The sequence below is a fragment of the Oryctolagus cuniculus genome, chromosome 1 (assembly GCF_051225735.1).
Source record: "Oryctolagus cuniculus isolate XC-2025 breed Fujian yellow rabbit chromosome 1, ASM5122573v1, whole genome shotgun sequence".
NCBI lineage: Eukaryota > Metazoa > Chordata > Mammalia > Lagomorpha > Leporidae > Oryctolagus > Oryctolagus cuniculus.
The window spans coordinates 103263308-103385759 of record NC_142867.1 but is presented as its reverse complement, the minus strand read 5'-3'; the positions used below and the strand labels follow the sequence as shown (position 1 = coordinate 103385759).

At 42.7% G+C, this 122452-nt stretch overlaps 2 protein-coding genes and 1 long non-coding RNA gene across 8 annotated transcripts; 1 reads left to right on the top strand and 2 right to left on the bottom strand.

The window, feature by feature from the left end:
• Positions 1 to 5649: 5649 nt before the first annotated feature.
• POU2AF3 (POU class 2 homeobox associating factor 3) lies at positions 5650 to 15715 on the bottom strand. Of its 4 annotated transcripts, none has more exons than XM_070078000.2 (5): positions 15575 to 15715; positions 13610 to 13704; positions 9683 to 9734; positions 8005 to 8234; positions 5650 to 6315 (listed from the first exon to the last, which is right to left on the bottom strand). In XM_070078000.2, the coding sequence occupies exons 1-5, from the start codon at positions 15579 to 15581 to the stop codon at positions 5947 to 5949; spliced, it is 753 nt and encodes a 250-aa protein (XP_069934101.1). In that variant the 5' UTR covers positions 15582 to 15715; the 3' UTR covers positions 5650 to 5946. The 4 variants fall into 4 exon arrangements, 3 of the variants coding, with proteins under 3 accessions (XP_069934101.1, XP_069934097.1, XP_089168631.1); XM_070077996.2 differs by lacking the exon at positions 15575 to 15715 and adding an exon at positions 15057 to 15457; XM_089312505.1 differs by lacking the exon at positions 15575 to 15715 and adding an exon at positions 14734 to 15037.
• LOC127491747 (uncharacterized) lies at positions 8351 to 21335 on the top strand. 3 transcript variants are annotated; one of them, XR_016220038.1, is made up of 4 exons: positions 8375 to 8669; positions 9608 to 9838; positions 10512 to 10900; positions 15497 to 21335. It is a non-coding gene; the product is annotated as an uncharacterized LOC127491747 (long non-coding RNA). The 3 variants fall into 3 exon arrangements; XR_016220037.1 differs by lacking the exon at positions 15497 to 21335 and having other exon boundaries at positions 8351 to 8669; positions 10512 to 10929; XR_016220035.1 differs by lacking the exons at positions 8375 to 8669; positions 15497 to 21335 and having other exon boundaries at positions 8677 to 9838; positions 10512 to 10929.
• A 3222-nt stretch (positions 21336 to 24557) lies between these two features.
• POU2AF2 (POU class 2 homeobox associating factor 2) lies at positions 24558 to 63089 on the bottom strand. Its single transcript, XM_008261670.5, has 5 exons — positions 62969 to 63089; positions 53076 to 53185; positions 29345 to 29387; positions 26250 to 26524; positions 24558 to 25290 (listed from the first exon to the last, which is right to left on the bottom strand). Exons 1-5 carry the CDS (start codon positions 62976 to 62978, stop codon positions 24889 to 24891), a joined length of 840 nt encoding a protein of 279 aa, XP_008259892.4. The 5' UTR covers positions 62979 to 63089; the 3' UTR covers positions 24558 to 24888.
• Between the last annotated feature and the right edge of the window lie 59363 nt (positions 63090 to 122452).

The following is a 122452-nucleotide window of genomic DNA, read 5'->3' as shown; positions in this document are numbered from 1 at the left end:
AGGCCATAGCAGAGAGCTAGATCAGAAGAAGAGCAGCTGGGACTAGAATCAGTGCCTATATGGGATTCTGGTGCAGCAGGCAGAGGATTAACCTAGTGCGCCACAGCTCCAGTATTATCTTTTTTTTTTTTTTTTTTTTATTTGACAGAGTTAGAGAGAGAGAGAGAAAGGTCTTCCTTCCATCGGTTCACCCCCCAAATGGCTGCTATGGCTGGCGCTGCACCAATCCGAAGCCAGGAGCCAGGTGCTTCCTCCTGGTCTCCCACGCGGGTGCAGGGGCCCAAGCACTTGGGCCATCTTCCACTGCCTTCCTGGGGCACAGCAGAGAACTGGACTGGAAGAGGAGCAGCCAGGACTAGAACCCGGTGCCCATAAGGGATGCCGGTGCTGCTGGTGGAGGGTTAACCAAGTGAGCAATGGTGCCAGCCCCCAATATTTATTTAAGATGGCAGTCACCACGGGGTGGGGGGTAGGGAAAGGGTAGATCAGACTCCATGTATTGCATTTAGAACTTCCTGTGATTTCAAAATAGATTTTAACAAAATTCCAGAGGTTGTGATCCTTTGGTTTGGAGCTCAGATGTCAACGTACAATGCTTTTTAAAACCCCCCCAGGTGATTGTAATGGCAGCCGTGGTTGAGAGCCACTGAACTAGGCGATCTCTAGGTCCCTTTCCCGCCCTAAAATATTATCAGGCAAATTTATCTAGCCCCTTCTTGTAACTATTTACATGTTCAACATGTAGGGGGAAGACATTTCTTAAGTTTATTACCCAGTGTGTAAAAATGTTATCGTATTTGTCCTAAAGTTACCTCTCATTGGAGTGAGCCAAGCTCCAGCCTCTCTCCCTTTCAAGCACAGTCGTCCTCTGGCTGTACCCTGGAGCTGCTGCTTCTCAGCAGTGCCCTTTGTTATGACTCTGACCTTGGTCATGGACTCATGCCCACTGGCTGCAGATCACTTCCTGTGGACCCCCAACCTCTGGTCCCCACTGTGAGATGCTATCAGCTCCATATGGGTCTCAGCAGAGAGGGTCAAACTGACCAGGCTGCATCCCCCTTTAAAATCTCTTCACTTTATTCTCTGTACTTCCATCCCAAGCTCTATGGTGTACCATACTTTAGTGACCCGTTGGAGTTAGTCAGTAAGAGGTGAGAGGGAAAATCAAACATAATGCTAGGACTGGGCTTACAGTACAAAAGAAAAACACTCTAAGATGACACCCTTCACCTCAAATTCTAATCCAACTCGCTGCCCTCTTGCTGAGTCCTCTTTTTGGAGAAGGCTTCCTCCTTTGCATACCACAGGGAAATTCTTTACCCACACTCCTTTAGGTTAGGTGACGGCTACTCACAAGTTGATCCCTAAGATTCCCCCTTCCCATCATCATTGACCCTAGGATTCAACAATCCGCAACAGATCTCTTCTTAGAATCCAAGTCAGTCATCCAAGAATAGAGGAAGGAAGTAGTGGCCTCCCCAGGACAGTTCCACGTGAGCTTTGGCACCCAGGTGAGCTGGCAGGTTACAGAGAAACCTCTTCTTTCCTCCTGATTATTCAGATGCCAACTAATGACATCTCTCTGTCTCTCTCTCTCTCTCTCTGTCTCTCATACACACATTTCCCAAAGACCAAAAATATATTCTCTACCCATATAAAGAGAAAGTATTTTCTAAGGCATGATGGGTCTTCAGTGAATGTATATTTCATTATCATGCAAAGCAGTATCCTGTCTACATCCATGTTTACTTTAACTGAGTTATTCACAATTTCTTTGGCTTTGATCCTAACTCATTTTAGCCTTCCACTTTCCAGGTTGAATAACAATGTTTACATTTTCTATCAACACGTATCCTCCCATCCTCCATGCTATCCTTTCAGTTTTCCTTATCTCTCTATGCTTTGCTCTCAAATGTTCACCTGGGGGTTTAGGCCAGCTGCCAAGATGTCACTGTCTGGGCCATTGCTCAAGGTAATAGTTTCTAAATGTTTCTACCTTCAGCTTTGTCTCATATTAATCTTTCTCAGGCTTTAAGAGTTGACCCCTAAGTTAAATTTCCCAGAATTTTGAAAATCAGTCCCTGTCCTGATATTCTCAGCTTTAGAGTTTTCGACTCACACCCCCTAACTGTTGAATTTACTTTGGGGAGACATGTAATCAGTCTTGCACAAATACAGTAAGCACTTTGTTAATTGTTTTTGCTTGATTCATCTTTCTAACGGCTCTGAATAATGAAATTAATCATTCATTAAGCTTCCATTTAATTTTATGAAATGCCTCTGTGGTACGAGGAGTTGGCTGCAGATGTACATATATCTTAAGGCAACAGATCACATTCCAAAAAGATTATTCTTCCAAAAGTAGTGCATGTGAAATGTACTGAGGTTATTGGCAGTTCAGACCATAGTATCAGATATACTGAGTGCACAACTCTTAGCCTGATAGGTCATTTTGGGCAATTATTTCATCTCCTCAGACTTCAATTTCTTCATATGTAAAATTGAAGATTAAGTAAGCTAATGCTGAGAGCATGGGCTTCGTCCACGTAAGCTTGAGTGTGCTACTAGGTACTTTACATGAACAGTTCAGAAATTGAATATGAGGGCTCTTCAAAAAGTTCATAGAAAAGGTATATTATGTGGACTATGCATGGATTTCAATGTTTTTGCACCAGATAACCTTTGATTTAATTCTATTTAAGCCAAATTAAAACTGTTAACTCCACTGTCCATATTTCCCTTCATTTGGAAAGTGTTTTTCATGTACAAACAGAGGGTAATCTAGATTGGAATCAACTTTGGTACATGCAGGTGCCTGGGCTCCCCCAGGCCCACCCACTCGTGCTTTCTCCCACTGAGGCAGAAGCATCTGTATTTTATCCAGCCGCCCAGGTTAGTGAGAGGCATTTTTGGTTGGCTCATTGCTGCTGATGTTCTACCTGCACCTGCAGGGCTCCCGAGCTTTTCTGTGGGAGCTGCAGTGGCTGAGAGAGGAGGCCAAAGGTGTGCAGCCTCCTAGTGAAACACCAGGAGACCTGTTGGCCCACATTTCTGGAAAGCTCTTAAGGACTATTTTAAGGGGAGGGAGGGGTATACATTAAGAAGCCCAGCAGCTGCATTCACCCATCTCACATTCCTCTGTGAAGACTTTTCCATTCTAGATTCAGGGAAGAACTAAAGGGCATACAAAGGAAGAACAAGAACCAAGGAGGTAATTAAATGCTGTTTGTTACAGCTGCAAGCTAATTGATTGAGAAGGCAGAGAACCAAGTCGTGAAATAAAAATAGCAACAGCAAGAATGGCAATCCGGAAAGCTGTAGCTTGGTGCTAACACTGGACATCTTTGGGGTCTTTGCTCTTTGTCCCTTGTTGACAGTAACTGGGGGTGGGGTGGAGAGCATGAGGCCCTTTGGTCTGTGTGAAGAGCTATTTGTTGACAACAGATCCATTGCAAGCCATTAAAGTTTTACTTTTATTGGCATCTCAGAAAGGCAGCAATTGTTCTATTTCCCTGGCATAACCGTTCCGTGAGGCAGGCTGCAACTTGTACTATTTGCCCAAGCTTTACTTGAGTCCCCAGGGAAAGGACAGTTGGCACATGTCATTTTTAAAGCGTACCCATCTCCTGATAGGAAGGAGCCCGCCGAGGTGGTGGTCTGCTGTCTTCAGCCCCAAAGTGTAGGACTCTGGCAGCTCTTGAGCTTGGCATGTTGGCATCCTGTCTGCCTTAGCTGTGGTGGGGACTCAGCATGGTGTGGATAAGGAAGTTGAAGTTTAATGATTCCAGGGCTCCTGAACAATCTCTAATAAACGGTAGCTTCTCTCTAAATAATGGTAGCTCAAACTTCCCACCACAAGATTGTAAGGAACAGGGCTTCGATATTCTTTAGACCCAAGCTTGGGTGCTTCCGAGGTGGGTAACACTGGGCAGATGACTTAACTTCTCTGAAGTTAGTGACTCCTCATTTCGCAATCAATCTTGTGAAGATTAAATGGGATAATGTGTGAGAAAACTCATAGGTCATTCTGGCACCCAGGAAGAGCTCAGAGAACAGTGGCTGTGGCCAGTGCTAGTAGTATCAGTAGTGCTGCCCTTGTGCTGAAACTTGGATCCCGGAAGATGTATCCCAGACTGCAGGGATTAAACCCTGTGCCTTAACAGCCTCAGCAAGCAGTATTTAGCAATGCAGTCTGCATTAGCACGGGTAGCTAAGTTACTTCTCTTGACCTTGAAAGACAATAGAGCTGCTTCCAGTGGATCAGAAGGAGTGAACCTGGAAATTCAGTTGTAAACAACATAGTCAATTTTGCAAGCATGAGCAATGAATCTTTAAGGACCTAAAACATAAATTCAGAAACTGGAAGATGTTTCACAAAGTTTGTGGGATAATGGCATTTAAAAAAGCCTGTTTTGGTGCAAAAAAATTTGAAATTCATGCATGGTTTTCTCATACTACACATTCCCATGAACTGTTTAATACTCATTTCATATTGTTGCACCAAAATAATAAACTTATCTTTTATTAAAAAAAAAAACCTTTTATATGAGAGAGCAGGAGAATGAGAGCTCCTATCTGCTGCTTTACTCTCCAAATGCCTACACAAGGCAAGAGGTGGGAATTAAGAACTCAATCCAGGTCTCCCAAGTGGGTAGCAGGAACCAAATTACTTGAGCCATCCTCACTTCCTTCCAAGGGTCTGTATCAGCAGGAAGCCAGAATCAGAAGCAGAGTTGAGATTCAAATATTGGCACTCTGAGAGGGGGGCATCTTTTCTTTCTTTTTCTGAAGGTTTATTTTTTAAGGGCAAAGTGGTGGGAGGTGGGAACAGAGAGAGGGAGGGAGGGAGAGACCACCCATCCCCTAGTTCACTCCCCAGATGACCACAGTGGTCAGGGCTGGATCAGCCAGGAGCCAAGAACTCCAAATGAATCTTCCACATAGGTGGCAGGGGCAAGCACTTGAGCAATCTTCTGTCTTCCAATGCGCATTAGCAGGGACTTGGATTGGAAGTGGGCAGGCAGGACTGTTACCTGCCCTTGTACATGGGATGCCACCATCAAGTTGTAAGAGGCAGCTTAACTGCTTTACCACATCACCAGCCCCTAGACTTCTAGACCAAATGCCTGCCCGAAACTTATATTTTCATTCTACCTCTCCACGAACTTTCTGAAGTACCATTTTATATGGTCACAACAAATTCTAAACTTTAGGCTCTTTCAGTTGTATGGCAGCTCTCAAGAGAAAGAAGATCAAATATCTGCCCAGAAAGTTTATAAAATAATACTTTGGAAACAAAAAAGAATTATCTACAGATTAACACTGCTGTAGGTAAGATATACTTTTGGGTCATATAAGCATTCTATTGATTCGTGTTAGGTATGAGGCACTGATCATTACTCAATGTCTTTTTAATGTTGCTCCAAGCTGTACAGCCCCATCTGCAGCAGAGGCAGGGGTGTCCATTTCCACCATTGTAACTGTGTCTACCCTCAATCCCAGGGGAGCAAAGGCAGCTTATCACATTAACATAACCTCAGATTTCATGAATAAATGAGATGAAAACACCAAAGAACAGCTAGTGAGTTCTAGAATTACTTGATAACAGAACAAGTAGAAACCATTGACAATTTAAAAAATAACCCAACATTTAGTAATACAAAATTATTTATTGGTAAAAAAATTTTGTTCATTACACAGAAAACTAAACCATTGAAAGTTTCCTACAACAATGTGGACTGTGAACACATAAGTAGGAGGGACACCCTGCCCAGATCTGAGGACTTCACAGTAAAGCCTAAGTTAGTGTCAGAAAATTGAAAGTAGTGATAGGTAAACCGTACTTGTGGTGGTTTCTTAATGGGTCGCGTATTTTGAAAAGTGTCATCTAGACATGGTACAAAAATAGATGTACCCATGCCACGTTCCAGGGAAGCGTAGTTTCTATTAACTATAGCAGATGTCGCAGTCCGTTTCCCTGGCGTAGAAATCGCTGGCAGTGGCTGCCGAGGAGGCAAAGTCCACACAGTCTGCCCCTGGATAGGAAAAGTACGCTGCTGTCCTGACGGCATCGAGGTGCTCCGCCTCGCAGGAGGCGCAGCAGCAGGTGGAGGTGGCCACGGAGAAGCCCTTGTACGGGGCACTGGAGGGCGAGGGGTGGTAGGAGCAGTCTTCTGGGGGGTAGCCACAGTTTCTGGTGTCCACAGAAGTGGGAGAAGTGAAATTCCCAGGAGTGTAGGGAGGTAGCTGAGCCGGCGAGTCACTGTAATCTAAGGAGCCAGAGAGAGTGGAGGAATCTGAAGGCGATCCTGGGGTCTGGAGAAATAAAAACCAAGGAACAAAGAGCTCGCTGACTTAGGATGAAAAGAACTGTACAGTGTAGATTCATTAATATGGAATAGGGTGTAAACAACAAAACGCCCAAATCTGCAGAAGTAATTTTATTTGCTGACTGCATGATTTCATGACACCACATTCTGTATTTACCTCTTTATTTCCCAGCAGTCAATTGCCTTGCTTCACTGGCTTCCTTTGTTAGAACCAAACTTTAGAGGATGCTTTGTTCTTAAACCACAAAATCCCATTGTGCTTCAAGTCACCTGCACATCAGATCCTTCTGTGTGCCATAATATAAGCTGCAGGTGGCACCCCAGGTATTTCGGTACACCTTTGACCATGGAGATCCAGGTGGACCACATGCAAAGGTAGAATTTGGATCCTCTGGGACCCAGCCTTTTGGACTATGCCAAGACAGTAACTACTCTTCCCACTGCTAAAGCACTGAAATACTTAACTACTAAAGTACCATCTGCTTCCTCTTGCGAAAGTCTATAACTGTTACCGAGAGAGCCTAACTCAGAGGCTGCAAGGGAAGTAGGTATCTGGGACCCAGTATGTCTATCATGACAACATGTATACACTGTTAATTTCCTATCCCCTCTGAAATTGAGTTGATGCCTATAAAGACTGTTGACAAACCAAAAGATAAAAGTCTCTACATTTCTTAAAAATAAAAATTTACATTAAATGTTTTAAAAACAACTAGTATCTCTCATTAAGAAATCTTATTTCATTTTAAGGGAAAACACATTTTCAAATTTTGAAAATAGTCCAAATTCTTTCAACAATTTTTTGCTAGCCTTGTCAGACTCAAATGAGTTCTCGTGCCTATAGCAGACCAAAACAACCAGTTAGCAGAGCCTTCTCAGTGACCAAACCAACCACTTCCCCACCATCAAAATGAAGCTGGGACTGTGCAGACACAATCTTAATTCCATTTTCAAGAACTCCAAACTCAATCATAAAGTTCAAGGACCATTGTTTAAATCAGTAATTCCCAGTGTCACAATTCAAAAAACATCAAATGAGCCGGCATCGCGGCTCACTAGGCTAATCCTCCGCCTTGTGGCGCCGGCACACCGGGTTCTAGTCCTGGTCGGGGCGCCGGATTCTGTCCCGGTTGCCCCTGTTCCAGGCCAGCTCTCTGCTGTGGCCAGGGAGTGCAGTGGAGGATGGCCCAAGTACTTGGGCCCTGCACCCCATGGGAGACCAGGATAAGTACCTGGCTCCTGCCATCGGATCAGCGCGGTGCGCCAGCCGCAGCATGCCAGCTGCGGCGGCCATTGGAGGGTGAACCAATGGCAAAGGAAGACCTTTCTGTCTGTCTCTCTCTCTCACTGTCCACTCTGCCTGTCAAAAAAAAAAAAAAAAATCAAATGAGTATCGCCAGAAAGCCTCTTTTTATTGTCATACACCAGCTTACTTACATGTGTGAGCGAGCTTCTTTGTAAATCTTACTTATGTGTGTATCCAAGGGTTCATGCCCTGCAACATATGGCTACTGCCACACATTGAGTTCTAAATGGTCCTGTGCTTGATTTCTTGGATGTCTTCCTTGTTGATAGTGTTTGCATGATTTCGCGGGAGATGTTGCAAGCTCTTACAAAGCATTATTACCCCATGGTTAGCAAAAATCAAGTTACATCAAGAACAGAGATAAATTACCAGGCTCTGGTTAAAGCAGAAAGGGGCAGCCTGGAAGCCGTCCGGGAAATAGTGTGGAGCACTTTGCGTGGCGTGGAACGAGGGCTCTGAGAGCGTCTCTGTCTGAAGGTAGGAATCAAAGATCTGGTCGAGGCAGCCTGAGTTTTCATCATAAGAAGCACAACTGGAAAAATCTCGGGGTTGAAAATAATTGGGTGTGGAAGAAATCGGTTCAGGCTCAAAATACAGTCCTGGAGGAGAAAGGAAAAAGGCAGGTTTCTGCTTAGGAATTGTACTACAGGTTTGAATGAAACTCTATATTCTGAATATTTACTATGTCTAGGGGAAATGGGCTTATGAAGTTCCAGAAAAGTAAACAGGCAGGCAAGTTGGACTTTTTCATTGTCTTAACTACTTCAAATCTCAGTGAAATTAATCTGGCTTATAACCAGGAAATTGGCTGCAAATGTGGCTAGGGCAAAAATAAAAGAAAAGGGACCCAACCTGTTTCTAAGCATCACTTTGAAGTAATGGCTCAAGTCTCCACTTTCTTGGACTACCAACAATCATCAACACCCAGCCCCTCTGTCTGCAGCTCAATTCAACCTCCCAGAAATAACTGACAGAGTTGTTTGAGGCATCGAGACAACTTCTGATGCTTTGGGAACGGATTCTCTTGATTTAGGGTAATTGCTTTCCTAAACTTTTTCACACTTACTTAATGAGTTAAACTTTGAGGACAGACAGAGCTTTGAGAAGTGTGTTAAATGACAATGCAAATGATAGACCATGGCAGCTAGCAAATATTGTAGGAATTAATACTACTTGTTTTAAATTACAGAAAGTTCGTTAACATGAAATGTAGCATCTGAACATGACACTGGACATGTTAACATGATAATGTAAATAGAGTGAGTTAAATTTCAAACAAGGATACTTAAAAAAAAAAATCACTTCTTTCCCATTTTGGCACCAGTAGGCCCAATTTGTGATTATTTTCCTTAACTATTCAAAGAAGAGGTTTACAGTGTGCCCATCACAGGGACTGCAGGAAATTGGGTTTTTGTTTTTGTTTTTTGAAGTTTCAAGTTCCTCTGAGGTAATATTAAAGTGACACATTCAAGTGGGAGCCGCCAGAAGCACAGGCTTCCTTCTATACAATCTTAAACTCTTAACTGTTGGTGGCACTGGTAGCAGTGTTTGTGTGGTAGAGTTATTCGTACTGGGCTGAGAAAATGTACACTTGTTTGAACTGCTTTGTGGGAAGAGAAAAGAAGGGGAGGGAAGCCCCTGTCAGCTGAAAGCTAAATGAGCAAGGGCAAGGGGGATATTCTAGTACCTCAGGATGCTCTCTATTCCATCGACTAGCACGCTAAAAAAGAACACTGGACCACTGGATCTCACAGTCAAGTTTAGTTGCTTGGAGATGAGGAACTGGAATAAATGTGAAGAACAAGACCCTTGGGGCAGCATAGACAGCAGAGAGCAGACAGTTCAGAAACAAGGACAGAAATGCGTGCTTGTTTCCTTACGGGCTTACATCTGCAGTCACTATACTTGGTTCACTTTCTGATTGGTTGGATTCCAATTAAATGGTGGTGCCTATCTTAACCCCTGAATCAAGCACCTTTGCAAGACTTTCCAGATGAACTTATTATGAAAGAGGTTTTGAGGGAATTGGAATGCCAGCTGTACTGACCTGCAGAGGATGTTGTTACTGGGTCTGAAATGATACTGCTGCCTCCGGACCGCTGCCAAAGCAAGGATATGACCATGAAGCAAAGTCACGTACAAGTTCTACCAGGGAAACTGACAAACATATTCGGACGGGAACTCTGTTTGCTTCTGCTGTAAGGTAAGCTGATTCCTTCTCTGAAAAGTAGTTGACTTGCTTAAAAACCACTAATGCTATATTTTATTTAGATTCAGTGTTATTGTTTGCTGGGGATTTTTTCCCCTCTAACATCAAATTCTCCCATTCAAATTGTAAAGGTTATTAACTTTGCTAAAAAAAATTAATGTAAACAATTTGTATGTTACAGAAATGTATGTTTGAGAAAACTCCGCCAACAGCCTTTCTGTTATTTAATTTAAAACTAATAAGGACTAACATTTACTTAAAGCCAACTAGCTGTAACTTTTTCCTCAAATTTTTCATGTGCCATCTAGATCCTGAGCTGCTGGAATTCCCCAAAGAACACAACTCCTACCTTTATTAATGATGAAGAGCCAAAAATGTTCACAGGTTCTTACTATGTATGAAATATCAAAATAGGAAATTATCTTCTTAAAGTCTCAGGGAGAGTGAGTCATAGCAATCTACCTTCTAGTTTATGGTTAGGAGATAATTCAGCTCTGTATGCTTTTGACTACTTTCGCTAAACGTTGCTTTTATCATTACTGTATTTAGTACTTAAAGTTTATGAGACTGCTCCTTCTCACTGTTTAAAGTGCAGCAGCCTGCATTTTCCAGTTGAATGGATAATCACACTAAATGAGTAATTTAGGATTTCTTTTTTTCTTTTTAGATTTCAGGTGGTGGCTTTAAAGTTTAAAGGGACCTGCGTTGCTCTGGGATTCTGGGCTGGAAAGCCGAGCTCGACACACCTGTCCTGGGTTACAGGGTGTACCCACTCCCGTACCCAGAGCCACTGGGATTGCTGCACCATTGGCTTCTGCTGAAACAGGAGGTGGTGTGAATTTTGAAAACGATCCATGCTGTAAAGTCATGAACCAGGAAGCTGGAATCCTTTACCGGCTCCGTATGCAAATATTTGGCTGCAGCTTGAGCTGAAGGACTTGGAAAGAGTGGGTTTTTAAAAATCCGCTTCATTGTAGAATTCTCATTAACCCCATTCCTCCCCCTGCATGGGCCTGTTTGCCTGCCTCCCTGTTATCCTGTTGTTATCTCCCTGAGGTATGTTTACAATATCCTACTTGATATTATCTTTCTAGTCCTGGGTTCACTCTCTCCTTCGCTCCAAGAAATCAAAGAAAGGCACCCCTCTCTTAGATTTCAAACAGCATAAACCCCACAATCTACAATTTATAAAAACACATCAAGTAATGATTAAAAAAAGGTAAATTTTATCTTTAGATAAGTACTAACTCAAGTTTCCCTTTGCCCTAAAGGCAAGTGTGTGTGTATGTGTGTGTATGTGCAAGTTGATCTGACCGACAAGTTTTTAAAAATCCATTTACCAATCCCATATGGACAGGGTTTCCTCTGGTACAGCTTGCAACCTGGGCTATTAGTCTCAATCTATGCATTCATGACTGCCTTCTTAAGATTTCACATTGTGGATGTTACTCTGACTTGACAACAAATTAAGAGAAATTTCCTGCTTTGTAATATTTGTAATAATGCAATTAATTCTCTCCGTGCCTTAAAGTTGTCTAGAGGTCTCCCTCAACAATCAAACAACTTGGAGATCATCTCTGTTACATCAGAAAGGTCTACACAAACACCAAGGAGCAGGCATAAATGCTCCCCTGGGCTCTGGCATCCTTGCCTACTGTGTGCGCCTTCACAGCATGTCTAGAATCCCACATGCTGCTTCTGAGGGCTCCCAGTAAGGGATTTTTACATCTGGCTCTCCTAACCAAATTATGTATGTGTTACACCTACGTGCTTATGAGAGCATGGGCCAGTATCATCTTCCCGGGAGCAAAGCAGAATAAGCTCTGTTCACTCTGTATATTTCTGCAAGGCACTGGTTCAGAAGTCCTGCTTTATTTTCAGAGGTTGGAGGTAGGAGAGGGATTTAGAAAAGATTAGATTAAGTCAAACTGCACCAGGAAACAGAACCTGGTCAGCTACACAAGTGAGACAATTTACCTTTAGTTTAGTTCCTGTAGCTGGCTGACAAGGGCAACAGTGGCCAAACCAATCTGTAAGGACCCCAGAGCAACGGGGTTCCCATGCCCAGAGGGGACTTCTCCAGGTGCAGCTGAAGCAGAATTCTAACAAGTGCCAAAGCTGCTTAACAAAAGACTATGCTTTGTTACAGACACATTGATTTCCTTTTCTTTTTGCTCCAGATGTATGTTCCAGTCCTTTGACCCTGACTTTTGTTATTTATGTGACCATCTCTCAATTGGACTCAGGGCTAACCAGACTCCTGCTAAGTCAGGTTGGATCGCCAGAAAGAGGAATTGAGAGCTGATAGAGGGCAGGTTTTTTGTGCTAAGAATGAGATGAAACTGGCCCTGCTTTGAGCTCGATCTTGAGCAAAGGTGATGTTATGAGCTTTAGCTGTGAGGAGGAACACAGACTTGTGATCCTGTTGCTTCCCCGGTTGTTATAAATGAAGTGAGTATGCCAAAAAAGAATAAAGAATGTTTAAGAGTTACAGGGAAGCCCTCTACAACTGTAGGGATGTTTTCCTGTGCGACCTGACAGCACAGACTAACTTCTTCAGCTGTGTATGCTAAATCACAGCCAGCCACACTTATACTCCAAACTCGAAGCTAAGGGTTTGAACGAAGATTCCTGAGTAGCTGGTTTCCAATCCTTGGTGGGAATTTTATTGTAGTTGTAGGAACTGATGATAGCTAACACTTACTGAGCACTCATTATGTGGAAAGCACTCTTCCAAACACTGTATATGCAACAGCTCATTTAACCCTCAAGAAAATCCTATTATCCCCAGTTCAAAGATGAGGAGAAACTGAAGCAAGAGAGATTGAATCATTTGCGAGAGGATATACACATGGAGGAGCACAGATCTGAACCCAATGCACCTGTTCAACACTCCTATTAGCATTTGCCTCCTCTCATTTCATATGAAGTCATACTTTGCACACAAACATCACCAGGCACAAAATCCATTGTGGAGCAGATGCCAACAGGCTGGAGAAGGACCAGTCCTAACATGGTCAGTACGAATCCCAGCTGTCGGGTCCTCTGTCCACACCCAAACTGACCCACGGGCAATTGTGTGCCCTTCCTTGGGGATAACCCTATCTGGTTTATTGATCCTGCTGAGTGCTCCTGGCGATGCTTATTTGCCTTAGGAAGGTCTGTTTGTTAGGGGAAGGTGCCCTTAGGATGGTTCTGATCAATTCCGTAAGAACTTGTAACTGTGTTCAGGCATCATTAGATCTTAAGGAAGTGGTTTTATGGACCCTCTAAGCTGTCGCCTCTGCAGTGATTTGACCCTTTTGTGCTGGGGGCTTCCAGCCACCGGTGATTTACAGAGAAGTGACCTCGGAGGCCAAGTTCCAGAAGAACAGAGGGAGGGAAGGGTTTTCCACAGGTGCTATCCTGGAAGCACTCCCTAAAATGAGCTGCCTTTCTAGGAGAGATCTGCTGTGGGTGTGTGAGGGCTCTACACACACTGCCTTCTAACACAGTCATGACCTCCTTACCTGGGGGCTGCCGCTCTCCCTGTGGATTGCTAGCAAACCTTCAACACCTAAATCAGTGGCAAATGAGGTCCCCTAAATCCTGAGCCCTACAACAGGCCCCAGCTGTTCCCGAGGGGCCTCCAGTGTTGAACGGAGAGGAAGAGGGGCATGGGAGTTCTCAGCACAGCTGGGGAGAGCCAGGCCTGTACACCAATCCCAGACCCAGGGCTGGAGGAGGCCTCCCTGGCTGGGGAACAAGAGACAGGTGCATGCTTACGGTTCCCCCTGAGGCTGCCTGGTGTGCCCTCCTCTGTTGCAGCAGCTCCTTCACTGTGATCTTCACACGGACACCTTGGTAGACCTTCGGTTTTTCTGGGGAAAGGCAACTGAGTCAGTGGTCAAGGCCAAGGTTTGTGCACCAGGCTGTGGACTTGGGGGCGGGGGAGGGAGAGGGTGTGCTTTATAGGCTATGGTGCTGGAAAATCTGTAGGTTTGGGGGAACACAAAGAGAAATGCTAAACGCTGGTGGAAAACCCAGATTTCTCAATCTTAATGAAGTGAGGCTGAGCGGGTTTGGGGACCGCAGACGGCACAAAACCTCTGGAGATTATAAGGCCTGTTCCCCCCTGGCCCAGGATCCAAGAGCACAGGGGTTTTCTGCTCAGGAATGTGGAGCCCAGGCCAGAGAGCTCACCCCCTTGGCAAACTAACCCCAGGGGCCTCTGGGGTTCTGGACCCCAGCACTGCAGCAGGAACGCGCTCTCCGCTTCACAGCAGCGGACCTAGTCCAGCCCACCACATGTTCCGGCTGCTATGGAAGTCTCCTGTCCCTTCTCCACCACCAGGCCAGGTGGGGCTTCTGCAGAGGCTCTGACCTTCATGTGCCCTTGGACTGGAAGTCAGCCCTGGGACAAGCGGAGTTCTGCCAGCCCTGTCCTAGGCAGGCGAGGGACCTGCCACACTGACCCCAGCAGAAGAGCCAGGGATGTTTCACCTTTCTCTAGTTTTATCTTTTGGCTGTTTCTCCTTCGCCCCTTTTCTCCGCCTTTCCTGCTCTCCATCTTTTCCTCCTCCCTCCTTCGGCCCTGCTCCGGCTCTTCCCTTCTACCCCTCCCTCTCTGGGGCAGGCATTGCTGGCTGCGCGCGGAGGCTGCGGGGCGAATCCGCGCAGCGCCAGCTCCCGCGACGCGGTCCCTGGGGCGCCCGAGGACCGCGCACTCGGCCGGGAGGCCGCTTTCCGGAAGGGGCCGTCCGCGGCACTGGGGCTGATCCGCAAGGCCCTCGGCTCTCGGGAGCAGCCGGTCGCGCGCCGGAGGGGTCTGCGGGGAGGGACCCTCTGCGTGCTGGGAGCAGGGCATCCATGGCTCCGAGCCCCGCAGAGCCGCAGTGAGTAGGTCGGACCTGCTATTAGGTCAAGCCGGGCCGGGCCGGGCCGGGCCGACCAAGCTTCCAAGGTAGGGGTGACCACAGGAGCCCAAGGAGCCTCCGGCCTGACCTCGATCCCAGAGTGAGCCCCGGGAACTGCTCGGGGAGGGGCTGGGCGCTGCGGCGGGGGGCGGCCGCACGTTCCCCCTGGGCGGGTGGCGACAGTGCCAGGCCGCCAGCGCCTCATCTGGTCACTTCAGAGACCGCAGCTGGACAGTAGGGATCCCTTCTTCCCCAGCCCAAGCCAGGTCCCAGGAGCTAGGGGCTCCCCCAGGAAAGGGGGTTGTGTTGTTCCTTGCCCTGATCCAAGGAGTCCTGCGCTGCAGCGTCGCGCCATCTCCGCACCCCAGTCTCTTCCCCGCCCCTCTTCTGCTCCAGGCTCCGGGCTCCGGGCTCCGCGGGCGGCGGGCGCGCCTCGGGGTCCCCACGGGGACAGCCGGAGCTCAGCTCCGGGCGGCCAGCGCTCCCGGCTCGCATTCCGGATTCACTGCGAGCCTCTAGCTCCCCCAGCTGCCGCCTATGGACGCGCAGGGTCGGCGCCGCGAAGTCCTGGGACCGACTGTGGAAAACTGGGAGAGTGGGCTTAGGGCCCGGGGTACACGGGCCCCTAGAGCGGCCAACTCTGCCTCTTGGCCTTTGCCTTCCGGAGCAGGTGCCGAATGGGAACCCGCGCCCTCTCCCGGATCCCCGCCCGGCCCTTCCTCGGTGCTCTGACTTTGTGCCTCTCTGTTCTGTGCAGGAAAAGCTGTGGAAATAAGCCCGGATCTCAGTGCCCCTGGCCCGCGTGACCCGACCCCAGGAGAAGCAGCTGAGTTACCCGACATCGTGGTCAGCAGGAGCTGGGTCGGAGGCTGGGTGCTGCAGCTGCAGTGTCTGGGCGCCTAGGAGGGCTCCTGTGCAGGGAGAGAAGCAGAGATGCAACATTTTTGAAGTTTCACAAAGCATCCGGCTGCACCCAGGTCCCTGGAGCAGGAGACAAACAGAATTAATGTTTTATACCTTCGGGTATAGGTTTGAGTTTTTTCCCCCTCATGCCAAGTATTTAAAACCTCTAGAAACCCATGATTTGACAATCAATGATTGCGCGATACTTTCAATTTGAATATTCAAAGGCTTAACAAAATGGACTATCTTCTGCAGAAATCCTGCACACAGGCACCCCACAGGGAGTCCAGAGAAACAGGGAGTGAGACCCCTTTGGGTCCTGACTCCTGGTTTTGCCGTATTTTGAGCATTTTGTCCACCTCCCCACAGACAGAGCAGGTGTCCTCGAAGATGCTCTGTAGTTATGCCTCAAGAGCAGCTCGGGAGCCACGCAGGGCCCCGGCTGCCCCCAGGGACTACCTGAGCCAGGCTGGCCAGCCACACTCATCCTCACAAGCCCAAGCTCCGTTTTAAGGGAAAATCTCAGGTTTTGGGGAGGGGAACATGGCAGCCAGTGGGTGTGGCCCTGCAAGGAGTCACTCTGGGCCCAGGTTGCAGGCCAGGTGCCCAGGTGGCAAGCAGGAGGCCCAGCAGAGGCCTTGGTTCTGGGCCTGGTCTCCTTGGGGCCCCACCTGGCCACGTGCAGGCTTCCCTCCCCTTTTCATCTGCTCTCTTCCTGAGACCCACTGAGGCCTTGGTGCCGAATCCTCACCCACTAAGACCCTTTGCTCCTCCCCATGGGGTGTGGGGTGCCCACGGACCCCAGCCTCTGGGGATTTCCTGAGACTGGTGTTCCGTCCCCACACTGTGACGTTCCATCTCTCTCCCTCTGCAGCCACCACTGCCTTTTAGCTGAAAGGACATGATTGTTTTTAAATCTTCTCACTCTTAGGGGAGAGGTAAGAGGGGTTAGGGGGCCAGACTGCTTTTTTGGCCCAGGCCTGAGCCCCTTACCAATGACTTGAGACTGTGCAGGACCATTTCCCACAAGCACTTGGTATAGCTCTGCGGTGGCGTCTGGAAGACTGGGAGACACAGGAGTGGCTCAGAGGAGCAGTGCCAGACCAAATCCTGTCCCCTCCCCAAGGGAAGGGGCAGTTGCAGAAGACAGAGAGGAGGGTGGGGTTCTCTTTGCAAACCAAGAGATTGTAAGGTGCCAGAGCAGGTGATGTTGGGAGGCCTCTGCTCCTTGTTCCTTGTGTTCTCTGGGATGCGAAGAGCATGGATTAGCCCCCAAAGACCACCAGAAAACTGTCTGCATGGTCTCGAATGTGCCGGCGGAAGCTATGGAGCTCTGGGAATGCCGAGACCCTGGTAGACAGGAGTTCCTTGGCAGCTGGAGCCAGGTCTCTGGGGGAGAGGATGAGGGCAGTCTCAGGGCTTCTGTGTCAGCCCGCGTTGGCTGGGGTGGACATCCCAGTGCTGTCGCTGGCCAGTAACCTCGGAAGACCACCTTTCCCCGGGCTGGAGTCCTGTTTGCAGAAAGAACTCCCCTGACCTCCCCACCCCAGTGTTTAGCTCAGCGTTAAGGAGTTTAGGTTCCTGTTGTTTCTGGAATTGCCAGCCCCCCAGCACAGGCATTTAGGAGCCGCGCCATGCTGTGGAAGTAAGGGAGGGTCCTTTTTAAGTGGGCTCTGTGAGTCCTCAGAGATCTGAGTGTGCAGTGAGGCCTGGAGCGGCCGACATTGGTGCCCTGAGACCGCAGGCAGCCGTAGAGTTGGGGCTTTCTCAGGTTGTCATTTGTTGTGTCACAGCTGTAATATAGAGCACTGTATCACCCCCATTTCACAGATGAGAAAACAGGCTCTGGGTAAGCAACTTGCTAAGACGATTGAGCATATATAAGTGGCAGAATTGGGTTTCAAACTCTGACAAGTTTCACGCCAGAGCCCTTATTCTTCACTATCATCCTGCTGATATTTTGTTAGAGGTGCTTTCAAACTTCTGGGACTTCAATCCACAATAAGAAGTCTGCTTTACATGATCATGTACATCTGTAACAACACCCATGTGGAGAAGACAAACCGATGTACACCTGCACACATGAGGCTCTTGATACTTTCTCTTGTATTCCATCTTTTCCAATTCATTCCATTTATGAAAAATATGCTAGTTGTTAATTGAAGGATCCTTCTTGAGTTGTAAGTAGCATTGGAAAAATAGTATCTGTAAAGCAGGCAAGCACACATTTCAGTGTTGTGTGCGGCAGGTGTATTTTGGTGCGCTGTGAATTTTGCTACCAGTGGATATGTGGAGGCTGACAGTCTTGCTGACTTGAGAGTGTTCATTAAAGACTGGAAACCCTAGAATCTAAAGAGGTGAGGGTGAGGTTTAATGAATGATGCTAAATCCAGTTTGTGCTTGGGGACCGTCTGGCTGGGGACATTGTCACCTTTAGCAAGTCAGCCCTCAAGTCCTTATCATCTCTCAGGAGCAAAATACAGAGGCAATCTCAACTGATTCACCTGCTTGAAAATATGACCCAGAGTCTTGATGTTCAGGTGTCGCAGAGGATCTTTAAGTACTGGGAGGGACTGTCTTTTCCTGTCATCTCTGGTGGCAGCTGGCCTTTGGCTCTGTTGCTTGGCTGAGACCCTGGTTCACAGTAGAATCTGAATAGAGGATGTAGGAGCCCACTATTTGTAGGCAGTCTGTATTACTGTTGGGTTGCTTTGATCAGTGATGGAGCCATCATCCAGTTAGTTATTAGCTACACATCAACCTTGTACTAGGTATGGTATGAAGCACGAGGAATAGGAAGATAAATAAATCCAGGTTTCTGGCATCAACCCCTGTCTTGTCCCACTTACACACTGCTGCTTTTCCATCATGAGACTGTTTAGTCCATTCACTGCCTCATGCATTTATTGAGTGATCATACTGTGATAATCTCTGGCCAGGGCCAGTGCTCAGCCTGAGGAAGTAATTGTGCCACCTCCCTCGCCCATGTCTTCTCTCCCTGAGGTTCACCCATGGAAATTTCTGTAGTTCTGCATACATCACAGTTCTCCAGGTCTCTGCACTCAGAAACTCTTCACTTTGTTGTTGACCTTCAAGTCAGCGGGCCCCACCCAGAATGATGGGACTACAATAGATTTATTTTTAAAGTTTTAAACTAAATATTTTAACAGCCTTTTACACTTGATCTCAGCTAAAAGGCTGAGAAGCAATTTTAACAGTCTTTTGTATGCAAATAAACTGCAGGGTGTTATATTTTTCTCCCAAAGGAGGAGGTTTTATTCAATTTAGACACTTGCATATTGAAAGACTTTCGGTATAGGGAAAAGCCATGGTTTATTCCCTCCAGATTTGACTATAGCTTTAAATTCTCCATGTAAATGCAAAGTTCTTTTGTCACCTTGACTTTAGGACACTGTTACCAAAGCTTGTGGGAAATATCAAGTTCCCAAAGCTTGAATACATGAAGAAAACCAGTACTTACTGGGTCCTCGAGTGAACATTTGGTCCATATGAAATGACCAGGAACTCTGTTAGATGAAGGCTATTTAATGATTTGTGCCGAGTCAGTCTCTTCCCACAAGAAATATTCAACTATTCAACGTCTAACTTTTATCTTGAGAGGTTTTCACAGGAAACAAGCATTTAATAAGTTATTTAAATAAGAAAAATACCATTATAGACTGCTTGGAAAATTCATCTTTCATGAAAAACATGTAAAAAGTACCATGATGAAGACCTGTGGCTACGTCATCTCAATTAAGAAATAAAACAATTAAATGATCTTTCAATTATGATTATTTAGCATTAAAAATTTCAGATTACTCCATTCAAGATATCTAATTAGGATAAAGGTTAGAGGATAGCTATCACTTTTCCTAATGCAAAACAGCTAATTCAATTGGTCCACAATTGTTTCCTTCTGAAATTTGTAAGTTTTTTAAATATTCTTTTTTCCCTTATAATGTATTCGCAGTAACATTGTACATTGCAACCATATGTCTTATTTATTAGGGGTTGCAATTAAGAGATACTTTTGTTGGCCGGCGCTGCGGAGCCTATCCTCTGCCTGCGGAGCCAGTACTCTGGGTTCTAGTCCCTGTCGGGGCGCCGGATTCTGTCCCGGCTGCTCCTCTTCCAGTCCAGCTCTCTGCTGTGGCCCAGGAGTGCAGTGGAGGATGGCCCAAGTGCTTGGGCCCTGCACCCCATGGAGACCAGGAGGAAGCACCTGGCTCCTGGCTTCGAATCGGCGCAGCGCCGGCCGTAGCCTCCATTTGGGGAGTGAACCAATGGAAGGAAGACCTTTCTCTCTGTCTCTCTCTCTCACTGTCTAACTCTGTCTGTAAAAAAAAAAATAATAAAAGATACTTCTGTATCAGAGATTGAAAGTAACATGGTTCTATCTCTGGCAAATAACTATAGATGATTTTATTGTTATGTACTTATCTTGAACTTTGGTGATTTTGGTTCTTGATTTATTTTTCATACATGTTTCAATCACACAGTAGATAATATCAAGCCTTGGATAACTTATAAGACTTTCTGGCAGTATACTATAGTGCATGTAAGTATATAAATGAAATATTCACATTTTCTGTGCTTCTTCACAGATTCAGTAACTTTCCTCTATAATACATGTAAAAATACTAAATTCCTACTAAAGCTCAATATCACCCACTGTTTAGATTTGCAGAGTGTGGCTAATTGTCAAGTTATTATTTTCATTTATTTGAAAGGGAGAAAGAGAGAGAGAATATGAATGTGTTTCATCTGCTTGGTTTGTCCCTGAAATGCACTGTCAGCAATCTGGAAATTCATTCGGTGTCATGCAGATGGCAAGGACTTGAGTACCTGAGTTCTTACCCATTGCCTCCCAGGTCCACATTGGCAGGAAGCTGGGTTGGAGCCCAGTGGGGACTTGAATCCAGGCAGTTCCATATGGGATGGGGGCCTCTGAAAGGCTGTGGTATGGCTAATTTTAAATATTACCCCTGGTAAGAATTTTCTCATGTACTGGTTTCAAGAGAGCTAGCTCGATATTCCTTTGTGTGGCACAGTTTTACTTCAATCCGACATAGATTTAATGAGCACCTATTTTGTGCTAGGCTCTGAGCCAAATGCTGGTACAGAGAGGTGGGCCATTCATGCGTCTTCCCCTTGAGGCTCTAGCTGGAGAATGGCTCTCACCTGGAGTATATGACTTTGTGAGTTACCTCTTTACAATGGAGATGATGTGTAAGACAAACCATGTAATCTTCTTTTGAATAGAGAAAATCCATTAGAACTGCTCAGAACCCAACTATAAAACATAAAGAGCATAACTTTGGTGTGGGGTTAGTAGAATCATTACCATGTAATGTGATTCAACTGTGAGCATCAATTGTTATTTTGGTACTTTAAATGTAAGTCATGTTTTATTCCTTATGGCTGTTATTTAGATTTACATATTGAAAGAGGGATCATACTGATGCTAGTAATACTGGTATATTTATGTGCGTGTATGTGTAAGTATATATGTATATGTAAATATGTATTTTACTGTTGGGGTTAATAATTGTTTTCCCTTTGTGGAATTTAAGAATACTTCAGTCTCCTTCCCCTTCTACAATAAGTACCTTGATGCTGTGTTGTTAATTGAGCTGTAGGAATTCATAAATCTCATTTAAAAGCATTTATTAAATAAACAAGGTAAAGATGTGGTTTCCTTCTGCCATTCTTTGGGGTTTGTATAATATTGTAAGAGAAACACAAAGACTTTCAACTTCATACTATTTCCAGTGACTCATGGGATGATTTGTCTAGATTGCAGCTTTTGCATGGGCAAATTTCACTTTCAGCTTATTTTTGACACTGTCATCCATTCAGTTTTCTTAAGTAGCTTGAACTTGACATCAACATCAACATCACTGCTTGCTTTAAATCTTGAATCTATCCTGTGTCCTGGAAGGACCTGAGAGAGAGAGACTTTTGAACCTGAGCTCTTTTATTTTCTTTGGCCTTCCCAGGAAAGCTGTGAGTCATAGAATAACAGGTTTAAGGAAGAAGAAGGAGAGAGGATGGTGCATTTTTTCCCATATGCTGGTGGTGTGCATTATTATGAAAAGGTGAAATTAGCCCACACATATAGTAGAAAGTAGGGAGTACTTAAGTGGAAAATGGGATAGGGAAATGCAATTGATTTCCCTGTCATAATTTTGTGGCTTGGTTTAATTTTTGACAGAGTATTTCCAGGACCATAAAAAGGACAAATTAAAATATATGTAATATAAAGACATATTGTTAAGCTAAATAGAATTCATTTAGCCTTTGGAATTATTAACACCACTCTTAATCCTTTCAAACCCTTTTAGACCAGTTAACTGTCATGGGTGCAGATGGAGTATGGGCCTGTACATGGTTCCTTTTTTATAGTGTTGTCAAGCACAATGAAAGGGATTGAGTTCTTTGGAACGTAGGCACCATTGCACTCATGGTATTTCTCCCTGTTCCAAAGTCTGATTGCCAAGCTCACTCATCTGTGATTCAAGTCATCTTCAGCGTGTTAGGTGGGTAAACATATGAGTAGATAACAGCAAAATAAGAGAGTGAACATGATGTAATACTAATATCTAGTGTTATAATCAAACAGAAGTTAGCATCAAATGGACATGTATTTATAATTGACACAAACATTATTGTGTTGTTGCCACTTAGTAATACATGGGAAGTGGTACATAACTGTAATCACTATAAAAAATTTATATGATCAAATGACTGAACGTTTTGTGAAGACTCCTAAATCTGCAGAGAGAGACAGTCTCTTCTTTTTGTGCAGGGGCTGGCTATCAAGGTTATCATCAACCGATGGCTCTGCCAATGACATTGGGAACCAGGACAGCATCCCAAGTCACAGAGGATTTAAGAAAATTTTCTTCCTCTCATAGTGGCTGTTGCTAACTTTCATTGAAGAGCAAATATTTAGCCAAGTAAGGACCAGGCTGATTTCATTTCCTTTGGGTATATACCCAGTAGTGGGCTTGCTGGATTATATGGTCATTCTAGGTACAATTTTTTGAGGTACCTCTTTACTGTCAAGGAGATATGTACACCCTTGTGTTTATTGCAACCCTGTTCATGATAATCAAGATATGGAATCAACCTCAGTGACCATCAGTGGACGACTGGATAGAGAAAATGTGGTATATGCACACCATGAAATACTACATGGCCATAAAAAGAAAAAAAAATCTTGTCATTTGCAAGTCTATGAGTGAACCTGGAAGGCCATTAGTTCGAGTGATAGAAGCCAAGCACAGAAGAGAAATACCAGAGGCTCACACTCAAAGTGGAATCTAAAATAGTCTGTCTCATGGAAATAGAGTAGAATGGTGGGAGCAAAGGCTGAAGAGGTGGGGGAGGAGGATGTGGGGAGACTTGGTCAGTGGCTGTGAAGGTATAGTTAGGCAGCAGCCATAAACTCGGCTGTTCTGTTGTGCTGTAGGGTAACCATAGTCAGCCCCAACATTAAGCTACATGAGAGGGTGGATTTTGGATGTCTCCCCACAAAGAAATGGTAAACATTTGAGGTCATGGATATGCTGATTTGCTCATTATGCAAGACATATTTACATTCAAGCGTCACATTCTTTCCATAAATGTATGCAATTATTATGTGTTTATTAAAAGCAAAGTAATAAACAAGATTGGGCTGCAAAGAAGAGCTGCTGGTGGGGCATGGACTTGGGAGAGGGCTTTTAGCAGCACAGGCCGCTGATGCTCCTTCTTGACCTGCTCCCCCAGGAGCTGGGGGTAGGTAAAGGGGGGCTCCCACCCCAGCCTCTGTGCTGGCGCTCCATAAGTAGCAGCACGCGCACCCAACCAGAGAAAGCCACTGGCAGCCTGGGGAAGGAGGAATGGCAATCATCCATGTTTCAGGGTGGACTAATCCCCTTCTTTCTGGATCCTATCTAGCTGTGCCAGAGTGCGGGAAATTAGCAGAGGATGTGATGAACACGTGTGGAGGGGCTTGGGGCACCCATGTGGAAAATGAGAGTCTTGCTATCCAGAAGCTGAGGGACTCAGCACTGGGTCAGGAGGGAGGAGAGGGGTCAAAAAGATGCGGGAAGGGAGTGAAGAACAGAAGGTGGCAGGAAGATGGGAGGAGGGGTGTAGGTGTGACCTGTGGGCTTTGACTCCTGCAGTTGTAAATCCAGTGTGTGTGCTAGCCGTTTAAACTGGGCTGGACCTGCACCTAGGTTCGCTGCTTGGTGAGAATTACTCTGAGAATTTAACTGGCAAAGGAATCCGAGACAAGACAGAGCAATGCTTCAGCTGTCAGAGCCTTCCCTGCAAGAGCTGTGCACTCCAGGCCGGCGAGCTTCCCAGAGTTAGGACATGGGTGTCGTGTCGCCTGCTCACACCGCCTGCCCCTGCAGTGTCCTCCCAACTCCCTTTGCTTCCTGGTGCCTGGAACCCGTGTTTCTTGCCAATAGCTTAGTCCTAATTTCTTGTAGAACGCATGAATCCTTGTTTGGTCACAGAATGCTCTTTTTACGCACCCACATTGATCACTGTATGTCGTCAGAGGCAATGTCTTAGCTTCATGAAGGCTATCAATGATCAAAGAGAATGTTTGGCCTTCTTCAGATTGGTCTAATTTTTGGTCATCCTACGTCTTAGAGCACAGTCAAAATTCCGTCTTTATGAAGCCATCGTCTCCCGACCTCATCCCATTTTATTGACGGTGCAACATTTCTGCATGGTGTCGCATTTTCTACGTGACCTTTCCAAGTCACTGGAAGGAGGGAGGTGTGCCCCACACAGCTTTGTTTTGTATGCCCCACTTCATATTACCCCCTAGCCATTCTCTTTTTCTAAAGAATATGTGTAGGTCATCACTAAGAAAGACGAGCCAGGAAAATGCATATGTTTTATGATCGGCATACACTTTTTTAATGTAAATTTCAGAAAAAAAAATCAGCATCCAAATCGATAGTCCGAGACAACAGAAGCTTCAGAAGTTGATGCGGGGAGGAAGATTCGGAGGAGCCCTCCCTGTCAAGACCCCTCACTACCATAGTCCGTGCTTCACTTATGGCCGCTGCGGGGAATTTCAGCGGGGTTCTGGCGGGGAGCGTTACAAGTCAACGCTGCTGTCCCCTCACAAGGCGTGGCATTACGGCTCCTCCCGAACGGGCTGACACCCGACAGCCATCTGAGGAACACAGAGCCTACCTGACAGAGAAGCGGGGCAGTCCTGGGACCACCCCGTCAGTAGGCTCTGCGGCACTCATACGACCCCCAGGCCATGCTGCCGTCGTCTTTGGTCCAAGCTGAAGGGTCGTGAAGAGGAGAGGGGTCGGCCCCCTCGTCGGGGGCGAGTGGCGCCACCTTGGGCGGTAGATCGTTTGCCATGGTCATGAAAGGAGCAAAGGGGTAGGGAGGCGGGGTGGGGTACCCGGCTGTGTGATGCAGCTCCTCCAGCGCATGCAGCGAGTAGGACTGGGGCCCCGCCAGCGAGGACGCCCAGCTGGAGCTCCTGTGCTGGGTGGCGCCTCCTGGCTCCATCTGGGACAGGCAGCTGGCGCTGGGTGGCAAGGCCTGCAGGGCGTCGGCGGGCAGGGGCTCTGGCTGGCTGAGACCCTCAGGCACCGTCTGCTCCCACGAGTCCCTCTGCAGCGGATGGAGAGGCCAAGGGGGGCTTCGTTAGGCAATGCTCTGAGGGGCTTCCAGAGCAGCTGGGTGCCCTCCCTCGGCTGACCCAAGCCCCAGTTCCCAGGCGGTTTGACCCTCGGGTGTGACACCAGCAGGGTAACTTTTAGTTCCTTTCTACTCCACTGTGTGTGTGTTGAGATTCTCCTTCTCGGAAATGAGTGAAATGTGAGAACAGGAAAATGAGCATCTCTACGCCATTTTACTGCTCATAATAAGGCACTCTCTTGCCTTCTCTCCGAGCTGTCATTTACCCAGGAATAACATTTGGAATGCACAGGGGCAGGGTCAGTGCCCGGCTCACTTCCGGAAGGGGTAGGCCTCGCACTACGGGATGAGCTTTTGAATGGGCCAAGGAGGTGGCTCTGCCCGCGGCGAGCACGGAGGCAGCTTGGAGCTGGCAAGATTTGGGTTCCTTTGAGGCCATGCCACTTCCCAACCGGGCACCTTACTCTGTTCATCTGTAACATGGTGCTTTCATAAAAGTATCCTGACGTTGCAAGTATCCGATGAACCAAAGCACATAAAAACTCCGGGCACAGACTACCCAGTCACCTTAATTCCCACCCCCAACCCCTTTGGCACTAAGTTCCACCTTTGTGGTGGTCTGTACCTGCCTTGGGGGATGACTGCCTAGCCGTGGCCAGATGCACGTTGAGTGCTCTTTCCTGTGGGCTAGAGGGGTCGTGCCCACCCGCACTAACCGGCTGCGGCTGGGGGAACATCAGTGGAGCATTAACAAAACGGACCTAGATCCTGGCGTGGGCCTCCCTTGCTGCTTTGGTTAAACTCATCCTTGAGCGAGGCTCCCGTGGAGCTGCGAAGTGGCTCACCTGGGCTGCCCGAGCTAGCAGGGGCGGGGCCCGGACCCTCAAGCCCGCCCTCCCGTGCGCCCCCCGGCGCGGCCGCGTGCAACTCACTAGCACGAAGTGAGCGGGGTCTCCCGGGAAGGGCGGCGGCAGCAGCGGCGGCAGCGGCGCGGCGCCGAGCAGCGAGCCCGCGCCGGGGCCCAGCGCCGGGGAGCGGTAGTCCGCGTAGGGCTCGGGGAAGCAGGGCTCGAGCGGGGCCTCGCAGGGGAAGGGCTTCGCCACGCTCGGGGTGTAGCCGTCGTTTGGAAACGGTTTGCTGCTGTGGAAGTCGGAGTCCGACAGGAAGGACCTCCTGACGCCGTAGTAGCCCGACATGGCCGGCGAGCCTGGGGGCAGAAGGAAAGCCCATGGGCCCCAGAGCCCTTCTCCCTGCAAGGTCAAGGCCTCGCTGGCGCAGCAGCCGGGCCTCTGCCCTGGGTGAGCCTGACCCCGCCGCTACCGTGGAGACTGACACGTGCCTTGCAAAGCTCCAGCAGTCCTTGTGTTTTCGCATTTCCGGCCCAAATAAGCCATGTGTTGGAGGTCATCCTACCTAACAGGACGAGTTAGGTGACTGTCGTACCATCATTTTCCCGGCTGCTGAGCTGTCCCCACAGACAGGACCCCATGGCCACAAGGCTGCTCCTGGGCCTGCTACCTGAGACACGGGATCTCCAGGTAAGGGGGTACACGCGACCCTCGAATCCCAGGCAGGCAGTGCTCTGCCGCCTCGTTGCACACTGACGCTTTTTTCACGCTGTCTTGCATCCGGCAGACGTCCATAAAGGGCTTGGTTTGGGATGAGAAAAGCTACACAGAAAGCCAATTGCAGACAGCAAAAAGGCTTCTGGCTTTGCCTCGTCTCGTGTTATCTGCTGCCCTCTTGTGGCCATCCCTGGTCCCTCACTCGGCTCCCCAGGGCGTTGCAACTTAAGCAGTGCATGGTGGTGCACCGGGTTTCCCTCCGGGGAGACTGGGGAAAAGCTGAAAGTGACAAGAGTGTTATTTAAGGCGAAGCTGGTGAAATGATGGAAGAAGGGCATCATCGCCGAATTAGCAGCCGCAGGAAATACATTGTCATTTAGAGACATACACACACACACACACACACACACAGAGAGCGAGCGAGCGCCTATGCAGGGCATGGGTACAAGACCTGTATGATTGATTGATGCCTTAGCTATGCCTGCTGGTGGTGGATGTGGACCAATGAGGTCACAAAAGAGCCGAGCCAGGGACAAGATGCAAGGGCTTGTCTTCCATCCCTTCCCTTCTCCTCGGTGGGCCCCTTCTGAGCTTTGCCCTGCCCCCTCTTCCACTGGGCGAGAAAACAGACTCATCAGACTCTGCTGCCATGATTCATCCACACCTCTGAGTGCACAAAACTTGGCCAGCCCACACGATGTGGCACTTAATATCATGTCCATTATGCTTTGACTGTTACAACTCTGGAAGGCCTGAGGCAGCAGAGCTCATGTCTTGCATATTTTTTATGAAGATCCAAGAGTATAATATTGTCTAACAATTCCATGGAAAACTCAAGAAGAAATTGCAATCTCCTATGGAAACTTTTAGCTTAATCCAACCCACTCCATTTTCCACCTTAAATTCTATAACCTAAAATTTCCAATCTGTCCCAGTTTTTGGAAGCTGCAGTTAGGATTTTCCTTATGAGCACACTTCCCTGGGGAAAACAGTTAATGTCAATAAGTTAGGATCTGTTTCACGTCATGAATTTATATTCATGGGCATGGGGAGGTTGAGAGCAGAGTGAAGAATATGTCGGCAAGGCTTGCAGGCTGTCGTGTCTTCATTTCCAGTTTCCAAAGAAAATCAACTATGCAGAGAACGCCACAGCCTCTGCTCTCCTAAGTGTGCAAATTTCTCCTTTAAAAAAGGAAGACTAAGTCTAGCTGGAAAAAGAAAAGCCAGAGAAATCTCCTTCTGTAGAAGAGCATCAGGACAGTGACTTGAATTATGACTGGGAAGCACAGGCCAGGAGCATGCATATATTTGGGCTCCTCTGTTGCTCTTATCCCTTCCCCTTATCTGGCTCTGAAGGCACTGATGCTATGGAGAAGGCCCTTGGCACTCCTGAGTTTGAGATCCAGTAGGGCTTGTTGTGTGTGTGTATGAGGGTACTCAACACTATTATTAAGAATGCTGGGTTCTAGTCCTGGTCGGGGTGCCAGATTCTGTCCCGACTGCCCCTCTTACAGTCCAGCTCTCTGCTGTGGCCTGGGAGTGCAGTGGACGATGGCCCAAGTGTTTGGGCCCTGTACCCCATGGGAGACCAGGAGAAGCACCTGGCTCCTGGCTTCGCATCAGCGCGCTGCACAGGCCGTAGCGGCCATTGAAGGGTGAACCAATGGTAAAGGAAGACCTTCCTCTCTGTTTCTCTCTCTCTCTCACTGTCTACTCTGTCAAAAAAAAAAAAAAAAAAAAAAAAAAAAAAAAAAAAAAAGAATGCCTCCAGTCCTGGGGGTGGGGCATTTAATGAGGTACACATATTAAAATGGATACAAAATGCTGACCTCAGTGTCTGAGATACAGAGAGCACCAAACAAATGGTAGTTCTCTCACCTGCCCTCAGGGCTCCTTTTCTGTCCTGAAGTAGGTGTGTCCTCTCTCAGATCATGGTGTCAGCACATTAGACAATTAAAAACTAAGTTGCTTTTGTCCCAAATACTTGTGCTAGCAAGGGATCAAAAGGCTCCCCTTAGGGTGGGCATTTGGTACAGTGGCTACATCGCCTCTTGGGACACCTGCATCCCATGTCTGAGTGCCTGGGCTTGACTCCAGCTCCATGCCCAATTCCTGCTCCTTGCTGATGCCACCTGGGAGGCAGCAGGTGATGGTTCAGGTACTTGGGTCTCTGCCATCCATGTGGGGGACCAGAATTAAGTTCCTAGCTCCTGGCTAAGACCTGGACCAGCCCCATCTGTTGCAGGCATTTGGGGAGTGAACCAGCCGAAGGGATTCCATCAGGAGTTCTACATTCAGGAATGAGTGGGTGGGTCTTTTTCAATGATGTTGTGTTTTAAAAGTAGCTATTTTGAAGAAGCAGCATTTTGGGAGTGCTGTAAGGGAGTCATAAAAGAGTGGAAACCCAAACACTCATTTTAAGCTCAGAAGGGAATTCGCTGCTCGTTGACTGAAGGACTCACCTGGCATCTGGGCAAATGCAGACTGAGAGGAGCTGACGGCGCCCTGGAAGGCAAACAGAAAGCAAGTGTTTCCTTCTTTAGTTGCAAGTTGGAACTTGAAATCAGGACTACATTTTATAAGCTTTATTTTCTGATATTCTGACCTATTAGTTGGGGAGTTGGGTTGTGGGGGTCAGTTTAGAGTAAGAACTCAAGTACATGGAATGAAGTTTTACAGGGGACAGAGAGAAACCAGACTTGCAGGCTCTGGCCCACCTGCCGAAAAGCACTGGCTAGAGGCAGACCCGTTGTGTTCTCCAGTGTGTGTCAAGATTCCATCATCAGATAGATGCATGAGCATTTCAAAAAGTTTGTGGAAATGAGTATGCTGAAAAACCATGTGTACATTTCAAATTTGTTTTGCACCAAAAGAAACTTATTTTTAAATTCTGTTCTCCACAAACTTCTTAAAGTATGTGTGTGTGTGTGGGTGTGTGTGTGGGTGTTGACATCTGACTTCTACGTTGAAGATCCAGGTTTTAGTGTTTGTTTACCCACAAAACAGAAGCTCCACCAAGTATGGGGAACTTAACTGACTTGTCCTCTGGGCCCCAAGCAGAATGTGGGTCATACTAGACACCATACAGATATGTGGACTGAAGACCCACAGTCTGGTGAGTGTGAGAGGGTGGGGGGTGTTGGAGGTTGAGTTATTCATCACCAAAAAAAAAAAAAAAATGTATCAAGGTCTTGACCCTATTACAGTGAATGTTATCTTATTTGGAAATAGAATATTTGCGGACATTATTACCTACATCGAGATGAGGTCATGTTGAATTAGGATGGGCCCCAAATCTCCTATAACTGCTGTCCTTGTAAGAGGAGGAGATAGACCCTTAAAGACACTGAGGAGAGAAGGCCAGGCAAAAACACAGGCAGAAATCTGGGCGGTATAACCTCAAGACAAGGAACACCAAGGATCGCTGGCATCGGCCAGAAGCAAGGCCAAGGTGAGGCGGGCTTCCCACCTGGAGCCTCCAGGGAGGGCACGGCCCTGTTGACAGCCACATTGCAGACTTCTGACCTCCAGAACTGTGGGGGCAGTCCACTTCTGCTGCCTTAGGCTGCCTTGTCCATGGGAATTGGTTAGTGCAGCGCCAGGAAACCAGCACGGGGGAAGATTGGTGATGGAAAAGATGGTTCACGAGAGTGTGGAAGAGGCCTGGCTGGGGCGCCTGTGCTGGCATTAGGGATGGGGGAGCACATGCTGGAGGAGGTGCTGTCTACGCTGACCTTGGAAGGAAGGGTATCCAGGTGTGCAGAGGCGTAAAATACACACATGCAAATCCTGGCTCCAAGATATCCTGGAGCGAGTAAGTGGAGAATCGCTCTTACAGGCGTTGAGAACACTCAGCACCTGGTTCTTTGAATTTCAAGTTTTTTTTTAAAGGTTTTATTTATTTATTTGATAGGCAGAGTTACAAACAGTGAGAGGGAGAGAGGGAGAGATAGAGGTCTTCCATCTACTGGTTCACTCCCCAAATGGCCATGATGGCCAGAGCTGGGCCAATCCGAAGCCAGGAGCCAGGAGCCAGGAGCCAAGAGCTTCTTCTAGGTCTCCAATGCGGGTGCAGGGGCCTACCCAAGGACTTGGGCCATCTTCTACTGCTTTCCCAGGCCATAGCAGAGAGCTGGATTGGAAGTGGAGCAGCTGGGACTCGAACTGGCACCCAGTACTGGATGCCGGGACTGCAGGTGGAGGATTAACTTCGCCACAGCACAGGCTCTTGAATTTGAAGTTGTAGCATGGATTCTCACAGTCCAGCAGACTCTCAAGAGTGGGAAAGGATTTTATAGGCAATGTCATTCAGCCACCTACTCAGTGGTTAGGGTCTCACCATGTATTACCAGGTGCATCTAATCTCTAGTGACAGCTGAATACCCTTGGCAGAAGCCCATTTTTCCTTTGGGGATCCCTGACTGTTACAAAATGGGCTGAAAAGAGTCACTTTCCTGGTGTTAATCTCTTTAGTCCATGTAGAATAAGTTGATTCCTTCTTCCCTGGCGGACCTTCGAATGTTTGAAGACAGGCAATCATTGCCCAACTGACATAGTCACTTTGGGCTGCTGTAACACATTCCATGGACTGGGTGGCTTAAACAGCAAATGCTGGTTTCCAACAGTTCAGGATGTTGGGTTCTTGGTGAGGGCCCTCTTTTCTGATTGGTGGAAGGTTGGTTTCTTGCTGTGTCTTCATGGGGAAGGATCATTTCTCTCCGGTTTCTTGTGGAGATTCATGAGGGTTCTGTTCTCATAGCCTAATCATCCCCAGTGGCCTACCTCCATATACCATTACATTGCAGCTTAGGACTTTGGCGTATGAATTTTGAGGGACACAAATGTTTGGATCATAGGACTAACATTGAATTCCAAGCAAAATATCTTCTTTAGGCAAAATATCCTCCATCCACTCAGAAACAGCATAGTATTTAAGTGTGAAGACTCAGGAACCAGGATGTTTGTGTTTGAATCACAGCTCTGCCTCTTATTGGCTGTGAAATTGTGGGCATGTGCACATTATATGAGCTTATATATGTGAAGCATTAAGAATAGCACCTGGCATAGAGTAAGTAGTGTATTCTCTTTTGCTGTTGTTATGAAGATACGTTTTTAGATCCCTTCACATCTATGGTATATTCCTCTAAACATGCTCTGATTTATATATTTTCCTGTTAATAAGTTAACTCTGTTAGATGGTAGAAGGGAACTCTGGGCATGCAGTAGCTAGAAGTAGGTACAGATCAGGCTGTACTGAGGTTAGATTAGTAGGGAAGGAAAGAAGGCATGATTAACATGGATGCATTTGTGTTTGGGTGTATTTCCCATGTCACCTTGTCCATGCTATCCTGAATTATCCTCTAATTTCCAGCTCTGTCTGGGTCTTTCCTTGAATGTCTGTGCTGACACCTGTACCTTCTGGCTTCTGCCTCAGCCTCCTTGCCAGGGTAAGTCGGAGGTGGCGTGGTGGTGGCTGTCCTGGGTGCTGCAGGGGAGAAGCCCTCTCTCTCTCCTCCCACCTTCTCTGGCTGCCTCCTCTTAAACTTCATCCTGGAAACAGGATAAAGGCTTCTGTGAAACGCAGAGCACACGCCCAGTTTGGTGACCAGCACTTCAGTATCCCCTTGGGATCAGTCAGCCAGTTATCTGTCTGTCAGTCCAGTCTATATTTCTGTGGCTGACACAGCTCCTTTGCCTTTCATCTTTCTTTTTTTTTTTAAAGATTTATTTTTATTTATTTACAGAAAAGTCAGAGTTACACAGAGAGAGGAGAGAGGAGAGAGAGAGAAAGAGAGAGAGAGAGGCAGAGAGAGAGAGGTCTTCCATTCACTGGTTCACTCTCCAGATGGCTGCAATGGCCGGAGCTGTGCCATTCTGGAGCCAGGAGCCTGGAGCTTCTTCCAGATCTCCCAGATGGGTGTAGGGACCCAAGGACTTGAGCCATCTTCTACTGCTTTCCCAGGCCATAACAGAGAGCTGGATCTGAAGTGGAGCAGCCAGAACTTGAACTGGTGCCCATATGGGATGCTGGCACAGCAGGCGGCAGCTTTACCCACTGTGCTACAGTGCCAGCCCCTGCCTTTCAACTTTCAAAAGCTTTCTATCTTTCTCTCCCTCTATCAACAACCTCTAGCATCTTGTTAATAACTCCTCCTTCTTCCCAGGTTGAATTATTACTGAGGGACTGCTAACTCAATTTTAATATCAGAAGACTCTACAAACACTTCACAACTACAAGCCAGTTGATTTTACTTATTATTTGATGGAAAGTAGCATTTTGCTCCCTTCTCTTATATAATTTGACCCTTTGCCTGCTGTGGTAACGATGTGCTCTATTTCCATTCTTTATGACTATCCATCAGTTTTCACCATGTATATTTAACAAACTCTACAAACAATATGTTAGAGTGACATACAAAAGCTTAGGACAGTAACTCATACCCTTCCTGTCCTAATTTACATGAATATGCTATTTCCTTATATTTCAATTTGTTTCTTTTTGTTAAACCTCCAAAAATTAGACTTCATAATTGTCATTTTGTTGGGTAAATCTGTATTTGATTTACTTATTTTTTTTTTGCTTCCTTTTCTTCCAGACTTTCTTTCTGATTAATACCCTCCTCTAAACTAATTCTACAGGAGAATCCCTAATGTGTAGGTGGCAGTGGTGATAAAAATACTTCAGTTTTTATTTATCAGGAAATATAATTTCTTTTGATCTTGTACTTGAAAGGTAATATTTCTAGGCTCACAATAGTAATTTTCTGGTTACTCATTTCTCAGAACTTTATCAACACTATTCCACTGTCATTTGGCTCCCATGATTGCTATTGAGAAGTCTGCTATAAATCTTATAGTTATTCTTCGTGACAGTATTTCTTTCTGTTCTGTTGTCTTTAATATGCTTTCTTTGTCTTTAAGGTTATCCAAGTTCATCTCATTTTATCTAGAAGTAAATTTCTTTTTTATTTGTCCTGCTTAATATAGGATATGCTTTGTGTGTCTGGGGACTCATCTTTTTCATAAATTCTGGAAAATGTCAACCATGTTCTCTTCAAATATTTTCTTTTCTTTATTACCCCCATTCTCTCCTTCAAAGACTTGCTTAAATATATGTTAGAACTTTTACTTTTATCCTTGACATCTTTAACATTTTGTTTTTGTATCTGTGATTCTCTGTTCTATATTTTGGTATAGATTAGTACAGATTTCTTTATATGAAGTTCTTTGTTATAGGTAGTTTACTGGTTAATGTGTGAATACACATTGAATTGTATTTACCAATGATTTTATATTTTTCATTTTTATAGATTCCATTTGCTTTCTTTGTTATCTGCTTGGTAATTTTTGAAGGTCTTTTGTTGAGTGTTCATTACTTATTAGGTTATTGTATATTTTGTATTTTGTAATTTGTAATTCTAATATCTGAAAATTCTGGAAATTTAAATTTATCATTTTTTGTTTGTCCTTATATTTCTTGGGAACCAGCTCCAATTCAGGTTCCCTAGACCAATCCTAGAGTCCCAGATTCAGCTTCCCAATGTTGGCAGTAGCTTCTGGACCAATCTCCACCTGGTCCTCGGGGCAGCATCCTTTTTACCTTGCTACTTTCTCATCAGTTAGTGCCTTAACTTCTGCTCAAACTTTCCTCCAATCCCCCATGCCAATTTCTGTCTCCCTAACTCCAGCTTGGAGATTTCACTTACATTTTACTAGTTCAACACTCATTAAAATCTGTTTTATGGAGGATCTGGTTTTGCTGCTCCTCCTGCTGACCCCTCATTCTGCCTGAAAGAGAATTGAACGTAGATGTTGATATCTTCTTGGCTTTTACATAGCACAAATAGTTTTGTTTTTTCCATAATTTCCCACCTTTCACAGTAGAGACTTAAACTGTAATAGGGGTAATTCAGTACCAATTACTCACAGTAATTTCACAAACACACTGTCTAGAATTGCTATGTTCAAATGTGCTCATTAAATGTACCTTCTTATTTAATTACCAAAACAACTCTAAAAGTAGTAGTAGTCTCATTTTACTGACAAGAAAACAGAGGCACAGAGAGAATAACCCAAGTTCCCCTCTTAAGATGGGGCTGGTTGTGGTAGTGGTGGTGGTGGGTGGTGGTATCAAATAAGGATTTTCTGATTTCAGAAATCAGAAATTTTTTTAATCACCACATTAGATTGCCCTCTAGGCATTTTAATAACTCAAAAATAAAAATAGGAAAGCATCATAGTTAAAAAATTAGTAAAATTAAACTTACAGAATCCAGAGATATTATATAGTTTTATAAAAGCATATAGAGATCAAGTGGTATTGGATACTTTCTTGTCTGATACCTACATATATCTATCCTTAATCCTTCAAGCAATATTCTATTTTTGGATGATTTGCTTTATTGAGGTATAGCTTATACATAAAAAATTCACAAATTTTAAGCATACAATATGATGAATTTCGACAAGCCTTTGTGATGTACCACCATGATCATGATATAAAATATTTCCACCAAATTAATTATTTTATAGTTATACTTGATTTATATCCCCTATATCATGAGCTGGGAAATATTTATATGGATATATATAAAAATCTATGATAAGTGCCTCTTCAGTTCATCTCACAGATCATAGAAAAATTCTAAAGGTCTACATGGGATTGGGGAGAAGTTCACTGGACAGATTTCAGAGTTCAGAATAACTACCCCCTCTCATCTACATAATTCCTAGATTGGGAGGGAACAGACTAATGCAAGAGTCTTCAGCACATGTCCTGGTTGTCATGCCCACGTGAGGGAACACTGGCATTCCTTTCTTGCTTGTTCATTATATTCACCAGCTGCTATTCATTCTATGAGTTCCCTAGAGATAATACTGAAGAGCCCTAACTTTTGACCAAGCAAGATGGTATATAATTTTTATTTTGCATACTGCAAACAACAGGATCCTGCAATGCCAGGTAGCCAAATTTAGAGGTTTATATTTGAATGAGATTTGCCAGTGTGCAACTTCCTGTAGCTAACTCAGCAGCCTCACAGCTGTCTCAAAAGCCCCTCCATGAAAATAAGTTAATTTGAACTAATAGGTCATCAAGATAGTGAAGTGATAACATTAAGAGTTTCCCTTGAGTATATTCATAGCCGTCTTTATGACCCTGTAATAATATTTTTAGGTTCCAACCTGGTTGAAGGAATATATTAAAATATAGTGAGGATTAAGATCTCTTGCTAGCATAACATTTTTCATGTTGCTGTATAATTTCATTTTTTAACTTGAATTACATAGTTCAACATGTTTTTCTTTAAACTTAAGGCTTATATAACAGTTACACCCACTGTGAATAGTAGTACCTCTCCTCAAGGAAGTCACAGTACTTTAGACATTTAATATCTTTAAGTTAATGGTCATCTTATGTATAGTGAGGAGGCAGTAAGAGCTGATAATATTATGTTGAACACTCTCACATCACATTTTAATGTCTGAATGTAGACTCACCAGAGGTCATATGACTTTCTTCCAACTTTGGAATGAATGTAAAATCAGTGCTGAAAGTTAATACAGACTTTGAATGAGTTCTTTTGTTAGATGGAATACTCTTTCCCCAGAAAAACATGAGCATGGAGAATTAGTTGCCTTACTTAGTGTGAAAGATTGTAGCAGAATCAGGGACATATTGGTGGATGTAAAATGTTAATATGTTGACTAAATTATTCCAAGCATGTTCTAATAAATCTTATTATTTTTGAAATAGAAAGCTTGAAACAGGTTTTGATCTGTGGGTCATTTTTCTGAATTATATATATAATAAACAAGAAAAATATTACATAATGAACAGGAGCTGCAGTTGCAAGCACACCATGTCCAGTACCTTACATGATGCTACCCTAGTGTAAAGCAGGTTTTCTCATCCCAGTTTTACCTAAGAGGAAACCGAGCTTCAGAGATATTAAGTAACATGGCCAAGATTACCAGTCTAGTGAGTCACAAAACTAGGATTTAGACCCAAGACTCCCTGAATACCAAATTTATACTTCTTTGACCTGATGTGAACACAGCAGGCAAGTTCTATGCAATATTTTCTCAATCAAATCACAGATAACAAGAATTTATTGGAGACCTCTGATGCAAAGGGAACAGTGCTGCATTTTGTAGATATTAGAAAAAAAAACTGCAACCTAAGAGAAAATGCAACCAAAGGCCATAGATTAATCTCTTTAGGGAGAGAAGTCATTTGTGATCAATTAAATATGGCCACAATTTCTTTGCAGCATCTCCTATTAATAAGTGGCATCTATATTTTTACCCCTTGAATTTAGGTCGGCCTCAGGATTCGTTTTGACCAGTAAAACCTGGTGGAAGTCATGTGTGGATTTCAGGGTCTAGGTCACCAGGGGATATGCACATTTTTACCTTCAAATATTTGAAATACTGCATTTCTGCCTTCTCAACAGAAAGCCAGTCTAGCCTTTTGGAGGATGAGCAACAATGTGAAGGCATATCGAGTCAGCCAGCCACACCAGCTACCCAGATAGACGAGGGACCTGCTTCTGAACCTCCAGCCCTGCTAAGACTTCAGCTAGGTGTACCTGCATGAGTGAGCTCCCAGGAGATGAGCCAACACACAGAACCAGAAGAAATAATAAATCACTATTTTAAACTACTAAGATTTGGGGCAGGGGTTCTTATGCAGCAACAAGTATTGGATGGGGACATGCCCAGGAAAAAGTAGCTCATGATATCCAACTGTCTGTACTGAGTCTCAAGGTGTGTGGTTTATGCTCTACAAACTGGAAGTCAGAAAAGAGGGAAATCAATGTGCTGAGGATTTGAATTGTGTACTGAAGGCTGAGAGTGTACAGAGAGGAGGAGCTCACAGGTTGGAGGAATTTTGTAAGTCAATCACCAGGATGGGAAAACACAGCTGTTCATCAAGGAATAATAAGCAAGGTGATTTATTGGGAACAGACGTGTCACTTCATTGACTAGAGTTATATTGTATACTGAACATGCTTCAGGGTTGTGGTAGTTTCCAGAAATACAAGGAGGGGTAAAACATAGCTTCTATTCTTGGACAACACACGCTTTCACTATGCAATTAGTGCAGTCATATAAATAAGGGTTGAGGTTGCAAGGACTGCCAGCATTTCCTGATACCTATTTCCTGCCAGACTCACTCAGATACTTTACATATGCATGTGTGTGACTGCATCTCATGCTTTTTAGTGACAAGGAGTGTGCTTTCCATACTCTATAATGCTAAAGGATTTATGTGCATTATCTCAGTAAACTTTCTCCATTAATTAATGAGATACATTGTTATAAGTTTTTAGCTCTAGTTTATAGATCGGGAAGCTAATAGATACTCTGTAGCACTCATCCAAGGTCACAAAGCTAGTGAGTGACATAGCCAGGATTCTAACCTAGATCTACTCTAGCCATAATTTAGTGCAGCGAGAAAAGTAGGGGCTAGGAGGAGGAGAGGGATGAGGGTGATTTCCTGCCTTGCATGAATGTGATTGAACACATTCTAACTTAGGTCATGTCTGGGTTTGATTTTGAAGGATGAAAGGAAATGAGTAAGCAGCTAGGTTAAGGGATGTTGTCATCAAGGAGAAAAGCAAAGGCTCCGATGCACTGAACAGCCTATCAGAGACAGGGAAATGTAAGCAGGAAGCCTGAAGACAGGAACGCTGAAGAGAAGCAGGAGGATGGTGCAGGAGCCAGGTCCTAAAGGGCTTTTCTGAGCAGAGCTAAGGAGCCTGGTCTGGTGTCAGGCAGTGATCCTTCGGAAGTCTCTTAGCAGTTAGTTGCGATGGAAATGGCATCATAGAAAACTGAATCTGCTGCTGAAACGATGGGTCTGAAGTGGTTGGTGGGGGTGAGAATGTGGGCTCTTGGAGCTGAAATAGAGACCCAGTGATGAGGATCTGACCAGGTGTTGGCAGGGCTGGGAATTCAGGAGGCCAGCAAGTGACATTTCTACCCACTTCTATTTGGTGTCCTTTTAGAGAATGTATCTTAGCAAGGCTGATATTTGCCCATAGGCCCTGAAGGCTGCTGGCCACCTGTCCTGGGAGCTGGACAATTCCCAAGGCCTTTCTCTCTCTCTCTCTCTGTCTCTTTCATTACTCTTCTTGCTGGTATCTGTGTGTACAGAGGGGACTGCAGAGTCACCCTCATATTGTCCTTTTTGCAAACAAAACATAACAAAAGCAAACCCTACATTCTTCAATGATTTAATTTAACAGTACCTTATATAGGTCCAATGTAGGGGCCAATAAAAAATTTTAATTGAGAAATGAATATTGAAACAAATATCATCAAAACAGTTACCTTGTGTCTATAAAACCAAATGTATAGGGGGAATATCTCACAGAGAGTTGGTCTGGCTTTGTGCACCTTCTCTCCCTTATCATCAATCAGGCAACAGTAGGGATGATACTGATTGCATAAAAGGATCAAGTAATTTTCTTAAGGCTTTGCCATGTGTAGAGGTAAAATGAGGACTAAAAGGCATGTTCACATGCTCCCTCAGGGAAAGGAGTTTACTGTGAAAACAGTCAATCCATTTTTTTGTAATAGTACATATAATTATCTAACAGATATTTTGATTTCATCGACTTGTTTGTGCAGCAACTTAAGTTTTTTTCTGATAGATGGAAAATTCTGGAAGAATGCATGTGAAGCTGAATGTGGGGGCTCCTGGGTTGAATAGGGCAGAGGACACTTCAGAAGATTTCTACTTTTCACTTTATATTCTTTAGTTCTGATTGTCATTTTATATTCTCTTGAATTTAAAGCAACTCGTTAATTAAGCTAATAAATACATAGTCTTTAGGTCTTAAATCTTTATTGTAGATCTCCAAATTTTAGAAAGCTATGATTCTAAGTGTTTTAAATTTCTGGGACATGAACTATTTTAAGTCATTTGGAAAGCTCACGTGGTTAAAAAACTCTCCTGCTTGGCACAAAATTGCATCCAGGGTGTCTCTATGAGAAAGTGGTTTCTGTTGCCTAAGTTACAAGATGAGAAGTATTTTTTATCCCTGGATCTTGGTGTGCCTTTGGAATGCTATTTGTATTTATGTAGCTAAGGCAGAACAACAGGAGTCCCAGGGATGCACTTGAACAGAAATCTGCAGCACTCCAGCCCTGCCAGATGGACTTGCCCTGGCTGTTGCACTGCAAGCTCTGATTATTTTCGCAAGCTGCATGAAAGAATTCACCACCAGGGATTATTTTAAATTTCATGACATTTTAAAAAACCCTGCAGAACCAATAGAACAGCTGAAAAAATAAGTTCCTTGCAAAAGGTTTGCCTTTATTATTATTATTATTATCTTAAAAAATTCTGTGATTGTGAAGGAACAGGTGGTAGGGTGGAGAACATGGAAAGCCCTGAAAATGTGGTTCAGTTTTCTAAACAGGGCAGGACAGTGGGCTAATTAAAGTCAGACAATGGGCCATTTAGAAGGCCTTAGAAAATAATAAAACATTCATTCAAATGAATGCCATGGATATAGTGTGTACCTCTGTGTTCAAACATTGGCATTTTCAGTTTACAAGGCATTGCCTGCTCAGAAAATCTTTTTTTCTTTTTTGATTCTTTCTGGGCTCATGTAGGGGGTTAGTTGGCCACATTAACAAGTGATATGCAAAGCACTGTGCTGTGAGTGTGGGCAAAAGCTGTGGTGGGATATACTCCTAAAGTAGATGCTGATTCCCTTGATCAGTAGTAACCTTGCAAAAATTACACATAAGAAATGACTCTTTTTACTGGCAATTCAGAAAAAAGTGTCACGGGCAAATGAAATGTATTTAGTGCAGAAAAACTGCAGTTTTCCATGGCCGGCGCCGTAGCTCACTAGGCTAATCCTCTGCCTTGCGGCGCTGGCACACCAGGTTCTAGTCCTGGTCGGGGCGCCGGATTCTGTCCCAGTTGCCCCTCTTCCAGGCCAGCTCGCTGCTGTGGCCAGGGAGTGCAGTGGAGGATGGCCCAAGTCCTTGGGCCCTGCACCCCATGGGAGACCAGGAGAAGCACCTGGCTCCTGGTTCCAGATCAGCGCAGTGCGCCGGCTGTGGTGGCCACTGGAGGGTGAACCAACGGCAAAGGAAGACCTTTCTCTCTGTCTCTCTCTCTCTCTCTCACTGACCACTCTGCCTGTCAAAAAAAAAAAAAAAAAAAAGAAAAAAGAAAAACTGCAGTTTTCCTAAGAGCTTTAGTAATCAAAGAGAACAACAGACACTCCTAAAAATATAACAAAAATAAAGATAATAGAGGAAAAATAGAAGAAAATAATACAATAAAGCAAGAAAACATACATTAGGCCATCTGATGACCATTTGCATGTCCAGGAAAGCAAGGTGATTGTAGTAAAGCCAGGACATATTGTAGGGTAACTTCAGTTGATAAGATTTAAAGAGATGAGAATAATTTTTATGGTAACTATTAAGAAATCAGAGAGAATTCCCAGGAGTCGCAGTGGTGCTGACTTTCTGCACCCCAGATCCGCAGAGCTTCAGCTGCCAAAGTCCAAAGCTGACCTTCCTTCAACCACAGATTCTGCGTACACCATAGATGTGTCATATTCTTGGGTGGGATGATACTATAATGACTGCAATTAGGAAGTCCTAATTTTAAGGCATGAATATTCAGTTTGTGGGCTTATTTAGATTCTAATGCTTTTTCTTTTGTCCTTTTCATTTTTGTTTAGCACCGCCATTAGAATGCCAAAGAGGTAGCCTAATATATAAACTATCCCAAGTTTTAGCAGATTTTAGGATATATAGCTTGATTAAAATTATAATACATGAACTATATTAGTCAATAGTTCCACCTGTCCTCAGCATGACTACTAAAAATGTGCCTGCTAGCTAGAAAATAGGGCTCTGGTGGTCTCCTTTGCTCTGGTTCTTTTCGTACATCTATACAAAGCTAAGGACACAAGAAAACTACCCCTTCTTCCTTTAGTGACTTATATTTATTAAGAACATGCAGCAGGTGTTTTCATGTTTACAAGTATGAGGAACTCCAGACATCCTGAGGGTTAATCCTTGAAGGAGGTCACCCAGGACAGCAGATACATTGTTGTGTAGGAATCTCTTCCAGGCCTCAAAGAGAGCTAGTATGGCTTCTGCTTTCTTAAGTGGGAGAAGTGGCGTTCTACATCCAGCCCGAGGAGTGGACTTGTAGATACCAGCCTCTTTGATCAACATGGCAATTCTCAGAAAATAAATCATCCTTCATCAAAAGACATGGCATAAGCTTCAGGCAAGAAGCAAAGGTCAAAATAAAAATGACTGTGTGATGTTGGCCCTAGTGCTCCCCAAGGGAGCAGGAAAGAGGATCCTACAAAGTCAATGGCAACTCTGATTATGGTTCAGGAAGTGGAGAACCCCATGAGACCAGGGCCACTAGGTACAGTGGGGAATGACAAAGAGAGGCTACATTCTAGCAGGTTCTGAGACGTCTGGGTGCAACAGGACAGAAAGATGCTGGTCATGGATAAGGCAGGGTGTGGCACCCCCAGAGGAGTGACTGCACTGCAAGAACAGGTATGGAGAGAAACATGTGGCCAGGACGGAGAAGAAGGCATAGTTGGGGTCCAATGTGTGTGATACCTGAAGTGTGATATGGCAGCCGTGCAGGAGGACCTGGAGCAAAGTGATGGCTCCAAAGCCTGTCCTTCCTTGGACTGGAAACACCAGTTTTAGAAGGCAATTTGTTGAGTGAAATAAAGACTTGGTGTTCTATAAACCTGGGCCCACATGTAAACTCTACTACTTTCACCCTGATCCTCCTTTTCCTCACCTGAAAAATAGATGTATCAGTGCAACCTCCTTAAGTCAATTGTACTCTTATCGATAAATGAAATATACTTGAAAGCAGATAAATGAGAATATTTATGAAATTCTATTTCAGAGCCCAGTAGTGTATGACAGCTGTTATTATATTGCTTCTTATGCATCCTGGATGGAATCAAAACAAAGACAAAGGAACCAGGCCTGATAGTCACCTCCACTGTACTGCCCATGCCTGTTTCTAACAGATATTGGAAGTTCCTGTGGGGGCATTTGTGGGCCATATCATCGTCCTTGTGCTTCATGTGAATTTCCCATTCCCTATTTTTCTTGAAAACTCAACTTGCAAAACTCTAGATGAAATAGAGGAAAGGGGACTTATCTTCCTTAGAATAAAGATAGGTTCGTCTTGGGGATTAGGTGTAGGGGTGCCAATGGGTGGAACATGTTCTGAGGTCTGGGAAAATTTATTGATTCAGGAAGAGAAGCAGTAAGGAAGAGAAACAGCTGTAGAAAGGGACCTTATGGGTGTATTATAAACACCGATCTCCCATATGTATGGCTCATAAAATCCCTTTAAATGGAGGAAATGAAAGCTTAAGAAAGTAACACTGCTTGTTAGTAGCAAATCCTGATAAAAATACTAGAGGTTTTGTTTGCTTCTTCCTGTCGTTTGAAGCTGGGTTTTTCATAAAATGGCAATCCATGTTGGATAAGCAGCTTTTGGTTTGCTACCCAACACTGGTTGAGCTTTGGCTATGTAGGACTGCGGAATGGGAGTGGTTGAGATTATATGAATAGCAGTCCCAAGGGAGAACTTCAGGACTAGCCCTGCTGACCAGCAGTGTGGAGGAGGCTGGTGGTGTTGAGTCAGTATTAAATGGGGCTTCTAGCTGTTGCTTCCACTGTTTTGTTGTTTTGTTCAGTCACTCTATAAATGTATCAAACCGGACATAGTTACCCAGTGGCCTTTCTCCTGGTTAATTTACTTACATCATGGGAGAATTTATAGATTGAGAACAGGAATGTCTAAGTGCCAAGGCTGCTCTCCAGAGCTTCCATAATCGAGTGCATATCTGCCTTAGTGAGGCACACCTCTGCTGTGACATTTATCAAGCGTGCCATGTGCCCGATTCTATAAAAACCATAAAATCTGCCTTTTGCTCAGCACTTGCCGTGTGCCATGTGCTGCACCAGGTGCTTGGTACACATGCTCTGGTTTCACTGTCGTGCCTCCTTCTACGGGAGTGTCACTGTCCACATTCACGCAGGAGGAGACTGAGGCCCAGGGAAATTGGATGCTTCCCATGCACTGGAGTCAGAGCCTACATCTGTCTGACTCTGAGATGCAGGCTCTTCACGTTTTTTTAAATTAAAACTTTTTTTTTTTTTTTACTTTAGAACATTTTTTTCACTGTGAAACAGTAGTTATCTATTTAACCGAAATGCCAAAAAATTTTAAAGACAAATACAGAAGGTTACATAGTAGAAGAAAATAACCCCTTAGAACTTACAAACAGATGATTCAGTTTTTTTCTAAATAATCAAGATCTTTATGAAGACAGCATGAAGCACTAGAAATTATTTTGAAAATACAAACTAAACCTAAAGGTAAATAAAGGCTTTTCATTATCTCTTATTAAGAGAAGAGGCCAATATACCAATAAAACCATTATGGGAAACAGATTGCTCAGGAAATTAGAAATAGATTTACCGTCTGACCCAGCTATCCCACTCCTGGGAACTTATCCAAAGTAGAGGCAGACTCTTAGCATTCTGTTACCCCATCACTCTTAATGAGCTGGAGGACCCAAAAGTAAACAGAAAAACAGCAAGGCGTTAGCCCTCTGAGGGAGAGATTTAAGCATGCTAGCAAGTGTAGAGCAATGTCAGCAGTTTCTTAGCAGAAGAATATTCTGGGAGCTCTGGGAGCAGAGGAGAATATCTGGTAGACCTTAACAGTCAAGACCTAGAATGAAAATATAAGGGTTATACGCAATGTAGATCCTCCAACCCTCTCTTAGTTCTCCACCCTGCTGACCACATTGGGTCACCCGCTGCAGATGGACAGAGCACTTCCTTTCTCCTGGGCTTTTCCTCCCTATGTGTTCTGCTTGCTCACCTGAGTCAGTTTCTTTGTTCAAAGCTTAGCCCAAGTGCATCCTCCTCCCAGAAGTCTGCTTCCACTCACCCTGTCTATGCTTTGTTCACCTCTCTTGAGCCTCCGTAGTGTGCACTGCTAATGACCATCCCTCTTTTGGCATCAGGAGAAAAGCCATCTTTGTATTTTTAACCACTTATTTTGTGGATAATTTCTCCTCCCACAATTAAACTGTATGCTTCTTCAAGGCACTGAATTTCTTAAATTATCTGGAATTCTAACCAGCCTCATTCCTTGCATGAGATAAGCATTGAGTAGCAACAGTATTGACTTGAGTACCTACCATATGCTAAGCCCTTGGTAATTTTGAAATATAACCTTTATGGTAGCCTTGCAAGGCATATTATTATCTTCTTTTAACACCAAAGGCAGGCAACTTTGCTGTCATCACCCAGTTGAGAAGTGGCAGAACTGACTTGAAGTGAGATCGCCTGGATGCAGAATCCATACTCTTCACCACGCTGTGCTGCCTGTGTCTTAGACAAGATGAGCTTTGGGAAACCTAAGTGCTGTGGTTTTCCAGGTGATGGTGTGATCTGAAACATCAACTCCAAGATGCTTCAGGTCGGGTACTAGTGAGTTCTCCAAGAAACAGACCTATTCTAAATCCAAAACAGTGGGATGGAAATGCTTGAGACACACATAGCAAAAATGAAGGTAAGAGATGAGATGCATTTTCAAGTTTGAGTTTTAAAAATAAATATTGAAATGAGAGAAATATTGAAATGAGGTGTAGTCTAACTACTTTTGACAGAAACTGAGGCCCAGAGACAAGAGGGGAAGTGCCCAGTACCCTCTAAGATCAAAAGGGGCATTTCAAATAGACTAACCAAAAGAAGTTCCTCTTTGGGTGTAAGAGAGATGTCTTGGTGTGTTTTCCTAAGTTTTGGGGAACACTAGATGAGATACAGTTTCCAATTACATATTTCCTGCCTAATACTTCGCAAGAAATCTAAATGCAAATCACAGATTTGGACATCACAGATCTGGACAACTCAGTGTGCACATAGTTGGTGTGGCAAAGCAGCAGCTGGATGTATAACTAGCAGACGTGATGGACGACAGCCAAGCACATCTGCTCTACAGTTAGCTTGTCCACCTCTCAACAAAGATCAAACACTCTCAATTGTTCTGTGCCATAAACACAGTATATGGCATTCATTTACCTTCCGTTCTTCCACATTTTCCAGTCAAATATGTACAATGGCATCCTTCTTTCTATTGCGTGCAGTGTTTTCCTTTCAAAAATAAGTAGGAAAGGTTATTAACCAAGAACTTCAGCTGAGACTCTGGCCTCATCCTTTATGAAGATACTTCAAAAAATTTGTGGAAAATAGAATTAAAACACAGGTTTATTTTTGTGCAGAATTTTTGAAAACTGCACATAGTTTTTTCATAATACACATTTTCATGAACTTTTTGAAAACTCTCACATATGTTGTTGATGTAGATTTTAGCATTAATTTAAATATAAGGACTTAGGAAAAAGTAGAAAAAAAGAAATAACTCTAAGTATAATGTTTTGACATACAAGCACTTCAGATGGGTACAAAAGAAATATGGAAATAGATTTTGGTGTATGTGTAAAATGTAAAATTTAAGGCCGATATATTCCAAGTACATAATTTACTACTCAGGTTATATCTCCTTAACATTTCCCTCAGTGTAGACTTTCTAAAAATAGAACCAGAACTCTTCCCTTACTTTTCCTTACATTGATGTAGAAAATTCACTTGAAAGAACTTTCATATCTACTTCCTTATTGTTCCTGACTACAGTATTGTGGTGAATGAGCTGAGCAGGAGAACTATCACTGTGCCCATGAATCAAGCAGCTCATCATTGCACACTCTCAGGTCCCTTATTCATCTCCCTACTGCTGCATCCCATCCACCTCTTCCCTCATAATTTTATTTTACTTAAGCTTTTTTTTAAAGATTTATTTGAAGGATAGAGTGACAAGGAGAAAGAGAGATAGAGATGGGGGAGAGAGAGGGATAGAGGGAAGGTGAGGCAAAGAGAGAGAGAGAGAGAAAGAGAGGAAATCTTCCATTCTTCCATGTACTGGTTCACTCCTCAAATGGCCATAATGGCCAAGGCTGAGCCAGCCTGAAGCCAGGAGCCAGAAACTCCATCCAGGTCTCCCATGTGGGTGGCAGGGCCCCAGGCACTTGGGCCATCATCTGCTGCCTTGCAAGGTACATTAGCAGGGAGCTGGATCAGAAGCAGAGCAGCCAGGACTTGAACATGTGGTCATATGGGATGCTGGTGTTGCAGGCGGCAGCTTAAGTCACTGTGCCACAATACTGACCCCTAATCCCTCTTATATTGCGTGGGAAGTCCCCTACCTCTCCTATAACTTTAATTCTGATTTCTGTTTCCTACTCAAGTAGGAAGCAGGTTATAAAATTTTTCCTTTTATGCCAGCTGTTGTACATTCAGTGATTTAAAATGAATCTTTATTATAGCTTAAGAAAAACTTGATTAGAAAATTCAATCATCCACTGAAGTTCAAAACAAAACTGAAACATTGTGGCTGTTAGACTTATTGCTTCTTTTTTCTCCATAGATAATAGAGAGTTTATTGAATTTTGTGATGCTATTTTTAAAAATTCAATGATCAACTTTTATGGAACTCAGTAGAAATAATGCCATTGAAAAATGCAGCAATCAAGAGTCTAATTATATATTTTTGGTACTAAATGTTTGTGGATGAATCATATTTACATATTTTGGCAGAAGATATAGTAGACTAGTAAAGAATAACACAGGGAAATTTGAGAAAGAAAAAATGAAAAACCATTATTTAGAAATAGATATATACAATGGAAGTTGTGAAACCACAGGATTGTGGCTAAAATGTATAGAAGTGGTTTTAATTTCCAGTCTTTGGTGAAAATTTCTTTTGATGCAAGGGATTTTTTTTTTCATTCCTACTGCAAAGATGTAAAAAAACATTTCATAGTATCAGAAGCAGATGTTCTTGAAGGAAATTGTGGCAAAGATGGATCAACATGATCTTGCATAAACATATCCGAGCATTCTCAGAAAGCAGCAATTTGGCATCAGATAGATACTTCCTGAAGTATACATATCCAAGAAGACAGTTTCCATAATGCCTGTGTGTTAGTTTTCTAGGACAGCTGTGACAGATGACTGCAGACAGGGTGGTTTAAAACCATCCAAGTCTGTTCTCTTACAGTTCTGGAGGCCAGAAGTCCAAGGTCAATGTTTCGGCAGGAGATGCTTCCTGTGACTCTCCAGGGGGGAATCTGATCTTTGTCTCTCCCGGTTTTTGGTGTTTGCCAGGATTTGATGACTTGTGTGCTCATCACTCAGACCCCTGCTTCAGCGGTCACATTACCTCCTCTTCTTTTGTGTGCTTTCTCTTCTGTATTTTCTCTCGGAGAACCCCCTCTTACAGAGACATGAATATTTGCACTGAGTGCCTACACAAGTGATTCAGTGAGGGACTCGGTGCACAACCCTTAACTTAGTCACATATTTTGCCAGATAAAGGCAACATTTTCAGGTCCCTGGGGTTTGACATGAGGTCTGGGAGGTCCATTCTTTGGCCTAACAACATGTGTTTATGCCCTTCTCTGGTCATTACTCATACTGTCACTTGCAAGTTTTGAACATGTCTAATGGATGGCTTCCCTAACTGCACTTATCTGAGACATTATACTCATCTCCACGTACACTGCTCTGAAAAAGTAGCTCTACTCCCAAAGTGAGAACCCCAGTATCCTCCACTAACATGATGTTCTGTGGTTCCTGCTCAGCCAGGAACTCCATCCAGGTCTTCTTAATGGGTGGCAGGAACCCAAGTACTTGGGTCATCATCTTCTGTCTCCCAGGTGCATTAGCAGGAATCTGGGCCAGAAGTAGAGGCCAGGGGCCAGCGTTGTGGCATAGAAGGTTAAGCCTCCACCTGCAGTGTCAGCATTGCATATGGGCACTGGTTCAAGTCCCAGCTGCTCCACTGCCAACCCTGCTAATGGCCTGGGAAAGCAGTAAAAGATGGCCCAAATGCTTGGGCCCCTGCACCCATGTGGGAGACCTGTTGTAGCTTCTGGCTTCTGGTGTCAGCCTGGCTGTTGTGGTCATTTGGGGAGTGAACCAGTGGATGGAAGATCTCTCCCTCTTTTTCTTTCCTTCTCTCTCTGTATTTCTGCCTTTCAAATAATAAGTAAATCTTTTTTTTTTTTTTAAAGAAGTGGAGGCTGACTTGATCCCAGAATTCAGATATGGGATGTTGGCATCCCAAGATGTGGCCCAACCCACCATGCTTCAGTGTGCACTCCTAAAAGTCCTTTCTGCATAATATGTTTTCTCTTTCTTTTTGATTTCCTTCTTTTTATGTCTCAGATATTTTTTTATTCTAGTCTGCATTGATCTTTCCCTTTAAATATGGAGTATAAAATTAGGGATCAGAAGACCTTCTGCTTGCTAATGTGCAGCTTGGAAACAATTCTCTTGTTCTCAGCTTATTTATCTGCAAAATGGGAAACCATGTAAGTATCAGTCTCACAAGATTGGTGTGTCGATCAAGAAATAATTTGTAAGGAAGTGCCCTTAAACTGTCCTTACAAATATTATTACAGCCTTTCTATCCCATGGGTATGCTGCTGGTCTTTTGTCTTCAGCATTCAGTCTAGTGTTCTGTTACATGATTTTGCATTTTAAGAAATGTGTGGGTCAGGCGCCATGGCATAGTGAGTGAAGCCACCATGTGCAGTGGCGGCATCCCATTTTTTCTGGGTGCCAATTCGGGTCCTGGCTGCTCCACTTCCAATCCAGCTCTATGCTGTGGCCTGGGAAAGCGGTAGAAAATGGCCTGAGTCCTTGGGCCCCTGCACCCACGTGGGAGACCCAGAGGAAGCTCCTGGCTCCTGGCCTCGGATCTGTGCAGCTGTGGCCATTGCAGCCATCTGGGGAGTGAACCAGTGGATGGAAGACCTCTCTCTCTCTTTCTCTCTCTCTCTCTCTGCCTCTGCCTCTCTGTAACTCTGCCTTTCAAATAAATAAATCTTTTTAAAAATGTATTTTTCTTTTCCACAGTGTTATTTGGTATTTCATGGGAAATTATGTACTACACTTCCTCTATAACAGTTTCACTGGTCCAACAATAGTAGCTTGGCTGTGGTGTGTGAGGCTCAGACGCTTGTTCTTTGCTCAGTGACAAAGTTCTCAAAAGTAATGTGCAAAGAAATCACCCAAGAATATTGTAAAAAAACTGACCAGATGCTCATTCCCTAGCCTCAACTCAATAAAGGTACATTGATAGATATGGGACAGAACCCAGGAATCTGCATTTTAAAATTAATAATATGGTTTATTATTAATTCTATGAATATTGTTTTATAAAAAGTAAAAGTTTAACACAAATAGAAAACAAAATCTATGACTTGATAGTTATATATCTTGAGGAAGAAATTTTTTATTTGAGAGGCCTAGACATATACACACATACACACATAGTACTGGCAATTCCTGGTTCATTCCCTAAATGTCCACAATGGCTGGGAACCAGAAACTCAATCCGAATCTCCCATGTGGGTGGCAGGAACCCAATTACTTGAGCCATCACCACTACCTCCAGGGTCTGCATTAGCAGGAAGCTGAAGTCAGCCAATATGGGACATGGGTATCTTAACTAGTGGCCTAGACCAAATACCCACCCTAATATTAGGTACATTTTCAAAGAAATATATTCATCATTTGTGTATATGCCTTCTTGTGTTTTTATGTGTGCATGTATTTGAAAGGCAGAGCATTGGGGAGAGAGAGAAAGAGAGAGAGAGAGAGACGGAGGGAGGGAGGGAGGGAGAGAGAGAGGTGTTGATCTTCCATCTTCTGGTTCATTCCTCAGATGGGTGCAATAGCTAGGGCTGAATCATGCAGAAGCCAGGAGCCAGGAACTCCATTCAGGTCTCTAACATGGGTGGCAGGGGCTAAAACACTTGGGCCATCATTTGTTGCCTTCACAGGCACACAAGCCGGGAGCTTGTTTGGAAGCAAAGAAGCTAGGACCTGAACTTGCATTCTGATATGGGAGGTTGGTGTTATAAGCAATGACTGAACCTGCTGCATCACAATGCTGACCCCTCTTCGTGCTTCTTATGGAACTTGTATTTAAAAAATTTGTTTATTTAAAGAGAGCAGATTTTGTGTATTCGTATACAGTTTTAAGAACATAACACTACGTCCCATCCTCATTCTGTCCCTTTCACACTTCCACTTCCTTCCTTTCTTATTTCTCTTTTCATACATACTTTCAATTTACTTTATAATCACAAGTTTAATCCTCCAGTAAGTAAAGAAATTAACAGACAGTAGAGAGACCACTGTCTTCAGGAGTATAGACAGGGGGTATGGCCAATGATCAGATCTCAAGATGTCAATTTCACTCCCTGTTCATTACAATTGCTTTTATTCTGTACCTAACTCTGATAGAGTGCCTTCTCATTTGTATTCATGAAAACTAAGGTGTGAGTTGTGATTCATTCACAATGGGCAGATATAATTTCTGTTCCTTATCCCTGTAGATGACTGTTGTCTTTCCAATTAATAATTTGCCTGGAACACTGATCAGGTTTCACAGTTCAGTCTGTAGTTGTAATTGTGCAAGTCTTCATTTGTTCTACTAACATACATTAGTTCCACTTGAATTTGAGGCTCATTTCCAGTAGACTCTGCATATTCTTCTCATCCTCTTTCTCTCTCCCTTTCTTTCTTTCTTTCCCTCTCTCTCCATTTGTATGTGTGTCTCTAAGAAACTCAGTTTGTATTAATATTTTTAACACAAACTCCAGATGATTTGAAGCAGGCATTATGAGAAAGACTAAACTAGGAACAGACAATGAGCCAATTATTAAGATTTCTCTCTATCAGCTAATCTCCATTTGTTGAATTAGAAAAGAGGAGGTGACTTAAAAGAAAGGATCAGAGGAAGTGTAAGATAGAAGATGTTAATAGGAAGAAACTGAATCAGGAATTGGTTCTCTTGAAACATGTCCCAGGAATTTGATTTTTAGAGTCCTGTTGAACATGCTGTCAGTATTCTCAGCAGGCAGACTGGAGGAGCTAGTACCCATTGTATATTGGCCACTGAGTTAGCTCCTGTACATGGCTGTCTCGTTGATTCTTCAGCTGCAGATGTCTGATGGAATCCTGCTATTCATGTTGTTGTATTTTACCTAATAGAAGAGATAGTCATATCCCAATCTTCTTAGCTAAATGCTACCACTATTCTGGAAGCACTTTTGGAGATCTGAATGCAACTGCTTAAACGTTGTAGGCACAGAGAAAGCTATTTGTGAAGACGCAGATGGCAGATACAGGTTTTAGACTCAAGGCATCTCCTACTAGGATTTTAAGACCTGATTTTGCATGCTACAGAGAGGATTTTTTTTTTCCCGAGTTATCTCTATCAAGTTTATAATAACATGTGGCTGAAGGTCAGCGTAACTCTCACCCAACTGAGCCCTTGCTAATTTAGGGCTGGGAAAATTGAGAAAGTTGGGACCTGTCATTTTTTTTGTTGCCACTAACTGGTATAGCCAGCCAGTACAACCACAGAGCTCTTGGAGCACACACTGATGGCTAACACGTGTGCTATCATATCATAATAGTCAGAGATTTGTATAGTAGAAAGGGACCCGTTTTGATCGGCTCATTTCATGTCAGGCCAGAGAAGTAAAGCGACTTTTCCAGGGTCACAGAACTTGTTCCTGGCAGGGCCATGACCCCCTTTCTGGACATCCCTTCCCTTTGTCCAGGCTTTTCTGTCAGGAGGAGTGCTAGCATTTGTTTGCTGTGATTTATATGACATACAGTTACAGTGGAACATGACTTTTGTTTCCAAGACATATAATCAATAGCAGGTGAGTAGGGATATAAAAACTCTTCAGAAAAAGGACATGGAAGCCAGTATAGCATAGATGAGAATGCAGAGGACAGAAGTGGGTGTATAAGTTCAAGGATAAACATGGGTGTCACTAGGTGGGAGAAAAGAGATATCAATAGGTATGCTTTGTATGGACAGATTGTTCATCATGGGGAAAAAATCAAAATAATTATATAGTGTGTTCCAGTTGAAGGAGGGATCTTCTCTTGACAATAGTAGACTGAGAAGATGGGAGATAGGTGTAGGGATCAAGGAAGAGGTCAGATGACTAAACTTAAACCCCCGAATGTTTCAGAATATATTAAGTTGGGACTTACATTGAATCTTGAGTTACTTGTCTGTCTGGACCGTTTTTCTGCCAGGAGGTCTTTGACTGTGTGCTTCACTCTCACCCCCTGGTACACGCGTTTGCTGTAGTCTCCTGGGACTTAAGCAAATGGAATAGTTGCAGTCAGATATGGGTGGAGTAATTAGGTTAACCTACTGAGGGACATATTCAAGGGTTGGTAATCATGATGCTATTTCCTCATTAGAATAATAGAATTACTGAATTCGAAGAGGCTTCCAAAGAGTCCAATCTCCTGGCTCTTGATAGCTTCATCCAATCTCTGCTTAAGGGGAAGAAACACTATTCCATTTTCTACATAACGGTTCTTCAAAGAGCCTTGTTTTTTTGTTCTTTACTGTATCAAGATTTACAATTTATGCATTAATCACAAGCTAAAGGATTGGGTGCAACTTGAAATAATGCTTCTTACTATGCAAGGAAAAACATTTGCATGGTTCAGTTTACAGAGAGTTTTTTTGTACCTGATATGAATGGTGACCAGGTCAATAGGACTTTTTTTTTTTTTCTTTTCATGAAGATTTATTTGAAAGGCAGAGTTACAGAGAGAAAGCGAAGGGAAGACAGATATTCCATGCTGGTTTACTCCCTTAGGGGCTGCAATGGCCGAGGATGGACCAGTCGGAAGCCAGGAGCCTGGAACCGCATTTGGATCTCCCAAGTTGGTGGCAGTGTTCCATGTACTTTGTCCATCTTCCACTGCTTTCTCTGGCACATTAGCAGGGAGCTGGATTGAAAATGGCACAGCCTGGACTCGAACAAGTGCTCATGTGGGATGCTGGTGTTGCAGGTGGCAACTTAACCTGGTGTGCCACAATGTTGGCCCCAAGTAGACTGTTTTAAGAAGTTTGTGTTCCTCAGAAGAAAGCCTTTTGTTATCTAACTGGTTCACTAAGTAAATACATTTTATTTTTGGAGATTTGGTGATTCAACTCCAAGAGTTGTATTTTGAAACTAGGTCAAAGAGAAGAGAAGAGTTATTCATTCATTTAGCAAATATTTTTAAGTACTTACTACATGCACTTACTGAAGAAATTATAGTGCTTGGCAATTTATATGTATTATTTCATTTGATGCATTTTACAGATGAGAAAATTGAGGTTCAAGGCTAAGTTATTCGGCAAGAGTTCATAGCTACTGATAAGCAGTAGAGCTGGAATCCTACTTCAGTCAGCTTGTAACAGTAACAAATATAAATATTTGTTATTTTCACTATGAGGAAATTATAGAGAAATGAAAAAGAAAAAACATTTCTCCAAGGGTCTAAAATTGTCAACATTTCTTCTAGGGATAGTGAGCTCCTTATAATAAGAAGAAGTGTTGCCTACTTTTTGCTTGTGCTATTTCAGAAAGTTTATAAGCCCTGAACCAGTGATAGAACCAGAGGGGTTTTAGGATATTTTACAATTCTGGAATAGGTTGGATGGCTTCACACTGTTTTCACTGGGATGTTGCTACTGGGGGAGGTATTTGGTACAGCAGTTAGGACACCACTTGGGATGTCTGCATCCCATATTGGAGTGCATGGGTTTGAGTCTTGGCTCTACTTTTGGTCCCAGCTTCCTGCTAATGTGTTCTCTGAGAGGCAGCAGATGATGACTCAAGTAGTTGGATCTCAGTCACCCATGTGAGAGACCTGGACTGAATTCTCGACTCTTGGCTTAGGCCTGGTCCAGCCCCAGCTATTGCAGGCATTTGAGGAATGAACGAATGGGTGGAAGATTCTCTCTCTCTTTTTCTCTCTGCCTTTCAAATAAATGCAAATAATAGAAAAATAGTTGAGGTCTTGCTGCTTATCAACAAATTCACCTGAAACAGAGTTCAACATCAGGGTTTATGGCAGAGTATACTAATGCATTTTTGTATGAAGCATAAAACCAAAAATATTCTCTAATTTGCTTGAATTTAAAGATAGTCTAAAATTTGAGTCAAATTCTGTTATAAAAAATAATGAAAGGGAGGAAGAAAGGAAGAAATTAGAACTACAACCAGAGGCAAGCAGTGTGTTTGGTATAGGAAGGGCCAGCCTAGGCGTCAGTACGTGCTCAGCTACACATTAATCACTGACTTGGGAACATCACAATCGCTCAGCTCCATTTTCTTCCGTGTGATGTGGATATGCTACTTCTTAGCTATCTTCAGAGATTTTAAATAAAGAGTGAGCTATGCATATGAAAATGCTTTGAAAACTACCAAGTATTATATAAAACACCTGTATAAAAATGAAGGAAAAAAATCTAGGTTCTAAAGCAATGCATTATTTAATTCAAATAAAGCCATATGTAATTTGATTTCAGCAAAAACAAAACTATTTGAATGATCCTTTTGGTCTGATTTTGGCAGAGTTGGTCTACATGGAATCATTTATATGTAGAGGCTTGGAGCATTTCCTTCACATCGACCTGAAATATAAAGGTTCATGACCTCGTTTGTTCCAGAGAAATCTGAGTGTTTGTTCTAGAACTGTGGGGAAACCTAAGGCTATGATGTGTACCTGTATTTGTAGGATATTTTCTGTGTGTCAGAACTTGGGCTACAAAAGAGCATGCTCTCTCACTAGGGGAGAAATATTGAAAGATAATTGTAATGCAAATACTCTGAGTGCAATAAAATGTATTCAGAAAAAACACAGAATGCACCAGTTCCTTGTGGGGGCAGGGAGGAACACAGGTGGTAAAGAGACACCTGAGTAGGGATTGGAGGACAAGGTGTGGGGTAGTGATGGCAGAGTGGGCAAGAACATTCAGTTGTACAGGACAGCATGGGTCAGAGCAGAGCGACAGTGTGAGGGTCAAGTGGCAGGAAGGCAGGCTGGGAAGGGAGACAGGTCCATCATGATATTCCTGGTATGGGGAAGGAGTTTGGACTTCACTCTCTCAGCCGTGATCATCAGAGGCTTTGGAGCAAGGGAGAGAGTGGTTAGATTTGCATTTTAGATAGACTTTTCTGGCAGCTGCGAGGAGGAGAATTTGAGAATCACAAGGCTGTAGGGAGATAAGTCAGAAGGACTCTAGAATAATTCAGGCATGAGGTAATGGGGTCTGAGCAGGGCGGGGATGGCTTCTACAGATGTGGAAATTATTCAGATGTGGGAGGCGAAGGCGAGGGATGATTCAAGGGGAATTCTCAAGTTTCCGCCACCACAGGACTGCTCCGGGTACATGTGCTTAAAGAGCAGTCGTGATGTGGATGGTAATGAAACCAGGCAAGAGAAGCTCATCCCTCAGGGGGAGCATGTGAGAGCTGGTCATGTGCTGGCACACACAGACAACAATGATGTGTCTGAAACTCTGGGATGGACAAGCCAGGCTACTCCTAGGGGCTGAGGAGAGCCCTGACTTCTGAACCACTCATTGGGAAGCTCTGGACTAAGTGATTCAAGATGGAAGCCCAAGGAGCATTCACACTGGAGGGAGGAGGAGAACATAACCTTATGAAGATACACTGGGAAGATTGGTTGGAGAAGAACCAGGAGAAACCAGGGGAATGGACATCATAGAATTTCAGGGAACAGCTGTCAGGAAGGGAAGAAGTATTAAATAGGGTAGAATGGTCCAGGAAGATTATGCCAGAAAAGGCAGAAAAGCATCTTTTTCTTTCAATTCAGTGGTTGGGCTTGACCTTAGCAGGAATGATTTTGGGAGTGTGGAGTGGTTACAAAGGAGGTAATGATGTCAGTGGAAGGGCTGGAGGTAAGGAGGGCAAACTAACGTGTGAAGTTTGAATGAAACAAAGAAGAAAGTGAATGGATGAGAATTGGAGAGAATTGCAGCGTCCAGGAGAGCTGTGCTGTGTTTTTGTATCTGTTTACGTATTTGAGTGGGAGAGAGTTGGGGGTATATGAACAGGACAGAAGGAAAGATTAAACATTTAGGAAAGAAGCAAGAAATTATGGAAGAAAGTCTTGTGGAGGAAGAATGGCATTGGAGTCAAGGATACGAACTAGCCCCAACCTCTGAGACTGGAATAAAGAAGGGCAGCATGTGGGGGTGGGGTGGGCATTGCAGACTAAAGCTTTGCTCTAAGTGGAGCAACTGGAGTAGGAGAATCACTCAAATACGAAAGGCCAGAGTGAGGCAGGATGAAAACCAGATAAGTAAGTGCAAGGGAGATTGTCTTTCAATGGTTAAAGGGTGATCCTTGGACCAACCAGGACCAACCATATCAGCACTGGCTAGAGAACTGTTAGGAATGGCGAGCCTGAGGCCTGACCCCAACTACTGAGTCAGAAGCCTCCGGGGCGTGGGCTGGCCCTCCCAGTGATTCTCATGTTCCTCAAATTTGAAAACTCTGGATATACAAGGGACTTCAAAAAGTGCATGAAAAAGGTAGAATTAGAAGATGTTTATTTTGGGGCAAAAAATTGAAATCCATGCATAGTTTATTCATACATGCTGTTTGATGATCTCTCATCCATAGGAGTAAGGTCTTTTTAAGGTTCCTGTGGAGGAGGTTGGAGGAACTAGCCCTGGCTCTAACCTGGGCAGTCCTGGCTGGGCGGGAAGGGAAACAGCTGAGTGATCAGTTGTTGGTGTGGACTGAAGTCTGAGAAGGAGGAGGCGGTTGAGGTTGAAGGGGTCCAGGTTGGAAACTGTGTGCTTATAGAAAACCTTGGATTCGCTTTCTTCTGAAGGGGCCTTTTAATTTGTAATTTGGATCTGAATTAGCAATTTGTACTTTGTGTGTATGCCAAAAACCCTAGGGGAGATTATCCTATCTAAATAAGTTTAAGACATAACCAGCTGATGATTAATAGAAGAATATAGTTCATGAGATGGCAAATAATGAGATCAAAACTTCTGAAGTTTTATTATAAAGGAATCAGCTTTATGTACAAGTTGACACCAACTTAGTGCAAAGTATGAGTTATATGCCACAGGGGCTGAAAACTAAGTTGAGAACATATAGCAGATGCCCTCAAAAAGATCCTATTTAGTGAGAGAAATAAGAGTAGGGAGAGTGGGAAAGATACGCTTTGGATTCATGATGAAAGTTCTGTGGGAAGGAAGGGAACTCAGGTTGGATTGAGAAGGGTAGGATAGTTGGGGTGGGAGGGAGAAGGCCTTGTAAACAGCAGGTGTGCACAAGCAAAGCAAGGAGGCAGGGAGGAGCGATGGCAGTGCAGAAGGGGTAAGGAACTGGTATAACTGGAGTTCCTAGATTTAAATGCCATCTCTGTGTAGATGGACTTCAAGTGCATATCCCCAGCTCAGACCTGGCACTTAGAGTTGACCATTCATCTAGACCTTGATATGCAGTAGATATCTAAACTCCACTTGTCTAGATAGGAACTTCATTCTTTCCTCCCGATTTCCTATTTCTGAAGCCTTCCCTAACTCCGCCGAATGCAACTGAAGCCTTGCAGTTGCTCAGTCCCCAAGCTGTCGTGTCATCCTTGACTCTTCCCTTTCTCTCACATTTAACAGCTCAGCCTTTAGGAGTACTTGATGGTACTACTTACCAAATAGGTCCAGAATCTGGTGATTTTTCTTTGCCTGCACTGTTAAGATCCAGGTTTAATCTATGGTCACTTCATGTAGATTACTGCAGTAGCCATCTAACTGGTTTCCTCTCTTCCCTCCTCCCTCCTATCCCAAGTCTATTCTCAACACAGCAGCTGGGATGATTCTTTGGAAAAAATCACTTCCCATTCCCCAGCTAGTCTTTAACTCTATCATTTTCTGCATTTTTGCTCTTCAATCCATTCTAGGATCTATTCTTAAATCAATCTTCCAAAAATTCTCCCAGATCTCCCACAAATATGATAAAAGTCACAATACTCTTCTGTCCAAAACATTGAGTTGTTTGCATCACCTCTTTTTTTGCATCACTTCTTTGCTCAAAATCCTATAATGATTTCCCATTTCCTCAGAGGAAGCCCCAAAGTCCTTACAATGGCCCCACGTGACCCGACCCTGTTCTCTGATAACCTCTTTTCTCATCTCCTAAGACTTCCCTTTGCTTACTGTTTTTAAAATGCACCAAGTGCACTTACTGCCCCAGGACCTGTGCATTGGCTACCTTTATCTGCTTTCTGGAATGTTGTGCCCTCCATTATCCATGTGACTAAATGCTTTTGTCTCCTTCAAGTCTTGGCTCAAATATCATCTTCTCAATGGGAATATATTTAAAAAGTTGCATCTTCCCCATGGAACATTTCTGACCATCCTCACCTTCTCCTGCTCTACCTTTTCTTTCTATATAGCACCAGTCACCTTATAACATCCTTTGTGATTTCTTTAGTTAGTGGGCTCCTTGTTTATCACCTACCCACCTTTTGATAGCACCTAAACTCTGTGAGGATGGGAATCTGTGTCTGTTTTTACTCTCTGTTAGATCTTGGTGCCTGGCACTTAGTAGGCTTTTAGTAAGTATTTATTGAAAGCCTTCTTTTGATTGAGAATAATGGAAATGTTGAAGGTCTTAAAAATCTGGCTTTAAAATTTATGTGGTCATGCATTGCTTAATGACAGAGCTGAGTTCTGAGAAACATGTTGTTACGAGACCTCATTAGTGTGCAAGCATTCCAGAGTGGACTTACGCAAACTGCTGTGGTGTCACTGGGCATTCCTATCTATGGGACCATGGATGTGCAATCTGTCATTGAAATGTTGTGAATCACAGGAATGTACTCTATGTGGAAGGTGATGCAAACAACTCAGTGTTTTAGACAGAAGAGTATTGTGACTTTTATCATATTTGTGGGAGATCTGGGAGAATTTTTGGAAGATTGATTTAAGAATAGATTCTAGAATGGATTGAAGAGCAAAAATGCAGAAAATGATAAAGACTAGCTGGGGAATGGGAAGCACAGATTTAAGATTTTTCAGGGAACACACACACACACACCCCCCAGAAAAGAATACCATGATTAAGAAGAGAACTCAAGAAATCAGGGAAAAGAACTAGGTGGAAAGTTGGGGAAAGATTTCAGTTTTGAATGTGTTGACTTTGAGGCTATGGTGGCATAATAATAATAATAATAATAATAATAATAAAATAAATCTCCTGTAGTTAGGCTGAATACTTGGACCTGGGTTAGGACTGTGCATCCAAGAAACATCTTTAAAATGTACAGCTCTCCAAGGAAGCATTTATAGTAAGAAAAGACCGGAAGTCCATGTGCTGAGCCTTGATCAGTGACTGCTGTTCTGATGCCAACAGGAAGAAAAGGCCAGGGAAGGACTGAACATGTAGGGGTTAGGGAAATACTGGCAGAAAGGTAGGAATGTACCAGAATGGTGCATCAGCGAAATTAAAGAGGGGGCGTGGAGAAAGAGCAATCCTCATTGATGTTCAAGTATCTGTCACCTTGTAGGTGCTCTGTAAATACTTGTGGAATAAATAAAATGCCTTGGAGAAGGTGAGTAAAACAACAGTGAGGGAGAACAGAGGGTTTGGGAAGGAAGGGACTTTAGAATGTGGGAAGGAGTAGTTTCACAGGAGGGGGAATGAGACCCCGTTTGTGGGCTTTGTGGGAGCACAGTGGCAGAGCTAGGAGGGTAGCTCGTGCTCCAAGGCAGTGGGATCTGCACTCTACAATAGCACAGTAGGGGACTCAAAATAAACCTAAATGAAGCATTGGAACCTAGCACAGATTCTTTAAAATCTAACCTGGAAAATTTGTTGCATGTTTGAGAATTCTCAAGCTTTCTTAACGAACCCTACTCTCTTTTGGAGAAGGATGCTATCTAGAGTTAAAAACTGTTGACAGTGTTCCTACACCAAAACATTGTTTTTTCCCTGTGCATTGTGTCTATTTAAAGAATCCACACCTGCATGAACCAAGAGAGCTTAAGAGTTTTTATTCAAATACTCTAGATACAAACTTGCATTCAGATCAGTTGTTGAGAAAACAAAGACATGTGTTTCCGGAGAGAAAGCACAAGCAAATTTATCAATAGGAATTGGTTTACCCTTTAGAATTTGGAAAAAAAAAATGATTTGGCACTATAGGGTTGTAAATATGTGTATGCAGCAAATTGTTCCTTATTCTTATTTTCTTTGAAGAATTTGGTCTGTATTAGATTTAATGTTGCTGTTGCTTTAATATTGCTTTTTGAAAATTATTCTGAATTGATTTAATACTTAAAATGCGGGTGATCCTAAATTATTTCTAGTTATTAAATAATAAATAGTTATTTGAAGCCCAATCTTATTTTACTATATTTGATGATATTTTGTGGGATTCATTTTCTATCTTTTAAACTTTTAGAGTTTTTAAGCAGGTGCTTGTGACAGAAGGAAAGGAAACACATAGTTCTAAATAAAAAAAGAGAAAACTAAAACCACGCCACAACTTTAAAAAAGATCTGATGTTTTGAGTTCTGTGACTGGAAAATGGCCAATGGAAGATGGCATATGCTGTCTCTCTGAGTTGTGGTCCTTCATGATACTGGAACATAGACACACTGTCGCTCAAGACAGAGCATAATAAAAATCCAGGATAATGGGTTATTGATGTTCAGCTTCCATTGTCCCATCCTCTGCCTGTCAGGGAAGTACCAAGGATGCATTATGGAGTGGTCCAGTGGTAGCCTCATGATTTGGGCCACCGTCTGGCTCAGGTGCCAGCCCATGAAGATGTTGGTCTCTCTTCTGACTCCACTAGCCCAGCTGAAACTGCCTTGCTAGAGATCCGAGCCCTTTCACTGAGAAGGCAGAAGCCCACCTAGGAACCAATCATTCTAGTTCTGTGGCACTTGAAGCTCAGCATTGTAGTCGCCCTTCTCATCTGGGGAGACGATATATCAGTTTTATTATGGAAAACCTCCAGGAGAATTTCAAGAAATGGCAACATGTAGTCTGCAAGTTCAAGTTTGTCAACAAACCAGGAAACATTCAAAGACTATTAAGCAAAAAATAATAAATAGTACTTAAGAAATGTTATGCTTGAAATAAAGACTGAAAGTTTTACAGTTGCAAGGTCAAATTAATTAACATTTTAAGATTCTGTGGAAATTTGGTTTGCCTACACTGTAGGTATCTATAACCCCCTCCTAATGTCCTTGTTCTCCTACCTTTTAAGCCTCGTGGCCAGATCTGAAAACAGTATTACAGCTCATCACCAATTCCATGCTGCAGAAGGCAGATGTTCTTACTATCTGCTTATCTTTTGAGATCAGACTTTGAAAAGCTGCAGCACTTAATAATTTTTCCTTTCATGGTATTTTAAAAGACATTTTTGAAATATCCCTTCTGTCATCATTTATTAACATTTAAAATGCTAACTTATTTAAGTCCCAAATTTGTTCTGGAATAGATAGATTTGACCCTAAATTGAAAGTAACATTTGTATTCTTAGGATGAACAAACCAGTGAGGCTCTCTATATAGTTTGAATTCATGAAATAACAGCTTAGGCTCTTCCTTGTCGTATGTAAATAGATATTATCTTCCTTCTTAGCCTAAGACCCTATGGCAAGATGCATGAATAAAAGATATTTCCAGTTCTGCATAAGTGTGGATTCTTCTGCAATTTTTTTTTATGATTGAGGGTTTATTGGAATTACGTCCCATTTGACATAAAATTTCAGTATACGGAAAATAATGTATTCATCTTCAAGTCCTCATTTTATGAAAATAATGTTCTACTAAGGTATCTTTCAGGATCGCACCAAAATACACTGTGCGACAAAATTAAATCTAGCAATTAGTAATGAAAGTGACTAGAATTATGAAAATGTTACCAGAAGCTCTAAGTAGTTGTCCTCTGGTCTATGCTGTTTTTACATTTTTGTATATTCTAGCCAGAATTAGTAATAGTTCTCCTTTACCTTTGCTTCATGTTATGACTATGGTATCAAAAATAAAAGTTAGGACTACTGCTGTGTTTTAAAAATTGTCCTAATTGACATCGACTTACCACTTTCCATTTTGGATGGTTCTGGTGAATGTCCTTCTTGACAGCAGCGCTGGTCTCTGGTGATGGCGTCCACTCTTTGGAAAGGAATCCTGGTCTCCCAGAAAGCTCAGCCTGATCGTGGTGGGGAAGTCTTCTGTACACGGTAGTGATGCTTCTGAAATGACTTGCTTTAGATTTGATTAAATGCAAATCCTTTGGTGTCTGTTTCTGTACAATTTGCATCCCCAATGTAGATTATATATGAAGGTACTTTTTTCCGCCCCAAGATTTTTATTCAGTAACAATGAGTTTCCATCGGGAGCGTGCCCTCTTAAATGTTTATTATGGAAACAGTGCATCCATTATTTGTTTTATGAATAGCAACAGCATTTTCAATCATTTTAATTTTTAGAAAGATTTTTAAAAACCAGTGTATATGGATAAAAAAGCCCCTACTTCCCAGGAGGTACTGTGCCTGTCATACATAGGTTATAGGTATATGATTTTTAAAATCCTGGGGATTTTTTTAGGTGTAGATGAAATCCCAGGAAGTGTTTTCATTTAGGAATATAAATAAAAATTAATGTCAGTTTCATACAAGCAGGTCACTTTCTTACTGTATATAAAACACAAAACAAGATTCCTTAACCTGGTACTATGTAAAAGAATCGTCTATGAAGTGGCTTAAAAATACCTTTTGTGCAGACCCCACCCCTCAGGGATTTTAGTCTTTTGAAGCAGGGTGCTTGGATAGCTGCATTGAAAATGAAGCTTTCCCATTTTTTAAAAAAGATTTTTTTTGGATACATTGTTAGGGTCTTGAATTCCTCTGGAGCAAAATTTAAGGAAAATGAATTTTAGGTACTTTCTCACATTTCTCTCATTCATCTTTACCAGTTGTTTCTTAACCTAATTCTGGTTCTAAATTGATGTGGCTCCTGGCACCCTTCTAGTCAGTCTGGATTTGTAGCCCACTGGGCATTTCAGGGTTTAAACGCACGCTGTCTGGCATTTGGCAAGCCTGCTGATGCCTCAAGTGTCCTCACCCCATTTCAGACCAGTGGACTCTGGAATCAATGTATGTTGTAGAGACCTGGGGTCTTGGAGGCTGACCCAGGGGTTCTGTAAAATCCAGACTGTTTTCATAATAAAACTGATGTGTTGTTTGTCTTTTACTGTCTCATTCTCTCATGAATGTAAAGAGGGATTTTCTGGACTGCATGAGATGCACAACAGATCGAATGGAGAAGCAGATGTTTTCTATGCAACTAGATATTAAGGAAATTTGCACAAATGCAAAACAATTTTGCTCTTCTCATTAAAAGTTTTGGTTTTTAAAATATAGTTTTTTTTAAGAATAAAAGGTTATTTATGTTAGCCTGTAATGATTTATTATTAAAGAAATAATTTAAAAAATCTTAGTCTTAATTTGAAATACAATAAATATATCTGCATATGACTTATTAAAAAAGTCTCTTGGAAGCCGGTGCCACAGCTCACTAGGCTAATCCTCCGCCTGGCGGCGCCGGCACACCGGGTTCTAGTCCCGGTGGGGGCGCCGGATTCTGTCCTGGTTGCCCCTCTTCCAGGCCAGCTCTCTGCTGTGGTCCGGGAAGGCAGTGGAGGATGGCCCAAGTCCTTGGGCCCTGCACCCCATGGGAGACCAGGATAAGTACCTGGCTCCTGCCTTCGGATCAGTGCCGTGTGCCGGCCGCAGTGCGCCGGCCATGGCGGGCATTGGAGGGTGAACCAACGGCAAAAGGAAGACCTTTCTCTCTGTCTCTCTCTCTCACTGTCCACTCTGCCTGTCCAAAAAAAAAAAAAAAAAAGTGTCTTGGGGTCTTGGGGTCCTCACTAATTTATAGGAGAATAAAAGCTTCCTGAAACCAGAAGGTTGGAGAGCCACTTCTCTAAAAGGACAACTGTCATTTAAGTTACCTTCTCAATTGTTCTGATTAGAAAGTTGAGAGCTTTGTGTTCCTTTCTCTTACTGACACGTTATACCTCTTGTGGTGTTTCTACATTTGTAAAAGTAACTTATTGCCTTTATTCTGTTATTTGAATCCTTTTCCAAGGAGCAGTGTCCTAGCAGCCAACTTAACTCATTTTTGCTTACTGTTCTAACCAATAGCTCTATGTTCAAATAAAATATAAAATCTTTACATGAACTAATTATTATTTCTATGGTAAATTCCCCAAAGCAAGGAGATTCCTTGTAATGTCAAATTTCTAGTTTTATCATTTTATAAAAGAAACATTTTAATTCCATTTTCTGTGAATTAAAACTTTATTGTTTGAGAGGAAGAGAGAAAAAAGGGGAGGGGGAGAGAGAGAGAGAGAGAGATCGAGATCTTATCTACTGGTTCACTCCTATAATGCCTGCCAAAGTTAGGACTGGGCTGAGGCCAAACCCAGGAACTGGAAATATAATCCAATCTCCCACAGGAGTTTTAGGAATCCAGTTACTTGATCCTCAGGGTCTGCATTAGTCCAAAACTGGAGTCAGTAGCTGGGAATCAATCCCTACACGCCATTGTGGTATATGGACAACTTAACTGGTAGACTAGATGTCCATCACCCCAGCACAGTAGTTTTAAAAGATATTGGAACATTTTAAACTTTTCAAGTGGAATGGAATCACTTTAAAACAAAGAGTCGTTTCTTCATTGCTGATAGAATAAAGGCTGACCTAGCACGACATTCAGACTCTCTATGATGTAGCCTTAACCTCTCTTTCTACCTTGTCTATCATTAAGTTCCTTCCAACCAGCATGTGCCCTAGTGGAGGGCTGCTTACAGTGTAATCTTGGATCACCTGCCCCAGAATCATCCATAAGGTTTGTAAAATTAAGTCCATCTCAGACTTATTGAATCAGAACCTCTATGGTCATGCCTGATCATCTACATTTTAATAAGCTCCTCCCCATGTGATTCTTAATAAATATTGCAGTTATATGCTAAAGTTACAACTGATTACGTAGTGTTTTTTCGTGTGCAAGTCATGGACCCTCACACCTTTTTTTCTTTGCTTATAGAATTTTCTCAAACTGAAGTATCCTACTTTGTGCTGATTAAGTGTCTACTTATTTTTCAAGATTCAGCACAAGTTATACCTTCTCCGTGTAGCTTGTGGTTTTCTTGTGTATTCACCAAGATTGATTTTATGGCCATTTCCTGATGCTTCTTGTTTGGCTCTCTGAAACTATTGATTTCATGCTCTCTCTACTTCTTGTTAGTAGTTTGCATTTCCATCCCCCACTTTCAAATGAATTATCCATCTTCTCCATGGCCCCACAGCACCTGGCTGTGTTTAAGGTATCATGCGCATAATAGGTCCTCAGTGAGTGCTGGCCATGCTCAGTCCTTCCACGGATTCTATTGGAAACGATCGTTTCTGGTGATGTCTTCAAGCAGCAATGTGTGAAAGATAAAGCATAACAAAGGAGATGTTATTCTTTTCATGGTAAAGATGTCACCACGCGTAAAACCTTTTGCTTTTCCAAAACCAGACAGTACTCTGTAGAGTCTGTAAACACTCCCTGTAGGCTGGTGCTGAAACTCAAAGCTGTGATGGTTTTCTATAGGACATTTAATGTCTAAATGTCCAGTCTCCTGCGGAAGCATGTCGGATATTCGACATCATTGCAAGAGCTGAAATGCATTGAAATTGAAATAATGGTTTTTAAGAAATACTTGCTCCTTCTTCAAAAATACCTATGTGCTGCATTTGCATGCAGAGTTGCTTTCGTAGAATTAAGTATATTTAAAAGGAGATTGCTTTATTTCACCAAGGAAACAAGCCTTCCGTGGCCAAAGCAGTTGCTGGAATGGTGTGGGTTGGTGATAGGTTTGGACTGTGCTAGCTTCCTTGCTGTGGGTTAGGAACAGGGTGGGTGCACTCTTAGGGAGGTTGCTGGGTCTCAGTAAGGTTGATGAGGGTCTAAGGTAGCCTGTTAAGAAGGAAGAAGCACAAGGTACGTTTGGGGAGAACAAACCCATGTACCACAGGGCACAGGCAGGATTAACAGTCGCCTCCTTTATGTTGTATGGAGTACACTTCCTTAGAGACTCAAGTGCAGTGCTCCTGTTTCAACCTCTATATTCAGTCTAGAGTGAGGTGCCTGTTCTGTGTGTTGGGTAGCTCCTGACAACATTTGCTATCAGATAGACATGGTGGAGGTGGAGGTGAAAGTATGAAGGAGTCTGGAGCAGACACAGCAAGTTGAAGACCAAGGCAGATTCTCTTTCCCTTGCCCTGCCTCTGTTTTAAGGCTTTCCTATTTTCCAGGCCTGTCTATGAGAGAGCCTGGAAGTGAGTGGTTAGGGCAGCTCTGTGCTTGGACTGAAGCCATGCTCCATTTGCACAGTGCACAGAGCACAGAGCGAGGCCCAGGAAACCCAAATATGATGATGGGGTACAATAATAGAAGGACCCAGATTCTATATGGAGGTGGAAAATAAATGAGCTTTTAATATAGGAGGTGCTCCCAAACGGAGAAAAGAATGGCATGAACAGGTGCACACACAGGAGCACAATGGGGTTCTCGCTTACAGACATGAGTTTCCTCCCACAGGTATGAAGGGATACTGATTCAGGCACTCCTGAGTAGGTAACTCTGTCTGCTATTGTGGCACAAACCAACGTGTTTTTGGTCTGCTCTGTTGGCTTCATGCTTCTTTGAGGGGCATATGTTGATTCTTGATGAAGAATAAACAGAAAGAAGGGGCTTGGCCACCATAGTTTGCCTGCCAGGGTGAAGATGGCTTGAAAGAACATGGCTTGGGGCTGATGCTGTGGCATAGCATGTAAAGCCGCCACCTTCAGTGCTGACATCCCATATGGGTGCTGGTTCAAGTCCTGGCTGCTCCACTTCTGATTCAGCTCTCTGCTGTTGCCTGGGAAAGCAGTAGAAGATGGGCCAAGTCATTGGGCCCATGCACCCACATGGGAGACCTGAAAGAAGCTCCTGGCTCCTGGCTTTGGATTGGCGCAGCTCTGGCCATTGTAGCCATCTGGGGATTGAACCAGTGGATAGAAGACTCTTTCTCTCTCTCTCTTTCTCTCCCTCTTTTCCTCTCTGCCTCTCCTTCTCTCTCTGTGTAACTCTGACTTTAAACTAACTAACTAACTAACTAAATAAATATATTTTTAAAAAAGAAAGTGCGTGGCCTGACCTGGGATACAGCAAAGCAAAGGGAAGGTGTTAGAGGGGCTGCTCTAAGCCAGCTCAATCGCCATTTAGAGGCACCTGCTTAGGATTTGTAGTAGGTTGCCCTGGCCATTTAATCACCTGGATCTTTCTATGTGTGCCAGTTCCAGGGGACTAAGCTTTCCTTTGAATCCAAAAATGGGTGTTTTGGGGCTGGCACTGTGACATAGTGGGTTAGGCCCCTGCCTGCAGTTCTGGCATCCCATATGAGGACCAGTTCTAGTCCCAGCTATTCCTCTTCTGATCCAGCTGTCTGCTTATGGCCTGGGAAAGCAGTGGAGGATGGCCCAAATGCTTGGACCCCTGCACCCACATAGGAGACCTAGTGGAGGTTTCTGGCTCCTGGCTTCAGATCAGCTTGGCTCCTGCTGTTGCGGCCATTTGGGGAGTGAATCAGGGGATGCAGGACCTCTCTCTCTGTCTCTCCCTCTTTCTGTCTGTAGCTCTGTTTAATAAATAAATAAAATAAATCTTAAAAAAAAGGAAGTGGGTGTTTTGCAAATGGCATGCCATTGGAGCATGTATATAGATGCTCAGCTGAAGAATAAAATGTGAGTCAAAACTGTTTCCCCTGGAAGGGACAAGGGAGATCTTCCATTTTCATGGGAGAAAACTCAGTCCTAGATCTTCTGGAACACAGGAAATCCTCAATGCTGGAAACTTACTAACTCACCCCTGGCAGTTTCTTGGTAACCTTGGAGCTACAGTTATAAAAGGTACTGTTTTCATGGCAGAATGTGTTTCAGACAGCTGTGGACCCATAGCTGTGGGAGGGAATGAATGAGATGGACTGTGGAAGTCTCCAGGGATGCAGTTGTTTGATTTCTTAGTCTGCACCATTCTGTCACCCAGTGTCCCCTCCAGGAAGCAATGAGAAGCCAGAAGTGCCTCTCTGAGTAGGGGAGATGGATGGATTTATTTGCTCAGTAGAGCACAGGGCTTGGAGATGGTCTTGGGCCCCGAGTATCTCACTAACTGAAACCAGTCCAAGCCTACTCCCAGAATCCAGTAGAGAAGGGGCTTTTGTGATTGGTGAGAGAGCTACGTGAGCTAGAGTGGTACCCCTGAAGGTCAATGCCTGCTTGTTCCCTTTTCATTTGGTAAAGAGCCTGTTTCTGAGTTCCTTACCTATGGCACAGAAAGGGGAGCACACAGTGGTGTGAGAGACAGAGATAAACCTCTCTCTAACTATGAGATAGTCCTTGATTAACAAAAATGGCAGGATTTTAGAATTATAAGGATCCCATGTATTTAGGTATCCTGAATATGGCAGTTGAAGTGGAATTGTTGACTGTATACGACAAGAATTAGATTCAGTAAATTATATTTATTTAAAAAACATTTATTTGTTTTCATTTATTTGAAAGGCAGAGTGGCAGAGATGGCCGGGGGTGGGGGGAGAGTGAGAGTGAGAGAGATTGAAAGAGAGAATGAATATGGATCTCCCATCTGTTATTTTGCTCCCCAAATTCTCACAACAGCCAGGGCTGGGCCAAGCCTAAGCCAGGAACTTGGAACTCTATCGAGGTCTCCCTCATGGGTCATTGGGACCCAAGTAATTGAGCCATCATCTGCTAGCTCCCAGGGTCTGCATTAATAGGAAACTGGATTAGAAGCAGAGATCGGTCATGATCCAGGCACTTTGGTATGGGATGCAGGCATCCCAAGCAGTGGCTTAATCTGCTGTGGCACAGTGCCCACCCCACTACATGTAGCGATTTTATCTCACATTTATTAAGTGCAAGGCAGTGAGCTCAATACAGGATGTGAGGTGTTGGCCAGGCACATTGTACTTAATACCTGTATGGCACTGTGGTGTGTAAGTAGCTGACTGCTTGTATTCACAAACTGCTCAATACCATACAATTGCTGGCTGTGTTTGGCAGTGTCAGTTTTATGCTGCCTGTGGACAATGGCACTGTGGTGTTATATGAAATAGCACCCAGACTCACAAGCTATGTTGAGATATTATGGCTTGCTAAAGGCACATTTTATAATCTTGCAATTCTCATGGAGTTTTACCAGGCATATCTGTGTGTGAAAGAGGTAGGGAAGCCCACTCAGGGATTTGTGCTTTCTGGCAGAGCCTGGCCTGAGCATATCTGCAGGAAGAACTGAGGGGACATGATGGACCACCTTCAGACGTGGCCTCTCCACTTTGCTTTGGTTTGGAGGGGGTTTGTCTCACAAGGGTTCACATGTTGGGAGCTTGGTAGTGTTGTGTTATTATGAGGTTGTGAGGCCTTTGAGAGGTGGGGCTTATTGGTCACTGGGGATGCTGCTCTCAGAAGGGAATAAGTAGTTCTTGTGGGACCCTAGTTACTTAGGCCATGAGTTGTTATAAAACAGAAAGCCTGGCCCCTGAGTCACCGTGTGGCTTCCGTCTTGCTGTGGGCTGTCTTCCTCTTGCATCTGCTCTGATCATGATGCTGTCTGCCATGTTGTGAAGCAGCTAGGAGCCCCTCACCAGAACTGGCACCATGCTGTTTGGATTCCCTCTTACACATTCTCCAGCCTCTAGTATTTTTCTATAGCAATGGGAAGTGGGCTGATACACGGATACACCCAGGTATACATTGAAAAGAGGGTCCCCTTCTTCAAGACCTGGAAAAATCTCATTGAAGGTAAGGTACCATGGATTGTTAGGCACACCATGACATTGTGAATCAATGAGAAAGGAAGAAAAAGTTGACTTATACTATGACAGATGCCTAACAATAGTCCTGATACATAAATTGGTAATAGGCCTCCTCTTACATTGGACTTGTTTTTTTAAATTATTTTAAAGGATTTGGAAATTTTTCTTGCTGTTAGTTGCTTTGTTTGGCATTTAAAAGACAATCTTTTTGCCTATTTCCCACCAAAATTAGGTAACATATCTTTATACACTAGAAAGTATTTGTTTTTCTAAGTCCCATGAACACTAGGTTTTTGCTTTGTAAGAAAACACAAGGGGCAGGTGAGGTGATGCAATAGGTTAATCCTCCGCCTGCAGTGCTGGCATCCCATATGGGTGCCGGTTCTAGTCCCAGCTAATCCTCTCCCAATCCAGCTTTCTGCTATGGTCTTAGAAAACAGTAGAAAATGGCTCAAGTGTTTGGGCCCCTGCACCTGTGTGGGAGACCCAAAAAAAGCTCCTGGCTCCTGGCTCCTGGCTTCAGATTGACCCAGCTCTGGCTATTGTGGCTATCTGGGGAGTGAACCAGTAGATGGAAGACCTTTCTTTCTGTCTCTTCCTTTCAGTGCCTATAACTCTTCCTCTCAAATAAATAAAATCTTAAAAAAAAGAAAACATGGAATTGTGATTTCTCTAAAAATAAATATATTTATTAGGATGAAATTTGTGTGCCCTGCTATTTCTGTTTTTTTTTTCTGGACATAGTAATTTTTAAGTTCAATGCTTTTCATAGTGTAGTCTTTTGGGTGACATTTTTAATGACATTTATTTAACCTACATGGTACTAGCAAGGCACATAACCGGGGTAGCTCTCTGTATTCTGTTTTCATGGCATCCTGTCTGATTGGAGTCCTGTTTCCCTCTCAGAAGAGTGTTGGTTCAGGGGATAAATTCTGTGGTGATCTTACACACACACCTCAACCTAGGTGACAGTGTGAATAGCAATGACCAAGTTGCAATGATGTTGGCAGTGACAGCCACGCCATGTCTGCTGTTTAGATGACAGTGGTGGTGGGCAAACCTCCCTTTCAGAGACATGAAATATGAAAACATGTATCGTGATGTCCATGAACAAGGAAGAACTGTTATAATATTTATGTATCTGAGTGTGCATTTCCTCAAGCTGCCAACTCTTTCCTCTAGTAAGGAATACACATTCTCTTTTAGTTCTTCAAATAAATCACCTACTGTGTGCAAGGAAACTACCAAATCCATTCTTAGAAGAGGCTTGATTGTTCATCAGGGAAGAGACACATAAATAGATGATTAGAATGCAGAGGCACAACTGCCATTTGGCGATTATTATCCTTACCTCCAAGTGTTCATAGTTCAGGGCAGTGTTTCTTAACCACTTTAACATTCCTAAATTTGTATTTATGAAATGCATGAAGTTTGTTTGCCTTAAATAAAAAGTTTCTAGTTAAGCAATAGATAATATAAAACAAAAGTTTCAAAAAAAAAAAAAAACAAACTAAAACCTCACATTTTCTTTCAGTGAACATTAAAAATCTCCTCCTAGTGAGAGTCAAGTTGGGAATTGATAATTTCTTTTTTTTTTTTTTTTACAGAGGATCAGTTTAGTATGCATTAAGTAAAGATTTCAACAGTTTGCACCCCCATAGAAACACAAAGTGAAATATATTGTTTGAGTACTCGTTATAGCATTAAATCTCAATGCACAGCACATTAAGGACAGAGATCCTACATGAGGAGTAAGTGCACAGTGACTCCTGTTGTTGACTTTACCAATTGACACTCCTGTCTATGGCATCAGTAATCTCCCTATGCTCCAGTCATGAGTTTCCAAGGCTATGGAAGCCCTCTGAGTTCTCCGATTCTTATCTTGTTTAGACAAGGTCATAGTCAAAGTGGAGGTTCTCTCCTCCCTTCAGAGAAAGGTACCTCCTTCTTTGAAGACCTGCTCTCACTGGGATTAAACATGACAATAGGTCTGATCTGATTTCATCATCATTTAAAAAAATCATCTATTATTTTTCACTTTATGTTTCTGTGTAGGAGCAAACTGTTGAAATCCTTACTTAATGTATACTAAGCTGATCTTCTGTATATTAAGAGAATCGAAAATGAATCTTGATGTGAATGGAAGGGGAGAGGGAGTGGGAAAGGGGAGGGTTGTGGGTGGGAGGGACGGTATGGGGGGGGAAGCCATTGTAATCCATAAGTCGTACTTTGGAAATTTATATTCATTAAATAAAAGTTAAAAAAAATAAAAGTTAAAAAAAATCTCCTCCTAAAGATTCAGAAAGTAGCACCGTCCTCCCCATCTTTTCTACTCTTTCTCCTCCTCCTCCTGCTTCTCCTCTCCTTCTTCTTTTTTTTGAGTCACAGGTCTACTAGAAAAAGGGGTTCTCCATAAGTTAGTGTAGTTCAAGAGGATCATAAGTTCTCCAATATTGGCACAAATGTTGAGAGAGCTATGATTGACTCACAGAAGGGACTCAGAAGGCAGAGTGTTCTTAAAGATGGAAGCATTTTAACTGAGTATTGTGATTTGTATACGTTATCCTATCTACCCCTCTCTTCTCTGTAATCATTATTATTACTGTCTTGTGTATTTTCCAGAGTGCATGTACTTACTAATAAATAAAAAATTAGCATACTATACATACTATTCTTTCCCCCTTCCTTCTATTTTTCCTAACTTAATTACTGTGAATAGCATTGTTTTAAATTTCTTTTGTATGGGCCAGCGCCGCGGCTCACTAGGCTAATCCTCCACCTTGCGGCGCCGGCACACCGGGTTCTAGTCCCGGTCGGGGCGCCGGATTCTGTCCCGGTTGCCCCTCTTCCAGGCCAGCCCTCTGCTGTGGCCAGGGAGTGCAGTGGAGGATGGCCCAGGTGCTTGGGCCCTGCACCCCATGGGAGACCAGGAAAAGCACCTGGCTCCTGGCTCCTGCCATCGGATCAGCGCGGTGCGCTGGCCGCAGCGCACCGGCCGCGGCGGCCATTGGAGGGTGAACCAACGGCAAAGGAAGACCTTTCTCTCTGTCTTTCTCTCTCACTGTCCACTCTGCCTGTCAAAAAAAAAAATATTTTTTTCTTTTGTATGGATGTACACAATTCAATCAATTTACTACTAACAAACATTTTTTTTACCTGTCTTCTGCTATTGCAAACATTGCTATAATACATATCTTAATGCAGTATTTTATCTGTATGGAAATATGTCTATCGAATAGATTCTTACAGTGAAATTGCTGGATTAAAGGTAATACACTGATTTTTATGTTCTGATAGGTGTTGCCAAATTACCCTACATAATTGTTGCACAAATTTACCATCTCATTAGGAATGATGAGAGTGCCCACATCCCACACCTCACTGAGAGCGAAAGTGTGGGAGAATACTGCCTCTCCCTCAAAGATGTCCAGGTCCTAATCCCTGGAACCTGTAAGTGTCTTAGGTAACAAGGCAAAGAGGAATTAAAGTTGATACTTTGTTGACTTTAAGGTAGGTTTTTTTTTTTTTTTTTTTTTTTTAGATGGCCCAGTGTAATCACAAGAATCCTCAAACATGGAAGAGGGAAGCAGCAGTAGAGTCAGAGGAGGGTGTGACCGTGGGAGAAAGGCACAGAAAGATGCAATGCAAGTTGCTGGCTTTGAAGTTGCAGGGAAGTGGCCAGGAGTAACAGGAGGTGGATGCTTCTCTGAGCTGGAAAGAGGAAAGAGCCAAATTCTCTCCTGCGGCCTCCATAAGGATCAGTCCACTGACATCTTGGTTTCAGCCCGGGGATACCATGTTGGTCTCTAACCTACAAAACTGTAATATGCATAATAGATTTGTATTGCTTAAATCTTTAAGTTTGTGGCAATTTACTATAGTACCAACAGAAAAGTACATTAGTTATTGCCAACTTAAAGTAATAAGTGTTATCTTAGTGTATGTTATACTGAGGATGATTTGGCCCCAGACTCATGCAAATGTTTAAATCCTGAAGTCATAGAGGGTGAAAACTTAATCAACTTACAGAATTTAGGAGGTGAACCTAGTCAGAGGTCCTTAGTTCACTGGGAGTGTGCCCTTGGAGGATAGTTCTATGACCTCTTGATTTCTTGTGAGAGGATTCTTATAAAAGCTTGAATTTGGGCCACCCACTCTCTCCATTTTTCTGCCTCACCATGAAATCATTCCTCCACACACATTCTGCCTTTGCCATTCATGGCCTTCACAGAGGTCAAACCAATGGGGCTGCCAAATCTTGGACTTGAATCTTCAAGACTGTGAGCTAAAGAAATCCTTTCTTGCTCTAGAGTTGCCTCAGGTGTTCCCTTGTAGTTATGAAAAGCTGACTAATACAGTGTTGTTTTAGTTTGCATTTCTCTTATTATGAGTGAGATTATATATCTTTTAAAATATTTATTTCCTTTTCTGTAACTTGTCTATATTGTGTTGATTGTTTTTGTCTTGTCAAATTTTAGGAGTACTTCATAAATTCAGGAGACCAACTCTTTCTGTAATATGAATTGCAAATAATTTCTTCTACTTTGTAATTTACCTTTTAAGTTAAGTTTTTATTTTTAAGTTAGCTGAATTAATCACTCTTCTTTATGGAGCTGTTACCCCTGCCTCCCAGGGTACATGTTAGCAGAAAGCTGGAGTCAGAGCAAAGTTGGGTATGGAACCAAGGCACACTGATATGGGATCCAGATGTTTAACATCTTAACTGCTATGTGCTATGCCTGTCCCCCTTTTCTAAATTTTTGTATTTTTAAAAAAGATTTATTTCTTTATTTGAAAGGCAGATTTACAGAGAAGAGGGAGACACACACACACACACGCATATACCACACACACACACACACACACACACACAGATCTTCTATCTACTGGTTCACTCTCCTAATAGCCACAACAGCCTGGTGCAGGCTGAAGTAGGAGGCTGAAACTTCATGTGGGTCTCTCACAAGGGTGGTAGGGCCCACGAACTTGGGTCATCATCTGCTGCTTTCCTAGGCACATAAGCAAGGAGCTGGATTGGAAGTGGAGCAGCTTGGGTTTGAACAGGTCCTCACACGGGATGCGGGTGTTGCAGGCAGTGGCTTTACTTGCTGTGCCGCAGCACTGGCCCTACTTTCTACATTCTTTTCCTAACATCCCTAACTCCCTGCTGAATTATTTCATTTTATTCTTCCCAGTTTATTGTCTTGACACTTATGACTTAATGATTACATTTAATGTCTTTTTCTCCATGTGCATCATCCTGGAGTTCTCTTTGTTTTATACTTAGTTGTCCCTTTTTAGGGAATCTTTTTTCTCTTTTTCAGGACACTGCTTACTTCTGGTTGGTTAGCATTTCAGATAAGATTTCTTCTTTTTCATGAAGGTTCTTCCTTCTACATTCCGTGTGTGTGGGTTTTCTAGAGTTCTGCCAGCCCCTCCCTTCAAGTCCCCTTCCTTGTCAGTGTCCTGGCCTCTTATCCCTCCAGACTCTCTCCCACCAGATATTGCTAAACTCATTCTTTGTGCCAGCAACCACCTTAACTCCTCGGCTTAATTCTTATGTTTTGAACTGCTTCTGGAAAGCCCTGCTGGGTCTTCTGGGAATTTAAGCTGAATATGTGAGCTTGATCTCCTCACTGTGCTGTTCCCACCCAACCTCAGCTCATGCTCTGACTACTGCATCACAGCACTACCAGCATTTTGAAAATATATTTTCCACTTGGAATTACTTTTTAAGATTTATTTATTTATTTAAAAGTAAGAGTTACAGGGAGAGGGAGAGAGAGAGGAAGAGAGAGATCATCCATTTGCTGGTTCATTCCCCAGATGGCTGCAACAGGACCCAGGAACGTCATCTGGGTCTCCCACATGAGTAGCTGAACCTTGAAAACTCTGACTTACGGTTCAGTTCTCTTTTCTTACATCCAACATTCCACAGCAATCAGCTCTTGCCAGTTTTGCCCTACTGTGGGTTTCCCTTCAGGGTCCTTCTCTGCACTTGTGGCCCGACTGTGGCCAGTTCTTTCTCCCCCCTGACTTATGGTAGCTTTCTAACCCTGTTATGGCTCTGCTTCCCAAACTCATGCTGCTGGTTAAGCCCCCAAATTTTATGTGTTAGTCCCGTTGTCATAATCTGGCCTCAGTAGATTCCTGAACCAATGGGGCTGTCCAGACTCGGACTATGAACCTCCAAATTATAAGCCCAAATAAACCTTCTTCCTTCCTACGTGGCTTCTCAGGTGTTTTGTTACAATAACAAAAGCTGACTCCTACCTCTCCCTAGTCTCAGCATCTTCATTTCAGTCCATCTCATTCAACTTCAGAGCTTGGACATTCACTCCCCAGCTGGAAATCGCAAATGACCCTCCTGGCCCACCAGACAGGGCTGATTCCTCACCCATCGTCCAAATCCTCCTCTCTGGGGCTCTGCCTTCCCTGCCCAGTCGGTTATTCTGCCAACACCCCATGCTGTTATCCTCATTTGCTTGCTAGATTTCCCATATTTTCTTCTCTTAAAGCTTCAGTTCTTATTTTTTTTAATCCACTGGTAACATTTTCTTCTCTTTATCTCCTAAAATGTTATTTATTCAAATCCCATCTCACATATAGTATACCTTCCGCTGAGAAGACTTTCCTGTTGTGCTTAAAGTGCAAGCATTGCTTCCTCATTTGATAGCTACGGATCTCTCTACTGGTCTTGCTTTTCTCCTCTGAGTTATGCTTATTCATATATTTGCTTTGTCTTCCCTTTAATCATGTGTTCTGGGAAAGTTAAGACTGTATGTCTCAGGCAGAACGTGACCTAGAACCTTTTAAATAGGATGAGTCTGAATTACTGTGCACAGCAAAGCAGCCTCCCTCCCTCCCTCTCTCCTCTTTTCCCTCCCTCCCTCCCTCCCTCCTTCCTTCCTTCCTTCCTTCCTTCCTTCCTTCCTTCCTTCCTTCCTTTTTTTCTCTTTCCTTCCTTCCTTCCTCCCTCCATTCCTCCCCCTCCCTTTCTCTCCTCTTCCTTTCTCCCTCTTTTCTCCCCTTCTTCCCTTCCCCATCCTCCCTCCTCCCTCACTCTCTTTCTTTCTTGCTTTCACCCAAATTACACTTTGTTGTGCTGCAAAGCCCAGCACTCCCACTCCTTACTCTTTGGCAGGGGCTGACCATAGCCTTGCTGGCACAATGGGCAGGTGGTGGCTATGGTGACGGCCATGTTCACCAATGCCAACTTGCTACCTTTCTGAGCTCTAAGATGGGAGAGATAAGTGCTCTTTTGTTAGAGCAGTTGGCCCTTCAAATAAATACCATGGGAACATAATAAGTGGTGATGCCATTAACATATACACAGGAAGGCTCATCCATTCATTTGTCTCTGGGGATGATAATCAGCTCTGTATGACAAATAAGTATAGACCTGTAGTATGTTTTGCAAACTCTTCAGAGGTCTGAGCCTTTGCCATAGGGAGAGACAGCAGTCTGGCAGCTGTGGCAGGATCTGACACAAAATGAACTCTGACCACAAACATCGTATAATCACTGGTGACTAAGCCCCAAAATCAGCTTAGAAGATTAGATTAAGAAGCTTCACTCCACTCAAGGAACCAATTTTGGAAACTAACAGGTAAAACAAAATAGAAAAAAGAGAACTAGAGGGACTTGAGCCTGGAGACTCACAGGAAGGTGGAGGAGTGAACTGAAACGTTTGTCCAGATAGGCTTGAAGGGCAGCAATCTGCCAACACCCATGCTGTTGTCTTCTTGTAGGGCCAACAGGAGAAATGCCATTTTCTGCCTTGGTTTGAATACTGGGGCCTTGTAGGGGCTGGGGTGCCAGCAGAGTAGACATAAAAAGGGGTAGGGAGAGAAAGGAGTGTTTGGGCACTCATACTTAGAAAACAAATACCAGTTCCTGCAAATGCTAACCTGACTGACTCAGGACCAGTCTGTACAGATTTGCCAACATTCAACTTGGCCATAGTTGGCACTAGATTTGGCCACTTCCTGAACCTGATTTTGTAGTTTAGACCTCTCCTGTCTGATTTTTTGATTGTTTGAAATCTCTCTGTCCAACCCCCTGCCCCCACCCCCCAGTTTTCTAGAGGTGGAGTTGGGGTGCCCAATCAGCTACCTGTTTTCCTGGGGCTAGGGCTTGGCATAAATCCCTGTTACTAAACACCATGAATTGACTTTAACCATTAACAGTCTCGTATGCACCCGACACCAAAGCATGGACTTTGCTCAGAGTTCTGGAAGCTGTAATAAATCCAGCCTCCCACTATCTCATTGCCCCCCTTCCCATCACTCTCCCTCCACATGTGCCTGACATAGAATAGAGTTCTGCTGGTGGCCTGGGATCCACTGACTCAACTTGCAAAAGCCTCTTTCCCATAGAAGTGCTTGACAGTTCAGTCTCAGGTGAACTGCATGGCTCTCATTTGATCTGTTCCCCCTGGGCTGCTTCTGAAATAGGCAGAATAAGGGCCAAGGACTAGGTGTCCATTAACAAATCCTGAAACAGCCAATGGGGAGGGGAACAACCACCCTTCAGAAGTGCCTTCTGAGTTTTTCTTGCACAAGCTCAGCAGAAAGAGTTCTTTGAGAAGATAAACCTCTTTCCCAGATTTTCCCTTCTCTGCTCCTTCTTGGCCACTAACCTTGAGTTTCCCCAGATGTTGAACGAAGGTCACAGGTACTCAGGATGGTTCTAAGTCCTGAGGGAAGATGTAGGAAAGACAGTTTGATAGTCCTTGGACAGGCTGGCATAAGACAAGACACATTTTCATGATGTACATGCAATGACAGGCAACAAGGGAGTACGGAAAGAAGCCTTTGAGCGTGGGTGGTTTTTGCTTTGCGTTCCCTTTTCCTGGTGTGGACAGATCACGATTTCCCTCCTTGTCTGATTCTCCAGGAATGTTATGTTGGGAACATTTTTAGTTTCAGCCACTAGATGGTGCCTTAGTCCTATCCATAGCTCACCAAGGGGCTTGCTGGGATGGTCAGGTTAAGAGCAAGAATTTTGGGAACTGCAGTGAGCTGGAAGAAAGGCACTCTTTCTTATTAAAAATCCTAAAAGTCAACCTGAATTTTCCTTCTATGGATGAGGATGTTATATCCTCAATTCCAAGGTCTAATCCTCCAGTTCTGTCTTTTGCTGTGAATCACTGCAGGTAACTATAGTAACTAGCATATACAGGAGGCAGCTCTTTCTTTCAGTGGTCCAGGGATGGGGGACTCCTCTCCAATCCACCTGAGCATCAAGTGGTTAAGACCACAGGTACTACATCTACAGGGTCAGGCTTGAATCCGGCTGTACTGATAAACTGTGTAAACATGCAGTAGCAATGTAACTTCCCTATGTTGTCTGTTTCCTGATCTGTAAAATGAGGATGAGGACAGTGATGTAGCTATTACCTATTAGCATTATCCAGCTTAGGTACTAGTCAGATCATCCTTGCTGGGATCTGCTATCTTGCTGGCTTTTGTGAGAGACTATGATTCCATGTCTTATCCAGCATTTTCTCCAAGAGGGAATCTTGGTTTGCCTCCTGTTCTCAGGGCAGCGAGAGCTCTTCTTAGGACCACAAAGCTGGCACAGTATTTTTAGCCTGCTCTTTAAGCCTTGAACTTCTTCCAGTTGACTATGTCCTTGGAAGCAGAACCTCTGCACCATCACACCAGTGTCCCAACTCAAAGTTGGCTGCTTCTGCATCTCCCAACCCTTACCCCACCCCATCAGCCTGTTCTTGGCATGTCTTCCCTTTGTAACCATTGTGTATCTGAGCTTTTTAAAATTTACATTTCTGGGTATGCTATGGGTATAAAACCTTTGCAGTTACTCTCGTTTAAAACATTCAGTCAGTGGCTCTTATGGCCAGGTTCTGTGCTGGTCTGTTTTATATCTGCTGAGATAGTATTCCAGGAGTGTGTGTCTTCCTTCCCAGCCGTCTAGGTGTAGGCACTGGTTCTCTTCTCTGAATCTCCACATGGCACACAGTAGGGACTGCAAAGCAATCAGGTCATGGAGACCTGACTATTCCAGACACAGAGTTTGAAGGGAGAGAACACAGCCCTCTGGATGCAGTAGTTCTCGGTTCTATATCTAGTTATAAAATGAAATTCATGTCTCCTTAGGTGCCTGCTCTGAAAGTCATGGAGAGAATAGCCTGTATTCTATCAGTAATAACTCTCTATACCTCTTGGATTTCTCCAAATCGTCTGTACTTTGTGTAGTTTAGGTTTGTCCTCCATTTTGTGACTTACTGATTCACTGTTGGGGTTAAGTGGGGGCTTGCAGATGAGGGAAAACGAAATCCTACACAGATGAAGGATTTCAAGCATGATTCTCTTCAGGTAAGGATGGAAAATACTGGAAGCTTTGGGGGTCTGTTCTCTGCCAATAAGCACCTGTTTGGTTTGCTTAGTTGGAGAAATGTTCTTTTTTTCCTGGCTTCTCACAAGAGAGATGAGCTTTCTGGATCAGAGAGGATTTCTGTGCCTATGGTTTGTCACTCATCTCAGTGCCTTGAATTCTGTGGTGAAAATACTTTGCTTTTTTATTTAAAAAAAAGCTTGTATATCTTTTATATCTTTGTCCATTGACACCTGCTATAGGATGTTGAGTGGCCCTTCTCCTAATACTCAAAGTAGGCTTGAGGGCCAACAGTAGAAAACAATCAGCTTAAGTCCCTTTCAGTGTGAACAGAATCGCCAAGCCCTGGAGGCCTCCACAGTCAGTCATATCAGGAAGTAAGAGCAGTCCTCCTACCAGCCACTTGCATCCCCTGGCTTCAAGTCTATGCTGTGAAGCTAAGGAGGGGTGCTATGGTTTGAATGTATGTGTCCCTCCAAAATTTGTTTTGTTGGAACTAAAGACCCAATGTGATCATATTAAGAAGTGGGCCTGTAGGAAGTGAGTAGGACATGAGGGCTCCACCCTCATGAATGGGATTAGTACCCTGTAAAAGGGCTCAAGAGAACTAGCCCTCTGCCTTCTGCCATTCTATAAGCCCAATGAAGGGAGGTGCCAAGAAATTTACTGTAGAAATTGGAGTTGCCTTTCAGAAGGTGGGACTGAATATCTTGGTCTCCAGTTGGTCCACCTGTTCATCTGCTCTTGGTCCACCTGAGTAGGGGGAAGAGAACAGAGCAGGGGCATTGGTGGAATGAGAAGGGATATGATATAACCAAGGCCTGGATGTCTGTTTCCCCTGGGCTAGAGGTCACAGTGGAAGGCAGCTGTTCTTTAGCCACTCAAGAGGGCTTCCTGCAAGGGGATCTGGCAGTGAGTGGGTGCGGGGCTGTCACTAGTGCCCCTAGAGGTGGAAGCTGTGGGGGAGAAGAGGGGTAGAATTGGAGCAGGAGCTCATGATGAGGGAAGTGTGCTGTGCTGAGAGGCCCGGAGCCTCAGTGAGAACTCTCCCACAGGCTCCTTGAAGGAACAGGGATTTGCATACCAACTGTAAGGAGGGCATCCATAGCCAGTATGGTACTTGAGAAAGAGAGGAACCACAGTGGTCAGTTAAGTAACAGACACCCTCCCTGGCCCTCTCCTGCTTCCTGCCAAGACACTGGAGAAACCAGGCCTGGACAGGAGGGTGCAGGATGCAGCTTAGAGCCTCTGCACCCCTTCTTCTCTCAACTCCAGGGGTCCCCACTCAGTGCATGCTACTGAAGGCAGATGTGTTATGAAAATCGAGTTGAGATTAAAATTTCAATTGGGCTGAATTTTAATAATAGGAAATAGTGGCAATGTTTTGGAATCTGCCTAAAATGTCATTAAGTGATGCAAAGGGCAGATTTGACTGAGCTCGGGTGAAGACAGTAATTAAATTAGAAAAAACAAAACAAAACAAAACACTGCTTCATGTTCACACACCACTGAGCTGAGACAGAGTTATATACTGCTCACAACCCTTTTAAACAAGACTTGTTCCAAAGGGACAATGTCATCTTTAAAAGTTTATAGTGTAAATTAGAGTTAGTTCTTTCAGCAAGAAATTATAAAAGTTTCTGGATGAAAGTATAGGTTTTTCCTAACACTCAAATCTTAATCAAAAGCAGATCATGAGAAGTCACTTGGTATTAGGCATTAGGAAGTTTTCAGGCACTTCGAGGTGATTTAGGACCATTGGATTAAACTTCTGCTTGCCTTTAATTAATTAATTAATTTCTTTGACAGGCAAAGTTAGAGAGAGAGACAGAGAGAAAGGTCTTCCTTCCGCTGGTTCACCAAATGGTCGCTATAGCCGGCGCGCTGCGCTGATCTGGAGCCAGGAGCCAGGTGCTTCTCCTGGTCTCCCATGGGGTGCAGGGCCCAAGCACCTGGGCCATCCTCCACTGCACTCCCGGGCCACAGCAGAGAGCTGGCCTGGAAGAGGGGCAACCGGGACAGAATCCAGCGCCCCAACTGGGACTAGAACCCAGAGTGCTGGCGCCGTGGGCAGAAGATTAGCCTAGTGAGCCGCGGTGCCGGCCCTCTGCTTGCCTTCTTAAAGTAGGCTCAAAGTTCAAGGATTCAAAAATCTTGTCAATTAAAAATTTCTCAGGGTAGACCCAGGCATTGAGATGGTTTTGGAGCTTTTCTAGAATCCACATCCAATTTGGCTGATTTGGGTTCAAACAGAAGTTCCAGCTCATTCTCTTAGGACTGATGGATCCCTACAGAGTTTAGAGAATGCATTCTCACCCTGTCTCTCCCCCTGTCTCCAAATTGGGAAAAATCCACATACCTGATGTGGGTTACTGCTTCTCTCTGAATACTAGGTATGGTTTCTCTTGACTAGATGATCACTTTCCTTGACCGAGATTTCCTCCTTCTTTGGCCCTGACCATGGCCTCCAAGTAGCCTAGCTTATTAAATTCTCTTGTTTAGTCTTGGTCTTTGTTGCCTATTAATCTGTGCTTGGTTCATCAGTCTCAAATCATGTTGCTTTTAAAAAAAGATTTATTTATTTGAAAGTCAGTGTGTGTGTGTGTGTGTGTGTGTGTGTGAGAGAGAGAGAGAGAGAGAGAACATGAGAGCGAGCGAGCGAGCGCTTCATCCACTGGTTCACTCCCCAAATGGCCTCAATGGCTGGAGCTGGGTCAATCCAAAGTCAGGAGCCAGGATCTTCTTCTGGGTTTTCCTTGTAGGTGCAGGGATCTAAGTACTAGGCTGTTTTCTGCTGCTTTCCCAGGTGCATTAGGAGGGAGCTGTATTGGAAGTAGAGCAGCCTGGACACAAACCAGTGCCCATATGGGATGCCGGCACTGCAGGTGGTGGCTTTACCCACTGTGTTGCAACTTTGATCCCTCATGTCACTTTTTGGTTTCAAATGTACAGCACTGGAGCTCTGTAAGAACAGCAGGTTTCGCACGTAGGAAAAGGTGTTGGTAGGGAAGCATTCATGGTGGGGCTACAGGTTGAGGTATTAATCTGTGTATTTTCTTTGGTATACATTTCACCTTCTGCTGTCTCATGCATACCCCGCAGCTGTCTTCCCTTCCCCAGGGACATAGAGTCTCAGAAACTGCTGGCCCAATAAGGGAAGAGAAGATTCTGATGCATGCCTATGTTTAGCTAGAATATTCCATCCACAAAGGTGAAGTAAGCCTAGAGCTAGGAGAGGGGGAAGAGGAGGTGAAAGGACAGTGCAGACTGAAGTATTTGAAGTGAGGAGGGCAGAAATCTAACCAGTCTGAGGATTGGGGATGGAGCAGGAGGTTGATCCTCAGCACTCACCAGTCCCTTCATACAGTCTTATCTCCCTATAAGACCCTGACTAGAGGGTAAAGAATTGGGGCCACCTGTGTGAGGAAGGGCCTATAAAAGGAAGACTTCATCCCTGGCTAAGGAAGAGCCATTCAAGATCATTAAGAATCAAAAGATTGCCCTTTAAATCAGGGATTCTGTGGGCATGCTCAAATTATTCTAAACTAAGATATGAATGGAGTTGGTTTGCTAGCCCCTAAAGGGGCTAATCTTCCAGTTGAAAATATTATTTTTACAGACTCAAATAAATTATATGATACAAAATAATTTTTTCCTGCATTATGTTTTATGATTACATATTTGGATATTCAGTTTTCTCTGAATGCAACATTTGTCATTGCACTGATCTTCAGGGTTGGCTGCTTGATCTGGGTCTTTCTTTTTAAAATGTTTTTATTTTTATTTTAAAGACAGAAAGAGTAAGCAAGCAAGTGAGTGATCAAACCATCCTCTGGTTCACTCCCCAAATGCCCAAACCATTCATGCAATCAGGGCTGGGCCAAGCTGAAGCCAGGAGCCTGGAACTCCTGCTAGGTCTCCTATGTGGGTGGTGGGGGTCCAAGTACTTGAGCCATCATTTGCTGCCTCCCGGGATGTGCATTAGTAGGAAACTGCATTGAAAGTGGGATAGGGACTCAAACCCAGGTACTCCAGAATGGGATGTGGGCACCCCAAGTGGCATCTCAACTGCTGAGCCAAATGCCCCTTGATCCTGTTCTTTCTGTGAGTAGCTTATGAAAGAGTGCCAGCTTTGCAGGTGGCTTAGCTGGAAACAATAGCTCAAGTTCTGGTTATACACAGTCCAAGTTCTGGCTCCAAATTATGTGGTCTCACCTCTGATTCATGCTTGATAGCTTTTGTAGAATTAAATATACACAGAAACACCATCAAGTCTACTACCAGTGAGTTAATTAGTTTTAAGGTAGAAATTGTGTGTGTGTAAGTATTACAAAGATTGTCTTATTGATGTGTTTATGATCTTGTTTGAAAGGTAACATAAAGTTAGTAAGTTTATATTCTGTGTTGTTTTGTGGTTAAGCTATCGAATAAGTATTTCTGAGTCCCTGAACGTGTGCTTATATATGTATTTGTACATAACAGAATATTAAAGTAGACATTTCAAATGAGGCAATACATGTTTAGCTAAATGAAATGTTAGAAAAAGTACAAGATTTAAAAAATAGTTAACAAAGGTCCCATTCTTAATCCAATTCTTGGATTGCCTAGGCATATCAAGTGGGGTCAAAGTATGGGTGATAGATTTTGTGCATGAGATTCCATTGGAGCAACCTGAAATTCGACCTGCATTTGTGTGTGTGTGTGTGTGTGTATCTGTGTGTGTGTGTGTGTGTGTATCTGCTACCCACTTCTGGCCTAATTGTGATGGAGTATGGGGAGGCAGAGGACAGAGGCTCGAGTGATCCTTTGGAATACCCATTGTGTATTACATGTAGACAGGAAGGACTTCAGAAAATTGAAGCATTGTGGAGAGTCTAGGATTTTGTGTTTATTTGGGCCAACTGTTGGCTTTGGTAGAGTGAATATAGTCCCTTATGTGATGTAATAAGGGCAAGTGAGAAGAGACAGCGGACTACAAGGACAAGGGGCTTTAGGGAGATAAGGAAGCCCATGTCTGGGGACTTGGGGTCATAGAGACCCCACAGATGGCCTCCAGAGGGCCCATGGGAACACACTTGAGCTTTAAACATGTGTGGCCCAGAGAGCCTAATGCCAGCTTGCAGTAGCATGGGGTAGAAGATAAGCAAGAACTTTGGGCTCTGTAGCCTCCCAGTTCCCTTCCCCTCCTTCTTCTGTCTTCCTGGTACAAAGTAGATAGTGGTGAGAAGGTCAAGTGAGAAAGAAAGCTCTCACGATATCCCTGTCCTTGAAGTCCTTACAGTTCTTATGGAGGAAGGGGAAAGATACAAGTTGCTTACTGAGGCGGTGGAGTGATGGGGAAAGCACAGATTGAGAATTGGAATTAATTCAGTTTGAAGCTGTGACAGCTGGGAGGGAGGTGTTTATTTGCTCCATGATTCAGTTTCCTCTCCTGTCAAGTGGGCGAGGTGACAAGATGTGTATCATGTTTTTGTGATAAGTAGAATTTGTTTATTTATAATTTTATTGATTTTGTAATATTTTACAAGGGTTTATACATTTTTGAGTTAACATATTTACTGGGAACAGTGTGTTATTTCAGCACATGTATACAGAGTGCACTAATCAAATCTTGATAATTTAGCATTTCCATTTTCTTATCATTTCTTTATGTTTGGAGCCTTTGATCTCCTCTCTTCTAGTTCTTCATAAAATATAACAATGGATTTTTAACCTATTATTTTAACTCCATTTGGGGAGTGGACCAGCAGATGAAAGATCTCTGTCTCTGTCTGTGCCTCTGCCTCTCTGTAACTCTGCCTTTCAAATAAATAAATAAATCTTAAAAAGTTGGTCATTGTGAACTAGAATCACCTTACTGTGCTATGAAACTGTCAGTGTTTGGTATCTGTTATCCAACCTCTCTGCATCTTTCCTTCCCAACCTCTAGTACAAACCACTCTAAGTTCACATCAACTTTTTTTTAACCTCCCACATAAGAGAATATGTAGTAGCTTTCTTTCTGTGTCTGGTTTATTTCAAGCTCTTCAGTTCCATCCATTTTTGCCACAGATGACAGCATTCCATTCTTCTTTATGGATGAATAATATTCTATTGTATGCACAAGTGCACATCACATTGTCATTGTCCCCTCAGCTGACAATGGGCACCTAGACTGATTCTGTATCTTGGCCATTATGAATACTGCTGCAATAAACATAGGTGTGCAGGTATCTCTCTGATAGTCTTATTTCATGTCCTTTGGCTATGTAGCTAACAGTGGGATGACTGGATCATGTGGAAGACTTATTTTTAGTTTTTTGAGGAACCTCTATTATGTTTTCTATAATTGCTATACTAATTTACATTCCCACTAGCAGTGTAATAGAGCTCCCTTTTCTTAACATCATTGCCAGTATTTGTTATTTTTTTGTCTTTTTATTAAAAGCCATTTTATGGCCTAGTATGTGGTCAATCCTAGAGAAGGTTCCATGTACTGCTGAGAAGAATGTAAAATCTTTAGCTGTAGGATTGAAAGTTCTGTATATATCTGTTAGATCCATTTGGGCTATAGTGTCATTTAAATCTACTGTATCCTTGTTGATCTTCTGTCCTATTGATCTGTCTATTTCTGAGAGTGGAGTATTGAAGTCCCCCAGTACTATTGTATTGGGGTCTAAGTCTCCCTTTAAGTCCATTAATAAATCTTTTAGATAAACTGGTGCCCTGTAGTTAGGTGCATATACATTGATAATTGTTATATCTTCTTGTTGTATTGATCCCTTAATCATTATATAGTGTCCCTCTTTGTCTCTCTTTACAGTTTTTTGTGGTAAAGTTTATGTTGTCCGATATTAAGATGGCTACGCCCGCTCTTTTTTCATTTCTGTTGGCATGGTATATCTTTTTCCAGTCTTTCACTTTCAGTCTGTATGGATCTATGTTGGAAAGATGTGTTTCTTGGAAGCAGCAAATAGATGGGTTTTGTTCCTTAACCCAATCAGCCAATCGGTGTCTTTTAACTGGACAATTCAGGCCGTTAACGTTCAATGTGACTAATGATAAGTGGTCTCCCATTCTGTCTGTTGTCCCTTCATTGTTGATTTTCCCTTGTGCTGTGCAAGAGCTTCTCTCTCTTTTTTTTTAACTTTTATTTAGTAAATATAAATTTCCAAAGTACAGCTTATGGATTACAATGTCTTTTCCCCCCTCCATAACTTCCCTCCCACCCACAACCCTCCCATATCCCACTCCCTCTCCCATTCCATTCACATCAAGATTCACTTTCAATTATCTTTATATACAGAAATTCAATTTAGTATATATTAAGTAAAGATTTCAACAGTTTGCACCCACACAGAAACACAAAGTGTAAAATGCTATTTGAGTACTAGTTATAGCATTAATTCACATTGAACAACACATCAAGGACAGAGATCCTACATGAGGAGTAAGTGCACAGTGACTCCTATTGTTGACTTAACAATTTGACACTCTTGTTTATGGCATCAGTAATCTCCCTAGGCTCTTGTCATGAGTTGCCAAGGCTATGGAAGCCTTTTGAGTTTGCAGACATCCATCTTATTTAGACAAGGTCATAGTCAAAGTGGAAGTTCTCTCCTTCCTTCAGAGAAAGGTACCTCCTTCTTTGATGGCCTGTTCTTTCTACTGGGATCTCACTTGCAGAGATCTTTCATTTAGGTGTTTTTTTTTTTTTGCCAGAGTGTCTTGGCTTTCCATGCCTGAAATACTCTCATGGGCTCTTCAGCCAGATCAAAATGCCTTAAGGGCTGGTTCTGAGGCCAGAATGCTGTTTAGGACATCTGCCATTCTATGAGTCTGCTGTGTATCCCAAAGAGCTTCTATTTTGATACAATCCTATTTGTCTAGTTTTACTTTTGTTGCCTGTATTTTGAGTACTTGTTCAAAAATCATTGCCTATACTTATGTCTTGAAGAGTTTATCCTTTGTTTTCTTCTAGTAGTTTCATAGTTTCACTTCTTACATTTAGGTCTTTAATCCAGTTTTCAAAAAGCTTCATTTATTTATTTTAAAAGTCAGAACTACAGAGAGAGAGGGAGAGGCAGAGATACAAAGCCATCTTTCATCTGCTGGTTCACTCCCCAGATGGCCATAATGGCTAGGGCTGAGCCAGGCTGAAACCATGAGCCAGGAGCTTCACATGGGTGACAGGCCTCAGGAACTTGAGCTGTCTCCTGCAGCTTTTCTCAGCCTATTAGGAGGGACCTGGATCAGAAGTAGAGCATCTGGGACATGAACTGGTGCTCTTATGGGATGCTGGGGTTGCAGGTGACAGCTTTACCCACTATGCCCCTTTCATCCATTTTGAGTTGATTTTTGTACAGGGTAAAAGGGGTGTGTGTGTGTGTGTGTGTGTGTGTATGTGTGTATGATTTCAGTCTTCTGCATGTGGATATCCAACTTCCTCAGCATCATTTACTGAAAAGATGGCCCTGTCTCCATTATTTGTCTCTGACACTTTTAACAAATATTATTTGGGTATAGGTGGCTTATTCTGGGATCTCTAGTCTATTTGATTGGTCCATATGTCTGTTTTTATGCCAGTACCATACTATTTTGGTTATTACAGCTCTGTGATATGTCTTGAAAACAGGTATTGTGATGCTTTCAGCCTTCTTTTTGTTTAAGATTGCTTTGGCTATTTGGGTACTTTTTTCTTCCATGTGAATTTTAGGATTGTCTTTTCTACTTTGAAGAATGTTATTGGTTTATTACTAGAGATTGTACTGAATCTGTAAGTCACTTTGAGTGTGTGTGTGTATATATATATGTATATTTTTTGCTGATATTAATTTTTCCAATCCATGAATGTGGGATGTCTTTCCAATCTCTCATGTCTTTTTAATTTCTTTCATCAGCGTTTTGTAAGTTTCATCATAGAATTCTTTCACTTTCTTTGATTAAATGTATTTGTAGGTATTTTATTTATGTTTTGTAGCTGTTATAAAGGGCATTATTGTTTTTGACTTCTTTCCTAGCAAGTTCATTATTGGTGAATACAATTGAATAAAAATGTTGATTTTGGATCCTAAAACTTTATTGAGTTTTATCAGTTATTTAGATTTTCTACATATAGAGCCCTACGGTATTAGAAGAGGGATAATTTGACATCCTCCCTCCCTATTGTATTAGAGCCTGTCTCTCCTATTGTATACAATAATGTTTGCTTTATGAATTTGGATGGTTGGACACTAGGTTAATATAAATTTATAACTGCTATTTACTCTTATTGACTTGATTCTTTGATCATTATATAGTGACAGTCTTTTTTAATCTTTAAGTATATTTTGTCTGTTATAGATACTCTGCTCACTTTTGATTGTGGTTCATGTAGAGTATCTTTTTCTATACTTTCAGTTTCATTCTCTGTGTGTCTTTACTGGTGAAGTGAATTTATAACAGGCAGAGTTTCATTGGGTCACTTGAAAAATCTACTCAGAGGGATGGGCATTTAGCTTAGTGGTGAAAAATTGTTTTTTAAAGATTTACTTGTTTATTTGAAAGGCAGAGTTACAGAAAGGTAGAGGCAGAGGCAGAAAAGGAGGGGGAGGAGGGAGGCAGGGAGAGAGAGAGAGAGAGAGAGAGGGAGGGAGGGAGGGAGAGAGAGAGGTGTCTTCCATCTGTGGGTTCATTTCCCAAATGGCTGCAATGGCCAGAGCTATAACAATCTGAAGCCAGGAGCCAGAAGAATCTTCCAGGTGTCCCAGGGACTTGGGTCATCTTTTGCTGATTTTCCAGGTGAATTAGCAAAGAGCTGGATCAGAAGTGGAGCAGCCAGGATTCAAACCAGCACCCAAATGGGATGCTGGCACTGCAGGCAGTGACTTTACCTGCTGTGCCACAGCGCTGGCCCTGAAGATACTTCTTAACACACCCATGTCCTACATCAGAGTAGCTGGGTTTGATACCCAATTCTGGCTCTTGATTCCAGCTTCTTGCCAATGTAGACTGGGAGGCAGTGGTGATGGTTTAAGTAACTGAGTTCCTTTCACCCAGGTGAGAGACCTAGATTGAATTACCTGGATTGGTTTCTGTCTGGGACCAGTCCTGGCCATTGTGGGCATTTGGGGAATGAGCCAGTAGATGGGAACTCTGTCTTGACTGTGTCTCTTTGCTTCTCCAATAAATAAAAAAATATTAAAAATTCATTTAGCTAGTGTGACTGTTTTAATTGGGGAGCTTAGTCTATCTATATTCAAGGTTATGATTGATAAAGTTTTACATCCTGCCACTTGGTTAAACTTCTTTTTTGTATTTTAAATAACCTCTATTCTTTTTCTCCTATTCATCTTTGTGGGTTGATGGTTAAATGTTTGGATGAAGTTTGATTCTTTTCTATTTCTGTTGTGTGCATCTGCTCTTTGTGGGTTTTATATTTTCTTGTGATTTCGTGATTGCAGTTATCTTTCATCTCATGATATAGGTCTCCTTTGAGCATCTTTTGTAAGTCTTATCTGGTGGTAATAGAATAGATTGGTTTTTGCATGTCTTAGTCTTTTTTGCTTCATTTCTGAAGGATAGTTTTGCTGTGTGTAGTATTCCTGGTTAGTAGCTTTTTTTTCTTTCACTTAAGAATTTGGAATTGTGTCATTCCATTATTTTCTGAATTATGAAGTTTCTGCTGAGAAACCTCTTTGGTTGGTTGGATTATTACCTTAAATGTGCCTTAGTACTTTTCTGTTGCAATTTTTAGAATTGTTGTACCTATAATAGTTTGGCTACCACATGCTGTGGTAAGGATCTTTTTGGATCATGTCTATTTGGGGTCCTGTGTGCCTGTCTATGGATGTCTATGTCTTTCCAAATATTCTGGAAGTTTTCAGCTATTAATTCACTGAATAATTCTACTTTTGTTCACCCTCAGGGGTCCTCAAAATCCAAATATTTGTTCATTTAATGCTGTCACAAAGGTTTCAGGTACTGCTTTCACTTTTTCTTTCCTTTTATGGGTATGAGAGTGTTATTTCAAGAGACCCATCTTTATCTTTAGTATTTTTCCTTTTCCTGGATCTGTCTGTTGTTTACACTTTCTGCTGTTTTTTTTTTTTTTTTACTTAATGCACTGTTTTCTTCATTTCCAAGATTTCTGTGTGATTCTTTTTAAAGGTTTTCATATCTTTGCTGGACTTCTCATTCATATTATGAATTGTTTTCCAAATTTCATTGAACTGTCTATATTCTCTTATCATCAGTGATCTCCTTATAATCATTCTTTTGAGTTACTTATCCATCATTTTATCAATCTCCTTTTCCTTGGATTCAGTTGCTAGAGAGTTACTAAATTCATTTGGAGGCATGATGTTACCTTATTTTTTTCATACTTCTTATGATTTTATGTTAAAGTTTTCCCATTTGGTAGATCAATATCTCTACCACTTATAAAAGGTGACTTTCCAAGTAAATGGTTTTCTCCTGAAGAAGTGTCTTAAGTTGTCTGTTTAATAGACTTCATTGTTTTTGGTTCCAGTTGGGCGCCTTTGTGTAGTCTTCCTATATATATTTTTTGTCTTTAATCATTCACTGGCTTTGGGTGAGGAGTGTGTGGTGACAGGGTTGGAGAACTTATGTGACCCTAGGAGCCATATGAGTGAGAGGCAACTCTACTGGTCTAGGCAGGCGTGGTACACACAGTATTGGAAGGTGAGGCACCCTCTATGTGGATATTCTAGCAATAGGAATGGTGGTGATAGAAAGACATGGTGGATTTTTCTTCAGCAGTGATGGCAGTGTGTGTGTGTGTGTGTGTACATTTTTAAATTAAAAAATTAACAGATATAACATTTATACATATTTATATAGTAGCTTGTGGTGTTTTGTTATATGTCTGTATTATATAATGCTCAATCAGAGTAAATATGTTTATCTGTTCAAGCATTTAAAATTTCTTTATCCTATCCAAAATCCTATCTTATTTTTTAAATAGAGCAATATACAGTATATTACCATAAATATATAGTTGCTCTGTTTTGCAGTAGAATCTCCAAACATTTTATTTTTATACAGCTATAATCTAGTACCCACCAATCAACCTTTCTCCATCCTTCCTTCCCCACTTCTCTCCCTAGCCTCTGGTAATTGTGAGTATATTTTTAGGTTCCACACATGAGTTAGATCATGTCATATTTGTCTTTGATTTATTTCACTTAACATAATGACCTCCAGTTCTATCCATGTTGATGCAAATGCAAGATTTCATTCTTTTTGTGGCTGAGTAATATTCTCTTGTGTATTTGTGCCACATTTTTAAATTTATTCAGTGGTAGATGAACACTTGTTTCCATTTCTTGACTATTGTGAATAGTTCTGCAATAAACATTTGGATTTCTGTTCAATGGATTTTATTCCCTTTGGATATATACCCAGAAGCAAGATTGCTGGATCACATGAGTTTAATTTTTTTTTTGAGGAACCTGCATCTTCTTTTCCATATAGGCTGGACTAATCTACATTGCCTTCAGCGATGTATAAGGGTTTCCTTCTCTCTACATCCCTGATAACATTTATTATCTTTTGTTTTGTTGATAAAAGCCAATCTTACTGGGGTGAGTTGGTATCTCATTGCAGTTTGAGTTGTACTTCCCTGATAATTAGTGATGTTGAGCATTTTTTCATGCACCTATTGGCCATTTATATGTCTTCTCTTGAGCCATATCTACTTAGATCTACTACCTATTTTTTATTTGGATGATTTTATTTATTTGCTATTAAATTGTTTGAGTTCCTTGTATATTATGGATATTAATCCCTTGGCAGATATATAGCTTCAAAATATATTCTCCCACTGTGTATGTTGTCTCTTCACTCTGTTGATTGTTTCCTTTCCTGTGCACAAACTCTTTAGCTTGATGAAAGTCCATTTGTCTGTTTTTGCTTTTATCTCCTGTACTCTTGTGGTCTGATCCAGAAAAGCCTTGCCCATTCTAATATCCTGAAGTGTTTTCCCTATATTTTATTGTAATAGCTTCAAAGTTTCAAGCTGCACATTTAAGTCTTTTATCCATTTTGAGTTGGTTTTTGTACATAGTGAGAAATAAGGATCTAGTTTCATGTGCTACATGTGGCATATTCATTTTCCTCAAAACTATATGTTAAAAACAGTATCCTTTTTCTGGTGAATGGTTTTGGAACCTTCAACAAAGATCAGTTGGCTGTAGGTGTATGAGTTTATTTTTAGGGTTTCTATTCTCTTCTCTTGGTCTTTTCTTGGTCTGGTTTTATGCTAACTTGAAGCTATTTTAATTGCTGTAGATTTCTAATATATTTTAAAGTCATGTTGTATATTGCTTCCTGCTTTTTTCTTTCTGTTCAAGATCATTTTGGCTATTTGGGGTCTTGTGTGGTTCTATGAAAATTTTAGTAGAATTTTTCTTTTTGAAAATTTACATTTTATTACTATAAAGAGAACAAATTTAATCTATTCATAGGTATAATTCTGAGAATATAATGATTTTCTTCCTTCCTCTCTGTCTAGTTTTGTGAAAAATGTCATTGGGACATTGGGATTTTGATACAAATTGCCTCAAATCTGTAAATTGTTTTGGGTAGTAGGCACATTTTAGCAATATTGATTCTTCGAATGCATGAAGATATCTTTCTATTTCTTCGTGTATTCTCCAATTTTTTTCAACAATAATTCTTAGTTTTCATTGTAGAAATCTTTCATTTCTGTGGTTAAATTTATCCCTGGGTACTAAGTTTTTTTTGTAGCTATTGGAAATGGGGTAACTTTGCTGATGTCCTTTTCATATAATTCTCTATTGGTGTATAACGATGCTATTGATTTTTTGTACATTGGCCATGTATCCTGTATCTTTGCTGTCTTTGGGATTTTCTACAAATAAGATTATGTCTTCTGCATGTAGTAACAATTTGACTTCATCCTTTTCAGTTTGGATGTCCTTTCTTTGTGTTGCCCAATTACTCTAGCCAGGGCTTCCAGTACTATATTGAATACAAATGGTGAAATTGGACATTCTAGTGTTGTTCCAGATCTTAGAGAGGAAAGCTGTTGCTCCCCGTCTTCGTGGAGGAACGACACAGGACCCTGCGCTGTTCTTTCGTCTGCTTGGCCCTCCCCGGGTTTGCTGCTGGTTCTTCCCTCCGTGGAAGGGCGGTTCCCCCTGCCACATTCCCCACTTCCGCGGGGGAGCGGCACACCACCGGCCGGCTCTCTCGGGGGCTGCTCAGATGTTCCCCTTAGATGTTCCTCGTGCATGCCGTCTCTCTCCTCCTTTATAGTCCTCTTCCACCAATCCCAACTCTGCTACCCATACGCCGAGTACGCTGCTCTCCTCCAATCAGGAGCAGGTCCTACAGTTTATTGGTTGAACTGGAGGCAGCTGCGTAGAAGCTGTTTCTCCCTTCTCAGTGCCATATTGTGGGAGAGCAGATGCATAGAATAAGTCCTAATTCCAGTAACTTAGTCTAGCCCGGGTTGCTCCCCACAGATCCCCCTTTCTTTTTATTTTTGGCGTTGATACGCGCCCGTCTTCGGTGTCCCATGGCACACACTCTGCTCTGCTTGCTAGAGTTGCCCACAGGTGCTTACAAGTCCTATCAATCAGGCAAACCAAATCCGGGTCCTCTCTTCACCATGTTGTGAGGAGGTTTTTAGGCGCTGATGCGTGCCTGTTTTCGGTGCCCTGCAGCGCATGCTGTGCTCTGCCTGCAGGTGCTTACAAGCCCTAGCAATCAGGCAAACCGAATCCAAGCCTTCTCATTGCCGTATTGTGGGGAGACTTATTGGTGTTGATAACGTGCCTGTCTTCGGTGACCTGCGGCGCATAAGCTGCTAGCCGCCCGCAGGTGCTCATCGCCTCACTAATCAGGCAGACCGAATCCAAGCTCTCTCATTGCCATGTTGTGGGGAGGCCTTTCTATTTCTCTATTTCTCTATCTCCGGGCATCCCTATTTCTCCTATTTTACTTCTATCTACCAGCATTCCTATTTCTCTCATTTTACTTCTAAACTTCTGTTTCTCTTATCCCTGCGGCTTCCCGGCGCCCACCCTGAGGCTGCTTCTCGGCACCTCGCCCCGCGGCAGCTTCACAGCTCTGCGTGGCTTCCCGGCACCTCGCCCCACCGGCGGGCTCCCGGCTCTGCGCGGCTCGGCTTCGCGCGCACACTCCGCGGTCTCCACGCCCCTTCGCGTCCGCACCATGGCCTCGCGCCAGCCCCGTGTTCCCTATCTATTCACGCCCCGTGCTCTCTCTGCACGCGGCGGCTTCCGCGAGTCACACAGCGTAGCTTACGTCTCCGCCACTAGCATTCAATCCAAGTTCCCCGGACTAACCTGGCGAATTCCAACCTGGCGGCCCACGTCTCTGCCTCTGGTTCCAGATCTTCGCCTTTGCTCCCCGGGCTGACTTGAAGAATTCCAAGATGGCTTACGTCTCCGCCTCGGCCTGCACTCGCGGCTTCATCCTCCCTAACATTTTTCTCTACCCGGTATGTTTCCCTAAGTTTTCTTCCAACAATATTCCTCCCTCATTTCTCCTGGCCTCTCCCCACAGTCCGTATCCAAGTCTAAGTTTCTTATAGGTTTCACTTTCACTTTCAACCTGCAGTCCGTATCTGAGTCTAAGTTTCTTCTTGCTTTCACTTTAAATCCTAACTTCTTTCCCACAGTCCATATCCGAGTCTATGCCTAGGCTTTCAATAGCTTCTTCTGGCACCTTTTCTGTCCGGCTTTTCCCTAGACTCTTTGCTAGTCTCTCTCTCTGGTATTTTCCACTTCTTCCCGTTTCTTCCCTCCTAGGTTTCCTATCCGAGTCACGGCACCATTATGTCGCTCCTCCTCTTCATGGAGGAACGACACTAAACCCTGCCTAGGCTTCATATCCGAGTCACGGCACCATTATGTCGCTCCCCCTCTTCGTGGAGGAACGACACTAAGCCCTGCCTAGGCTTCATATCTGAGTCACGGCACCATTATGTCGCTCCCCCTCTTCATGGAGGAACGACACTGAACCCTGCCTAGGCTTCATATCCGAGTCACGGCACCATTATGTCGCTCCCCGTCTTCGTGGAGGAACGACACAGGACCCTGCGCTGTTCTTTCGTCTGCTCGGCCCTCCCCGGGTTTGCTGCTGGTTCTTCCCGGGTTGGCTACCGACCCTTCCACCTCCGTGGAAGGGCGGTTCCCCCTGCCACATTCCCCACTTCCGCGGGGGAGCGGCACACCGCCGGCCGGCTCTCTCGGGGGCTGCTCAGATGTTCCCCTTAGATGTTCCTCATGCATGCCGTCTCTCTCCTCCTTTATAGTCCTCTTCCACCAATCCCAACTCTGCTATCCACACGCCGAGTACGCTGCTCTCCTCCAATCAGGAGCAGGTCCTACAGTTTATTGGTTGAACTGGAGGCAGCTGCGTAGAAGCTGTTTCTCCCTTCTCAGCGCCATATTGTGGGAGAGCAGATGCATAGAATAAGTCCTAATTCCAGTAACTTAGTCTAGTCCGGGTTGCTCCCTACAGAAAGCATTAAGCTTCTCTTCATCCAGTATGATGTTAGCTGTTGGCTTTTATATGGGCTTTGTTATGCTGAAGTAGGCTTCTTCTATACCAAATTTGATCAGAGATTTTTTTTATTATGAAGGTATATTTTTCATATAGTTTTTGCCCTTCACTATGTTGATGTGATGTATCACATTTATTGATTTGCATTTGTTTAATCATGCTTGCATCTCTGGAATGAATCTACCTGATCATGGTGAATGATCTTTTTAATGTGCTATTGGATTAAATTTGCTAGTATCTTATTGAGAATTTTTGTATCTATGTTCATCAGAGATATTGGCCTGTGACTTACTTTTGTTGTTGTGTCTTTGGTTTTGGTATGAAGGTAATGGTGGTCTCACACAATAAAATTGGAAAAATTTCCTCCTTTTCTGTTTTTTTTTGAAGTAATTTATTTTAAAAGATTTATTTATTTATTTATTTGAAAGAGTTACACAGAGAGAAGGAGAGGCGGATAGGGAGGGAGGGAGGGGGGGTGTCTTCCATCTGCTGGTTAATTCCTCAATTGACTGCAATGGCCGGAGCTGTGCCAATCCAAAGCCAGGGGCCAGGAGCTTCTTCCAGGTCTCCGATGTGGGTGCAGGAGCCTAAGGACTTGGACTGTCTTCTACTGCTTTCCCAGGCCATAGCAGAGAGCTAGATTGGATGTGGAGCAGCTGGGACTTGAACTGGCGCCCATATGGGATGCTGGCACTGCAGGCAGCAGCTTTACCCACTATACCACAGTGCCAGCCCCGGGATATCTTTGCCATTTTTTCACTTTCATTCTATATATCTATGTTGGTGAGGTATGTTTCTTGTAGCAAGCAGATATGTGTCTTGTTTTTTTAATCCATTCCACCAGCATGTGTCTTAATTGGAGAAATAAGGTAATTTACATTCAAGGTGACTATTTATAAGTAATGACTTGGTCCTGCTATTTTCCTATAAATATTCCTATTGTTTACTTTGGATTTCCTTTGTACTTTTACTGGAAGATTTTCTGCCTTCCCCCTCCTTCAAAGTGTTTTCCATGTTTCTGAATTTCTGTGTGTAGCATATGCTTAAGCATCTTTTGTAAGGCTGGATGAGTGGTGACAAATTCTTTCAATTTCTCTTTGTTATGGGATGTTTTTATTTCACCTTCATTCATGAATGAGAATTTTGTAGGATACAATATTCTGAGTTGACAGCTTTTTTTCTCTTAAAGCTGGGCTATATCTCACCATTCTCTCCTAGCCTTAAGAGTTTCTGATGGGTAGTTAGCTATGAGTCCTCTGAAAGTAATCTGGCATTTCTCTTGTGTGCATTTTAGAATGTTTTCTTTATGTTTTACTGTTGCAAGTTTGATTACAATGTGTCATGGTGAATATCTTTTCTGGTCATGTTTATTAGGAGCTCTATGTGCTTCCTGTACTTGGATATCCCTTTCTTTCTCCAAACTGGGAAAGTTTTCTGTAATTATTTCACTAAATAGACCTTCTAATCTATTCTTTCTTTCCATACCTTCAGGTGTGGAACTGCTAAGAGCTGTATGTTGGGTCATATAACATTTATTTAAAACTTTTTCTTTATTTGGAGATAAGTGGCATTAAAGAATGTCTTGTAGAGAACTTATAAAATACAGCCATGGAGTAGTAATTACACTGGATGCTTTTGCTCTCAGTCTGTATGTCAGGATTCCTTTAATAAAACTTCCCAAGAGCCAGAATTTGTTCTAAAAATTTTCAAGCAATAGAGAGCACTGGTATCAAATGTGTTCTTGGTTGTCTTGAAGAATAATCACAAGAAGGGAAAATCCCATAATATTTCAAAGGAATCCCTAGGACTGATTCAACCACTGTTGTGCAGACAGTGGACCAGCACCCAAGAATGGTGCAGGAACCTTTAGCTACTGGATTATTTGGGGGATTGCACAGCAGCAAGAAATAGCCATGCATGCAGAGCTTACAAAGTGTCTCATGTGCCAGAGCTTCACACTGCTCACATAGGAAAACTTCCAGCCTACCAGTCACAGGGTATTTTCAAGGATTATTACTCTAGAAGAAATTACCCAATTTCCTCGCCTAGGATGAGTAAAAACAGCAAATTAGGAAGAGGGACCAGGAAAGCTACTGCTGGAGGCTGATAGCCTGAGAATTGGGAAATGGGTTTAATGATAGACACAACAATTCAAATCCCACAGCTCTGTAGTCATTTACTGCTGGGATAAACAGTCCTGATGTACAGGTTACTGCTATTGATTTTGGTGAAGATAATTATGAAGTTAGGAGCAGATCAATCAGAAGCATTGTGGAAATACAGGGATATTGGCACATGCATTTTTGTGAATAGATGTGACTGTAGTCAGTGAAATTGACTGAGGTAATTGCTTAGCTGTATATAAAAAAGGAGCATTTTTTTTGCTGGCAAAATATCCAACAATTATTCAGCAGCCCAAAGAATGCAGGGAACTACTACTATCTTTATTTCCTGGAGACAGAGGTAGACAAGGGTCCTTTGGAATTATGAGGCAAAAATGACATTAGGAGCCTAATGGATCTTGACCCAAGGTCAACATAACAACTTTAATCATATTCTGTCTTCTGCCTTAAGAAAGAGAGAAAAACATCCATATGTGTAATAGCCTTCCAAAAATGGTTCCAATCCAAGTGGTTAAAATTATATAAAGAAAAGTCTTGGCACTTAAAGGCGTAAAATTATTTGAAACACTTCATTTCACAATGATGTTGAATAAATAAAGCATTACTCTCCTTAAGTAAGGCCAGGTGTGGAAATAAATTGCTTTTTCTTTGCTGAACAGTTTAGAGATTTGTACTTGCTTAAGATTGGTTCCGTATAGTACAAAGTATTGTAAGGATCTGACTTATTTTGTAGTTGTGGTCAATATCAAAAACTCAGAAATAATTTATTTTTCACTTGAATTAGTTTCATACAAATTTTAATCTAAGATGCCTAATTAATAAAATTGCCAAGCATCTTTTCTTTTTTTAACTTCTATTTAATAAATATAAATTTTCAAAGTACAACTTCTGAATTATAGTGGCTTCTCCCACCATAACCTCCCTCCCACCTGCAACCATCCCATCTCCCACTCCCTCTCCCATCCCATTCTTCATCAAGATTAATTTTCAATTATCTTTATATACAGAAGATCAACTTAGTTTGTACTAAGTAAAGATTTCAACATACTGCACCCACACAGACACACAAAGTATAGAGTACTGTTTGAGTAGTAGTTTTATCATTAATTCACATAGTATAACTCAGTAAGGACAGAGATCCTACATGAGGAGTAGTACACAGTGACTCCCGTTGTTGATTTAACAATTGACACTCTTATTTTTTACGTCAGTAATCACCCGAGTCTCTTGTCATGAGCTGCCAGGGCTCTGGAAGCCTCTTGAGTTCACAAACTCCGGCCTTATTTAGACAAGGCCATAGTCAAAGTAGAAGTTCTCTCCTCCCTTCAGATAACAGTTTTATTACTCAGAGTTATATGGAATTCTGAAGTTATCTGAGATTTCTTATCTGGTTGCCAAGAATTGGTTGAATATTTTTTCTTTTTTAAAGTCTTTACCTGTTAATTCGTTTTAACTATTTGGTCTTATTAGTTTCATGTTTCCCTCTCTTCTTTATGTTGTAATAAATAAAATGTAATAGACACAAATGAAGCCCCACATGTACCCATCCCCAGTCCCACTACCTTCTGTCTTGCTGTAGAGATAACCATTGTATAACCTTAGCTTTAATTTATTTTATATGTATTTTAGTTTCTGTGTACTATTTGAGGGTATTGATAAGTTACAATTAATTCTTTGTTCATCTGTTGATGGGCATTTTGTTGCTTTGCTTGTATAAGCAATACTGAAATCAACTTTGCAATGTTTGCTTCCTTGTACATGTGAGTGTGTAGCTGGAAAAAGCATTTCTGGGTATTTTTTTAATCTTCTATCTGCCTATTGTACAATTTCTGTCCACTGTGATTGTATCGAGGTATTGCACCATCAGGGGGTAAGAATTCTTGTGTATTTACATCTTCAGTGAACTCTATATTAGATTTATTTATTTAGTTTTAAAGATTTATCTATTTATTTAAAAGGTAGAGTTACAGAGTGAGAGCGAGTGAGAGAGAGATTTTACATCCACTGGTTCACTCCTTATAATGGCCACAACAGCTGCTGAACCAGGCTGAAGAAGAGCCAGAAACTTTATCCAGGTCTCCCACATTGGTGGCAGGGGCCCAAGCACTTGGCCCATTTTCTGCTGTTTTCCCAGACACAGTAGCAGGAAGCTGGATGGGAAGTGGAGCAGCCAGAACTAAAACTGGCACTCATATGTGATTGCAGCATCTGGCGGAAGCTTAACCCACTGTGCCACAACACCACTCCATTATTAGATTTATACTTTAAAAAAATCACACTCAAGTATTTCACATGGGGACCATTTTAGACAACACAATCACCAACAGAAAATGCAAAAATCTGAAAAATATGACACTAAATAAACCATAGAAATGACACTTAAAATATATCAATCTGATGAGTGCAGGGGATAGTAAAATGGTTCATGGGAATTGCATATGCAAAAGCTATACATAGTTTTCAAATAAATTTTGCACCAAAATAAACTCAGACTAATGTGTAACATGTCTAAATGAGATCTAGTTTGATTCACTAAGAAGGATAACACATCAATTTGTAAAGGGTCCCTATCAGATTAACATTAATTCTGCTAAAATTAAAGGAAAAACAGACATTAATTTTGTGGTAAACTTGGGTGGATGACTAGCAAAATGATTAACTCTTTACAAAAAGTTAATTTGGACAATGCCCTCTCAAGAAATCAGCAGTTTATAGCTGGACAACTCAATTTAAGAGGGGACAGATGCTGTTGAAGATTAAGTCTCCATTGGCAGACCATCCATATCAGTTTGTTAGGGAAAAATTCAACTTGTTTGTACCCTAATTGAAGAACAACAACAATTAGTGACAGGCACAATAAATAACACCATAGACACCTCAGTTGATTCAGTTTACAGAAATCTGACTTAAAAATTAAAGCTGAGTAAACTTTCTGCTTAGTGGGTAACAAAACTGTTGTGTCCAAAATAGCTTCAGAGAAGATAAAAACTTTCAGTAGAAATGTTGGACAAGTGTGATTAAGATATTGAAGCATTTATTCCTGTGATTGTTACAGGAGATGAAACATGGCTTTACTAGTATAATCCTGAAGACAGAATACAATCAAAGCAATGGCTACCGACAGGTGGAAGTGATCCAGTCATAGCAAAGTCAGTTTACAGCAAAGATTATGGCAACAGTATTTTGGGGGTACTCAAGTCATTTTTCTCATTGACTTTCTGCAGATCCAAAGAACTGTTGCATCTCCTTATTATGAGAGCTTTAGCAGAAAAGTGCCTAGGTTGGGATATAAAGTTTATGTTTTTAATTTTTTTAAAATTTTGATTCCTTTTTCCTCAAACATTGTGAAATCTCGTATTGACATTGGTGGGTTTTGTTTTGACTTACATTTGCTGAATGCTAGTCACTGGGCACTTTGCCATATATTTTTGCTTCCTTCCTGTGGTTGTTGAAGTCACAGAGAATGATAATGACTCAAGATGCCAGAGATTTCCATGATCAGGAGTCAAATTCATTAAGAAAGTAATGAAAACAACAATGAAAAGCCAGCAAGGGAGGTGATTACAGGTTGAGATGATATCAGCAGTGAGGAGAGTTAAAAGGTGGCACAACCTCTCAGGATCCAGAACACATGGAAGGGTCATTTGGGAGAGGCACAGGGATCCAAAAGACCCCTGTCATAAGTGTGTGGGGCTGCTTGTGGAGGACTCAGAGGGCAGAATCCCAGAGTGTCCACGGAAGGGAGAGCCAGGTCTTCATTTAAGGCCCAAGAAGGAGCAGAAGATATAGGAGAGTTTGTTGCTGAGTGGGAGGTCCCAGGGCCCATTTGAAGGGTTTGTAAGGGAAGGGAATGGGTTAGAATTAGGCATATATGCAGCAGAGTGGGCAGGAGAGTTTGAGGGAAATGGGGTGTGGGGCTAGACAGGATTAGCCCTGGCATCTCTCAGAGGAATGTGGGAACTATTTCAGCAGAATGGTCCTCCCTTGAAGTAGGACATGTCCCAGGGAAAGGGATTGAACTTGTCATTCTTCCTCATTTTTGTGTTTCCAGAACCCAATATTTGCCTTTGCCTGATCAATAGTGTTCAATGTGTCTGGTTTTTAGGAGTCCCAGTGGTCTGTATCACCAGAACCTAGAGCAAGAAGCACGTGATAATCCCTGTTTCCATAATAGAGTTCACAAAAAAAAAAAAAAAAAAATCAGAATGTGGTACTAACATTCACCAAGGAGTCATTATTTTTTGGTTTAGCCTTTATGAAAAACCTCATTAGGAATATTTTTATTATTCAGACATGGCCTTCCATTGAGGTGGCCTTTTAGGTGAACTTTTTTTAAAGATTTGTTTTATTTATTTGAAAGAGTGACAGAAAGAGAAGGAGAGAGAAATGGAGAGAGGGAGAGAGAAAGAGAGGGAGGGAGAGAGGGAGGAAGAGAGGGAGAGAGAGAGAGATCTTCTATCTCCTGGTTCATTTCCCAAATGGTCACAATAACTAGGGCCGAAGACTCCATCCTGGTCTCCCATCTGGCTGGTAGGAACCAAAGTACTTGGGCCATCTTCTGTTGCATTCCCAGGTGCATTAGTAGGGTGCTAGATTAGAAGAAGAGCAGCCAGGACTTGAACTATCACTCTGGAATGGGATGCCAGGGTCACAAGAGGTGGCTTAACTCACTGTGCTACAATGCTGCCCCCCGCAGCAAATATAAACACTGAATAAGTTGTGGATTGTTCAACATCATGTACTGCATAAAGCTGGACAGTTATCTACAATTAAGTTTATATGCTTTGGGAATATTACCAGTATTATTTGATGCTTATAAAAACATGAAATTTATATTTTATTAAAATTGCAGCTTAGGAAAAGACACATTTTCTTCTGTTATTTAGCATCAAATATAAAAGAGCAAAGCACTTGTAAATTAAAAAAAAATGCCAAAATCATGGCATGTGTTTAACTAGAGGTTGAGATGCCTGAATTCCGCATAATAGTGCCTGGATTAGAGTCCCAGTTCTGACTCCTGACTGTAGCTTCCTGCTAATGCAGACCCTGGAAGGCAGTGGTACTGGCTCAGGTAATTGGGCTCCTGTTGTTCACGTGGGAGGTCTGTACCATGTTCTCAGCTCCTGGCTTTGGGTCTGGTGCAGTCCCAGCTATGAGAGTTTTTGGGGAGTTGAGCCAGTGGATGGGGACTTCTTTCTCTGGCTCTCTGCCTCCTAAATAAATAAAAAAAAGTCATCAAATCAATATAGTACTTATAATTTTTTATAAATTGATGAAGGCTTTTCAACTTACCTTGGAGTTAGTGATGAGCTAAAACAGAAGAATTAAGGCTGGAACTTACCTGGTCCAGTGACTCATGTCACATAAGATCACAAAAGCTCTACATTCATGAATGGCATTAGTACCCTTATAAAACAGCTTGAGGAAACCTGTTTGCCTCTTCCACCCTTCTGCCTTACAGGGATATGTTTTCAGTCCATGCACCAGGTGAGGGTGCGGCAAGAGATAATGTCTTTGAATCAGAGAGCAAACCCTCCCCAGATGCTGATTCTGATGTGCCTTTCTAGCATCTATTACTGTAGGAAATAATTTTCTCTTGTGTATGGACTACACAGTCTTACATATGGGTTTTTTCATAGCACCCTGAACAGACTGAGACAATCCACTAGACCCAGAGAACTTTCTCGGTGATTCTGTGATTCCGTGTTGGAGATCATCTTGCTTCATGGACAAGGTTGAGTTAAATTTAAATGATAAACTCCTCCAAAATAATATGCCAGGATATTAGAGAGATATAAAAACATTTTAGGCTCCATAAAGATTTTCATAAACTAGTAACTGAGCCTCAGTTTTAGTTGGTGAAAATCAGAGCTGCCTGCCTCCAAGGAGCGTGTTTCCTGGTTTGCAAAGAACAAGCATTTCAAATAAATGTGTTCCTTGTTAACTGATTTTACTAATTAATTCATACCACTGGTTTTAGAAGCAAAATATTTACAAACTGCTTAGGAATTACTGGGAATCAGGCAAATGGCCTAAGTGTGTCCTATTAGTCCCTTCCTTGGTAGTTACAGTGTTTTGTGAGACAGAATCCTGTCCAAGTTAAATCTAAACCCAGGTTTTAACGAGTCTTGCTATGGGAGGATTCTGTTACATTTTCTTCAGAATTTAAATTTGTCTAATTATTCCATTTTATTCTTTTTTTTTTTTACTAGCTAACTCTGTAGCTCAAGTGATATCAACCTGATTAATTAGTGGTTGTGGACTGTTAACTTGGATTATGGGTCATTGCTTTGACAGATGATTGTAAATCTCTTGTCTGAGCTAATGTGCAGAGATTTTCATATGTGCTTCATTTTCTGGGTAAAACAGTCATAGTACCATAATTTTTCACTTAGTCTGCCATTCAGGTTTTTTGTTGTAGTTGTTGTTCATTCATTAACCATTTATTTTTTGTCTTTTGTGTATCAGACACTGTTAGGTGCTGGAGACAGAAAGATTAATAAAGCTTAGGCCTTGGCATTGAATACCTCACAGTCTACAGGGAGGTGTGAACATGGTCATAGATTTATTACAGCAGAGCAGGACAAATGAAAGAGTCTTTTAGAAGGAAGCAGAAAGGGCCAGAACTATGCAGAGGAGGGGGGAATTAATCTTGCTTTACTGAAGAGGTACGTTTTGAGCTCTGTTTTGAAGAGCTATAAAGAATGTAGGTTAAGAAGTAGAATTAATAGATAGAAGGCAATGATTTTTGAGGGAGGAGAAGAGAGAGAGAGAGAGAGAGACAGACAGACAGACAGACAGACACTGTTCTCATTCACTGTTCATGACCAGTTGCCTGCAGTGGGGGACTGGGACAGGCAGAAAAAGCTGAAGATACAGGAGAGAGTGGTGAGAAGTGTCAAAGTGTGGTGTAGGAGCAGGCGTGTGGGGAGGGGATAGGCTGCAACCTTATTGAGTATTTATCACAGATAGTAGATCCTTGATGTACATATAGGATTCATTCCAGAATGCCATCATATACCAAAATCCACATATGCTCGAGCCTCTTTTATAGGAAGTTGCAGTATTTGCATGTAACTGATACAATCCTCCCATTTACTTTAAATCATCTCTAGATTATGTGTCATGTATACTAATATAGTGTAAATGCTATATAAATGTTATACATGTAGTTTAGGGATTAATGACAAAGATAGAAAAGTCTCAGATCTTCAGTACAGAAGCAATTTCTGGGACTGGTGCTGTGATGCAGCGGGTAAAGTCTCTGCTTGCAGTGCCAGAATCCCATATGGGTGCTGGTTTGAGCCCTGGCTGCTCCACTTCCAATCCAGCTCTCTGCTACAGCCTGGGAAAGCAGTAGAGGATGGCCCAAGTCCTTGGGATCTTGCACCTGTGTGGAAGACCTGGAAGAAGCTCCTGGCTCCTGGCTTCAGATGGGCACAGCTCCAGCCCTTGTGGCCATTTGGGGAGTGAACCAGTAGATGGAAGACCTGTCCCGTCTCCCCCGCTCCTCCCCACCTCTGCCTCTTTGTAACTCTGCCTTTCAAATAAATAAATCAATCTTTTTTTTTTTTTAAATAAGTGATCCTCTCCCCCTTCCCAATATTTTTGTTAGTTGCCTGAATCCTTGGATGCAGAACCCATGGATACTGAGTCCTTATTGTGCTAGTTATTGAGTGTGTGTTTTTCATTTCATTCTTATAGCACAGTGGGAGAGGTGTTATTAATCTCACATGACTGGTATGGAAATTAGCTCAGGATGGTTGACTGGCATTTTAGGGTCACTCAGCTGGTAAGTAACTGAACCAGGATTCAACTGACATAGGATTCAAGCCCAGCTCGAATGAAAAATCCCATTTTTGGTGTTCGACAGCAGGCACTGCTCCACTGCTCCTCTTATTCCTCCTTCTCCACATCTGATCAAGCTGATAAAAAAGTCCAGGTGCTCCCTTCTGTGGTTGTTGGTGGGACATTCAAACCATGGAAGCACCAGCTCATGCCGGAGAGCCCTCAACCCAGCCTAAGCCCTAATGCAATAGAAGTCAAGCCAGGCTCCTTTCCTGCTCTCTCGAGTGTTTTGCACCTTCTTGGAAGCCTGCTCTGCTCTGCCCAGAAACGCCCGTTTATGTGAGTCATAAGCCTCTCCAGACACTCTTGGTGCGTGTATAGCAGCTTCAGTCTCAACATTGAAACCAGACTTTTGGCAACGGTGGGGTCTGTCCTCTGGTGAGACCCGGATGGTGGATCCTGTGAGCAGGCAGTCTAGGACGGAACAGCACCTTTCTTCCTTCCTCTTCCTACAACAGAGGCACAATACCCTTTCCCCAGGACACATGGAGGGCAAGTGGGCACATTAATCAGCGCATGTGAGGGGCCAGTGAAGCTGGAGACCAGGTTGTTGGAGGCAAGGAGAGAAGGATTTGGAGACTTCAGGATGGTGAGGCTTGCACATTTGCTGGGGAAGGGGCAAAAGAGAACTGATCTAGAAGCAGTGAGAGGACTGCGGGGCAGCAGTGTGTCACCCACACATTTGTGGTGGCTATAATTTGTATGGATGTGTAATTTTTACCAAGAGCTTGGGAAAATAATTTGACTGCAATTTTAGGATATTTTTAGATGCCCAGAAATTCATCTGGGGGTTCAGAGACTCAGAGTTAAAAGCTCCTTTTACTGAGAGAGCTCAATGAAGATGAAAAACAGGCTAAGTTGGAGGAAAATAATGGAGAACGTGGATGGTTGTAAAGAAAAATGGGGCTGTACATGTAGACAAAGCATCCATCTCCAGGTGTGGCCACTGGAGCGGCCACCTGAGGTGAGGAGGAAGGAAAGACAGAGGAGGGGAGGATCTCAGGTGTCCAGGACCCCAAGGAGCAGGTGGTAGCTGACCCAAGTGCACACACGAAGATGGTACCCAAGGTAATGACAGGAATTGGGATTGGAAGAAGAGAGACCTAAGTTTTCTATGATAGCTGGCTAAGAGGTGGTCACGGAGTGAGAGTGAGCACCATTGAATGTCTCAGCCCTCAGAAGAAGACAAAGAGCCTTCAGGCAGGGCAGAACTGCCGTCAGACATGGGGAGTGTGGCACCGAGAAGGTCCTTTAGCATCCTTTGTGGGCTTTTCTCCAAGAAAGATCCCGGGACAGTTAGAGGAAGGTGTGTTAATTTCGTAGGATTACAGTAACAAAGCATCACAAAGTCAGTGACTACAAATGAGAAATTAATTCTCTCATGGTTTTGGAGCCTAGACTAGCATCAGGCCAGCAAGGACACACTCCCTCTGAAGGCTGTGGGAGGATCCTCCTTGCCTCTTCTGAGCTTCTGGTGGGTGTCGGTAAACCCTCACATCCCTCAGCACATGGCCACGCAGCTCAGACCATCTCCATTCTCTCCTCTGTGCCTTTGTATTTCTCTCCTTACAAGGACATCAACCAGTGTATTTAGGGCCACCCAAATCCAACGTGGAATCATCTTAAGGTAATTACATCTGCAAATGCCTTATTTTCAAATAGCTATATTCACCTATGAGCATGCTGGGCAGAGAAATTCAACATATATTTTGGAGAGAGCAATTTAACTAACATAGAAAGGAATAAAGGAGACATTGTATAGTGAAGATGAGGGGAGAGATGCATTTGTTAATAACAGTGAGGGCGTCATAGAGTAAACAAAATAGATCAGACATAAAGTCAGTGAAGAGTTACTGGATGGAAGGCAGGAAGAGGGGAAGAGGCAGTTGTACACTGGTCCTCATACAGCAGTGATCTCAAACTTGAATGCCACAGGGAATGTCTACTAATGTCAATCGATGAGTGAAGCAGACTGGATGGAGTGTATAGTGAAGGGACTGGTCAGTATGTGCTCTCTTGTGACAATGGCCAGCTGGCATTGCACAGTGGGCACCGTCACAAGAGAATGGGCTTGGTGTTGGCAGATTTTCTCAATTTCAAAAAAATACATCCTGATTAGAGGACATCTCCCAAATTTTAAATGATGGAAGTTAATTTATAAATGCTTTTGAACTGTATAGACTACACATCTCTATGTAGGCTGGATTTATGCCATGAATGGCCAAAGATAATGTGGCTAGGGAAGGCAGAGTATAGGGGCCAAGCAGGCAGGTGACATAATACATAGCTAAAGGTTCCATTGGAACACTGTTGCTCTCCCTGCTTACACAGGGACCTTTTGGGCTGCACAGGACTTGGGCCATCTTCTACTGCTTTCCCAGGCCATAGCAGAGAGTTAGATTGGAAGTGGAGCAGCCTGGACTTGAACTGGCACCCACATGGGATGCTGGCACTGCAGGCTGGGGCTTTAACCTGCTACACCACAGTACCGGTTCCTCACTTTTGTTTTCAGCACAGTCTTCCAGCTTCCAATCTAGCAGGATTGTACCCGGCATGCCTGGGAGTTATCTCATCTTATTGCTTTCTTGTTTCAAACAGTGACATTAACAGAGTAGAGCTGTGATCCAAATTGCATTTCCATTACATTGACCTCAGCTGGGTTTTCTCCTTTTGAATTATATATACAATTGGGTGCTATGAGTGGGAATTGTGCTGGCCTCTAAGTGTGATGTGACTTCCTTAAAGTCATTTGTCTTCTCCAGCTTCAGTTCCCCAGCCATCAAATGGAGGAAAAGAAAGAAGTGATTTTTGAACTATATATACTCTTGTCAAACAAATCTTGTATGTGAAACAGGTCTATATATTTTTTAGTTCAAACTTATAACATTTAATATATAACCTTGTTGTAAAATTAATAAAATGTTATAAAGTTAGTCATTGAGAATATTGAATTCTGTTTAAATAAATAGGTGTATTTCAGTTGGGAGAGGTGATGTAGAGAATGGGCAAGGGGTGTAAGCACAGAGGCATCTCATTGCAAGCAAATTTAAACCTAGGATTGACAGTTCCTGTCTACTGTTCTCCATGAAATTATGGAATTCTGAGAACCCAGTCTGATAACCAGTGGGCCACCTGATTCTGAGAGCTGGCTACCCAGAGTGTGGTCAGCGCATTGCAACATCAGCTTCACCATACAGAATCTCAGCGCTCACTCCAGACCACCCTAGTCACAGTCTGAGCTTGGCAATATCCCCCAGCAACTTGTTTGCCCATTGAGATTTGAGAAGCGCTGATTTGGAACTCTGTGCCCTAAAGGTGGCTGAGCATTGGAATCATGCAGTGCTTCTCAAACCTTAAGGCATCTTAATCTTTCAGAACTGCATTGTACTGAGGTTCTTCCTAGCTCTGAAATTCCACCATTTTCATATCTAACCTGTGCTGAATTGTGAGTAGAATAAGAAATTTCTGTTTAATACACAAAACTCACAAAACTCATTGGTTCTGTTTCCCACCCTGTCCCCCAGAGGTTGAGAAGTTAACTTGGTAGTGAAGAAGTAAGTGTTTTATGTGAGTCTTTATTGTGCTATCTAGAAAATCTATAGGACATAAAAATATTAGGACTGGGAAGGCAGGGAAGATTATTGTATTTTTGCTTTCTAAATAAGACATTCTTGTATCCCCTGAATTTTGTGTAATAAACCCAATTAAAACAATTAAATACATGAATAAAGTTACAACCTAATGGAAGCACCACTTTGAAAAGTAAAAAACATGAAAAAAGATATCTTTGTAATTTTATAGTCTGTGTTAATGAGAAATATCCTCAATACAAAAGTATTTTTCACGCTGGGGTATGGGGAGGGCATCATCCTTGAATGACCACGCTTTATTTTCGACTTTTCACTTTCGTTTTTACTCTCTGTAACCGTCATAATGCAGAGTACTTTATTTCAGCAGATCTACTTCCCATAAATATCTGCTTCCTTTGCTTTTGGTGATTAGCAGGGATTCATATATTTCCTTGTGCTGTGAGCGTTGGTCTCCTGATAAAGGCTGTTTTGTCAGTCAGGAGCAGCATGTGTAATTATCAATCATTCTTTTTGATGTGGGAGAAGTCCTTATTCTTTTTAATTTTTTTCAAAGTTCTATTGTGAACCATACTTTAATACAGATGCAGGCTATGAATTTGATAACACTTAAAACTTTCCCTGCCCCAAATTCTTTGTAGAAATAGCATGTATATAAAATATGAATAGGAAACGCACTGACTGATGAAAGCAGCTATTTTTGTCCAAGCCAGAAAGACATTCCCAGTAGAATTACTGTTGGCAAGAAAAATGGAGTTTTCTCTAGGGTTATCATTAGCATGGTTAAAACATGCTGTTGGATGCCTTCTGAAGCAGCATATAGGAAAATACTTGAATAAAAGGAATTGAGGAATTGAGGACCATCCATCAGAGTTAAGGCTAGTTGAGAGTAGATTTTTCAATCTTAAATATCAAGTGGGTGAATAAATACAATGGCTTTACTACATAACAGAAGCTACCATGTTTGGTAGAATGAGAAATGCAGCAATTGACCTTTCATTTCAAGGCAACTTTGTCTTGGTATTTGTGACATTCATTATGTCTATTATGATGTTCAACATACACCATCCTTGAGCAAGGAGAGAGTCAATTACCACCTGATTTTCAGATTGCCAGCTGGCTAGGATCTTGAGTAAACCAAGGCTGGAATGTTAAAAATAAACAATGAATCTAGATCTTGGAAATACCCTGAAGTCCCATTGCATATGAAAGCAATTAAGGGGAGGGCATTTGGCTCATAGATGAAGATGCCACTTAGTTGCCTGCATTCCATATGAAAGTACCTGGGTTCGAGTCCCTGCTTTGCTTCCAGTTCTATCTTCCTGCTAATACACACCCTGGGAGACAGTAGATGGTTGGTCAAGAACTTGGGTTGACCCAGATTGAGTTCCTGGCTCCTGACTTTTGCCTGCCCCTGCTGTTGTGGGTATTTGTGGATGGAACCAGCAGATAGAAGATTCTATGTCTCTGTCTCTTCTGCCTTTTAAATAATAAGTAGGTAAATATATTTTAAAAAATCAAATAAAATAAAATTGATAATATTTTGGTGACACCATGGAATGTCTGTCAGTATGAACTTGGGAAAAATCCCAATTCTATCAGTAGGCTTTCTCTTGTTCGTCCAAAAACATTTATATAGTATCCAACTACTAATGTGTTCACTTTTTCTGTGTTTTTTCTTTTAAAAATTATAGCCAGTACCAAAACACTGGGTGTTTCCTTTTGCTGGGTAGATGAGATCCACGGAGCTGTATTTATATTTACTAAGAAGAATTAGCCTAAGATCAGAGGGAAAACATGGGTCCCCTCCAGTCCTCTGGGGCTGAATACAGATCTCTTGTTCTCTGTAGGAAGAAAGGGTTACAGAACCTGCCCAGGAAGCCTCAGGCACTTCAAGGGTTGAAACAGCTGGAGCTGTTTGTCTATGAAAGGAAAATGTAACCAAAATATCAGGGAAGAGATATTTTTCAAGATGGGGGTGACTCTGACTGAGAATAACTACTCATCTTCAATTTAAACTTCTGAGAATTCCTGTTGAGGGGAAGGCTTTTGAATAATAAAATAACTGATTTAAACCATCTGTCTCAAAAACACTCTGCTTGCTTGAAGAGACTAAATTATGTTCTGTTAGGAAGGTTGAAACTGTACCTGAAGCCAGCTCTGTGGCTAGTTTACAAATCTATCTGAAGGATTTAGGATTTCCCAAGACACCCTAGGTTTGGAGCAGTACCTAAAATAAGCACACTATGTAATATCAGACATTGCTGTTATTTATTGAGTGTTTACTATGTGCAAGGTACAGCACGAAGTGCTTTATGTTATGTTCTTTTTTCAATGTGCAATTCTTTATTTCCTTACTGAAGTTTGAGTCAACAATACCGTTCCTTTTGCCTCTCTCTTTATATCTACAGATACTTTCCTTTCATTCAAATCCTTAGCTACTTGAAATCAGGTTGTATTTGTAGGGTACTGTCCTTGGGATACACAGTTAGTACAGTATAGTTTTCCCTATAGCGTCTGTTTCCTCATATGTCTCAATTTTACTGAATGGGTTATCTGCCAGTTAATTCCATTGCTATAACAGAATATCTGAAGCTGGGCAATTTGTAAGGAGATTTTTTAGCTTCCAGTTGTGTAGGAGTTTGAAAGTCCCCGGAGCATGGCTATGGCTCTCATGAGGGCCCTCTGCCTGTGCCACATCGTGCTGGAAGGCATCATGGGGGAGTATTTGTGAGACGGAGAGATCACACCTTGAGACTGGAACTGGGGATGGGCCAGAGTTGCACTTTTTTTTTTTTGACAGGCAGAGTGGACAGAGAGAGAGACAGAGAGAAAGGTCTTCCTTTACCGTTGGTTCACCCCACAATGGCTGCTGCGGCCAGCGCACTGCACTGATCCGAAGCCGGGAGCCAGGTGCTTATCCTGGTCTCCCATGCGGGTGTAGGGCCCAAGCACATGGGCCATCCTCCACTGCATTCCCGGGCCACAGCAGAGAGCTGGACTGGAAGAGGAGTGACCAGGACAGAATCCGGCGCCCTGACCGGGACTAGAACCCCAGGGTGCTGGCACCACAGGCAGAGGATTAGCCTAGTGAGCCGCAGTGCCTGCCCAGTGTTGCACTTTTATAACAATACTCTCTCAAGAACTAATTGGGATTCAGCAAGAGCTACATTAATCCCTTCTTAGGGTAATGCCCCTGGACTTTTAAATAGGCTCTTCCTCTTAAACATTCTTCCACCCTTAATATCACCATATTGTGGAACAAGCTTCCAACACATGAACCTTCAGGGCACACACTTTAACCATATCCAAACATACACGTGCCAATACACAAGTGATCTATGTTTGTTCCAGTAGCAGCAGCCTGATGGTGAGCTAAAGAGAACAGTTTTATTCATGGTTTATCTCATTCACAGTCTTCTCCAGCAAAATCACTTGATTCTCAATTCATAGTCCATGAGGGAAATTGAACAAATGTCTAACAGTCCATTAGAGATCCTTGTCATTCCTATTATTAGTTACTTCCCAGTTTCCCTGGTTAACATGGACTTTCTTGTCTGACTTTTACTATCATTGATTTTGGTATTGTTCTAGCTGTTATCTCCTTCAGTCCTTGCCACCAAGATGTGGGAAATAAGCCCCCTGCCCATTAGTATTAGGGGCATTTTTACTGAAACCATGGACATCAATTCTGTATTAGTCTGTGGATCACTGAGTTCTTTATTTTCAGTTGTTCTTGGTGTATTCCAGTTCTACCACTCACCACTTCTCACTTTTAAACCTGTAGTTCTGTTTCATATTAAAAATGTATATTTTTCTTATGGTGGTGTATGAATTCTCTACTGCCTACTTATTGACCATCTGAATTTTTTTTCAAGACATGATCATTATTCCCCATGAGGCTTCCTGAACCAGATGTCAATACCCATTTGTTTAGGTACCAACTTTGTCCTGAGCATGTTGGATTCCTGGGCTGAGAGCTGCTTGACATCAGAGAAGACTCACAACTTATATAATGTAAATGTTACAAAATATGAACTGCCAACCCAGAAAAAAAAACCAAAATATGAAAAACTCTGATGTCTCAAATATTTCACGTTTTATACGGAATACTCAACTTGTACCACGTTCTATCACTAGTGATGTCAGTTGTATACATGATTTGCTTCTTATACCCAACTGAAAAAATTTTTAGAAAGATGACTATGAACTGTGTTCCCTTACACCATTCCATCTTAGTAATTATCACATGCTTCTGCTAGACTCTTTGGAATTCCACACTGAATTAATTCAGTTACCCAGTTTCTTTACATCCATACCCTTGTTCCCTCCTTCCCTTTCTCTTGTTCCATGCTAGTGGCAGACTCTGGCTCCAGCATTTTACTTTTGTGTTTCAAATCATTTGGCTATTCTGCACTTCAGTTTGCATCAGCATAAAATAGGGATACTATTACTTTGTAAGATTTCCGGGTGGGTTAAGTTAGATAATATATGAAAATGCCTAGTCCAGTGTGAGTTCAGTGCCTCACCAGATAAGAGATTTCTTTTTTATCCTGTAGCTTCTATCACTTTTTGTTTTTATTTGATGAACTTAACAGTTTTTAACACGCGTCACAAAATTACTACTGCTGTGAAAAATAAAGGTAGAAATGTGCAAAGAATGCTTTATCACATTTGAGATTTTAGCTGATTTTTGCTGCTAAGTTTCTGCCCTGGATCCTATTTCTTTCCCAACTCCTCACTCGCAGGGTGATCCATTATTCCTTCTCTGTTTTGTGCTTCCAGCATCAACTTTCCATCAACTTCTTTCCCTTGGTGCTAATTGATTAAGAACAGCCCCCTCCCCCCCCCCCCATCATCCATTGACCTGGGTGTGCAGTGTCTGCTTCTCGACTTCCTCCCCAGGGAAATTCCTTCCTCAGCCTGCTGGAGTCTGGTTTCCACTCTTGGTGTTCCATGGAACTGCTCTTGTGAAGGCAGACACTCAGTCTTCAGTAACACACACCTTTGCTGCCCTATGCTGATGTAAAAGAGAGGCACTTTGTTGACAGTAGTTACACTAAGGTTTCTAATTTCCTCACCTAATTTCCAAATCCAATATGCATCCTCCCACCTGCCCCAGTCTTTGTTTTACTTGACCTACTGGTGGCATTTTACACTTTGATGACTTCCTCCTGGACCTTCTGAGACCCTATTCTCTGCTGGTTGTTTTCCAAATCAATCTGATATTCTCTCCTAGTTTCTTTTTTTCCTTGCCCATTCCTTCAATGCCGGTGTTCTTTAAGGTTTCATCTTTGGCTGTCTCTTTTTTTGTGCTCTATACCCTATTTGATTAATTTATTCGATCTTATCATTCTCAGGGCTTCAAACTTCTATTTTTGTACTGTTTTCCATGGTGTTATATTATACCAATCTATATCTCTAGATTTTTCCCCGAGTTTCAGATGAGAACTTCAAAGTATTTAGTAAATATGTTTATTTAGATGCCTGTGAAAATCTGAATTGAACATTAAAATGTACATGCCCCAAACTGAACTTGTTTCCACATCATTTCTTATAATTATTTCAATGTGCACCAAATGCAATTTTCTTTTCTTTTTTAATAAGATTTTTATTTATTTATTCATTTGTTTATTTAAAAGTCAGAGTTATACAACAGGAGTCACTGTGCACTTACTCCCCCTGTAGGATCTCTGTCCTTAATGTGTTGTACATTGTGATTTAAGGCTTTAGTACTCAAACAGTATTTTTCACTTTGTGTTTCTATGTGGGTGCAAACTGTTGAAATCTTTACTTAATATATACTAAACTGATCTTCTGTATATAAAGAGAATTGAAAATGAATCTTGATGTGAATGGAAGGGGAGAGGGAGCGGGAAAGGGGAGGGTTGCAGGTGGGAGGGAAGTTATGGGGGGGCAGCCATTGTAATCCATAAGCTGTACTTTGGAAATTTATATTCATTAAATAAAAGTTAAAAAAAGAATGATTAGGGCAATAAAAGTTAAAAAAAGAGTTATAGAAAGAGAGAGAGAGGAGAGTCAGAGAGAGAGATCTTCCATCTACTGGTTTACTCCCAAATGACCACAATTGCTAAGGTTAAGTGGATTTGACGCCAAGAACCAGGAACTTATTCTTGGTCTCCCACATGAGTGTAGGGGCCCAAACGCTTGGTCCATCTTCTGCAGCTTTCCCAGGCACATTAGCAGGGAGTTGGATTGGAAGTAGAGCAGCTGGGACTAAAACTGGTGCCCATATGGGATGCCAGCACTGTAGGCAGCAACTTTAGCCTCTATGCTGCAGCTCCAGCCCCAGGTTTCTATATCATTTATCTCCTATACTGTCCACTTGAGTTAATGGTGAGCTATATTGGGGGCTGGTGTTGTGGCACAGCAGGTTAAACTATTCTTATTCTGCCTGCATCCCATATGGGAGTGACAGTTTGAGTCCCAGCTACTTTGATCTGATCTAGCTTCCTGATAAGAGTACCTGGGAGGCAGCAGATGATGGCCCAGGTCCTTAGGCCCTTCCTACCCACATGGGATTGAGTTTCTGGCTCCTGGCTTCAGCATGATCCAGCCCTGGCTATTGCAGACAATTGGGGAGTGAGCCAGCAGGTGGAAGCTCTCTCTGTTTCTCCCTCTCTATGATTCTACCTTTCAAATAACTAAGATAACTCTTTGAAAAAAAGATATGACATATTTATGCTGGTTGTTCCAGCCAGAAGTTAGAGTCATTTAAAGTTCCTCCTTATCATCTTCAAAATCTCAAAATTAAAGGCTTGTTGAGTATATCAAATTTTTCAAAACTGGCCCTTTTTTTTTTCCATCTTTGAAGTCATTTCTTAATGGTGGCTTTGAAAATTGCCTTCCACCTGCCCTCCATATATGCACTCTTCTTCCACCAATTCCTTTCCCTTACTGAAATCAGAACAATATTCTTGGGGGCAGTGATTAGGTGCAGAGGTTAAGTTGCTGCTTGGGATGCCCACACGCCATATCAGAATGCATGGTTTGAGTCCTGGCTCCTACACTTCTGATCCAGCTTCCTGCTAATGTGTACCTGGTGAAGGCAATAAATGATGGTTCAAGTACTTAGGACCCTGGTATCACCCATGTGAGAGACTTGGATTAAATTCTGGACCCTTGCTTTCAGCTTGGTGCAGTCCTGGCTGTCGTGAGGATTTAAGGAGTGAATCAGCAGATGGAAACCCTGTTTCTCTCTGTCTCTCTGCCTTTCAAATACAATGAAAATAGACAAGTAAAAATTAAAAAAATAATATTTTCAAATGCAGTTTGATGATGACTTTATCCTGCTTGGAATTTTTCAGTGTTCTTTACTGACAGAAGGAGGTTAAACTCCTCAGCACCTTTGGCTTTTCTGTGTCATTCCTCCTTACACTGTGCCCCACCACACAGAAATCATGCTGCTTCCTGAATGAGCCCTTCTCATGAGGTTGCATCTTCTGATGTCCCTAAAGACTGTGGATTGAAGTCTAAATCAAGGTGTGGTTATAGTCAAATGTAAATGGGACTTCCGTGCATACCAAGATTAACAAAGGAGAGGATATACCAGAGAAGGCTGTGTAATTTAGAAAGGACTTTTTAAATGATTACAGATTGATTTATCAGCAAGCAGAGATTTTTTTTCAAGTTAGAGGAGGGTCATGTAGCATGGTGAAGGTGTGAAGAAACTTGCATGGAGGAGTTAGGAGGAGAGAAAAGAAAACTCTAGAGAAAAAAGGGAGATAAAATCCAAGTCCAGGAACTTTAGGAGGTGGGGTCAGGTTCTAGAATCTTGAAAGTGTGACAGCCCTGAGGCAACAGCTTCCTGGGGTAGCCCCAAGTCCAGGGCTAACTACCAGGATGTATCACACTATGACCTGTGGTTGCTGAGTCAGGACTTTGCCTCAAGCTGAACAACTTTAACCTGAAATTGAGAGTGGGATCTGGGAATCAGTCCAAGAAACTATTTTTCTGGTAACTTAGGGAAAAGACTAATCATAATAATGTAGCATTTTGGAATATTTATTTGGTTTTAGCATGGTTCTAGAGTTTTTATCTACTCACTTCATGTTTACAAAATTATAACATAGGTGCTATTTATTTACCCCTTTTTACAGATGAGAAAACTGAGGCACAGAAAGTGAAAACAGTTGCCTAAAGTCACAGCACTGTGTGGCTCCCTGAGCTTGTTCTCTTACGCATCTTGGGCTAGGGCGCAGACAGGAATGAAGGAGTCTGGGCAGAGGAGGCGCCTATGAAGCAGGGAGGATTTGTGACCACTCATCTCTGACTTGCTTCACACATGTTCACATGTACACACAGGTGCATATACACATTCTCACACAAGCATACTCATATGCATAGATACACACACTACACACGTGCACACTCGTATCCCCACACATGTAGAGAAGTTCAAGGAAACATCTGGGCTTGGCTTTGAAGAAATCCCCTCTTTATTTCTTTAAGAGGTCCTGAATGTTACCCAAACCAGTCAGAAGAGGAACAATGTGCTATCACCATTGATTTTATAGTCTTTGGCAATTATGGACAATTTTTTTTAGCTTAACGTTAAGTATAGTTTACATGAGAGTTCTGAAATATGATAATTTCTTTCTAGCTCTTTAGAATGTATTTTTTTAAAGATTTATTTATTTATCTGAAAGGCAGAGTTACAGAGATGCAGAGGCAGAGAGAGAAAGAGCGAGAGAGAGTGAGAGAGAGAGAGAGAGAGAGAGGTCTTTCATCCCCGGGTTCACTCCCCAGATGGCCGCAATGGCTGAAACTGTGCTAATCTGAAGCCAGGAGCCAGGAGCAGCCTCCTCCAGGTCTCCCACATGTGTTACAGGGACCCAGAACTTGGGCCACCTTCTTCTGCTTTCCCAGGCCATAGCAGAGAGGTGGATCAGATGTGGAGCAGCTGGGACTCAAACTGGTGCCCGTATAGGATGCCAGCGCACTGCAGGTGGTGGCTTTACCTGCTATGCCAAAGTGCTGGCCCCTATAATGTATTTTGAAATGGATAGTTAGAAGATAACTTTAAAATACAAATCTAATAGGAGAATTTGATAGATAAGTTGTTCTGATTAGGTAAATTCACTTCAAAGAAAATACAGAGCCTTTTAGCCTAAATCAGAGAATATTGTCATCTCTCCCCATTATCCACGGCAGTACTGGCGAACTTCATACCATATGCTGCTTCATCAGTTGCAGTTGTACAGAAGTTGGGGATATCTGACTTCTGGCCTTGTCTATGGCCATACTTTGTTAAGAATGACACTTGGAGAAGTGCTTGACACTTAGAGAAGTGCTTAGCACATGTGTTTCAAAAACCTCGTGTCCTTAATGTGTTGTACTTTGAGAATTAACAGTAAAACTAATCTTCAAACAATACTTTATACTTTGCGTGTCTGTGTGGGTGCAAACTGTTGAAATTTTTACTCAGTATAGAGTTGATCTTCTGTATATAAAGATAATTAAAAATGAATCTTCATGGAGAATGGGATGGGAGAGGGAGTAGGAGATGGGATGGTTTGTGGGTAGGAGGGTGGTTATGGGGGGAAGAACTGCTATAATCCAATAGTTGCACTTTTGAAATTTATATTTATTAAATAAAAGTTTTCTGTTAAAGAAACCACATGGAAAAATGAAATTAAAAGACCAGTGTATTGGGGTACAAAAACACTTTGAAATACATGTGTTTTTAATAATGGGTTCCATGCAAATTTTGAAGATGCCCCCTCTGTTAGTAGAGTCCAGAAATTTTTCTTGCACACAACTGAACTCATCTATTAGTTCTACTTTCCACAAACTTGAAGTACCCTCATAGAACTTCTTCCTTCTATCTAATGTTATTTTGGTATCTATTACCCACTCTCTATCCTGCCTCCCCCTTGCCCTATCCAACCTCCAGGGACCTCCAGTCCAGCCTTTAGTGATTACTGTTCTTCCCTCTACTTTTTTGAGATCAACTTTTTAAGCTCCCACATATGAGAGAGAGCATGTGGTGTTTGTCTTTATGTGCCTGGTTTATTTCACTTAGCATCATGTCCTCCAAATCCATCCAGGTGGCTACAAATGACAGGATTTAATTTGTCTTTACGGCTGAATAATATCGTGTGGTGCCAAAGATCAGAAAGCCACTGCAGCAAGCTCAAGCACCCAAGGGACCTTGTTAGAAAGGCACAGATGTCCCTAACTGAACCAGAAATAAGAGGGACAGCTGAGCTTCCCCTCGCTTCTCCTTCTCGTGGGCTGTGTGGTCTCACATCTCTACTTTTTTTCCTCTGGCTACATCCTTGCCTTTTAATATTTTTTCAAAATAACATTTTTGTCTTTTAACAAACTTCTCTGAGTCTAGCTTTAGATCACTTCAGGTGCATGTCAGACTTCCTGACTCTCAATTCAGAATTGTGGAAGAGGATTGGATGTTTGATTAGATGGCTGTGGCTAAGGAGGCAGGGTGCACTGCCCTGCTTTCTGTTCTCTCAGTAGGAATTCTTGAGGCAGACTTTGAGAAACGGCACAGGAAAAGAGGAGGGAATGGGAGGGGTCAGTTAACAAAGAAAATGATTTGGGCATCTGCATACAGCAGCAATAAATTTTTTCTTCTGTATGTTACTTGAATGCCCTGAAATCTTTTTTTTTTTTTTTTTTGGACAGGCAGAGTTAGACAGTGAGAGAGAGAGACAGAGAGAAAGGTCTTCCTTCCATTGGTTCACCCCTCAAATGGCTGCTACAGCTGGCGCGCTGCAGCAATCCAAAGCCAGGAGCCAGGTGCTTCCTCCTGGGCTCCCATGCGGGTGCAGGGCCCAAGCACTTGGGCCATCCTCCACGGCCTTCCTGGGCCACAGCAGAGAGCTGGCCTGGAAGAGGAGCAACTGGGACAGAACCGGCACCCCAACCTGGACCAGAACCCAGAGCACTGGCACCGCAGGCAGAAGATTAGCCTAGTGAGCTGCGGCACTGGCTAGAATGCCCTGAAATCTTAAAAGCAGGGTTGTAAGAATGCAGTTATACTAATGTTAGCACCTGAGTATTGAGGCACAGAAAGTTTAAAATAATTGTCTAAAGTCACAGTATTGTAAGGAAGAGTCAAGATTAGAACCCAGCGCTCTGGCCCCAGGGTTTGTTTTCTCTCTCTCTCTCTCTTTTTTTTTCTTTTAGATTTATTTTTATTTATTTGAAAGACAGAGTTACAG

Bases quoted from the DNA above. Each gene is read 5' to 3' on its own strand.
- POU2AF3 (XM_089312505.1), bottom strand. From the start codon at position 14,944: ATGAGGCGCTGGCGGCCTGGCACTGTCGCCACCCGCCCAGGGGGAACG. The intron at 9,735-13,609 runs GTAAGCATGCAC...TTGCTTTGGCAG, and splicing joins AGGCAGCCTCAGGGGGAACC to CGGTCCGGAGGCAGCAGTAT. The intron at 6,316-8,004 runs GTAATTTATCTC...TTATTTCTCCAG, and splicing joins TCTGCTTTAACCAGAGCCTG to ACCCCAGGATCGCCTTCAGA.
- POU2AF2 (XM_008261670.5), bottom strand. The intron at 26,525-29,344 runs GTGAGTCCTTCA...TTCTGCCCCCAG, and splicing joins TGCATTTGCCCAGATGCCAG to GCTCGCCGGCCATGTCGGGC. The intron at 25,291-26,249 runs GTGAGTTGCACG...CATCCGCTGCAG, and splicing joins ACCCCGCTCACTTCGTGCTA to AGGGACTCGTGGGAGCAGAC.